The sequence below is a fragment of the Lithobates pipiens genome, unplaced genomic scaffold (assembly GCF_037356315.1).
Source record: "Lithobates pipiens isolate NorthernLeopardFrog02 unplaced genomic scaffold, aLitPip1_a1.2 Scaffold_1, whole genome shotgun sequence".
In the NCBI taxonomy this organism is placed as follows: domain Eukaryota; kingdom Metazoa; phylum Chordata; class Amphibia; order Anura; family Ranidae; genus Lithobates; species Lithobates pipiens.
Genome location: NW_027507685.1, coordinates 107,670,934 through 107,815,112, shown reverse-complemented (window position 1 = coordinate 107,815,112; position 144,179 = coordinate 107,670,934). Strand labels below are relative to the sequence as shown.

General features: G+C 45.9%; 2 protein-coding genes across 4 annotated transcripts in view; one reads left to right on the top strand and one right to left on the bottom strand.

The window, feature by feature from the left end:
- The window catches only part of CCDC22 (CCC complex scaffolding subunit CCDC22), a 53,870-nt gene extending 29,466 nt beyond the window's left edge, over positions 1 to 24,404 (top strand). Inside the window, exons 10-17 of the mRNA XM_077472257.1 lie at positions 1,847 to 1,966; positions 2,787 to 2,903; positions 8,698 to 8,799; positions 10,959 to 11,066; positions 11,181 to 11,276; positions 18,267 to 18,326; positions 20,063 to 20,137; positions 23,830 to 24,404. Coding sequence (XP_077328383.1) covers positions 1,847 to 1,966; positions 2,787 to 2,903; positions 8,698 to 8,799; positions 10,959 to 11,066; positions 11,181 to 11,276; positions 18,267 to 18,326; positions 20,063 to 20,137; positions 23,830 to 23,952 — 801 coding nt within the window. The 3' untranslated portion in view covers positions 23,953 to 24,404. The remainder of the gene's footprint in view (positions 1 to 1,846; positions 1,967 to 2,786; positions 2,904 to 8,697; positions 8,800 to 10,958; positions 11,067 to 11,180; positions 11,277 to 18,266; positions 18,327 to 20,062; positions 20,138 to 23,829) is intronic.
- Positions 24,405 to 30,893: 6,489 nt separating this feature from the next.
- Positions 30,894 to 119,210, bottom strand: FOXP3 (forkhead box P3). Of its 3 annotated transcripts, XM_077471975.1 has the most exons (14): positions 118,896 to 119,210; positions 117,118 to 117,194; positions 74,699 to 74,844; positions 74,519 to 74,626; positions 72,670 to 72,732; positions 70,295 to 70,430; positions 68,925 to 69,093; positions 67,192 to 67,281; positions 65,525 to 65,612; positions 55,352 to 55,426; positions 53,847 to 54,006; positions 45,072 to 45,148; positions 36,044 to 36,145; positions 30,894 to 31,323 (listed from the first exon to the last, which is right to left on the bottom strand). In XM_077471975.1, exons 3-14 carry the CDS (start codon positions 74,825 to 74,827, stop codon positions 31,198 to 31,200), a joined length of 1,323 nt encoding a protein of 440 aa, XP_077328101.1. In that variant the 5' UTR covers positions 74,828 to 74,844; positions 117,118 to 117,194; positions 118,896 to 119,210; the 3' UTR covers positions 30,894 to 31,197. The 3 variants fall into 3 exon arrangements, with proteins under 3 accessions (XP_077328101.1, XP_077328181.1, XP_077328260.1); XM_077472055.1 differs by lacking the exons at positions 117,118 to 117,194; positions 118,896 to 119,210 and adding an exon at positions 113,641 to 113,926; XM_077472134.1 differs by lacking the exons at positions 117,118 to 117,194; positions 118,896 to 119,210 and having other exon boundaries at positions 74,519 to 74,643; positions 74,699 to 74,814.
- Positions 119,211 to 144,179: the final 24,969 nt, after the last annotated feature.

Genomic DNA, 144,179 nt, shown 5'->3' with positions numbered 1-144,179 from the left:
AGGCTGATCTTCTGTGAGCTTGGGGCTTCACTTTTGGTGAAGCACCAAACCGGGAAATAGTACAAAATAACTACGGGCTCTTTCATACGGGCGGACTGATCGGGCCCCGCCTGTTCGTGTGTTTTTTTATTTGTTTGTTTTGTGTGTGTTTTTTTTTTTTTTTTTTTTACGGTGGACCTGGTCTGATCATCCATTACCCTCTATGGAGTGGCGGATGTAAACGGACATGTGTCCGTTTTTTTTTTTTTACACTTAGCAACATCTGACCCTATTTGCTAAAAACAGATGGGGGGGTCTGTACCCCATCCGTCAGTCAGAGGTCTGTTTTACATCTGACCGTCGCAAAGATCCCACGCTGAGCAGGCGCATCCACTGGCGAAGTCTGCCTGTCTGAAAGAGCCCCTATAGTTTTACAGCCAACAGGTTTTGGGGGCCAATACACACTTTGTTAGATTTTGGGGGGCCAACACACACTTTGTTAGGGCTTGTCAGGTTTTGGGGGGCCATGCAACACACACTTTGTCAGGTTTTTGGGGGCCATGCAACACACACTTTGTCAGGTTTTGGGGGGCGATGCAACGCACACTTTATCAGGTTTTGGGGGTCCATGCAACACACTTTGTCAGGTTTTGGGGGTCCATGCAACATACGCATTGTTAGGTTTGGTTGGCCAAAACACGCGTTGTTAGGTTTTGGCTGGCCAACACACGTGTTGTTAGGTTTTGGTTGGCCAACACACGCATTTCTAGGTTTTGGGGGGCCAACACACGCACTTTGTCAGGTTTTGGGGGGCCAAAACACTTTGTCAGATTTTGGTTGGCCAACACACACGTTATTAGGTTTTGGATGGCCAACACACACACTTTGTCAGGTTTTGGTTGGCCAACACACACACTTTGTCTGGTTTTGGTTGGCCAACACACACACTTTGTTAGGTTTTGGTTGGCCAACGCACACGTTGTTAGGTTTTGGTTGGCCAACACACGCGTTGTTAGGTTTTGGCTGGCCAACACACGCGTTGTTAGGTTTTGGCTGGCCAACACACGCATTTTTAGGTTTTGGGGGGCCAAAACACACGTTATTAGGTTTTGGATGGCCAACACACACGTTGTTAGGTTTTGGTTGGCCCACGCACACGTTGTTAGGTTTTGCTTGGCTAACACACACACACTTTGTCAGATTTTGGGGGTCCAACACACACTTTGGCCAACAGACACACTTTGGCAGGTTTTGGTTGGCCAACACACACTTTGTCAAGTTTTGGGGGGCCATACATCACACACTTTAACAGGGTTTGTCAAGTTTTGGGGGACCAACACACATTTTGTCAGGGCCGCTGGGTCTACAACCTCCACAAAGGGGGTTCCTAGTCCCTTGGACTGTAAGGGACCTGACACTTTACAATCTAAAATCGTGTCAGGTCCCTTGCAGTCCAAGGGGACTAGGAACACCCCATGGAGGTTGTGGACCCAACGGCTGAGTGTGTAGGTGCTGCCCAATATATCCCACCGACTTTCAGATGCCATTGTACCAAGATAATCTGTTTATTGACTTTATCAGTCAGTGGTCATAAACTTATGGCCGATTGGTGTATGATGTCACATTTCAGGCAATATTTATAAGATTTTTGATAACGTTTTACACATTTTGGTTTGTGGTTGGAGGAAGTGAAGTCTGAATGGGAAACATATTTTTTTTTTAAAGATCATCTCTGAAACATTACAGTGTGGGGAGAGCTGCAGCTCCAAAATAAAAAATAAATAAAACAATCATGTTAATATAAGTGATATGTAAGTTTGCAGTCCGATGATGTCATCACCGGAGTCCTGTGATCTCATTCCTGCAGGTGGAGGAAGAGAGAAGTAAAATGCAGCAGTGCTGTGAGGAGAAGGAGGGCGTGGTCAGAGTGAAGAAGACCGCGGTGGAGTTATTGCCCGATGCAGACAACAATCTCGCCAAATTGCAGGTAATCACGCCAAATGCAGAAATTGATAAATTGAGAATAAAGTGTCCGTCCAGAGAACATCCACCCAAGTGACAAAACGGAGGCTCCCGTTCCTAGATATATCTATGAAAACTTTGTTTATCCACTTAACAACCGCCCTATAACACACTTACTCCTGCAGGGCAGCATATATTCAAAAATATAATAAAATAAATTTTAAAAAGTGTCCATATATTTAAAAGTGGGAAAAAAAGTCAAGCAAGTATAAATTGTAAAATTTTTTAAAAAAAGATGATATTTTTTAGTGTTCCACTAAAATAGGATCAGCAACCACTAAGGCCACCTTATAATATTTCATTGAGTTCAGCTATTTAGTTGGCGCCCCCATTTCTTTCCTATAGTATTAGCATTGATCACTGTGTTAATGTCACTGGTTTTCACAAAGTGTCAGTTAGTGTCAGATTTGTCAGCCGCAATATCGCAGTCCCACTATAAGTCGGCGATTGCCTCCGTTTACTAGTATGAAAAAAATTACAGTATATATCCTATAATTTTGTAGACGCTATAACACTCACGTAAACCAATAATTTGTATTATGTTTTATACCAGAAAGTAAAAAATATAGTTTGCTTCTTAACGTGTGTGTGTGTGTGTGTGTGTGTGTGTATATGTATGTATTCTTATATATTATATTATATTATATATATATATATATATATACCAACTTGCTTTAAAAATGCTATTATATAATTTAGTTGTGTGTTTTTTTGTTTTGTTTTTTGTATTTTTTTTTTGTATTGTTTTTGTTTTTTTAACAGATCTCCCTTTGTACTTTTTATAGGCCATGGTAGACGGCAGCACTCAGCGGCTGGTAAACCTCGCCGGTCAATGGGAATCTCATCGGGTCCGGCTGGTGGAAGAGTACCGAGAACTCAGGAGGGTTCACCAGGAGAAGGAGGTACATTTTTATTTATTTTTTTGTATTGACCTAAAGGGCCTTGCAGGACTGGGGTCATCAGTTCAAATTCCAACCACGGCACTACCAGCATGGAGTTTGCATGTTCTCTCTGTGGCTGTGTGGGTTTCCTCCGGGTACTCCTGTTTCCTCCCACACCCCAAAGACATGCTAGGAGGTTAATTGGCTATATTGTCCCTATTATGTGTATGTATGAATGTGAGTTGGGGACCTCAGATTGTAAAGGGCAGAGACTGTAAATATGCAAATACACACTCACCGGCCACTTTATTAGGCCCCCTTTGCTAGTAGCGTGTTGGACCCCCCTTGCTAGTAGTGGGTTGGACTCCCTTTATTAGGTCCCCCTTGCTAGTAGCATGTTGGACCCCCTTTATTAGGTCCCCCTTGCTTGTAGCGGGTTGGACCCCCTTTTGCATTCATTCTTGGCGGCATAGATACAACAAGGTGTTGGAAAAGTTCCTCAGAGATTTTGCTCCATAGTAACATAACATCACACAGTTGCTGCAGATTTGTCGGCTGCACATCCATGATGCCAATCTCCCGTTCCACCACATCCCAAAGGTGCTCTATTGGATGAGATGTGGTGAGTGTGGAGACCATTGGAGGACAGGGACCTCATTGTCCAGTGGTGAGATGATTGGAGCTTTGTCACATGGTGCATTATCCTGCTGGAAGGAGCCATCAGAAGATGGGGACCCTGTAGTCATAAAGGGACGGACATGGTCAGCAACAATACTCAGGTAGGCCGTGGTGATTAAACCATGCTCAATTGGTACTAAGGGGCCCAAAGTGTGCCAAGAAAATAGCCCCCACACCATTACACCCCCACCACCAGCCTTAACCGGTGATACAAGGCAGGATGGATCCATGCACCAAATTCTGACCCTACCATCTGAATGTCGCATCTGAAATCCAGACTCATCAGACCAGGCAACTTTTCTCCAATCGTCTATTGTCCAATGTTGGTGATCCTGTGCCAATTGTAGCCTCAGTTTCCTGTTCTTAGCTGACAGGAGTGGCACCCGGTGTGGTCTTCTGCTGCTGTATCCCATCTGCTCCAAGGTTGGATGTGTTGTGCATTCAGAGATGGTATTCTGCATACCTTGGGTGTAACGAGTGGTTATTTGAGTTACTGTTGCCTTTCTATCATCTGGAACCAGTCTGCCCATTCTCTTCTGACCTCAACAAGGCATTTTGCTTCACACGACTGTATATTTTTTTTTTTCTCTTTTTTTTTTTCCCCACAATTCTCTGTAAACCCAAGAGATGGTTGTGTGTGAAAACCCCAGAAATCCTCAGACTGGCCTGTCTGCCACTAACAACCATGCCACGTTCTTTGAACTTCAGCAAGTCGTCTTCACCACGTCTAGATGCCTAAATGCATTGAGTTGCTGCCGTGTGATTTAGCAATTTGTTATTGAGCAATTGAACAGGTGTACCTAGTAAAGTGGCTGTGTGTGTGTGTGTGTATATGTATGTATGTATGTGTGTATATATATATATATATATATATATATATATCTATCCACTTGCCGACCGCCGCACGACGATATACGTCGGCAGAATGGCACGGGCAGGCATATGGGCATATATATAAGTCCCTGCCTTCCCGCGGGTGGGGGGCCCGATCGGGCCCCCCCGGTGCCTGCGGCGGTCGGCATTCGTTCGGGAGCGATCCGGGATGAGGGGGCAGCCATTCATTCATGGCCACCCCCTCGCGATCGCTCCCGACGAATAGAAATGCTCCACGACATCACTTCCTCTCCTCACAGGAGAGGAAGTGATGTAATCTCTCCTTCGTGTCGGTATTTTTCGTTCCGGCACCGAGGAGAGAGGATCGGTGAGTTGCACCAACACACCACACGTACAGTAGAACATGCCAGGCACACTCACACCCCCCCTTTACCCCCCGATCACCCCCCCCAATTACCCCTGCCCCCCCCCCAGTCACAGTGACACCAATTGCATTTTTTTATTTTTTTTGCATTGGTGTCATTTGTGACTGTAATAACTGTTAGGGCAGTTAGGGTTAGCCTCCTTTAGTTCTAATGTGCCCCCCTAACCCCCCCAATAAAGGTTTAACCCCGTGATCACCCCCCGTCGCCAGTGTCACTAAGGCTGGGTTCACATTGCAGCGGTTTATGAGAACGAATGTGATTCGCACCGCACTGCAGTGCAAATCACATCCGATCTCTGTGCGATTCGAGTTCAGCCATACAGATAGTATGGCTGAATTCGTGCCGCACCCGCCGCAAATTCGCACGGGACCCTTTTTTTGGTCCGCAGCAGAATCGGATCGCATGGGTGTTGACACCATGCGATCCGAGTTTGCAGATCGCACTGCGATATGCGAACTGATCTGGGGGTGTCATTAACATTTCACTGACACTCCCAGCAGTTCGCATAGGGCAGTGTGAACTGCCGCCGGGAGGCATGCGATGCGGGAACCCGCCGCGGATTCGTGGCGTTCCCGCATCGCTCCAGTGTGAACCCAGCCTAATAAGCGATCATTTTTCTGATCGCTGTATTAGTGTCACAGGTGACGCTAGTTAGGCAGGTAGGTATTTAGGTTCACCGCAGCTTTTTATAGCGCCAGGGACCCCCATATACTACCGCATAAAGCCCCCTGATTGCCCCCTAGTTAACCCTTTCACCAGTGATCACCATATAACGGTTACAGGTGACGCTGGTTGGTTAGTTATTTTTTTATAGTTTCCGGGCACCCGCCATTTATTACCTAGTCTCACTAGTGTACCCCTAAATTTAGGGGTGTCTACTTTCCAAAATGGGGTAATTTGGGGGGGGTTTGTGCCATCTGGGCATTTTATGGCCTTCCTAACTGTAACGCCCTTAGAAAGCCTGAAGGCGGTGCTTGGTTTTCGGGGCCCCGTACGTGGCTAGGCTCCCAAAAAGTCCCACATATGTGGTATCCCCGTACTCAGGAGAAGCAGCAGAATTTATTTTGGGGGGTCATTTCACATATGCCCATGGCATGCGTGAGCAATATATCATTTAGTGACAACTTTGTGAAAAAAATAAATAAAATAAAAAAGTTTGTAATTTTCCCGCAACTTGTGGCAAAATATAAAATATTCCATGGACTCAACATGCCTCTCAGCAAATAGCTTGGGGTGTCTACTTTCTAAAATGGGGTCATTTGTGGGGGTTTTGTGCCATCTTGGCATTTTATGGCCTTCAAAACTGTAATAGGTAGTGAGGAGTGAAGTCAAATATTTACGCCCTTAGAAAACCTGAAGGCGGTTCTTGGCTTTCGGGGCCCAAAAAATCCCACACATGTGGTATCCCCGTACTCAGGAGAAGCAGCAGAATTTATTTTGGGGTGTCATTTCACATATGCCCATAGCATGTGTGAGCAATATATCATTTAGTGACAACTTTGTGTAAAAAAAAATAAAAACATTTTTTTTTGTCATTATTCAATCGCTTGAGGCAAAAAAATAAAATATTCAATGGGCTCAACATGCCACTTATCAATTTCCTTAGGGGGTCTACTTTCCAAAATGGGGTCATTTGGGGGGGGGGTTTGTACTGCCCTGCCATTTTAGCACCTCAAGAAATGAGATAGGCAGTCGTAAACTAAAAGCTGCGTAAATTCCAGAAAACGTACCTTAGTTTGTAGATGTGACAACTTTTGCGCAAACCAATAAATATACAGTTATTGACTTTTTTTTTTACCAAAGACATGTGGCTGAATACATTTTGGCCTAAATGTATGACTAAAATTGAGTTTATTGGATTTTTCTAATAACAAAAAGTAGAAAATATCATTTTTTTTCAAAATTTGCGGTCTTTTTCCATTTATATCGCAAAAAATAAAAATCGCAGAGGCAATCAAATACCATCAAAAGAAAGCTCTATTTGTGGGAAGAAAAGGACGCAAATTTTGTTTGGGTACAACATTGCATGACCGCGCTATTACCAGTTAAAGCAGCGCAGTGCCAAATTGTAAAAAGACCTCTGGTCATTTACCAGCAAAATGGTCCGGTCTGAAAGTGGATATATATGTGTGTGTGTGTGTGTGTGTGTGTGTGTGTGTGTGTGTGTGTGTGTGTGTGTGTGTGTGTGTGTGTATATATATATATATATATATATATATATATATATATATATATATATTTAAATTTTTTATTTATTGTGTGTTAGTTTCTTGTGTGGAGCTTCCCGTTATTTCCTGTCTCTTTCTGAGTGTCAGGTAGACTACTGGTTCCATCATGCATTGGGATGGTAGTGACAGTTCTGGCCGTTCATTGGGCAGATGTGGAATAAATGTAGATGATGCAAAGCGGGTGGGTGGAGATTAGCAGAGACAGACAGGAATGGCGCAGCCCACCATTCCCTATTGCGCCGTCATGATGAGGTCAGCAGAATTGCTGATCAGAGTATTAGGGGCGTTAAGGAGCCCGGACCCCTGGATGGGAAATTACAAACCCAGAGGCTCTGAAACATGTGATGAGACTGCTGCTAAAAGGTAAAGCAAACTTGTTTACAAGAACCCCCCCCCCCCCCAAATATATATATTAATAATAATAAAATGTTGTTTTTCAGACACCCTAGAGAATAAAATGGCGGTCGTTGCAATACTTTGTCACACTGTATTTTGCGCAGCAATCTTGCAAGCGCAAAAATAAGACGACAGTAAAGTTGGTACGAGTAAATTGATACCCAACATATCACGCTTCAAAAATGCGCCCCGCTCGTGGAATGGTAACCAACTTCTGGCACTTAAAAGTCTCCATAGGAGGCGTTTTAAAGATGTCTACGGGTTACCAGCTTTGAGTTACAGAGGAGGTCTTTTGCTAGAATTATTGCTTTCGCTGTGACGATCGTAGCGATACCTCACATGTGTGGTTTGAACACCGTTTACATATGCGGGCGTGACTTACGTTTGCATCTGCATGTGAGCATGGCAGGACAGTGCGCTTATTTATTTATAATATATATATATATATATATATATATATATATATATATATATATATATATATATATATATATATATATATATTATTATTTTTATATATTTTTGTATTTTTTTTTTTTATAATATTATTTATTTATTTTTTACACTGTCCATTTAAAAAAAAAAAAAAAAAAAAGGTCACTTTTATTCCTATTACAACAAGAAATTTAAACATCCTTTGTAATAGAAAAAAAGCATGACAGGACCTCTCTAATGTGAGATATGGGGGGTCAAAAAGACCTCGCATCTCATATTTACACTAAAATGCAATAAAAATGAAAAATGTTGCGTGCGTGTGGGTATTTTTTTATTTTTTTTAATTTATTTTTTATATTCAAAAATTCCCATTTTTAAGACCATTTTTGACGTCGCTTCCATCATCCAATGGTATAGAGCCGAGCTGGAGCCCTATTTCCCTTACTCAACTTTACTTACTTTTCCTGGCAGGGGAAAGGATCAGATCATCTCCGCCACTACCAACAGCTCCGGTTAGCTCACCACCGGGGGGGGGCACCTCTCCGCCTCCGATCTTTTAAAAGTGATCTTGCAGCGACTCTGCCGCAGAGACCACGTTTATCTGAAAACGGTTTAAGAATATACTGGTGTTATGGCAGCTATCTTCTGCTGTAACAACGGTATTCAACGTCAAAGTAACGACGGCGGACGGTCCGGAAGTGGTTAATGCAAAGTATACATGTCCATAAAAGACGGATTATAGATTTTTGCCTGGAGCGGGACTTTAGGATACGGACTAAATTACATGTCAGGATAACAAAAATCTTGCTCTATTTCCAGGACGAGTCTTCTCGGTGGATGAAAGATGTGAAAAGTTTATACGAGAAAATCCGAGCCGCGGCTGATGAGGCCAAGCTCAAAGAGGAGCTGTACAAGCAGCTGGTGAGAGAGCTGTCTGCTTCAATACACAATGCTTTGTAATACTATGGCAGAGTTTCCTCATCGGTGCTCCCCAGTGCTGCATGTTGGCGCTTTCCCATCAGTGCCGCATATTAGTGATTTCCCATCAGTGCCGCATATTAGTGCTTTCCCATCAGTGCCGCATATTAGTGCTTTCCCATCAGTGCCGCATATTAGTGCTTTCCCATCAGTGCCGCATATTAGTGATTTCCCATCAGTGCCGCATATTAGTGCTTTCCCATCAGTGCCGCATATTAGTGCTTTCCCATCAGTGCCGCATATTAGTGCTTTCCCATCAGTGCCGCATATTAATGCTTTCCCATCAGTGCCGCATATTAATGCTTTCCCATCAGTGCCGCATATTAGTGCTTTCCCATCAGTGCCGCATATTAGTGCTTTCCCATCAGTGCCGCATATTAGTGCTTTCCCATCAGTGCCGCATATTAGTGCTTTCCCATCAGTGCCGCATATTAGTGCTTTCCCATCAGTGCCGCATATTAGTGCTTTCCCATCAGTGCCGCATATTAGTGCTTTCCCATCAGTGCCGCATATTAATGCTTTCCCATCAGTGCCGCATATTAATGCTTTCCCATCAGTGCCGCATATTAATGCTTTCCCATCAGTGCCGCATATTGGTGCTTTCCCATCAGTGCCGCATATTGGTGCTTTCCCATCAGTGCCGCATATTGGTGCTTTCCCATCAGTGCCGCATATTGGTGCTTTCCCATCAGTGCCGCATATTGGTGCTTTCCCATCAGTGCCGCATATTGGTGCTTTCCCATCAGTGCCGCATATTGGTGCTTTCCCATCAGTGCCGCATATTGGTGCTTTCCCATCAGTGCCGCATATTGGTGCTTTCCCATCAGTGCCGCATATTGGTGCTTTCCCATCAGTGCCGCATATTGGTGCTTTCCCATCAGTGCCGCATATTAGTGCTTTCCCATCAGTGCCGCATATTAGTGCTTTCCCATCAGTACCGCATATTAGTGCTTTCCCATCAGTGCCGCATATTAGTGCTTTCCCATCAGTGCCGCATATTAGTGCTTTCCCATCAGTGCCGCATATTAGTGCTTTCCCATCAGTGCCGCATATTAGTGCTTTCCCATCAGTGCCGCATATTAATGCTTTCCCATCAGTGCCGCATATTAATGCTTTCCCATCAGTGCCGCATATTAGTGCTTTCCCATCAGTGCCGCATATTAGTGCTTTCCCATCAGTGCCGCATATTAATGCTTTCCCATCAGTGCCGCATATTAGTGCTTTCCCATCAGTGCCGCATATTAATGCTTTCCCATCAGTGCCGCATATTAATGCTTTCCCATCAGTGCCGCATATTAATGCTTTCCCATCAGTGCCGCATATTAGTGCTGCATGTTGGTGCTTTGTCATCGTCGGAGCACATCCGTGAAGTAGAAAAATTATTTTGCTTATAAAATCTTGTAACAGAAACGAAGAAACCCTTCTCTTTTTTATTTATTTTTTCCCCCGGTCTTTTTTGTTTAGCAAAAAAAAAAAAAAAAACCCGAGGTAATTAAATCCAAACCCAAAGAAAGCCCTATCGGTGTAAAAAAAAAAAAAAATGTTGTTTGAGTACAGTGTTGCATGACTGCGCAATTGTGCTTCAAAGTTTGACAGCTGTGAAAGCTGATGATTGGCCGAGGTGAAAGTGCCCAGTAGGCAATTACCATTGGGGTTTTCTTAATTTTATTTTTCAGTCCTTCATTTCAGTTTTTTTCACTTCCCAGATGTTAAAGTGGTTGTAAAGGGGAAAAAAAAAACACCCTGCAAGATAAAGGCATAATGCGCTAGTATGCATAACATACTAGCTCATTATGAATTACTTACCTGAGAACGAAGCCCCCACAGCCGTCCTCGGCTCCGGCGCTGTGATTGGCCGGAGCCGCGATGACGTCACCGGGAACGACACAGTACGGCTGAAGCGACGGCACGTAATTGGCTTAAGTGCGCATGCGCCGCATGACATCGGCACGTGCAAATACAGGGATATCTCCTAAACCGTGCAGGATTAGGCTATATCCAGGGCAGCTGCAGGTAAGCCTTATTATAAGCTCGCCTGTAGTTTAAAGTGGTTGTAAAGGCTTTAAAGATTCCACTTATTGTCGCCTCTCCGTCCTCTACAGGTATCTGAGTACGAGTCTCTTCCTAAGGAGGTCTCCCGAGCCGCCTATACCCAGCGCATCTTAGAGATTGTCAGCAATATCAAGAAGCAAAAGGAGGAAATCACGAAGGTAAATGAATTTGAATCCTTTTTTTTTTTTTTTTTTTTGTGGAACACCATTTTAAGGCCAATGCCAGTAAAAAAAAAAGTAATATATATATTTTTTTGCATTGCTCTTTTTCAGATCCTTTCAGACACTAAAGACCTGCAAAAGGAAATCAACAGTTTAACAGGAAAAGTGGACCGAACCTTCGTGGTCACCGATGAGCTTGTGTTTAAAGTTGAGTTTATATTTAATAGTGTAAAAGGATAGATGATGTGACTAAACACGAAATGATATTCAAAACAATTCAACAGCGTACCATCATCAAGCTAGCACAATCCAAGTGATAAAAGAAACCAAAAATGATACAAAGGCATCCAATAATTCTCTAAAAGTGCATAAAAGTGAAAAGAAAACCACAAAAAAATCACAAGAAGCAAAAAAAATTGACAAAAATCACATGAAGTGAAAAAAGTCGCATAAAGTGACAAACTCTTCACATAAAGTGCAATAAAGATGCAGAGCTCCAATAGGAATCTGAAACCGATCATTTTCTGCACATGTGCTTTCTGCTTTTTTTACACAAACTGTTATATGAAGACTTGCTTCATTTACCTTGGAACCCTATTGCACTGATTGGACTATGCACTTTTTCCTATTTTTACAGTGTTTTTTCACTATTTTGCACCTTATGTGAATTTTTACACTTTAGCGATTTTATATAGATATTTTTTTCTCTTATGCACTTTTAAATTACAATTGGATCTCTGCATCTTTATTGCATCTTTCTTGCACTTTGTGAAGAGTTTGTCACTTTATGCGACTTTTTTCACTTCATGTGATTTTTGCCAATTTGCTTTTTGTGATTTTTTTTTAATTTTTTTTTTTTTTGTGATTCTTCTTTTCACTTTTATGCACTTTTAGAGAATTATTAGATGTATTTGTATCATTTATTGGATTCTTTTATCACTTGGATTGTGCTAGCTTGATGATGGTATGCTGTCGAATTGTTTTGAATATCATTCTGTGTTTAGTCACACATTATCTATCCTTTTTACACTTAAGTAAGCGCCACATGTTTTCTTCTATCATATTTTTTTTTTTGTGTTGGAACACTTTTTTTTGCTCTTATATTCACCGACCGACACGGCTCTTCCCTGTAACTACATGGGTTGTATAGCCTGCCATTAGAGCCCATTCACACAGGGGCAACTCCTGATCCGACTTCAGGTCGCCCCTAGTCGCCTCAGGTCGCCTCAGGTCGGACAACATTTAAAAAGCAATGTAAGTGAATGAGAGCCGTCTTAATGCACACTACTGAAGTCGCTCCGACTTCAGAAAAGGTTCCTGTACTACTTCTATCCGACTTGTAGGCGACTGGTACCCATTGATTTCAATGGAGATCGCCTCCAAGTCGGATCTCCGTTTATACGGAGGCGACTTTGACAGAATTATCAGCTCTCAAGAGGGAACTCCACGGCAAATTTCTGAAAAAAATTTGGCGTGGGTTCCCCCTCCGAGAGCATACCAGGCCCTTAGGTCTGGTATGGATTCCAAGGGGAACCCCCTACGCCGAAAAAACGGCGTGGGGGTCCCCCCCAGATCCACACCAGACCCTTATCCGAGCACGCTACCCGGCCGGCCAGGAAAGGGGGTGGGGACGAGCGGGCGGCCCCCCCCCCTCCTGAGCCGTACCAGGCCGCGTGCCCTCAACATGGGGGGGTGCCTTGGGGGAGGGGGGGCGTGCGGCCCCCCCACCCCAAAGCACCTTGTCCCCATGTCGATGAGGACAAGGGCCTCTTCCCGACAACCCTGGCCGTTGGTTGTCGGGGTCTGCGGGCGGGGGGCTTATCGGAATCCGGGAGCCCCCTTTAATAAGGGGGCCCCCGGATACCGGCCCCCCACCCTATGTGAATGAGTATGGGGTACAATGTACCCCTACCCATTCACCTGTGGAAAAAAAGTACAAAAAAAAAACACAACACAGGGAAAAAATATTTTATTGCACAGCTCCGGGGGTCTTCCGTCTTCGGGGGTCTTCTCGCCGGACTCCTCCGCTATCTTCTTGTAGCTCTTTTACTAGCGGAGGAGTCCGGCTTTCTTCCTCCCCGCCGCCGGCCTCTTCTCCCGACTTCGGGGGTCTTGTCCCCCTCTTCGGTTCTTCTGCCGGGCCACCGCGCCTTCTTATAGCTCTTTTACAGGCGGTGGCCCGGTCTTCTGTCGTCGCCGCCGCCGCCGCCTTCCGTTCTTCTTCTTCTTCTTCTTCTTCTCCAGGAGATGTTGACACGACGCTCTCTCCGGCCGGAATGCCAGAGCCGCCCTGCGCTGCCACTTATATAGGGACAATGGGGCGGTGTCACATGGGTTGATGTCACATGGGTTGGTCACATGGGTTGATGTCACACGGTGACCCCGCCCCCTTACCATGTGACATCAACCCATGTGACCAACCCATGTGACATCAACCCATGTGACACCGCCCCATTGTCCCTATATAAGTGGCAGCGCAGGGCGGCTCTGGCATTCCGGCCGGAGAGAGCGTCGTGTCAACATCTCCTGGAGAAGAAGAACGGAAGGCGGCGGCGGCGGCAGCAGAAGAACCGAAGAGGGGGACAAGACCCCCGAAGTCGGGAGAAGAGGCCGGCGGCGGGGAGGAAGAAAGCCGGACTCCTCCGCTAGTAAAAGAGCTACAAGAAGATAGCGGAGGAGTCCGGCGAGAAGACCCCCGAAGACGGAAGACCCCCGGAGCTGTGCAATAAAATATTTTTTCCCTGTGTTGTGTTTTTTTTTTGTACTTCTTTTTTTCCACAGGTGAATGGGTAGGGGTACATTGTACCCCATACTCATTCACATAGGGTGGGGGGCCGGTATCCGGGGGCCCCCTTATTAAAGGGGGCTCCCGGATTCCGATAAGCCCCCCGCCCGCAGACCCCGACAACCAACGGCCAGGGTTGTCGGGAAGAGGCCCTTGTCCTCATCGACATGGGGACAAGGTGCTTTGGGGTGGGGGGGCCGCACGCCCCCCCTCCCCCAAGGCACCCCCCCATGTTGAGGGCACGCGGCCTGGTACGGCTCAGGAGGGGGGGGGGGCGCCCGCTCGTCCCCACCCCCTTTCCTGGCCGGCCGGGTAGCGTGCTCGGATAAGGGTCTGGGGGGGACCCCCACGCCGTTTTTTCGGCGTAGGGGGTTCCCCTTGGAATCCATACCAGACCTAAGGGCCTGGTATGCTCTCGGAGGGGGAACCCACGCCAAATTTTTTTCAGAAATTTGCCGTGGAGTTCCCCCTTGAGCTCATTCTCTGCTTGGCCTCGGCAAAAGTCGCCTGGCCTGGGGCGACTTGTAAGTCGTCCCAAGTCGGGCTTGAAGTCATCACAAGTCGTTTTGAAGTCGTCCCAAGTCGCGCTGTGATCTTAACTCAAGTCGTGTCCAAGTTGCCTGACTCAAGTCGCCTACAAGTCGTGTTGCCCCTGTCAGCCATTTACATCCTGGGGGTGGAAAATTGGCAGGCGGACTATCTGAGTCGACAGATACTGGACCCAGGAGAATGGGCATTGCATCCAGAGGTATTCAGGCTGCTGTGCCTGAAGTGGGGCACACCAGATGTGGATCTATTGGCCTCCCGGCTCAATCGGGAGGTCCCAAGATTCGTGCTCAGGACAAGAGTTCCCGTGGGCAGACGCGTCAGACGCGCTGGTGGCTCCGTGGGATCAGTACCAGCTGATCTACGCCTTTCCTCCGCTGAAACTGTTGCCACGTTTGCTTTGCAGAGTGGAAGCTGAGGGGATTCCAGTAATCCTGATTTCCCCAGATTGGCCTCAGCGGGCCTGGTACGCAGACCTGGGGCGCCTGGTGGCAAACGCTCCCTGGCGGCTGCCATTGCGAGAGGACCTCCTATCTCAATGTCCAATCTTTCACCCTGCTTTACCATCGCTGGCTTTAACGGCCTGGCTGTTGAAAGCCAGGTATTGAGGAACTGAGGTCTGTTGGACTCGGTGATTCTGAACTATGCTGAGAGTGCGGAAATCTTCTTCCAGGAAGATATACCATCGTACTTGGAAGGCCTATATCTCCATGTGTGAGGAGAAAGGGTGGCATCTGCGCTCCTTCTCTATATCCAGGATCCTGCTGTTTCTTCAGCAAGGTGTAGACCAGAGGTTGGCGTTGAGCACCATCAAGGGGAAAATTTCAGATTTGGCTGTCTTTTTTTCAGCGACCCCTAGTAAGTCCTTTTTGTTCAGGGGGTGCGCCATGTAGTCCCTCCGGTTTGTCCTCCGTTGCCTCCGTGGGATTTGAACCTGGTGTTGTCGGCGCTTCAGAAGCCGCCGTTTGAGAATATCAGGGAGATTCCTCTGTTGACCCTTTCACAGAAGGTGGTCTTTCTAGTGGCCATCACATTGGCCAGGAGTGTTTCGGAACTGGTGGTCTTGTCCTGCAAGTCGCCTTATCTGGTCATCCACAGGGATAAGGTGGTGTTGCGTCCGCAACCGTCCTTTCTACCGAAAGTGGTCTCAGCTTTTTATATCAATGAGGACATTGTATTACCATCGTTGTGTCCTAAGCCGAAGCACCCCAAAGAGGTGGCCCTTCACGCTCTCAATGTTGTGGTTAGGGCTCTGAAGGTGTACTTGTCTGTCACAGCTTCCTTTCGGAAGTCAGACTCACTGTTTGTTTCGGTGGCTGGTCCTAAAGAAGGGTATGGAGGTCTCATCGGCCACCATTTCCAGGTGGATCAGACAGATTGTAGTCCAAGCTTACGCCTTGAAGGGGCAGGTGCTTCCCTTTCAAGTCATGGCCCACTCTACAAGAGCAATCGGAACGTCTTGGGCCTTCCGACACCAAGCGTCGGTCGCTCAGGTGTGTAAGGCGGCGACTTGGTTGTCTGTCCATACGTTTACCAAGTTCTACAAGGTAAATGTCAGTGCATCGGCTGATGCTGGTTTTGGCCGCAAAGTTTTGCAGGCAGCCGTGTAGTTGCTATTGAGGTTTTTCCATAAAAACACAGTACTGTTTCGTTATTGCACTGTTGCATTACTTCTGCAAGGTTGCGGTCTGGGGGATAACTCCTGTTGAGGATGCCCGGTTTTGTGGTGGAGTTTCCACACACTGCTGTTTTTTTGTGGGTTTAGTTTCACTAGTTCCCATTTGCCATGGTGGATGAAGTTTTTAATGCTGTTTTTCCCACCCCTCTTTTGGCACTGCTTGGGGATGTCCCATGTAGTTACAGAGAGGACCTGCTTCGGTCGGTGAATATAAGAGAAAATAGGATTTTTGTACTTACCGTAAAATCATTTTCTCTGTAATTCACCGACCGACACAGCACCCACCCCTCCTTTTTCTATGTTAAACTGCTTGTTGACGTACTGAAGCTGCTAGCAGCAAGAGGAGGGTTGATAGCATGCCCGCCCCCCCAGGGCGGGATTAAAGTTCTGTGTATTGTGTAACAATTTTGCCTAGTTTCTCCTAATGGCAGGCTATACAACCCATGTAGTTACAGATAGGAGCTGTGTCGGTCGGTGAATTACAGAGAAAAGGATTTTACGGTGAGTACAAAAATCCTTTTTTTTTTTTATTTTTTTTTTTTATATGTTTGGCGGCTTCTTTTGATTTGTTCTTAGACGATTATTATAGCCCACTTTTTTTTTGGGCAGTAGTTCCCTCGTTTTGCTATATTAGTGCTATGCAATAATTAATGGTTGCCTATCGCAACCAGATTCTGCCTGTTGTCAACTGGTCATAATTGGGACAATTGGATGATTTTTAGAGTGGTTCTGAAGCCTTATAAGGTTTCTCACATTAAAGGTAATTAAGGTGAAAAACATTCTGTTCTGCAGCCCCCCTCCCCCCCCTTTTTTTTTTTTTTTTAACCTGAGCCTGATCCGATCCAGCTATGTGCACAAGCGCAGAGGCTCCCATCGCTGTCTCTCTCTCCATTGGATGGATTGACAACAGTGGGAGCAAATGGTTCCCACTGCTGTCAATCAAATCCTGTGAACCGGGGGGGGTTAATGGACGCAGGAGGAGCGAGCACGCCCATGGAAAGGGACTTTCGTGGGGGCATTGGATGAAGAGGAAGGGCCTTAGCGGTGAACTCCAGAAGAAGATTGGGCTGCTCTGTGCTAAAGCATTGCACAGAGCAGGTAAGTATAACATGTTGTTTTAATTGAAAAGAGAAAAAAAAAAGCTTTAAAACCACCCCTTCCCCCAGCCCCCCTCCCCATGCCTTTTTTGGTTTACATGTAAAAATCAGTATGTGTTGCTAGAAAATGAGTTAGAACCCCCAAACATATATATTTTTTTTAACGCAGAGGCCATAGAGAATAAAATGGTGGGTTTTGCAATATTTTTTTTTTTATGTCACATGGTATTTGCATTTATTTTTTTTATTTTATTTTTTTTGAATTTTTTGATTTTTGTAAACATCCTTGTGACAGTAATAGGCATGTGACAAGTCCTCTTTATGGCGATTTATTTATTTATTTTTTTTTTAAATGGCTCCGTTGACATCCAGGTAAACCCAGAAGCGATGTCAGGCCATCGCTTCCAAGTTACCGTAGCCAAGAGCAAGTCAAAGCCGGTCCCGGCTTTGTTTGGCGTTGCGACCAGCCGGGGCACTCGGTGGGGTGGGAGAGGCTGAGCAATGCGCAGAAGAGGTGGAGGGGTGGGGGCCAGCTATAAAAAAAAAAAATATTAAATAAAAAATGGTAGCGGGGTGATACCTGCAGCTGCATATCATCACGAAGTTCAGCACATATGGGTAAGTTGCCGGTCTGGAAGTGCTTAAAGAAGATTGTGGTTTAAGGCCTGGTTCACACTTGTCGGTGGTTCCCGTTGCGGGTCTGCAGCCGCCCCGGCACAGAAAACGCAGGAGATGCTTGCGGGTGCCATTTAATCCTACTGGCACCCAAGTGAACTGGAAATTGCAGCATCTGGGAAGCGCACTGCACTTGAGAATTCCATGCAGGCAGTGATTTCAAAAATAAAGCAGAGACCCCCCTTTCTTTTTTTTTTTTCCCCCTGCATTTTCAAGAGGCGCAGCTGGCGTGCCCGTGCAAATTGCAGAGGCACATAAGTGTGAACCAAGCCTCATATCACTCGTATTTTTTTATTTTTTTTTTGTTTTAAGTTTCAAACTTTTTTTGATTATTTGAGTATACTGTGTTGTGTTGGTGTTTTTATGCAGTACATGGAATTATGTAACACCTGAATTTTTTTATTTTTTTTGCACAGGATGCCAAGAAGGATGAACCGGTCCGAAAGGCCTACAAATATCTGGCTGCCTTACACGAGGTGAGAGACGGGTAATGGGAGGCGGGAATGTGTGATTCCGCTTGGAGTATTATTGGTGTATTGGTTTATGCCCCCCACTCGCACCAGTGCGACTTGTAATGAGATTTGAAAGTTCCAAATCGCATGACAAGTCACACCCCACTGCCGGCAATAGAACCATTCAAATCACCGCGCCTCATGTCACAACGATTTATAAAAAAAGAGAGGTTCCTGCACTACTTCTTTCTTTTTTTTTTTTCAGGTTTTTCATTGAGACTTGCGTAGACTTTTGTTAGACGAAGTCGCAAGCTGTAATGAAATCGGCAGTGTAAATCGCACTGATGTGCGGCTTTTAAAATCTCTCTGAAATGGAGCGGTTTTCAAAGCCGTGCCGGTGTGAACCGAGTTTAAGGTCTTGCTGTACTTCTTCTAAAAGCTAAAGTGGAACTAAAACAATCAAAACCGTTTTAAAAAAAATAAAAAGTTGTGTTCCCGGCATACTAGGAATGCTAACTGGCGATCCGGATCGCGCGGGCGAAATCGTCGCAATTCCAAATGGCGGGAAGCATGTCCGATGTCGTTACGTCTTAATGGCACCCAAATCACACCCGCAATTCCGCAATTTTTTATTTATTTTTTTTATGCTGCAAATCACATAGTTTGTGGCGCAGAAAAGAGCTGGAGCTTCTTTTCAGCGACCAGCGTTGTGATTTGTCGCGATTGCAGAGCAATTTTATCTTGAGTAATGGCACCGCACAAGCATCCCGTTATTTGGAATTGCAGGCAGAATCGCGGCGATTCCACCCTGATCGGGGGAGCCTGAATAGCTGAAATCCTAACTGATCACATATGCAGCACCATGACCGTTGTGAACAGAGTGAGGGGAGTGGGCCCGATCGTCTATGGCGGCTCCAGGAAGCGGGCGGAGACAACCGGAGTGCAGTTGGGGGGGGCCTTCTCTCGCCGCCAATAAGTAATTTTGCTGCAAGTCTGCCGCAGAGACCACTTTTATCTTAAACAGAAACGCATGCTGTCGTTGAAAATACAGCAGCTGCCATTACTATATTTAGCTTCAGAGTACCAACTCACAGCTACGATGATTTGCACGACGTGGTTAAAGACCCTTTCTATTTTATATATAAAAACGCGTGTGTGTGTGTGTGTGTGTGTGTGTGTGTGTGTGTGTATACATACATGCATGCATGCATACATACATACACACGCACACACACACACATATAAAGGCATAAGTGGTGTCGGTATAGGGTTGTTTTGGAAGCACAAGTGTTACCACTTACTCCAGTCTACAAAGAGTGTGTTGGGAAAGCACTGGATCCCAATAGTGGGCAAGATATGGATTGGAATCTCAGGGGGTCTCAAACTGGTGGGCCTCCACCTGTTACAAAACTACAAGTCCCATGATGCATTGCAAGGCTGACCGTTACAAGCATTTTTTATTTTAGTTTATTTTTTTATTATTATAAATGTGTTTATTTTTTGCTATATGCGTACAAGGGTCCACCTTATCAATAAATATTGAATGCTTGACAAAATTATTCCGGTAGCACCATGGGTTATCTATTTATACAGCAGAATCGGCCTGCATTTTGGCTCCCTTTTGTCTGTCTGACCCCTCAAATGGAGCCAGCTGTAAGGGCCGATACCTGCTCTAAAGAAATGTTGGCTTGAGCTATTGAGCTCTGTAATAGGTTTTTTTTTCTATTCTTTTCTTTTTTTCTTTTTTCCCCCCTTTTTAGAATTGTGGTCAGCTCATTCAGACCATTGAGGACACAGGAACCATTCTGAGAGAGGTCCGTGACTTGGAGGAGCAGGTAATTTTGCAATTATTTTGTTATTTTCAATAATGCTTGTTTTTTTTACAAAGGTTGTAGATTAATATCTGCACTGAACGGGCCAATCACAAAAGCAAACCTGAATGAATTGATTGATTTTATTCAGTAAAAAGCTTGCTGATAGTAATGAAATGGAAATGGATAAACAGCCTTTAATAACACTTTTTAAGTGGAGCTACACTGAAGTGGAAGATTTCCCTTCACTGCAACTTTACAGGAAGTGAAGGTAGTTCTTCTAATAGGGGAACACGTAGCAACACAAATCTGGCAGAGTCGATTTCCTGCCTAAAACCTAATGTCCTTAATTACTTCCCAACCGCCGGCCCTCAAATAACGGCCAGGCGGCGGAACTATTGTGGCAGGGGGGCGTCATATGACGTCCTCACGTTTAAACAGGGAATGCGCGCTATCGTAAGCCCGCATCCCTGTTTCTTCGGTGGCGGCGTGTCACGGAGACACTGCTCGCCACCGAAGGGGGTGAACAGCCATTGGGTATGGCTGGTTACCACGTGATCGGCCGTGATGAAGTCACGGCTGATCACAGATGGTCACACCCCCACTGTGCACGGCGCACTGCTCGTCACCGACGCTGGTAAACAGCCATTGGCCGGCTGTTTACCCACGTGATCGGCTGTGATGTTACCGGGTTCTCCTCCTCACATACCAATCGTGAGTACCCGAGTACCTGTCACCAGGCCATCAGAGTACCTGTCACCAGGCCATCAGAGAACCCGAGTACCTGTCACCAGGCCATCAGAGAACCAAAGTACCTATTTGTAGCCCATGCCTCATAGAATATACGTTGGGGTGTTTGCTTTCCAAAATGTGGTCATTTTGTGGGTAATTGCACTGTCTTGGACCTTCAAAAGCGTGATCGGTAGGAATGAAATGAGATGTGTCATTTATGCTCCTAGAACGCCTGAACGTACTACTCTCTATGTGACCAGGCTGTGTAAAAGTCCTACAGATGTGGTATCGCCATACTCCGGAGGAGTAGCAGAATGTGTTTTGGGGTGTAATTTATGCTATATACGTGCTATGTGTTAGAAATATCTTTATAAATTGACAACTTTGTGTAAAAAAAAAAAATAAAAAAATGCGTTTTCATTTTTTTCCACATATTCCAAAAACTTCTGAAAAAAAATTTACCGTTCAAAAGACTCATTATGCCTCACAGATTATACGTTGGGGTGTTAGCGTTCCAAAAATAGCATTCCATTGTCCTGGTACTCCAGGGCCTTTAAAAGTGTAATAGGTGAGATGCTCCTCCAAGTCACGGACCTCTCTCAGAATGGTTCCTGTGTCCTCAATGGTCTGAATGAGCTGACCACAATTCTAAAAGGGGGGAAAAAAGAAAAAAGGAAAAAAATAGAAAAAAAAAACTATTACAGAGCTCAATAGCTCAAGCCAACATTTTTGAAGGTACTACTTCAATGTTGGTACTCTATATGTGGCCATGCTGTGTAATAGTCTCACAGTCAACCTGATAATATGACAATTTTGTAAAAAAAAATTGTAATTAAAAAGAAATCTTCATTTTGCAAAGAATTGTGGGAAAAAAATGACAACTTAAAAAAACTTGCCATGCTACTTACTTAATACCTTGGAATGTCTACTTTGTAAAAAGGGGTCATTTGGGGGGTATTTGTACTTTCCTGACTTGTTAGTGTCTCAAGAAATGAGATACACCTGATGTACTGAAGGCCTGATCAGATGTGATCAATTTTCAGTGACTGGCACGATAGTTTGTAGACTCTATAACTTTCACAAAGGCCAAATAATATACACTAATGTGGGTTATTTTTACCAAAGATATGTAGCAGTATAAATTTTGGCCAAAATTTATGAAGAAAAATTACTAATTAGCAAAAATGTATGACAGAAACAAAGAAAAAGGCATTTTTTTTCCCACAAAATTTACGTTTTATTTTATTTATAGCACAAAAAATAAACCACTAGTGATTATATACCACTAAAAGAAAGCTCTATTTGTGTGGAAAAAAGGACGCAAGTTTCATATGGGTACAGTGTTGCATGACTGAGTAATTGTCATTCAAACTGTGAGAGCGCTGAAAGTTGAAAATTGGTCTGGTCAGGAAGGGGGTGTAAGTGCACTGTATTGGGGTGGTTTAAACACCTCCACCCCGCTTCCTCCCACTACATATGCTGACTAACCTGTGTAAGAAAATTAAAAATTGTCGATACTTACCTTTTTGCAACCCACTCCAGCCCGGTCATGTCACCCAGCTCCCCTGTGTCAGTCAGCACCCACTGTGGGGGGGGGGGGGGGGGAGAGAGTGCAGACAATGGCTGGTACATGGGAGCCTATGTATGACCTCGCGGCTCCCGGAATTCCCAGGCATCATCTAGCACCTTCTCTCCCCTGCAGCTGCTGTTAACTGACATAGGGGTTCACGTGACCAGACTGGGTAAAAATAGGCACATCTGGTCATGTGATCCCGTGTCAGTCAGCAGCTGCTGCAGGTGAGAGAAGAGTGCAGACAATGGCTGGGACATGGGGACCTATGGGGAACATCACCGCTCCTGGAATTCCCAGCCGTTGTCGAGTGTCCTCTCCTCCCCTCTGCAGCCCCTGCTGACTGACACAGCGCTGGGCTCTCGCGTCCCAGCCCTTGTCTGCACTCCCTCCTCTCCCCTGCAGCTGCTGCTGACTGACACAGGGGCGCTGGTTCACACGGCCCAGACTGGAGTGGGCTGAGAAAAGGTAAGTATACACATACATTTTTCTTTCAAGTCAAAATGCCTATTCTCATCGCACTCCGGTCAGGTCCAGACAATGGCTGGAACATAGGAGCCTATGGGTGACATCACCACTCCTGGAATTCCCAGCTGTTGTCGATCACCCTCTCCTCTCCCCCTGCAGCCGCTGCTAACAGACACAGTCTGCTCACATGATCCTGTGTCGGTCAACAGCTGCTGCAGGGGAGAGGGGAGAGAGCGAGTGAAGACAATGGCTGGGACATGGGAACCTATGGGTGACTCCACCGCTCCTGGAATTCCGAGCACTTTCTTCTCTCCCCTGCAGCTGCTTCCAACTGACACCGGGGATCACCTGACCAGACTGAGTGAAACCGGGCACATCTAGTCACGTGATCCCGTGTCGGTCAATGGCAACAGCAAGAGCGCGCTTCGACCAACAATGGTGAGAACTCTGGGAGTGGTGATGTCTCCCATGTCCCAGCCATTGTCTGCACTCCCTCCTCTCCCCTGCAGCTGACACGAGAGCTGGGTCACGTGACCAGACTGAAGTCCCCTGAGGATAGTTAAGTATACACACAATTATATATTTTTTTAGGGGGTAGGGGCGCATTTTCAAGGGTAATTGGTGTTGAGCAAGAATTCTACTTTAACCCTTTCCTGTTCTGCCCAGATGAAAAATGTGATCGTTTGGAACCCCTTGGGGTTTGTTTTCTTATCCTGGTGACACAGGAAGTCAGGGGGAAAGCCCCAAGGTGGGGTCACGTTGATGGACTCCATTCAATGTTGGCACTTTAATTCTATGATTACGAGTTTAATGTACTTTTCAGCTATGTAGAGCATGCTGGGAGCTGTAGGTAGCCCTCCTTTTAGCTTACAGGCCAAATAAGGTGGACATATGGCTAAGATTTTATTTTTTTTTTTTATTTTTTTTTTTCTTCCCTCTTTTACAGATAGAGACGGAGACGGCTAAGAAGACATTGAGTAATCTACAGAAGATCTTGGAAGATTACAAGGCCATCAAACAGGAGAACGCATTATTGCTGGGTCGCATGAGGGAGGCCGAGAGCGCTTGACGCTTCTTTGCGTTTTTTTTATCGCGGCCTACAAATGTATCAGCAGTCCTCCTACATAGATGGTGAATTTCCATAATACCATAAAGCATATAGGTGACCAGAAGGAGACTTCTCGCTCCGCCACAACCCCCCCCCCCCCCCCCACATGTTTGCGCACATTTCTGTGCTATACAGCGTCCAGCCTGCGGAAGGCAGCACACAGCAGACCCTCTGCCATATCTGTCTCGTCCACAGGACGGGAGTGGGCGGTGCTGTGGGTCCAGTGTTTTCATGGTTAGCGCAGAGTACATAATGGGGAGGATCGGAGTTGTATCCCCCCCCCCCTTTTTTTTTTTCTTCAAGGGAAGCCTTTAGTTTGAACACAAACTGCTTTTACACAGAAAAAAAAAATGCATTTTGTAACATTCATAAATGTAAATGACAACATTTCTATAAAGAGAGATTCAAGATGATGTATGTGCAGTTTTTTTTGCAGAGTGGTTCCTCGTTCAGCACCGATGATGCTTTCACTCCCATTTTTCAGACTCATGGTTACTAAGAAAGTGCAGGTCACACTTTCAGTCCATAGAGGGACACAGCATTTCATGACTAGAATAACATTGCCCACAGGTTTAGTTTATACTGCCACCTACAGGGGGACTGGACGCTGAGCCCAACAACTGGAGACCAGTCTCTAGGGGCCCTTAAAGTGGAATTCCAGGATAACCCCAACCACACTTAACTGTCCCCTCCCCCCCTTCTATTACCCATGCCTACTATCCTGTTTAATAACGATGTATAGACTTACCTATTTTCAGGGTGCTCTGGTCCGGTCACATGGACTGACTCCACTGTATCAGCCAGCGCCACTGCAGGGGAGAAGAGGGAACACTGACAACAAGGTGGGCCATTGAAGCCTATGGGTGATATTATGCTCCTGGGCATTACAAGCCATTGTCCGAATGTTCTCTCCTCTCCCATGCAGCTGGCACTGGCTTCAGTTCAATCATGTTACTCGCTCCCCTGTGGCAGCCAGTGGTGGCTGCAGGGGAGAGAAAGGAGCACTGACAATGGATAGTTGAAGCCTATGGGTGGTGTTGCGTGCCCAGACATAACAATACGTTGTCTCTCCCATGCAGTGGCCGCTGGCTCCTGTCATGCGAGCTCTCCTCTCCCATGCAGTTGGTGCTGGCTCCAGTCCCAGCATGTGATCCGCTCTACTGTGCCAGCCAGTGGCGGCTACAGGCGAGAAGAGGGAGCGCTGACAACGGATGAGCCTTTGAAGCCTATGGGTAATATATAGTTTACATAGTATATCATGCGCAGGGAATTACAAGCCATTGTTAGAGTGCTTTCTCCTCTCCCATGTAGTTGGTGCTGGCTCTAGTCGTGTGATCTGCTCCCCTATGTCAGCCAGTGGCAGCTGCAGGGGGAGGAGGGAGGACCATCAAAGGCTGAAACAAAAAAGCCAAACCCATCATGTGATCTTCTCCCCTGTATTAGCCAGTGGCGGCTGCAGGGGAGAGGAGGGAGCGCTGATTGAAACCTATGGGTGATGTCATGCTCCCAGGCATTACAATCAATTTTTCGGAGTGCTCTCCTCTCCCTTGCAGTGGCCGCTAACCCCAGTCGTGATTTGCTGGACTCGACTGTCCATGGATCTGCATGTTCATCAAGACCTCAGGTAGAGGCCATTCCCCTTGATCCAGGCTCTGACAGCTGGTATAGTTCTCTTGGCAGTTGTCCACTCCGGTAACATGAAGGGCTAATGAGGCTGGGACATGAGATTCTGCCCAATCAAGATTTTGAGACCCCTCTAGAGCCGCAGCTGTGCTCTTGGGGTCTGGGTGATTGCTGTAGGCCACAGCTGTGGAATTATCTGACTGGATCCTGATTAGACAACACTCGAGAAGAGCCATTCGTTGAGACAGATCTCCTTGAGCTCCAGGATTGGTTTCCCCCAAAGTACATCAACCTTGAACAAATAGGTGACCAATCACTCCCACCCACCTGAAGAGGCTGGCATCCGTGGTGACAATTTGCCAGAAGTAACTTCCTGGACAACAGGAGAAGAGAGCGAATCCACCAAGACAGTGACTCCTCTTTTGGATGAAACAAATAAATATGCCAGCACAGAACTCCCAGGACCTTTCTCCACTTGGCCAGAACCTCACGTTGTAGAGGTGCCAAAAAGAGGAATGACCTTCTTGACTAAAGCCTCTACAAAGCTGTTTAGGATGGGGGTGCGACAGGACCCAGATTGCCCGAGGTGTGCTAGGGACCACGGGGATTTGATCCACCTGCTGTGGAGATGCCCCAAACTACACCTATTCTGGACGGGGTACTGGACACTATTAGCAGAGTGTTTCAGATTACCATACCTACCAGACCCGAAACCATGTCTCCTTGGGATCCTGGATGACGTTTCCATGGGGAACAATAGTGGACAGGCCGTGGCCAGGGCCCTGTTCCAAGCACGGAAGATGATTCTTCGCCACTGGAAGGTGCCCGAGCCCCCAACACTGGGGGAATGGATCGCCAAAATGGGGGATACTATTAGGTTGGAAAAGTAAATTTTTCAACATAGAGGGCGACTGGAAAAATTTGAGAAACTCTGGGCGCTTTGGTTAGATGCTCCTAATCTTTCACCGGTTGATTTAGTTCTGGACAGAATGCTGAGATAAAGGCTGGGGGAGTGAAGCTAGAATAGGAGGGGCAGCGACTGTTAGACACCCACTGAAAATACATAACTCTGTATGGTTGAATCAGGGGACAGGTGGAAGATAATACGTCAATCTCTGTGGAGGCTGGGGTGCCGAGGTATGTGAAGTGGTGAAATAACTGTCTGTATAGTCCTTTTGCAAATATGAACAAGTTTGTACACTGTGCCAATGATTTGAACTTGAGATGTAAGCTGGAAGTTGTACTTAAATGTTTTGTTGTTATTCAATAAACTTTCTCTGATTTAAAAAAAAAAAAAAAAGCCTCTACAAAGGGATAGTCTACAGAGAAGTGCTTGGACAAAGTCAACAGGAGAGAAGAGCGAGTCCACCAAGACCTTGACTCTTTCATCGGATGAGACAGACGAGCATGTCGGTCTAGCACTCCCAGGACCTTACTCCACTTGGCCAGACTTGTCCATTGTGGAGGTACCAAAAAGACAAGTGACCTTTTTGACAAAAAAACGCTTCAAAGGTATAGTATACAGAGAAGCGCTTGGGCAAGGTGAACAGGAGATGAGAAGGAACCCACCAAGATAGTGACACCTTCATAGGACGAGACAACCCAATGTGCCAGTCCAGTGAGATGAGGACCTTATTCCTCTTGGCCAGAATTGCCCATTGTAGAGGTGCCAAAAAGACGAGTGACCTTCTCGACAAAGCCTCTTCAAAAGTATAGTCTTCAGAGAAGTGCTTGGGCGAGTTGGAGAGGAGAGCAAGTCCACCAAGACATTGACTCTTCCTTCAGATGAGACAAAGGAATGTGTCAGTTCGAGCCAAGGCGCTTGTTCCACTTGGCCAAAATCGCCCATTGTAGAGGTGCCAAAAGGACGAGTGACCTTTTTTTGACAAAAAACTCTTCAAAGGGATGGTATACAGATAAGCGCTTGGGCAAGGTGAACAGGAGAGGCGAGCGAGTCCATTAAGATCTTGACTCTTTCAGAAGACAAAATAATCCAGATACAGTTTGTAAGGGCGCTCTGAACTTCAGGACCAAGCAAAAACAGATGTCTTTATGAACCAGAAAGTCTATAATAGGGTATCTTCCACACTTAGGGCTGCACTTATGGAGAGAAGCAATCTCTGAATAGGAAACAGAAAAACAAAGAAAAGGCGCCTCTAAGTGTAGAATTAAAAGCTGTTTAATTTCCCCAAAAAGGGTTAAAAATACTTACAAGATACAGTATGTAGACTGGCAGAGCATATCATTAATATCCATGTAGGTGGTCCGGCATGAATGCAGTGGTCACTGGCACATACCAGTTTTTTTGGCTGTGTGTGTCCAGTAGCAGGGAGGTCCAGGGGATGCCAATGGGAAAAACAGCAAAGCACTCCAAGAGAACTGACAGGCCAGCCCGCAATCACAGTCTCAAAACACGAGGATCCCGGAAGTGACGTCAGCGGCAGGAGACAATAACCAGCAACCAGCGTGGACCACAAACACGAAGCAGTCATCAAATAGGGACGCGTTTCGGAACATCTCATTGGTTCCTTTATCAACCTGATGACTGTGTGTGTGTATGGGACTAATTTATACTACCTGGGCGGACCTTAGGGGCGGGAATATGTAAATGGAGCGTTATCACAATATAAAGGTATAGGACAGGAGGAGAAACAAAATCCCTATCCAAACAAAAAAATATATATGATTTTATACATAACAACCAATAAGCGACATTTAAAAATAAACATAAAATGAAAATGAGAATCAATATTTTTACACAATCTTCAATAATGCTTAAGACTAGGTATATATATAAGACTGAAGGGGAGGGAGTAGGGAAAAAAAGGGAGGGGCAAAAGAAGAAAGGGAATAAAGGGACAAAGAGAAAATATTTTGAAAAATATCTAGGGCAAAAAATTAGGATAAATATATTAGCTAAATATAAAAATAAATCATTTAAAAAAATATATATATATTTCCCGAAATGGTTAAAATTATTTAAAAATATTTACCATATTTAAAATAATATACTTAATAGAAAATTATATACTAATAAAAAATCTTGCACAAATATATTAGGAAAGGAGGAATCTAGAGAATGGCACTAGTTTCAAAGTCCTCGTTCAACCCTCCAGGGGCAAGAACATTTAAAGTACAAATCCAAAACATTTCTCTATGACAGAGTTTTCTGAAACGTTCGGCTGAGGGGAGGTTCTTTGGCATTGTCTCAATGACCCAGACCCTTAAACCATCTGTAGATTTTTGATGGTACTTGAGAAAATGCCTAGGAACACTGTGATTATCTAATCCATCGGAGATGAAATGGCGATGCTCGCCGAAACTCTTGCGGGGTGGCCTAATGGTTCTCCCTACATAAAACAGGCCACAATGACGTGTTAGACAGTATACCACATGGTCAGTGGAGCATGTGTGAAAACCCTTGATACGGTATGTTTTTCCTTTTACAACAAAATCCTTCTGGCCATTTCTCACAAACTGGCAGGTTTTGATTAATGGTTTGCGGCATTGGTACATACCCGAGATAGCTAGAAAAGTGGGAATAGAGCTACCAGGGGGAGGAGGTTTCTCTTTAAGTTTACTTGGTGCCGCTTTACTCTTAATATTAGGTGCTTTTCTGTATGCAAACTTTGACCTATTGGGAACAACAGGAAGAAGATGCTCATCCTGAAGCAGCAAGGGCCAATGTCTCCGTACAATACTCTCCATCTGTTTGTGATGAGAATGAAATTGAGTGATGAAGCGTAAATCATTAAGATTTTTACTACCACGGATAGAGGTATATGAAGAGGGAGTTGTATTTTTGTATTGAGAACATGCTGTTTCCACAAGATTTACTGGGAACCCTTTATCAAGGAATTTTGCTTTTAAAGTCTTACTCTGATTATCGTAATCATCAATTCTAGTACAATTCTTTTTCAGTCTGCAAAATTGGCTCTTAGGTATATTGTTGAGCCATTGGGGGTGATGACAACTTTTATAGTGGAGAAATGAGTTCCCTGCAGTAGGTTTGGTAAAATTCTTGGCATGAATATCTTTGCCAACAGAAAATAATTCCAAATCAAGGAAAGCTAACTTATCTTTATCCAGAACAGAGGTAAACTGTAAGCCCATATTATTATTGTTACAAAATCTAAGACTGAAGATGCACTGCCCTCCCAAATAATAATCACATCATCTATGTAACGACCATAGAACACAATGTGGGAGAGAAAAGGATTGTTTTGCCATATATGCAAGGATTCCCAATGCCCCCTAGTAAGATGGCATATGAAGGTGCAAAATTTGCCCCCATAGCAGTCCCATTCACTTGAAGAAAAAAATTATCAAATTTGAAATAATTGTGAGTGAGACAGAAAGAGGTAGCCTCAACAATAAAGGAGGCTTGCCTGGGGTTCAGCATAGGGTCCTGACACAAAAAGGACTGTATGGCGCTCAATCCCACATCGTGCGGTATGGAAGTATACAACGATTGGACATCTAGTCTATTGTCTCCTGCCGCTGACGTTACTTCCAGGATCCTCGTGTTTTGAGACTGTGATTGCGGGCTGGCCTGTCAGTTCTCTTGGAGCTCTTTGCTGTTTTTCCCGTTGGCATCCCCTGGACCTCCCTGCTACTGGACACACACAGCCTAAAGAACTGGTATATGCCAGTGACCACTGCATTCATGCCGGACCACCTACATGGATATTAATGATATGCTCTGCCAGTCTACATATCTTGTAAGTGTTTTTAACCCTTTTTGGGGAAATTAAACAGCTTTTAATTCTACACTTAGAGGCGCCTTTTCTTTGTTTTTCTCTTTCAGAAGACAAGACAAATGAATGTGCAGGTCCAGCGCTCCCAGGACCTTGCTCCACTTGACCTGACTCGCCCATTGTAGCGGTGCCTCTTAAAAGGGATAGTATACAGAGATGCACTTGTGCAAGGTGAACAGGAGAGGAGAAGGAATCCACCAAGATGGTAACTCCTTCCTCAAATGAGAATAAGGAATGCGCTGGTCCTTTGTTGGACGAGACAAATGAATGTACTGGTCCAATGAGCCGAGGACCTTGTTCCTCTTTACCAAAATCTCCCATTGCAGAGGGCTAACAATACGAGTGATCTTCTCGATAACAGCCTACTCAAAGGGATAGTCCACAAAGAAGTGCTTGGGCAGGGTGAATGATCTGGCTGAGTATGACCAGATCTTGGAAATGAAGATCAAGATGTGTCCTTCGATGAACTTAGAGATTTTATGATGAGTATAAAAATACCATTGTTTTATTATTTGCACTTAGTGAACAGATATAAAAATGCTTTCACCAGAATATTTAATGGAACAAAAGGAAGCAAATTATTATTGGCATATGAGCAGTTTTATTTTTCAACATCTAACATGAAAGCTCCATTCTGCTCCTCCAGCACTGTGATGGTGACAGTAATTCCTGTAGATGGGTAAGAAGTCGTATTGGTAGAGGCAGACTCCTAATTCCTCCTATTTTATTAGCAGATCGGGATTTACCCCCCAGCATCCTTGATAATGTTTTTATATATGTTCAGTATACAAAGAAATTCCTGTACATCGGAGGAAAAGCAAGCCGCTCAGCGAGATCCCCGTACTGCCCTCTTCCTCTGGAACTCCAACTCGTCCACCATCCACACGGCCCCTTTAATGTTTTCCACACGTACAAAACACTTGTGGAGGCTGAGGTTGTGTCTCACGGCATTCTGGGGGCGCAAAAAAAGGAAAATTAAAACCCAACAAATTAGCCTGAAAAGCAAATTGACATTGGTGGTCCAACTGATACATTAGAGACCTCTCATCCCTGACTGTAATGCATTAACTTTCAAGCTGAACTCTTAAAGGCTTGTTTACGCTAGTGGTTGAGGGGGGAGGGCGGTAAAACCTTGCGAATGAGCTGTGGTTTTGCTGAACCCCCCAATGGCTCCCTCTTTTGCTGCAGAGACATCAGCTAGTAATGTATATATACTGTGGGAGGACTTCAACCCCCCCCCTTCCCTGTCACTTTTGGTGGCCCCACCAATCACGATCCATTCAAGTGAATGAGGCTGCTGTGCAATAGTGTGGGATCCAAGGGGTTAAAGCAGGCGGTGAGAAGGCTATACGCCTCCTCACCCTCCGTCAAATGGGGATGGCTCTTCAGAAATAAAAGCAAGTGTGAAGAAGCCCTAAAGTACAAATTAATGCACCTCTGTATTCATAAATACATCTTTAAATGTGTATGCGTAATGTAATTTTTTTAATGGAAGTCGTGTAAGTAGCTGACTGTGACCTGGTATCAACATCTTGCAGAGCTGAAGTGTGAGAGGGTGCCAAGCTTACAAGAAGCCAAAACTTTTGCCCTCCCTCCCATGGCCATAGATATGTTGTTGCCTCCCTCCCGTGGCCATAGATATGATGTTGCCTCCCTCCCGTGGCCATAGATATGATGTTGCCTCCCTCCCGTGGCCATAGATATGGTGTTGCCTCCCTCCCGTGGCCATTGATATGGAGTTGCCCCTCTCCCATGGCTAATATGGTGTTTCCATTCCTCCCATGTCTATTAAGATGGAATTGCTCCCCTGCCATGGCCTTTAATATGACCTTCCTCCGCCCCATGGGCATTATTATGGAGTGTCCCCCTCCTGTGGTCATTAATATAGAGTTGCTCCATCCCGTGCCCAGTAATATGGTGTGTTCACTATTCAATTGCCATTAAGATGGAGTCGCTTGTTGAAATGGAGTTTCCCTTCTCCCATGGCTAATATGGTGTTTCCATCCCTCCCATGGCTATTACGATAAAGTTGCCCCCCGGGCCAATAATATGGCATTGCTCCCCTGCCATGGCCTTTAATATGACCTTCCTCCACCCCATGGGCATTATTATGGAGTGTCTCTCCTCCTGTGGTCATTAACCACTTGCCGACCGCCGCACGCCGATGTACGTCGGCAGAATGGCACGGGCAGGCATAAGCACATACATGTACGTCCTTTGCCTCCCGCGGGTCGGGGGCCCGATCGGGCCCCCGCCCGGTGCCTGCGGCGGTCGGTTTTCGTTCGGGAGCGATCCCGGACGAGGGGACGGCCATTCATTCATGGCCACCCCCTCGCGATCGCTCCCGACGAATGGAAATCCCCGGTGACATCACTTCCTCTCCTGTAATGTAAACACAGGAGAGGAAGTGATGTATTCTCTCCTCCGTGTCGGTATTTTTCGTTCCGACACGGAGGAGAGCGGATCAGTGAGTTGCACCAACACATCCCACACACAGTAGAACATGCCAGGCACACTCACACCCCCCCTTTACCCCCCGATCACCCCCCCAATTACCCCTGCCCCCCAGTCACAGTGACACCAATGTCATTTTTTTTTTTTTTTTTTTGCATTGGTGTCATTTGTGACTGTAATAACTGTTAGGGCAGTTAGGGTTAGCCCCCTTTAGTTCTAATGTACCCCCCTAACCCCCCCAATAAAGGTTTAACCCCGTGATCACCCCCCGTCGCCAGTGTCACTAAGGCTGGGTTCACATTGCAGCGGTTTATGAGAACGAATGTGATTCGCACCGCACTGCAGTGCAAATCACATCCGATCTCTGTGCGATTCGAGTTCAGCCATTCGCCGCACCCGCCGCACCCGCCGCAAATTCGCACGGGACCCTTTTTTTGGCCCGCAGCAGAATCGGATCGCATGGGTGTTCACACCATGCGATCCGAGTTTGCAGATCGCACTGCGATATGCGAACTGATCTGGGGGTGTCAGTAACATTTCACTGACACTCCCAGCAGTTCGCATAGGGCAGTGTGAACTGCCGCCGGGAGGCATGCGATGCGGGAACCCGCCGCGGATTCGCGGCGTTTCCGCATCGCTCCAGTGTGAACCCAGCCTAATAAGCGATCATTTTTCTGATCGCCGTATTAGTGTCACAGGTGACGCTAGTTAGGCAGGTAGGTATTTAGGTTCGCCGCAGCTTTTTATAGCGCTAGGGACCCCCATATACTACCGCATAAAGCCCCCTGATTGCCCCCTAGTTAACCCTTTCACCAGTGATCACCATATAACTGTTACAGGTGACGCTGGTTGGTTAGTTATTTTTTTATAGTTTCAGGGCACCCGCCATTTATTACCTAATAAAGGTTTAACCCCCTGATCACCCGGCAGGTGTCATTTGTGACTAATAACTGTTAGGGCAGTTAGGGTTAGCCCCCTTTAGTTCTAAGGTACCCCCCTAACCCCCCCAATAAAGGTTTAACCCCGTGATCACCCCCCGTCGCCAGTGTCACTAAGGCTGGGTTCACATTGCAGCGGTTTATGAGAACGGATGTGATTCGCACCGCACTGCAGTGCAAATCACATCCGATCTCTGTGCGATTCGAGTTCAGCTATACAGATAGTATGGCTGAATTCGTGTCGCACCCGCCGCACCCGCCGCAAACTCGCACGGGACCCTTTTTTTGGTCCGCAGCAGAATCGGATCGCATGGGTGTTCACACCATGCGATCCAAGTTTGCAGATCGCACTGCGATATGCGAACTGATCTGGGGGTGTCATTAACATTTCACTGACACTCCCAGCAGTTCGCATAGGGCAGTGTGAACTGCCGCCGGGAGGCATGCGATGCGGGAACCCGCCGCGCATTCGTGGCGTTCCCGCATCGCTCCAGTGTGAACCCAGCCTAATAAGCGATCGTTTTTCTGATCGCTGTATTAGTGTCACAGGTGACGCTAGTTAGGCAGGTAGGTATTTAGGTTCGCCGCAGCTTTTTATAGCGCCAGGGACCCCCATATACTACCGCATAAAGCCCCCTGATTGCCCCCTAGTTAACCCTTTCACCAGTGATCACCATATAACTGTTACAGGTGACGCTGGTTGGTTAGTTATTTTTTTATAGTTTCAGGGCACCCGCCATTTATTACCTAGTCTCACTAGTGTACCCCTAAATTTAGGGGTGTCTACTTTCTAAAATGGGGTCATTTGGGGGGGGGGGGGGTTTGTGCCATCTTGGCATTTTATGGCCTTCAAAACTGTAACGCCCTTAGAAAGCCTGAAGGCGGTGCTTGGTTTTTGGGGCCCCGTACGCGGCTAGGCTCCCAAAAAGTCCCACATATGTGGTATCCCCGTACTCAGGAGAAGCAGCAGAATTTATTTTGGGGTGTCATTTCACATATGCCCATGGCATGCGTGAGCAATATATCATTTAGTGACAACTTTGTGAAAAAAAAAAAAAGTTTGTAATTTTCCCGCAACTTGTGGCAAAATATAAAATATTCCATGGACTCAACATGCCTCTCAGCAAATAGCTTGGGGTGTCTACTTTCTAAAATGGGGTCATTTGTGGGGGTTTTGTGCCATCTTGGCATTTTATGGCCTTCAAAACTGTAATAGGTAGTGAGGCGTGAAATCAAAAATTTACGCCCTTAGAAAGCCTGAAGGCGGTGCTTGGTTTTCGGGGCCCTGTACGTGGCTAGGCTCCCAAAAAGTCCCACATATGTGGTATCCCCGTACTCAGGAGAAGCAGCAGAATTTATTTTGGGGTGTCATTTCACATACGCCCATAGCATGTGTGAGCAATATATCATTTAGTGACAACTTTGTGTAAAAAAAAAAAAAAAATTTTTTTTTTGTCATTATTCAATCGCTTGAGGCAAAAAAATAAAATATTCAATGGGCTCAACATGCCTCTTATCAATTTCCTTAGGGGGTCTACTTTCCAAAATGGGGTCATTTGGGGGGGTTTTGTACTGCCCTGTCATTTTAGCACCTCAAGAAATGAGATAGGCAGTCGTAAACTAAAAGCTGCGTAAATTCCAGAAAACGTACCTTAGTTTGTAGATGTGACAACTTTTGCGCAAACCAATAAATATACAATTATTGACTTTTTTTTTACCAAAGACATGTGGCTGAATACATTTTGGCCTAAATGTATGACTAAAATTGAGTTTATTGGATTTTTCTAATAACAAAAAGTAGAAAATATCATTTTTTTTCAAAATTTGCGGTCTTTTTACGTTTATATCGCAAAAAATAAAAATCGCAGAGGCAATCAAATACCATCAAAAGAAAGCTCTATTTGTGGGAAGAAAAGGACGCAAATTTTGTTTGGGTACAACATTGCATGACCGCGCAATTACCAGTTAAAGCAGCGCAGTGCCAAAGTGTAAAAAGACCTCTGGTCATTTACCAGCAAAATGGTCCGGTCTGAAAGTGGTTAATATAGAGTTGCTGCATCCCATGCCCAGTAATAGGGGGTGTTCCCCTTACATGGCTATTAAGATGGAGTTGCCCACCCCCCCCCCCCCCATAGCCATTAATATTGAATTGACGCCCCCCCTTTCCATGGCTATTTTTATTTATTTTAGGATGTTCCAGCTGTATTCTGACCTGAAAAATATTTAAATTGTATTTTTTTGTCTTTAAAGCAAACTTAAGAGGCTTCTGAAAACCATTACCTTCCAAGTCACTTTGTTGAGCCGGAAGAATGCAAAGCGTTTGGTGAACCACTGATAGATCTCATTTAATGCCAGCTGTTTTTGTGGTGCTTCCAAAATGGCCTAAAAACACAAAAAAAAAAAAAAAAGGACATGGTGGGTTATATTAACCGTCCGAATCAACAACCTACCACTGGGGGGAGCTAGACAACAAAACTTCAACCACACATTGTAGCAACTATGATATAGAGAATGGTCGTTCTATAGGAAGAAACTACAGGATCCCTAAAACATTTATTCAGCAGCATTGCAACATAATCTTTAAATTTTATCTAAAGCCAATTTTCTTTTTTCATTTTGAAAAATTCAAAGCGGAAGTCCCCCTTTTAGATGGCAAGGTTTGTTTATTCTCTGGGAGGTTCAAAACCTAGAATACTTAACTTTTATCCTCGCTTCCATGGGCTTTCTCCCTGCCATATGACCAATCCCACAAAGCCACTTCTCTTTGCCGGGGATTGTTTGCTAGTGATGGCCGAACGGTTCGCCCGGCGGTCGTTTCGCGGCGAATTTCCGACATTCGCGGTCCGCACGTTCGAACGCCTTTTTCCGTCGTTCGCCGCGGCGGACTTACGTGTTTAATGTATACAAGAACTTTAACCTTTGGTGACACGTTTATCATGTGATACAGGACAGCCAATTGAGACATGACAGCACATGGACACTTGTACATTCCCCCTAACCTATAAATACACCCGATCCGGTGGCCATTTTACATTCTTTCTTCTGTTAAGATAGGGACAGGTTCCTGTGTGGAGTAGGGAGAGATAAACCACTAGCTATTTGGTACACAAAAGTTCTTTTCAGGACTGGTATAGGTGTTAGGTGTTGATAGGTTTGCTGTGCTGCTGATTCTTGCAGCAGCCTGAGTGTCTTTTGTTAGTTTAGAGAAAGGGAAAGGACGGTGTATGCTACAGGGACAGCCAGATTAGTCTTTCATCATCATCATCATCATCATCATCATTAGCTGTTATTATCAAGGTCCACAAAAGAGCTGTTCCAGTAACCACTAATCGTTCTCTTTTTTTGCCAATTTGTATAGGGACAGGAAGGAAGCAGTGTTGTCAGGCAGTGAGGGTAATTTTAAAGACTTGCTGTTATTATTAGTTCCACAAAGGTTCTTTTCAGGACTGGTATCAGTGGTACAGTAATAGGCTTGTACATGTATAATATTCTTTCTTCCAAATATAGAAAGGATATTATACTTGACTGCTGCCCTTCTGCTGCAGTCTGCTAAACATTCACAACTCACTTGTTCCACAAAAGTTCTTATAAGGACTGGTAACTTGGTATAGGGTGCTACGGTACATAGGCTTGAGTGCGGTACAGTCTGCTGTTCTGTAAGGACCGCTATCGGTCCACAATAGATAGGGTTGACGTGCACCACTGCTGACCGCTCACCTATACTGCAGCAGTCCTTCAGCGGTATAGGGACTGACGTACAGTCTGCTAATCACTAACACACAACCTGCTTGTTCCACAAAAGTTCTTATAAGGACTGGTAACTTGGTATAGGGTGCTACGGTACATAGGCTTGAGTGCGGTACAGTCTGCTGTTCTGTAAGGACCGCTATCGGTCCACAATAGATAGGGTTGACGTGCACCACTGCTGACCGCTGCCCTATACTGCAGCAGTCCTTCAGCGGTATAGGGACTGACGTACAGTCTGCTAATCACTAACACACAACCTGCTTGTTCCACAAAAGTTCTTATAAGGACTGGTAACTTGGTATAGGGTGCTACGGTACATAGGCTTGAGTGCGGTACAGTCTGCTGTTCTGTAAGGACCGCTATCGGTCCACAATAGATAGGGTTGACGTGCACCACTGCTGACCGCTGCCCTATACTGCAGCAGTCCTTCAGCGGTATAGGGACTGACGTACAGTCTGCTAAAAACTAATACACAACCTGCTTGGTCCACAAAAGTTCTTATAAGGACTGGTAACTTGGTATAGGGTGCTACGGTACATAGGCTTGAGTGCGGTACAGTCTGCTGTTCTGTAAGGACCGCTATCGGTCCACAATAGATAGGGTTGACGTGCACCACTGCTGACCGCTCACCTATACTGCAGCAGTCCTTCAGCGGTATAGGGACTGACGTACAGTCTGCTAATCACTAACACACAACCTGCTTGTTCCACAAAAGTTCTTATAAGGACTGGTAACTTGGTATAGGGTGCTACGGTACATAGGCTTGAGTGCGGTACAGTCTGCTGTTCTGTAAGGACCGCTATCGGTCCACAATAGATAGGGTTGACGTGCACCACTGCTGACCGCTGCCCTATACTGCAGCAGTCCTTCAGCGGTATAGGGACTGACGTACAGTCTGCTAAACACTAATACACAACCTGCTTGGTCCACAAAAGTTCTTATAAGGACTGGTAACTTGGTATAGGGTGCTACGGTACATAGGCTTGAGTGCGGTACAGTCTGCTGTTCTGTAAGGACCGCTATCGGTCCACAATAGATAGGGTTGACGTGCACCACTGCTGACCGCTCACCTATACTGCAGCAGTCCTTCAGCGGTATAGGGACTGACGTACAGTCTGCTAATCACTAACACACAACCTGCTTGTTCCACAAAAGTTCTTATAAGGACTGGTAACTTGGTATAGGGTGCTACGGTACATAGGCTTGAGTGCGGTACAGTCTGCTGTTCTGTAAGGACCGCTATCGGTCCACAATAGATAGGGTTGACGTGCACCACTGCTGACCGCTGCCCTATACTGCAGCAGTCCTTCAGCGGTATAGGGACTGACGTACAGTCTGCTAAACACTAATACACAACCTGCTTGGTCCACAAAAGTTCTTATAAGGACTGGTAACTTGGTATAGGGTGCTACGGTACATAGGCTTGAGTGCGGTACAGTCTGCTGTTCTGTAAGGACCGCTATCGGTCCACAATAGATAGGGTTGACGTGCACCACTGCTGACCGCTCACCTATACTGCAGCAGTCCTTCAGCGGTATAGGGACTGACGTACAGTCTGCTAATCACTAACACACAACCTGCTTGTTCCACAAAAGTTCTTATAAGGACTGGTAACTTGGTATAGGGTGCTACGGTACATAGGCTTGAGTGCGGTACAGTCTGCTGTTCTGTAAGGACCGCTATCGGTCCACAATAGATAGGGTTGACGTGCACCACTGCTGACCGCTCACCTATACTGCAGCAGTCCTTCAGCGGTATAGGGACTGACGTACAGTCTGCTAATCACTAACACACAACCTGCTTGTTCCACAAAAGTTCTTATAAGGACTGGTAACTTGGTATAGGGTGCTACGGTACATAGGCTTGAGTGCGGTACAGTCTGCTGTTCTGTAAGGACCGCTATCGGTCCACAATAGATAGGGTTGACGTGCACCACTGCTGACCGCTGCCCTATACTGCAGCAGTCCTTCAGCGGTATAGGGACTGACGTACAGTCTGCTAAACACTAATACACAACCTGCTTGGTCCACAAAAGTTCTTATAAGGACTGGTAACTTGGTATAGGGTGCTACGGTACATAGGCTTGAGTGCGGTACAGTCTGCTGTTCTGTAAGGACCGCTATCGGTCCACAATAGATAGGGTTGACGTGCACCACTGCTGACCGCTGCCCTATACTGCAGCAGTCCTTCAGCGGTATAGGGACTGACGTACAGTCTGCTAAACACTAATACACAACCTGCTTGGTCCACAAAAGTTCTTATAAGGACTGGTAACTTGGTATAGGGTGCTACGGTACATAGGCTTGAGTGCGGTACAGTCTGCTGTTCTGTAAGGACCGCTATAGGTCCACAATAGATAGGGTTGACGTGCACCACTGCTGACCGCTCACCTATACTGCAGCAGTCCTTCAGCGGTATAGGGACTAAGAGTTTTGTCACAGGGTCATTTAAAAAATGACATGCAGAGGAAGAGGCAGGCCCTTCCGCAGGGGTGGTAGGGGTAGGGCAGGAGCAACAGGCTTGAGCCAAAGTGGGAAGTTGCAGAAGGTGCGTTCAATTACTTTAAAGGATGCACCAGACTTGGTTGAGTGGCTCGCTCAGCCTTACTCTTCTGCACCCTCCTCATCCTCTCGATCTGCACCCTCTTCTTCACTCTCTGCTATGTGCACCCCCAAAGACACTACCACCAACAACACGACCACCACCACCACCACCACATACCTTCCGCTTGAGTCACTGGAATTATTTTCCGATCCATATCAAGAGGACATTTCTGATGCGCAGCCACTCTTGGTATTGGATCAGGAAGAGGAGGTAGCAACAAGCGCTACTCAGCAGTCTGACGCCAGTACCCAGATCAGCCCAAGGAGGAGGTTGGTCCCCGGTGTTGCTGCCTACTCCGAGATCTCTACTTATAGCGGTGGGGAAGGTGACGTTGATGATGACGTGTCTAGTGATGTCACGTGGGTGCCCACAAGAGAGGAAGAGGAGGGGAGTTCAGAGGGAGATATGGACCAGCAGATAGGGAGGAGAAGCAGCAATGACTTACATTGCACAGCAGGGACAAAGCAGACTGCAAATGTATCAGGAGCGAGTCATCGACCATGTACGGTCACATCTGGCGCTCCCAGGACACCGGCACATGGCTCCGCAGTGTGGGCTTTTTTTAACGTGTCCGCTGCTGACAATAGCGTTGCCATCTGCAATCTTTGCAGTCAACGCGTTAGTCGCGGTAAGCCCAATACTCACCTAGGGACGACCGCCTTAAGAAGGCACATGAGCAGCCATCACCGAGCCCAGTGGGAGCAACGGAACACACAAAGCCACACTGCAGGCTCTCACCGTCCAGCCTCGTCTTCTACTTCTCCTTCTCCTCTCTCCTCACAATTGTCCTCCACTCCACCTTCCATCACGCCAAGCTCACATTTTTCTGCAAAAAGGCAGGCTTCCGTGGGCCTAATGTTTGAGCGTAAAAAAATGATGATGCCGGATAACCCTCTTGCCCAACGGTTGGCGGCTGGCTTGTCAGAACTCATAGCCCGCCAACTACTGCCATATAAACTGGTGGACTCGGAGGCCTTTCGCAAATTTGTGGCCATTGGAACACCACAATGGAAGGTCCCAGGAAGGAAGTATTTCTCAGAGAAGGGCATCCCAGAGCTATATGGCCATGTTCAGCGGCAAGTGAATGTATCTCTGGCACACAGTGTCGGTGCCAAGATACATCTGACCACAGACACGTGGTCTAGCAAACACGGGCAGGGAAGGTATATCAGTTTTACTGCCCACTGGGTGAACCTTCTGACGGCCGTCAAGCATGTAACCCGTGGCACCCGTGTAGATTTGGTTTTACCGCCACGGATTGCATGCAGGCCTGACTCTTCTTCTCCTCCTCCTACTCCATCCTCCTCCCTCTCCTCCTCAGCTGCCTCCTCCTTTTCCGCTGCTAGCGTCTCTTCCACTGCACCGCCCAAGCTCCCCAGAACCTATTCCACATGCCAGGTGAGACGTTGCCATGCCGTGCTGCGTCTGTTGTGCCTGGAAGCAAAGAGCCACACTGGCCCGGCACTCCTTTCAGCTTTGCGTTCACAGGCAGATGAGTGGCTAACACCGCTCAATTTGACAGTTGGTAAAGTGGTGTGTGACAACGGTGCCAATCTGCTTAGCGCATTGAAACAGGGCAAAATCACGCACGTGCCGTGCATGGCACACGTCTTAAACTTGGTCGTGCAGCGATTCCTTGTCAAATACCCTGGGGTCCAGGACATCTTGCGGCAGGCAAGGAAAATCTCGGCCCATTTCAGAAGATCTTACACGGCCATGGCTCGCCTTGCTGACATTCAGCGGCGACACCATCTGCCGGTCAGACGTCTTATTTGCGATTGCCCGACGCGATGGAACTCAACCTTCTATATGCTTGATAGGCTGCTCCAGCAGAAACGTGCAGTTAACGTCTACCTGTATGAACTCTGCGAAAGAAACGGTTCTGGGGAGCTGGGTTTTTTTTCACCGCGCCAGTGGCTGCTCATGCGCGACACATGCAGACTTCTGCGGCCATTTGAGGAGATCACCAAACTGGTCAGTCGCAGCCATGGCGCCATCAGTGACATGGTACCTTATGCCTTCTTTCTGGAGCGTGCATTGCGTCGTGTCATTGATCAGGCTGTGGAGGAGCAGGAGCGGGAAGATGAGGAAGTCGCAATGCTGGATGAATTCCCAGGGGGGGCTACTCTATCTGAGACAAGTCAACAACAGGAGTCTGATGAGGAGTCAGAGGAGGATGGTGCCGGGGCGGATGAGCAGGAGCAAGAAGAGCATGCTTTAAACCTTTCTGGGATCCCTGTTGTGCGAGGATGGGGAGAGGAGAATGAAGAGGACGACATTATCCTGGATGATGAGCAGGAGCCAGGCCACCACACCGCTTCCACTTTAGTGCAAATGGGGGCCTTCATGCTCCAGTGTTTTAATAGGGACCCCCGTATAAAAAGCATGAGGGTCAAGGACCAGTACTGGGTGGCAACGTACTTAGACCCCCGGTACAAACACAAAATGGCGGAAATGTTACCGCCGTCGCAGAGGGCTGTCAGAATGCAGCACTTCCAGGCCTTGCTTCGAGAAATGCTGCATTCTGCTTTTGCGTGCGCTGGCAGAGGAGCAATTCCCACTCCCAGAGAAGGATTTGCGGGTACCAATCCAACAGCGCCTGCAAGAAGAGGCCGGTTTGAAGATGTGTTGGTGACTTCGGATATGAGGTCATTCTTTCAGCCGACCCATCGACAGGTGTCATCCGGATCCAGCATCAGGGAACGCCTAGACCGTCAGGTGTCCGACTACATTGGGTTAACGGCCGATGTGGACGCTCTGAGGAGTGATGAACCCCTAGACTACTGGGTGGGCAGGCTTGACCTCTGGCCAGAGCTTGCCCAATTTGCAATCGAACTGTTGGCTTGCCCCTCATCCAGTGTCCTGTCCGAAAGGACGTTCAGCGCAGCAGGGGGGATTGTGACCGATAAGCGTACTCGCCTAGCTCACCACAGTGTTAACTACCTCACATTTCTAAAAATGAATGAGGCATGGATCTCGGAGGAATTCAACACATGTGACCAGTAGACCATGTATATGTCTATAAACTATTTTTTTAATCAAGCACACAGACCTTCTTAATTCATTTGGCTCACTTCCTTGACCCAAAAAAGCACACCGTACTATATGCCCCTACCCTCCTCTTTGAAGAGGTTGAGCGGTGTCATATTTCTACTGGGGCTGCTTATGATATCCCTGTGCTGTGCTGACTTCCTCCTGGGGGTTCTTATTATGAAGGGATCACACTATCCCTGTGCTGTGCTGACTTCCTCCTGGGGGTTCTTATTATGAGGGGATCACACCATCCCTGTGCTGTGCTGACTTCCTCCTGGGGCTGCTTACGGTGCTGCTGTCAGTGCTGTATGTCACGGTGCTGCTGTCAGCGCTGTATGTCACGGTGCTGCTGTCAGCGCTGTATGTCACGGTGCTGCTGTCAGCGCTGTATGTCACGGTGCTGCTGTCAGCGCTGTATGTCACGGTGCTGCTGTCAGCGCTGTATGTCACGGTGCTGCTGTCAGCGCTGTATGTCACGGTGCTGCTGTCAGCGCTGTATGTCACGGTGCTGCTGTCAGCGCTGTATGTCACGGTGCTGCTGTCAGCGCTGTATGTCACGGTGCTGCTGTCAGCGCTGTATGTCACGGTGCTGCTGTCAGTGCTCTGTATTACGGTGCTGCTGTCAGATGCCTCTATCACGGTGCATGTGTCATTCCGGTATGTCACGCTGCTGGTGATCATCTCCTGCACCCTCTTCTTTGCCTACCCTGGTCCCTGACCTTCCCTCTCCTCCATTGCCTTCATTAGCTCCATAGTCCTGAATTGTTAGAACAATTTCCCAAATAAAATAAAAATGCTTGTAGTTATCGATCCCAAATTCACCTCATACATGTATTATGTCATTGTCCAGATGGTGGGACTACGTTTTACCCCCTAATAATTACCACGTGGCCGCAAATTCGACATGAAGGTTTGCAAAGTTCGCCTCCCATTGAAGTCAATGGGGCCCGCGGCGAACGGTCGGTTTCGCGAACGTTTGGGTCCGTTCGCATTTCGCGTTCGCGAAACGTCCCGTCGGAAGTTCGTCCATCACTATTGTTTGCCTTGTTCCCCTCCTCCTACATCACACTGCAGCTGGGGCATGTAGGTGGGTGGTCAGGCAGATACTACTATGTTCTTTGATATATAAAGGATGCAAGCTCCCCTAGTGGGGGGCACAATCGGTGAAAAAAACCTGACAGAGCTTCTAACTCTTCCCTACTCGATCCAAAGAATGATTTTGGTTTGGATACACTTTAAAGTAGAACTCCCAGCTGTTCGTAAATCCCACAGCCCCACAGGATAGTTTCCTGCAGGCTTCTAGCAGAAGGCAAGCAAAGCTTGGATGTGGAGAGGACAAACTAAACCTGGATGTGGAGTGTGCAAGTAAAGCCTGGATGTGGAGAAGGCAAGCTAAGCTTCAACATGGAAAGGGCAAGCCAAGCTTGGGCGTGGAGAGGGCAAGCCAGGCTTGGGCGTGGAGAGAGCAAGCCAGGCTTGGGCGTGGAGAGGGCAAGCCAGGCTTGGACGTGGAGAGAGCAAGTAAAGCCTGGGCGTGGAGAGGGCAAGTAAAGCTTAGGCGTGGAGAGTGCAGGCCAGGCTTGGACGTTGAGATGGCAAGGAAAAAAAGTTACTTTAAATGGTTTTTCCACATTTTCTTCCAACCAAATTGTCCTGTGACAGCCACCCATATGGTAAAATTCAATGGAACTCCCATACACTTGGCTGCCTCAAGCTTCACCAACCACTAAAGGGTAAGACTGAAAGGCATTCCATTGCTGTGGACATTGTTGTCGAGACAACACAAACCAATTTCAGAGACGACTTGGCTAAAAGAGAAATGCACAGTCAAAGAAACCGTAATACAGGGTATGTCAACGTTTATTAAAATGCGCATGATACTTTGTTTTATACCATTACCAGCTGGCGGCTGTAGGTTACTTACCCATCGAATGAGAGCAGCGTATGTGAACGGCGGCCTGACGTTGTTCGTTTTGTAATATTCAATGCAGGTTGCCATATCTGTGGATAATCACACGTCATTGGGTATTTATCTTAATGCCGGAGTTAAAAACATCAACCCAACTGAAAAAAATGTTTATCAATTCAGTGGCATGAAATACTGTTCACCCCAAAGTCACTTCTACTGGTGTCTGAAGCACCGGTGGAAATATCTCCCCTATTCCGAGCTTCCTTTTAGCTTCTGGAAGCTAATGGGCATTGATAAGCTGCACTGATTATCCTCATCAATGGAACTTAGGACCACGGCGTATAGTCTGAGCACTGACAGGCTGACCCCCCCACCCCTACAACCTCTGCAGCAATGCTGGCAGCACTCAGACGTCTTTCCCAAAGACAACCTCTGGATATGACGCTGAGCACATGCGCTCAACTTCTTTGGTGGACCATGGCGAGGCCTGTTCTGAATGGAACCTGACCTGTTATACCACTGTATGGTCTTGGCCACCGTGCTGTAGCTCAGTTTTGGCAATCTTCTTATAGCCTAGGCCATCTTTATGTAGAGCAACAATTCTTTTCTTCAGATCCTCAGAGAGTTCTTTGCCATGAAGTGCCATGTTGAACTTCCAGTGACCAGTATGAGAGAGTGAGAGCGATGACACCAAATTTAACACACCTGTTCCCCATTCACACCTGAGACTTTGTAACACTAATGAGTCACATGACACCAGGGGGAGGGGAAATGGCTAATTGGGCCCAATTTGGACATTTTCACTTAGAGGTGTACTCCGTGGCATGAAATACTGTTCACCCCCAAAGTCACTTCTACTGGTGTCTGAGGCACTGGTGGAAATATCTCCCCTATTCCCTGAGCTTCCTTTAGCTTCTGGAAGCTAATGAGGATAATCGGTGCAGCTTATCAATGCCCATCAGTTCAGCTCCATCAGTGGAACTTATCAGTGCAGCCTCAGTAGTGCACATAAGTGAAGAAGAAAAATGACTTATTTGCTACATTTTAAAACCGAAACTAAAGCCTAGTGCACACAGTGAGATTATCGAACAAATCGTAATCCGTTTTTTTTTGTTTTTTTTGGATGCTAGTCTCCATATCAAAAATGAATAGGTTACTGACTAATTCTTTTCTGGTCCCAAGTCTTTGGCCTCCTATTCACTTTATTCCACCTCCCCATACAAAGAGAAGCTAAGTTTGCCCTACTACATTGCCCAATTCCAGGTCTTTTCACCTACCAACGTAAGATCGATACCTATCGATTTTGTCAGCCAAAAGAATGATTGGCCAAGCTTGGAAGAAACCATCTGTTCCCATCCAGGAGCTAAGAGATCGTATGACGGCGTTGATGCTTAACAAAGAGATGTCTAGCATCTGCAATAGGATTGCCACCTTTTCTTCAAGCCAAACCCAAACACTTTAGAAGCCTGGGACACCTTTTAGGTGCCTCAAGGAGAGTAGCAATGCAGTGCACATAGCGTGGCATAGCGAGCGGTGGGTGTGGCCAGATTGCTCTTGCTGACATCATCGCCCTGCCCTCCGGTGATGCCAAACCTGCCCCCAGACAGCTGCCCACTGCTCCTCGGACAAGAACAGATTTGTGTGTTGGGGAGTCACAGCCTGGTCTGAATAATGTGTCCGGGTTTCAGTCCACCTGAAACCCGGACACTATTGAAAACCCAAACTGTGCGGGTGGCAACCCTAATCTGCAACGACACTTATGCCAAGTTCCTGAAAGTTTGGGAACCATGGCCTTTTTATGCCTTTCCTAATCTCCCCCCAACCAGCTTGGGTCACCCATGACAAACGACCTTGATGTTTTCGGGCCCTTACCTCCCCCCCCCCCCCCTCTCTAGGCATATAACCTGGGCCTCCCTACCTCAGCTTTCCTCATCCTTTTCCCTGGTTCCCTACCCATCAGGTGTGCCTTCGCTATTTTCTTAGCGCCATCTTTCTGCCTACCTTACTCCTGGTTTCTGACCTATTCCTTCTTAGAGCTTTATAGGCTATAAATTGCACCATTGTATGGATATTGATGGGACTAGCGGATACCCCCTCATTGTAGGGGACCTCTCTAGGCTCCCTTGGTCCTCCTGGCATTCTGAAAAGGCCCGTTACATCTGTTTTTTTTTTTTATACTGCTGCATTTTGTCTATTTTTGTAAGCTAACTTTTGTTACCACTGTCAACGCTAGCTCCTCCGTGGGTGGAATGACCACATTAGCTACTTGTTAAACTGAATAAAAATGATTGAAACAGAAAGTGAAGAGGTTAATAAAGTATGCAAATTCCCGTACAACAGAATAAAAAAATCGTAAACGATGTAATGTACAATATCTCACAAAAGTGAGTACACCTCTCACACTTTTCATGTGACAACACTGAAGAAATTACACTTGTCTACAATGTAAAGTAGTGAGTGTACAGCTTGTATAACAGTGTAAATTTGCTGTCCCGTCAAAATAACTCAACACACAGCCATCAATGTCTAAACCTCTGGCAACAAAAGTGAGTACACCCCTAAGTGAAAATGTCCAAATTGGGCCCAAAGTGTCAATATTTTGAGTGGCCACCATTATTTTCCAGCACTGCCTTAACCCTCTTGGGCATGGAGGTCACCAGAGCTTCACAGGTTGCCACTGGAGTCCTCTTCCCCTCCTCCATGACGACATCACAGAGCTGGTGGATGTTAGAGACCTTGCGCTCCTCCACCTTCCATTTGAGGATGCTCAAAAGGGTTTAGTTCTGGAGATATGCTTGGCCAGTCCATCACCTTTACCCTCAGCTTCTTTAACAAGGCAGTGGTGGTCTTGGGGGTTGTTAGCATTTTGCCGGCAGCACTGATGCAGCCCCAGACCATGACGCTCCCACCACCATGCTTGACTGTAGACAAGACACACTTGTCTTTGTACTCCTCGCCTGGTTGGCCCCACACACGGTTGTCACCATCTGAACCATAAGTTTATCTTGGTCTCAACAGACCACAGGACATGGTTCCAGTAATCCATGACCTTAGTCTGCTTGTCTTCAGCAAACTGCAGGCTTTCTTGTACATCATCTTTAGAAGAGACTTCCTTCTGGGACGACAGTCATGCAGACCAATTTGATGCAGTGTGCAGCGTATGGTCTGAACACTGACAGGCTGACCCCCCACCCCTATAACCTCTACAGCAATGCTGGCAGTACTCATAAGTCTATTTCCCAAAGACAACCTCTGGATATGACGCTGAGCACGTGACCTCCACTTCCTTGGTGGACCATGGCGAGGCCTGTTCTGAGTCCTGTTAAATCTATATATGGTCTTGGCCATCAGACTGCAGCTCAGTTTCAGGGTCTTGGCAATCTTCTTATAGCTTAGGCCTAGTATTGCCATCTTTATGTAGAGCAACAATTATTTTTTTCAGATCCTCAGAGAGTTCTTTGCCATGAGGTGCCATGTTGAACTTCCAGTGACCAGTATGAGAGAGTTAGAGCGATAATACCAAATTTAACACACATGCTCTTCATTCACACATGAGACCTTGTAACACTAACAAGTCACATGGCACCGGGGAGGGAAAATGGCTAATTAGTTCCAATTTGGGCATTTTCACTTAGGGGGTGTACTCACTTTTGTTGTCAGCGGTTTAGACATTAATGGCTGTGTGTTGAGTTATTGTGAGGGGACAGCAAATTTATACTGTTATACAAGCTGTACACTCACTACTTTTACATTGTAGACAAGCGTCATTTCTTCAGTGTTGTCACATGAAAAGATTTACAAAAATGTGACTGAGGGGTGTACTTTTGTGAAATACTGTATTAGTATTGTATTTTCAGGTGAAAACTGTACTGATTAAAGAGGAAGTAAAGGCAAAAAAATAAAAACACACCCTGTAAGGCAAAGGCATAATGAGTTAGTATGCATAGCATACTAGCTCATTATGAATAACTTACCTGAGAATGAAGCCCCCGAATCGGTCCTCCGTCTTCCTCTTCGCCGCTGCCATATATCCCGGAGCGACTTCCGGGTCACGCTGCTCCGGCACTGTGATTCGCCGGAGCCGTGATGATGTCACTCCCGCACATGCGCACGGGAGCCGACACTCGCGGCATGTCGCCGCGATCTGCGGCCTGCCCAGTGCACCTGCGCGCCGCTGTCTACAGCGCATGCGCCGTAGACAGCGGTGGCTCTCTTCGGGTAAATATCTCCTAAACCGTATAGGTTTAGGAGATATTTATTGGACCTACAGGTAAGCCTTAATCTAGGCTTACCTGTAGGTCAAAGTGGTTTGTAAGGGTTTACAACCACTTTAAACGAAAATCATACGATCTGGTATCGTACGAGAAACAATTTTGTGTTTGTCCCTTCGAAAAATTTCTGGCAACAGCTGTGTAGGAACGATCGGATTATAATATGAAAGCGGTATTTTTTGTATGATATTCTGATCACGTGTTCGGTAATTTTTTGTTTGTTTTGAAAAACCCAGTTGTGATCAAATACCACCAAAAGAAAGCTATATCTGTCGCAAAAAAAATGATAAAAATGTCATATGGGTACAGTGTTGTATGAGCGCGCAATTGTCATTCAGAGTGTGAGAGCTCTGAAAGCTGAAAATTGGCCTGGGCAGGAAGGGGGTGAAAGTACCCGGTATTGAGGTGGTTTAACAGCACCAGTGGGAACCTGCAGCAGCATTTTCTCCAGAAAAGGTAAGCATATCAGCTCTATTTATCAATATCTGCAAGACTAACCATTTGGATGTGTCTACTTCAGTGACCAGGCTGCAATGGCGAGGTTGCGGATGGGCACTGTCCAGGCTGCAATAATGAGGCTGCAGATGGGCACTGACCAGGCTGAAATAATGAGGCTGCAGATGGGCACTGACCAGGCTGCAATGGTGAGGCTGCAGATGGGCACTGACCAGGCTGCAATGGTGAGGCTGCAGATGGGCACTGACCAGGCTGCAATGGTGAGGCTGCAGATGGTCACTGACCAGGCTGCAATGGTGAGGCTGCAGATGGTCACTGACCAGGCTGCAATGGTGAGGCTGCGGATGGTCACTGACCAGGCTGCAATGGTGAGGCTGCGGATGGTCACTGACCAGGCTGCAATAGTGAGGCTGCGGATGGTCACTGACCAGGCTGCAATAGTGAGGCTGCGGATGGTCACTGACCAGGCTGCAATGGTGAGGCTGTGGATGGTCACTGACCAGGCTGCAATGGTGAGGCTGTGGATGGTCACTGACCAGGCTGCAATGGTGAGGCTGTGGATGGGCACTGACCAATCTGCAATAGTGAGGCTGCAGATGGGCACTGACCAGGCTGCAATAATGAGGCTGCGGATGGGCACTGACCAGCCTGCAGTGGTGAGGCTGCGGACGGGCACTGATCAGGCTGCATTGATGGGCAATGGTGAGGCTGCAGATGGGCACTGACCAGGCTGCAATAATGAGGCTGCAGGTGGACACTGATCAGGGTTGCTTTGATGGGCAATGGTGAGGCTGCATTGATGGGCACTGACCCTTATTTTGCTTCATAGTTCTTTTATTTTAAAAAGTTTTTTCCTGAAAAATCCCTCTTGAAATGAAGGTGCAAGTTATACGCCTGTGTGTGTTATACGCCGATAAATACAATAATCTCAAGGAAGTCATAATTATGTTACAGAAACTAGAGAACGATTAGGGGAAAACCTAAAAGGTACATATGCCTTTCCATAAACAATTAAAGTGAACCTGTCAGCCATTTTTCAACGTTCTGCTCAAAAGCAGACACGGCATGGCACCTCTATTATCTCTATTAGCCAGCAAAGGCTCCTCTCTAGGCTTCTCTAAAACAATTTTTTTCTGGGTTGCTGACTGCGATCTAATTACAGATAACAAAAAGTTCGGTCTGCTCTCTTTGATCATCAGCCATCTTTATAATCAGGATACGTTTCCCTTTCTTCCCAAAAACGTTTGTGAGCATTCTTTCAATTAGCATATGCAAATGAGCTTATTACATAGGAGAGTCCCATTATCATGGGGGGTACCCCTTAAGCCCGTGCTTTATATTCACACGGAGTTCAATGTCAGCTCAGTCTGGCTAAAGCCATGCCTAGAGAGTCGACCTTAGAGTGTTACTCTTTGTAATTCAGAGCAGGAGAATCCATTAGCTCAGCCCATTCTGGATAGTTCACGGTCTATTATTTTAATTGACTGATTCCTACCTATTAAGGGTGCTTCTGCAAAAAAAAAAAAAAATGAGAGTACGTTGTTTGTCCCTCCTCTAGCTTTGAATGTGCATGCTCTTTATTCGGCGGAGTACTCTTCACAATGCTTAATGGTTACTTATTTTGATTGATTTCACTATGTCCGAATGTGACCTTTGCTATCCTGCGTTCTATAGCCAAATGGCGCCATTCATGCGACGGGCACTAAATCTGCAGTTGAGACAATTTAGCTCTGTTTACAGGTTATGCAAATAGGGCTTTTCATCGGGAACATCCTTTGAATAAAAAAAGGCTTATATAAAACCATTGTGTATCTTTTTATAACATTCAACCAGTCACAAGAGAATTATGGCTGCCTTGGCAACAGGACAAGATGGATTTTTAAATATGTTGAGGTTTTTGAAGAGTTACAAAACAATGTACTTGCGGTTCTAGAATCCCCCTGGCACCTGAAAAGTTGTCAATATTTGAGGCCACCAAATTACACTGCTTGTCCACAGATCTCGGGACCTTCTATGGCAAGAGGCATGCCCTGTGGTAACCTGAGGGATGGAGTTTTTGTCCTGGGTGGGGGGGAAGCAACCAGCCCCTTCATGGCAAGGACATTGCGGTGAGGTAAAGAATGAACATTGCTATATCTGAATCCACGCGTTTTACTTCAGCTTCTATTTACCCTTGGTTGGAAAGGTTGAGGCAGTATTCAAGGCCTTTACAAAATGGCGTTGCTTGTCTACAGATCCCAAGACATGCAATTACAAGAAGTGTGTGCTGTGGTAGCTTCAGGGATGAACTGGGAACTTTTGGCCTGGGGCGGGGGGCCAACACAGCCAACTGACCCTTTTCATGGTAAGGACATTGCTGTGGGGTAAAGAAAGAGCGTCCCTATACATGAATCCACACCCTTGGTTGGAAATTAGTAACTATTCAAGGCCTTTACAAATGACAGTGCTGGTCCACAGATACAAGGATGTGCAGTTACAAGAGGTGTGTCCTGTGGTAGACGCATGGGTGGATTGGCAACTTTTGGCCTAGGGTGGGGACAAACACAGCCAACCAGTTCTTTCATGGTATGGGCATTACTGTGGGGTAAAGAAAGAACATTCCTATACCAGAATCCATACGTTGTACGTCACCTTTCATAAACCTTGTTTTATTAAATGTTGAGTCAATATTTGAGATCACAAAAATTACATTGCTTGTCCCTGAACCTACTATTGCAAGAGATTTGCCATGTGGTACCCTCAGGGGTGATTTCGAATATTTGTCCTGGGTTGGGGGGCAACACAGAAAAGTGACTCTTTCATGGTAATAACATTGCTATGGGGTAAAGAAGGAACATCCCTAGACCTTTACCCACACATTGTAATTCTCCTTCCATTTTATCTTTGGTTGGAAAAGTTGACTCAATATTAAAGGCCTTTAATAAATGACATTGCTGGTCCACAGATCTCGGGATGTGCAATTACAAGAGGTGTTCCATGTGGTAGCCCCATGGATGGACTGGGAACTTTTGGCTGTGCATGGGGACAGCCAGTCAACCAGCCCTTTTCATGGTAAGGGCAATAATGTGGGGTAAAGAAAGAAAATCCCTATACCTGAATCCACACGTTGTACTTCTCCTTCCAAATTCCCCTGGTCAAAAAATGTAAGTAATATTTGTGGCCATTAAAAAATTACATTGCTGGTCCACAGACTTCTAAACCTGCTATGACAACAGACCCCTTACCATGAGTGGGCTAGTTGTCTATTTTTGCTCTCACCCTATAACAAAAGTTTCAAGTCCACCCCTGAGGCTACCACAGAGCTCACCTTTGTCATAACAGGTCCAGAGGTCTGTGGACCAACCATGTCATTTTGTGATAACCTCAAATATTGCTTCAACTTTTTTGACCAGAAGCATAAATTAGGAGGTACCTGGATTACCCAGACAAAACTGGCAGGACTTAATCTCCTTGGTGTTCTGGGAAGACCTTGAATTCATACGTTAATACCTTTTGGTTTGAAGAAGGCAGTGTACTTTATCCTATTTTATCAATAGGCTTTTTGGTTTCATTGGCCTCCTAAGTCAATGACTGTAGATTTCTAGACTCATTACTCTTCAGGCTCTACTCTGCAAAAGATATGGTCTACATCTCTTGCACCGATGATTGCCAGCAAGCCTGAAACAGTTATACACAAATTGGAATAAATGGCTCTTAGGTTTTAGAATGCAACCACACTACACACCCTCAGTTCTGGAGGCACAGTAGACCAATGGTCTTCGTGGCACCAATAGCAGTCCATCAAAAAATAATAGACCCCCTTAATTTTTGGATATACTATTAGAATCGCCCAGGAATTGAAGCCTATATACGTACAACCTTTAGCAGCCTTAGAAACATACCTTTGCTTATATGAGATGACTGTAAATCTGCCATTAATGGGGGGCAATAAGTAGTCGATAGCTATACAAGAAAAAGCTGCATCTGTAGCATATATGCACAAACCTATTGTGCCTAAGGGAAAATGCTGCCCTGGCTGTAAAAAAAAAAGCCATAAACAAGCTCAATAAGTAAAGAAACAAACCATGAAATATGTTGACACTGCCGCCCTCCGAGAGCTGTCTTCTCAGTGCTAGGACAGTGTCAGGGAAGCCTTCCTGTAATGGAACTGTGAGATCCAGACCAGGCCAGGTAGATACTCCAGAATAATAGGACTGGTGGAGGATGCTACATTCTCTCTGCTTCTGTAAGAAAAGTTTAGAGGACAGGTGAGGGCCTACTAAATATCAGGCAGATAGTATATATGTGCAAGGCTTGTATATAGATAACGGTACTGGAGGAAGAAAACTCTACATTGCCAGAAGTACAGTATGTGGACCCTCGTCCAAACAATGGCGTTTATAAGCTTCCAGTGAAGGGTCCTGTTAATATTCCATCATACAAAGACATTGTAGACAATTATGTGCTTCCGACCTTGTGGTAACAGTTTGGTGAAGACCCTTTTCTTTCCCAGCATGTCTGTGCCCCTGTGTACAAAGACCGCTCCAAAAAGACATGGTTTGACCAGTTTGGTGTGGAGGAACTAGAGTGTCTTGCAGAGAGCCCTAATGGTGAGCCAAGTGTTTTTTTGCCACCCAACATGGGTCTTAACACGTGAGACAGGTCTTCTTATCCAACATGAGTATCTGACCTCACAAATGGGGACAAATTCCCACAGAAACCCTCCGAAATCTTGTGGGAAATCTTCCCAGAAGAGTGGAGGATCTTATAGCCGCAAAGGGTGTAACTTCATAGCAATGGCCTTAGAGGTGGGAGGGAGCATCTTGATATTAATGGCAATGGTGGAGAAATTGGATGTCCAATAAGTTCACATAGGTGTGATGGGTGGAGGAACTCGAATGTCATTGACAGATCTCTGACCTCAACCCTACTAAACACCTTTGGGATGAATTGGAACATTGATGGTGAGCCAGGTCTTCTAATCCAACATCAGTACCTGACCTCACAAATTGGCACAAATTCCCACAGATGTCCTCCAAAAACAAACATGCCGATCAGAAAAGTTAGAGTGAGATAAGATTGAAAGTTCTAAATTTGAATACTAGTTTTTGGTTTGGGGCTCTAAAGACTGAAAGCCATTGGATCCGCATTCCTACCTGGGAACCAGTATTTTCAGAAGGAGAGGTCTTGAAAGGCAGTTTCCATGCATCCTCAGTTTGAAAGAACTGTGTGGCTTTTCCAGTAGCATAACTATTGCCATAGCAGCCCATGCCTCTGCTATGGGGCCTGCAGATGGGAGGGGGGGGCACCATTAGGGAATTTCTTGCGAAAATTTTAAATCTGAAGTCTGCAGTTTAGAAGAGCTGATGTTAGGCACACAGGAGGAGTCATCAGGATCCCTGCTGTGCCCAGGGTGCCACAGAGAGGTCATCACATTTTTTCTATAGGGCCTCATGGTCTGTAGTTAGAATTTAATTATTTCCTATAAAGAGTGTTTCTTTCATGCAATGGAAACATAAAAGGGAGAATAGTCTGCCCCTACAGGAACTTTCATTGGTTGGGAACACTACAAGATGTCCAAATACTTACTGATAGATGAGCCGTGCCAAGTTTTCCCGTCATCAAGCTCTGCATCTCATGGAGCCTCTGCTTCTCCAAAGCAAGCTGGAATAATATGAGGTCAGTTATATAAATTGTATTCCTTGCATGACCAATTTTTATTGACTGATACATAATATATAGTAATATACACTACATTGTCAAAAGTATTGTCACACCTGCCTTTACAAACAAATTAACTTTTAATGGCACCCCAGTCTTAGTCCCTTGGGTTCAATATTGAGTTGGCCCACCCTTTGCAGCTATAACAGTTTCAACTCTTCTGGGAAGGCCGTCCACAAGTTTTAGGAGTGTGTCTATGGGAATGTTTGACCATTCTTCCAGAAGAGCATTTGTGAGGTCAGGCACTGATGGACAAAAAGGCCTGGCTTGCAGTCTCTGCTCTAATTCATCCCAAAGGTGTTCTATTGGGTTGAGGTCAGGACTCTGTGCAGGCCAGTCAAGTTCCTCTAACCCAAACTCACTCATTATGGACCTTGCTTTGTGCACTGGTGCGCAGTCATGTTGGAACAGGAAGGGGGCATCCCCCAAACTGTTCCCACAATGTTGGTAGCATGAAATTGTCCAAAATGTCTTGGTATGCTGACGCCTTAAGAGCTTCCTTCACTGGAACTAAGGGGCCGAGCCCAATCCCTGACAAATAACCCCCACACCATAACCCCCCCTCCAACAAATGATTTGGATCAGTGCACAAAGCAAGGTCCATAAAGACATGGATGAGTGAGTTTGGGGTGGAAAAACTTGACTGTCCTGACCTTAACCCGACAGAACACCTTTGGAACGAATTAGAGCAGAGACTGCAAGCCAGGCCTTCTCCTCTAACATCAGTGCCTGACCCCACAAATGCTCTTCTGGAAGAATGGCCAAACATTCCCATAGACACTCCTAAACCTTGTGGATGGCCTTCCCAGAAGAGTTGAAGCTGTTGTAGCGACAAAGGGTGGGCCAACTCAATATTGAACCCTACGGACTAAGACTGGGATCCCATTAATGTTCATGAGTGTGTAAAGGTAGGCGTCCCAATACTTTTGGTAATATAGTGTATATTACTGTATATTGAGTTTGTACACCTGATATGGCTACTTTGAACCAGACCATACACCATATTCCCTCTGAGAAACATAATGGCCTATAACTGGTGCTAATGATTATAGGAAAAAAAAATACTTATTTGCTATGATCATTGGCTCCTTCCAGTGGCCATAACGTGTATTTTCCTGATTCACTCAAATTTTTATGAATGATTAACAAGCAACCCATGAGAGAATAGCCTTAATAAGTAACAACATTATTTCTTGATCATACATCACGGGACACAGGAGCTTCATTACATAGTGGGTTATATAGGCACCTCTGGTGATTGGACACTAGTTAACCCCCAATTAAGGAGAATTCCTCCCCTATATAACCCCTCCCATATGGGAGGCACCTCAGTTTTTTCGCCAGTGGTTGGTCACGTAAAACATGTGCTATGAAGAAAGCTCTGTGCAGGTCCCTGCAGGGGCCTAAGGGCTACAACAAACTGGATCCATATCTCGGGCCGATATTTTGACTCCCAAGATGATATGGTACCCGGGCCTCGTCATCCGAAGAAACTAGGTTTTGCCTGTAAGTCCTCTCCTATTGGAAGACTGGGCTCTGGGAAAACCAGACTTGGTGTACTATTTTCATAGTGGCAAGAAAGTTTCTGGCAGAGTCTTTTACAAGGTCCAGGTAGGAGGTTCTTCTGAGAAGGAACCCCAAAAAAACCTGAAGGTTGGCACAACTCTGCCCGCCGTGATGGGTGAAGGCTGGAATGTGTCTGTTCTCAGCAATTCCTGTGGCGAGGACAGGTAAGGGAAGTTAATCCTATATAAATTATATTATGGATTTCTTCATTGAGTAGTTGTATGTCTTACCTGGTTTCCACCACTAGAGGGAGTAAGAGCAGCCTGATGCATACTTACATGCCTTTCAGATACACACGCTCAGTGAAGCCTGGTTCTCCCAGATGACTCACGTCTCCACTGCAATCTCTGCCACAATGAAGGTAATACAGGGGTCCCACATAGTCTGGGGGTCCCACGCAGCTCCAATGGCGATTCCCCTCCCCCCTGGATACCGGCGGTCCTTGTGCACACGCGCACGCGCCGAGTGCGCTCCCGTGCTAATGGAGGAGGGGGGAGTGTGGTTGCGAGCCGTGCACGGCACTGTACTGCGCAGGCGCCAGGCGGCAGTTTTAAAAAGCCCAGAGCGCCAGGGGGCTGTAAGTGGAGACACAGGAGCTGTGGGCAGTAAGCATCCCAAGGGATTGGATCCAGGCAAACCTTAGACACCTACTCAGCATCAGGTTGTGCAGTTTAAAGAGGAAGTAAACCCTTCCAAACAACTTGGACCTATAGGTAAGCCTAGATTAAGGCTTACCTGTAGGTCCAAGCAATATCTCCTAAACCTATATGGTTTAGGAGATATTTGCCCGAAAATGGGCACCGCTGTCTACGGCGCATGCGCCGTAGACAGCGGCGCGCAGGCGCACTAAATGCGGCAAATCCAAGAATGGATTTGCCAAATTTGTCGACTCCCGTGCGCATGCGCGGGAGTGACGTCATCGCGGCTTCGCCGTATGACAGCGGCGGAGCTGCGAGGCGCGACTCCCGTGCGCATGCGCGGGAGTGACGTCATCGCGGTTGCGCCGCTGTGATTCGTCGGAGCTGCGAGACGCCACAAGCAACATGGATGCGGCGGACTACAGGGGACAGCGGCGACTTCGCTGGCTCCTGTGTCAGGTAAGTGACACATAATGAGCTACTATGCGATGCATAGTAGTCCATTATGCTTTACCTTTGCAGGGAAAAAAAGAGGGAGTAAACCCATCAGGGTTTACTTCCTCTTTAAGCATATATATTTATTGTGAGACTTTAAGCACAACAGTGATTGCACTTTGTACTAGTACCTCTGCTTTGTAGCTTAGGACTATGTCTCCTCGTAAGAGGGTCTCAGGGGGAGGTAACAAGGGCACTGGTAAATCACCACCTAGGTCTAGGGGTTCTAAAAATACCTGTAGGTTACCATCCCCCCCCCTGCAAGACTGGAGCCAGCCTCACAGGATGAGTCAGTGCCCCTGTCAGGTTTTGCAGCCTCTCCTAATATTTCAGCCCCGGTATACGTCACTGAGGACTCCATTAGGGCTACATTGGAGGGTTTTGAAGGGAGAATCATGAATTTTATTTCAGCTTCCCTGAAAGATAGCAGGAAAAAGGGTAGATCCCCTCCCTTTGCTGAGATTCCTCTTTCAGATGACACTTCTGACAATGAGGAGAGATCCCTATCTTGGGACAGGGATCTTGAGCAGTCTGATGAATCAGAGGAAGAGGAGAGAGTCCCCTCCTCCCAGGCGCTCAGAAAACAGGTGCAGTATTATACTGAATTGGTGCGTACCACATTCAGAATGCCTGCTGCTGAAGTCGCTACGTCCTCTGTCTCTTCCCTGGGGGTCAGGAAAATCCCACAGACTGCCTTTTCCTTTCCAATTCATCCCTTAATGGATAAATTGTTGTATGAGGATTGGGGACATCCCGATAAACTGTTTGCTCCTCCTAAAAGGTTCTCTATGCTTTATCCTCTGGAGGAAAGTTTCACCAAGAAATGGGGGGTCCCATCTGTCGATGTGGCTGTTTCTTGCGTGAATAGAAACCTGACCTGTCCTTTGGATAATGCTCAGGTATTTAAAGATCCAACTGATAAGAGGTTGGAAACATTTTTAAAAGCCTCCTTTTCCATGACTGGCGCTGTAGTGCAACCTACAGTGGCAGCCGTGGGGTTGTGTCAGTTCCTCAAGGAACAGGTTAAGCAGATGCTTGGCCTTCTTCCCAGTGAGGAAGTGGAGAATTATGCAGAAATACCTCAAATTCTGTGTTTCATGATTGATGCGATTTTGGATTCTGTCCAACAAGCATCTCGTTTGTCTCTCCTGTTGGTACACATGCGAAGGGCCCTATGGCTAAAGAATTGGGCAGCTGAGCTATCATGCAAGAAGCATTTGATTGGGTTCCCGTTTAAAGGGGAACGTTTATTTGGAGAAGAATTAGACAAATTCGTCCAAAAAATTTCAGGGGGTAAATCTACTCTCCTTCCAGTCAAAAGGAGCAAACGTCCATCATTTAGGGGTTCTCTCTCTCCCGGAGCATCAAGCTCTAAGCAGTGGTGACGGCCTTCTCAACCCCCCTCTACAGGAAAGGCTCAAGGCCGGGCCCAGGGGCAGAAGAAATCCTGGGGCCAAAAGCCTGCCAAGCAGAGCCCAAAAGCTTCCTTGTGAAGGGGCGCCCCCGCTCGGCCGAGTGGGGGGAAGGCTCCTGCAGTTTGCGGAAGCCTGGCAGGAAGAGATCCGGGACAAGTGGGTGGTCTCTTCGGTATCTCTGGGCTACAAGCTAGAGTTTCAGGAGATTCCACCTTCTCGCTTTCTAAGGTCAAGGATCCCCAGGGACCCAGTAAAGCAAAGACCACTATTTCTGGCCTTAGATCACTTACTATCCCAGGGGGTGATAGTAGAAGTGGACCCAAAAGAACAGGGTTCAGGGTTTTACTCGAATCTCTTCACCGTTCCAAAGCCAAATGGAAGTGTCAGACCTATCCTGGATCTGAAGGATCTGAACCAGTCTTCCGAATGCAGTCAATTCGCACTGTGGTCTCCTCCCTGCAAGGGGGAGAGTTTATGGCATCAATAGACATCAAGGATGCATATCTCCATGTGCCAATTTTTTCCACACACCAAAAGTATCTAAGGTTCGCGGTAGAGCAGTACCATTTTCAATTTGTGGCCTTGCCGTTCGGGCTCGCTACGGCCCCTCGAGTCTTGGCAAAGATTCTGGACCCTCTCTTGGCAAACCTAAGAGCTCAGGGTATAGCCGTCATGGCTTATCTAGACGATTTGCTTCTCATAGAGAAAACAGTAGCGTTCCTGAACCACAGCGTCACCAGAATGCTAGAACACCTGGAACGCCTAGGTTGGATTATAAACCTAGAAAAGTCGTCCCTACAGCCTGCTACCAGGTTGGAATACCTGGGTATGCTTATCGACACCGCTCAGTGCAAGGTGTTTCTACCAAAGCCAAAAGCCTTGTCCATTGGGGATCTGGTGCGCCTAATTCTGGGCAGGAGATCTTCCCCCATTCGCTTGTGCATGAGACTGTTAGGGAAAATGGTCGCCTCCTTCGAGGCCGTTCCATTTGCCCAGTTCCACTCAAGGCCTCTGCAAAGATGCATCCTTGCGGCTTGGAACAGGAAGCCCCAGTCCTTGGATCTTCCTATGCGTCTATCCCCAGGGACACGCAAGAGTCTCGTCTGGTGGTTACAAACCGAGAATTTGCTGAAAGGCAAAACTTTTCTTCCTCTTCCATGGAAGATTATTACGACAGATGCCAGCCTGACAGGCTGGGGAGCAGTGTTGGAGGAGACGTTCTCGCAGGGGAAATGGTCTGCGATCGAGAAGCTATTGCCCATAAATGTCTTGGAGATCCGGGCAGTTTATATGGCTCTCATAAACTGGTCTTTCAGACTAAGGGGTCTCCCTGTTCGGGTTCAGTCCGACAATGCCACAGCAGTGGCCTATATCAATCACCAGGGTGGTACCAGGAGTCTGGTTGCGCAAAAAGAGGTGAATCGCATACTTGTCTGGGCAGAAAGGCATGTTCCATGCCTTTCTGCAGTCTTCATCCCAGGAGTGGAAAATTGGCAGGCGGATTTTCTGAGCCGCCAGCAGTTGTGCCCAGGAGAATGGGCTCTGCACCCCAACGTGTTTTGGAACATATGTCGCAGGTGGGGTACTCCAGATGTAGATCTGTTTGCGTCCAGGTTCAACAGAAAACTGGACAAATTCGTGTCAAGGACAAGAGATACACTCGCTCAGGGGTCAGATGCTCTGACAGTTCCCTGGGATCAGTACAATTTGATTTATGCCATCCACCCGTGCCCGCTTCTGTTGCGGTTCCTGGGAAGAGTCAAGAGGGAGACAAAGTCGGTTTAGTAGCCCCGGCTTGGCCCAGGTGACCGTGGTACGCAGAGATCATGAAGTTGGCAGTAGGCAGGCCGTGGATCCTCCCTCTGCGGCCAGATCTGCTCTCACAGGGTCCAATCTACCATCCTGCTTTACACAGTCTGAATTTGACAGTTTGGCTGCTGAGACCCACATTCTGAGAGACCGTGGGCTTTCGAGGTCAGTCCTTTCTACTCTGCTCAATGCCAGAAAGCCGGCCTCCATGCTTATTTACTACAAAATCTGGAGGGCATATGTTTCCTGGTGTGAACTCAGGGAATGGCGTCCTAGAAAGTATGTCATTAGCAGGATCTTGGCCTTTCTCCAGTCAGGCCTAGAAATGAATTTGGCCGTAAGCACTATCAAGGTGCAGATTTCGGCCTTGTCAGTGTTTTTCCAGAAGCCACTTGCATCACATTCCCTTGTGCGGGCTTTCATCCAGGGGGCCATGCGGATAAGACCGCCAGTCAAACCTCCAGTATGCCCATGGGATCTGAATTTGGTTCTCTCGGCTTTGCAGGGGCAACCTTTTGAACCTTTGCATCAGGCTTCGTTAGTTCTTTTGACTAAAAAAATTTGTTTTCTTGGTAGCCATATTCACGGCTAGAAGAGTATCAGAGCTAGCAGCCCTTTCCAGCAAGGAGCCGTATGGCCCGTATCTAATTATTCATAAGGACCGGGTGGTAATGCGTCCCAACAGGTCCTTTCTGCCTAAAGTGGTTTCAGGATTCCATTTGAATCAAGATGTAATCCTACCATCCTTTTTTCCGGACCCACAGTCTGCAGAGGAACAATCTTTGCACACTTTGGATGTGGTAAGGGCAATCGGTATCTATCTTCAGGCAACTACTCAGATAAGGAAAACTGATTGCTTATTTATTTTGCCGGAAGGCCCTAGGAAGGGCCAGGCGGCGTCAAAATCCACTCTCTCAAGGTGGATTAGACAGATTATTTCTCAGGCCTATAGTGTTAAAGGGAAAAGCCCTTCTTTTCAAGTGAAAGCGCACTCTACTAGGGCTGTAAGTGCTTCTTGGGCAGTGCATCACCAGGCCTCCCTGGCTCAGATCTGTAAGGCTGCAACTTGGTCATCAGTCCAAACATTCACCAGATTCTATCAGGTGGATGTCAGAGGGCAAGAGGATATCGCCTTTGGGCGCAGTGTACTGCAGGCTGCAGTTTAGGTCCTCTGGTCCATGGCGGTCTATAATTATGATCTGTGTCTCCCTCCCCTCAATCCGAGCATTGCTTTGGGACATCCCCCTATGTAATGAAGCTCCTGTGTCCCGTGATGTATGATCAAGAAAATAGGATTTTTATATACAGCTTACCTGTAAAAATTCTTTTCTTGAGAGTACATCATGGGACACAGGGCTCCCGCCCCTCTTGGGTTTTACGTGGTTTCCCATTGCTTTGCTACAAAACTGAGGTGCCTCCCATATGGGAGGGGATATATAGGGGAGGAATTCTCCTTAATTGGGGGTTAACCAGTGTCCAATCACCAGAGGTGCCTATATAACCCACTATGTAATGAAGCTCCTGTGTCCCGTGATGTACTCCCAAGAAAAGGATTTTACAGGTAAGCTGTATATAAAAATCCTATTATTTTGCACCCCTTTCGCATAGAACGAATGTTCATGCAGTTTTAAAGGACCACCTACACCTACTTGGAGTTTGCATGTAGTACAAATGTTTTTTAAATACACCCAATGGCCCACTTGAGTCTGGCCAATAAATATTGCCCAGTTGTTGCATTTCAGTCACAATGCAGCACGCATGACCAGGACAAGGGGTGGGCAGGAGGGGCACTGTGGTATCATGTGAGGTGGAGGGCACTATGAGGGTATTGGTGGAAGGGCATTTGTGTTGGGAGGGGGGATTTGGGGAGGTATGCTAGGAGTGTTAAACAAAACAATATAAAGTTGGCGCACAAATGACTGGACTCTTTAAGAGCGCTTGGCTATCTCGTGGGATGTTCGTTTATTTAAATAAATGTCCTGTAGATGGTCTCAATGTGCGGCTGTTAACCCATTATGGACTTGGCAAAAAATGGATGCAGCAGAAAAAACGATCAAAAACAGCGCATCAAAGGGACTAGTAGATTGATGTGAAAAAGACTTTAAAATGTCATATATTAAATGTAAACAATGAACACAGACATCTGATCCCTGCAGGATCTAAAACACATAAAAAACACCAATCATAAAACGGACAGATGTTTGATAATGAAAAGCTCCTCAGATCTCTCAATTAAAACTTTGGAAAGGTGAAAACCAAAGACCAATGTGTACAGCTATCGAATGCCTAATGAATGCAATCAATCATCTGAAAGAATCCAGAGCGTTGTATGAAAAGTCAGTGTAAACGAATGGAACAACGTTCCTAGGGACACTCACTTCATAGGTGTTCAATGGGCTGCAGAGCTGATGAGTCCAGTCTGATGACCGAGGGGGAGGTGTTTATTTCAGCTCCATCTGAAGCATTCGGCTTGGAGGCAGAGGTGTAATGCTGCACGCTGGGTGGTAAGGATCAAGCTTAGTCACCAGATGATATCAGCTGTACACATAGGCAGCTTAGAGAACGCTGCACTGCTTGCAGCGCCGCTTGTCCGAGCGGCTGTGGATCACATGAGAGGCTTGTCACGTGGAAGGCCCCTCTAGGGGGTTAACCTGAGAGACTCTGACAGTTCCCGCCCCTACACACTACCCGATGCCTTTATCTTTCTGGTTGCTGTATGCCGCTCTAGCTTTGACAAAGCGCAGGAGCTCGAAACATGTAAGCAGGAGAGTCGGCATAGCAACCTTCCCCTTCACAGCCTTCCACGTGACAAGCCTCTCATGTGATCCACAGCCGCTCGGACAAGCGGCGCTGCAAGCAGTGCAGCGTTCTCTAAGCTGCCTATGTGTACAGCTGATATCATCTGGTGACTAAGCTTGATCCTTACCACCCAGCGTGCAGCATTACACCTCTGCCTCCAAGCCGAACGCTTCAGATGGAGCTGAAATAAACACCTCCCCCTCGGTCATCAGACTGGACTCATCAGCTCTGCAGCCCATTGAACACCTATGAAGTGAGTGTCCCTAGGAACGTTGTTCCATTCGTTTACACTGACTTTTCATACAACGCTCTGGATTCTTTCAGATGATTGATTGCATTCATTAGACATTCGATAGCTGTACACATTGGTCTTTGGTTTTCACCTTTCCAAAGTTTTAATTGAGAGATCTGATGAGCTTTTCATTATCAAACATCTGTCCGTTTTATGATTGGTGTTTTTTATGTGTTTTAGATCCTGCAGGGATCAGATGTCTGTGTTCATTGTTTACATTTAATAAATGACATTTTAAAGTCTTTTTCACATCAATCTACTAGTCCCTTTGATGCGCTGTTTTTGATCGTTTTTTATGCTAGGAGTGTTGACTTGGGAGGATTTGTTTTGGATGAGGAGGGAAGGAGATTTGTGCTAGAAAAGATGATATGGAAGGGTGGGGGGTGAATTTGTGCTAAAAGGGGAAATATTTTTTGAGGGGATTTGTACTAGTAGGAATGATTGGGGGGGGGGGGGAATTTGTGCTAGGAGGGGAAACGGGGGGGGGGGGGGTTGGAGTCGGGGGATTTGTGCTAGGAGGGGAAATATTTTTTTGAGGGGATTTGTTCTAGTAGGGATGAATGGGGGGCATTTGTGTTAGGAGGGGGGATTGGAGGAGGTGAATTTGTGCTGGGAGGGATGGATTTGGAGTAGGGGGTGAAAGGATTTCTGCTCTGAGTGGAAAGTTGAGGGATAGAGATTATTTTTTTATGGGGGGGGGTGGATTTGTGCTGGGGGGCATATGAGGAGAGGGAGACTTTGAGCAGGGGGAAAAAATAATTTTCTGGGATGGGAAACTTCAGTAGGGGGGGATGGATTTGTACTGATTTGAGGGGGAATTTATGCTTGAAGGGTTAACATGCAGATTAGTGCTTGATTTATTTTAGATTTTTTTGGGGGGTGGGGGGGGATTTTTGTTGACGCATAATGCTCATACATCTTGGGGGGGTAGGGGGCACACACAATTTGTATGTCCGCCTCTACACGACCCTGTCCTGGCACCGGTAGCACCCATCTCCTGTAAGGTATGAGGAAAATTCTGTCTCACCTGTTCTTCTAGGCTGAGGACCACCTCTCGTTGTAGAAGGCACTGCATGGTGCTTTTGTCATCTAGGTGGTCGTCACTATACAAATGTCTAGATAGTATAAAAAAAAACAATGAAAAACATATTTCAGTCTCCCAAAAAAGTTTAAGAGTATTAAAGGTAAGAATTACAATCCCTTGAAAAGCTCCCTGGCTCTGGTTAGGTGGCTTGGTCCAACCATCTGTATGGCTTGGTCCAACCATCCCCCCCCCCCCCCGCTCTCTCCTCATTGGTTCACTGGCTGTGATTTACAGCAGCAGGAGGCAATTACCGGAGTGTGCTTTGTGAGCCAATGAGGAGAGAGAGAGATCCGGGAGAGCCACTGCTTTCATGCGTATCGCTGGACTGTGCACACTACTTAGTTCAATATTATCCCACTAGAGCACGCAAATGGGAAACCTCTAGATGGTCCTCTACATCTAGCAGCCAAAGTGCACACTACTTTCTTCAATGTTATCCCACTAGAGAGCGCGCAAAAGAAACCTCTAGAGATCCAACATTAAAACTACTTTTCAATGTTATCCCACTAGAGCGTGACCATGAGCACGAGTCCTCTCCATCTAGCGAGCGACCTGCACACAACTTAGTTCAATGTTATCACCTTCAGATGGTCATCTACATCTTACGACAGACATGCATACTACTTAGTTCAATGTTATCCCACTATAGCACACGCACACTAAAACTCCAGGTGGTCATCTACATCTAGCGTCTGACCTGCACACTACTTAGTGTAATGTTATCCCACTAAAGTGCATGTATGAGAAACCTCCAGATAGTCATTTACATCTGGGGCCGATCTGCACACTACTTAGTTCCATGTTATCCCACTAGAGCAGGGGTCTCAAACTGGTGGCCCTCCAGCTGTTACGAAACTACAAGCCCCATCATGCCTCTGCCTGTGGCAGTCATGCTTGTAACTATCAGCCTTGCAATGCCTCTTGGGAGTTGTAGTTTTGCAACAGCTGGAGGGCCGCCAGTTTGAGACCCCTGCACTAGAGCGTGCACACACGAAACCTCCAGGTGGCCACTACATCTAGCGGCTGACCTGCACACTACTTAGTTTAATGTTATCCCACCAAAGTACATGTATGAGAAACCTCCAGATAGTTATTTACATCTAGGGGCCGATCTGCACACTACTTAGTTCCACGTTATCCCACTAGAGCGTGCACACGAGAAACCTCCAGATGGTGATCTACATGTTGCGATCAACGTGCACACTACTTAGTTCAATGCTATCCCACTAGAGCTTGCAAATGAGAGACCTCCAGTTGGTCATCTACATGTATCGGCTGATGTGCACACTAGTTAGTTCAATGCTATCCCACGAGAGCATGCACACGAGAAACCTCCAAGTGGTCATCTACATCTAGCAACCAACGTACACACTACTTAGTTCAATGTTATCCCACTAGAGCATTAGAAACCTTGAGGTGGTCATTACATCTAGCGGCTGATGTGCACATTAATTAATTCAATGTTATCCCACTAGAGGGCACACACGCAAAACCTGCGAGGGGGGGCTCCAAGGTTTTGACTGTATAGGGGCCTCCACAAAGTTTAACCCAGCACTGCACTTGACAAAATACCCTAATCTGATTTAGAAACTCCATCAGGAACATCTCACCTGAGGAAGTGTCTGTGATCTGCAAAGGTCTTCTCCCAGTGTGGAAACTTACACCCACTGGCGTACTGGACAGGATGGACCAGCTCAGTGCTTTAGAGGAGAACACATAACAGCAATTGGCAAAAGATACATTTTGTTAGGTGAAGTAAACCTGTTCCAAACATGGGGGATTCTAACAGAGCTTGTCACCTTTTTTAAGATAAAATAGAACATTTGCTCTCTGAAATCCTATTGACAGTGTATCCCAACCCCAAACAATAATGTAATATATTAATTTCCAGGCAGGAAATACACCTGAACTTTACATTGTATGGCCATAGTTGGTTGTTTGCATGTACCCCAGAGTGTTTTTAAAACATCAATGAATTCATTGCAGCTTACCAGTGGTGGGGGCAACTCAGCTATAACCAGCAGGGGGGTTGGCATTATCCATTGATGGAATCTAGATGAAAATTGGCCACATCCAGTGATGAAAATTAGCCATATCAAGTGATGGAAATTGGCTGTATCCAGCAATAGAGATTGGCCATATATATAGTGCTGCAATTTGGCTGGAAATTGGCCACATCCAGTGATGGACATTTGCCATGTCCAGTGAAGGAAATTGGTCATATATAGTGATGGAATTTAGCTGAAAACTAGCCACATCCAGTGATGAACATTTGTCATATCCAGTCATGAAAATTAAATGGAAATTGGCTGTATCCAGCAATGGAGATTGGGCACATCCAGTGATGGACATTTGCCATATCCAGTGAGAGAAATTGGCCATGTCCAGTAATAGAAATTGTCTGGAAATTGACCACATCCAGCTATGGAAATCTCAATGATATCCTCATATTTTCTAAGTCCCTGGAGAGCCACCACACAGATGTCTGTCGTGTGCTTCAGAAACTAAGAGAGAACAATTTCTAATGTAAACTGGAGAAGTGCGAGTTCCATCGTGAACAGGTTACATTCCTGGGCTATGTCATTTCCACTGCTGGATTTTCGATGGACCCAGAGATGGACGTTGACCATAACCAGTGATGAAAATTGGCTGTATCCAGCATTTGAGATTGGTCATATATAGTGATGGAATTTAGCTGAAAACTGGCCACATCCAGTGATGGACATTTACCATATCCAGTCATGGAAATTGAATGGAAATTGGCTGTATCCAGCAATGGAGATTGCCCATATCCAGTTATGGAAATTGGCTACATCCAGTGATGGACATTTGCCATACCCAGTGAGAGAAATTGGTTGGAAATTAGCCACATCCAGTGATAGAAATCACCTGGAAATTGGCCACATCCAGCAATGGAAATTGTCTGGAAATTGGCCACATCTAGTGAGGGAAATTGGCTGGAAATTGGTTGTATTCAGTGATGGGCATTGGCTATATCACCACATAAGTGGTGAAATTGTATGGACATTGGCCACATCCAGTGTTGGAAATAGGCTATTTGGCCTTATCCAGTGATGGACATTGGCCATATTCAGTAACAGAAATTGGCTGGAAATTGGCCACATCCAGTGATGGAAAACGGCTGTATTCAGTGATGAACATCGGCCATATCCAGTGATAGACATTGGCTGAAAATTGGACACATTAAGTGATGTAAATTGGCTGTATTCAGTAATGGACATTGGCTATATTGAGTGATAGAAACTGTCTGGAAATTGACCATACCCAGTGATGGAAATGAGCTGAACATTATATGTTATACACACAGGGAAGATCTACTGACCCATCTTTGTCCTGTCCCTCATTTGAGATGGTCTTCTGCACAAAGTCATTATTTTTGGGATGTTCCTTTAGATAGGAAGGCATGGTGTTTTTCTTATTTCCATCACCCTCTTCATTTTTTGCACAGCTGGATTCATGTTGGACCCATCCCAGGCTTCCGGGCTTCATTCCTGTAATAGGATTATCCATTTCATAACATGTTAGACACAGTACATGAGGGGGGGGGGGGAGAGTCAAGGGTGGATCAAAGATTCTACTTTGGGCGTGTCACTTGTGATTCCAATCAATGTCATATATCTGAATCCTACCTGAGGGCCCAGCTCAGTGAATTCAGTCACCCAACATGTTGGTAACATCTGCATTGCTCAGCAATTAATCATCCTTTTAAAAGAAACCTGTCTTCAAAAAGAATGAAGGCTGATAATGATGGCCTCACTTCAGGACAACAGTGCCATCAGGGGCAGCTGACCCAGGCGCAGTGTTTTTATGTGAGGGGCCAGGGGCCTCCTCATCACATGTGTGCCCTGCCTTCTAGTGCTATTCACAATTGTCGCAAGTTGACCTGCAGAGAACACACAGCATGGAGGTCCTACAATAAAATTGCTCACTTCCTGGCCAACGCAAAGCCTAGTTGGTTGACCCAGAGCTGCTATGGTCAGACAAGCTTGGTGGCACCTTGAAGTGAGAATACAGCTTCATAAGACGATTGCGTGTGCACTGGGAGCATCATTTGGCATCTATCAGGGTGCTTTGGGGGTGGGGTGGGGCAGTTTGCACGATCTTATGTGGCCATTGTCCTCTACTTTGGAATTTCCCAGTTCCCCGATTTTCAGTTTTCTCTAATTTGGTTCTCAATTTGGTTCTTTTCATGACCTGAGTATACAGAGTTAGGGCTTCTCCCGATGTCCATGCATGCTGCAGCTAATTGTCTCTGGCTACTGGTGACTATCTAGATGCATCCAACCAAAAAGGTGTGCAATGTTGGTCTTGCTTTAATAATCAGCCACAGCCAGAATAGAAAAGCCTTTCCCTTGCCAGCAGGCTGTAGAGAAGGACCTTTGCTGTCTACTGTGGAAGCAGAGGTCTCTCTGCAGAGTTCCAAAGCATCCCTACTGATTTAGAGCTAGTCCTCTCCAATTAGTAAGGAGTATGAACTTTTCTGATTGCAGAGCTGTAGGTCTCACTCAGCAGGGGGTATGTTGGACCTCAGCAAGAAGACCACTGCTTCCATACAGAGATCAAGGGTCCTTATTTTTCAGCCTGCAGGGGACAGCGAAGGCAAAATTTAGGCAGATGAACTGGTGAACTGAAACAATATTGGCATTTCGTGTGATGACAATGAAAGGTCCTCTTAACCACAATGCAACCTACCTTGTAAAGCCGGGTGCTGCTTGTATTTGGCCACCAATGGGAACAGTCTTGTTGGTGGCATGCTGAGTATGGAGGAGGAGGAGGCAGCGGGTGCCAAGTGAAGGACAGAAGACTGAGAGCCATTGTCCCTGGTGAGCTGTAATAAGAAGAACATACAGATGATGGTCACTCTTCCCGGTTCCTCTGGATTCCATATTATCAAGACAAGGGCTGACCTCTAAATGGCCATAATCCATGACATGGCGGGTTCAGGCTGACTGCCAGCCAACCAAGATCTCAGAGGGTGAGTGATAGCATGAATAACCCAAATCCCTCAGGAACGTGTAGGTAATATGATGGATCTATCTATAGTTAAAGTAGAAAGTAGAACCCCACTTTATCCATTTTACTTTACTTTTTTGTTGGCCTTAATGTCATGCTGTTTGGTTTCCATTGGGCACCTCCCCTGGAGACCAAAGGTGGACAGGTAGGGAGATGTATCTCTGCAGGGAAGGTGGTGATGCTGCAGTCTCTGACCATCTCTTGCATGTTCTAATAAGTTCTAGAATGCTCTGAAAAGTTCTTGGATTTTCTAGAAAGTTCTAGAGCAGGGGTTCTCAAACTGGCGGCCCTCAAGCTGTTGAGGAACTACAAGTCTTCTCATGCTTCTGCCAGTGGGAGTCGTGCATGTAGCTGTCAGCCTTGCAATATCTCATGGTCTTGTAGTTCTGCAACAGCTGAAGGGCCTCCAGTTTGAGACCCCCTGTTCTAGAATGTGCTGGAAGAATAATCTGGGGAGGGGGGAGCGATTCAAGGGAACCTTCACAGAACCTTGGAGCTCCATGATCTCTTATGTGCAGTGGCTTAGCATTAAGCCCCGGCAACCTTGTCGCCGCATACATTTCTTCCTGGAAAGGCATTTTAGCCTCCTATTGCACTTTCTTTGTTGGTCCTGATGAGGCTGTGGCACTTTGCACTTTATATGACGAGCTAAACAAATCATAATAAGAGACGATTTCCAATTTTGGCGTGCTCTGTGGGAGATCTCCCGCGATACGCCGCCATAATTGACGCGGCGATGATCGGCAGGAATTACAGGGGAGGCCGTGAGACATCAGACGCTGCGATTATTTCTTTTCAGGAAGAAGCAATAGAAATTGTTAGACACTGCTTCACATGTCATAATAATTATGGTAGAGACACCGCCCACCTCATTGTTCCGGAATATTCTTTGTCAGTCGGGAACTTTATGTGATCATTAATATTTCACCGGCGGTTGTGTGAAGGCGCGCCCATTGAAGAATGGATTATCTTAAAGGGCCCCCTTCTATTTCATTGAGGGATTGTGTCATATGCTGAGTACCGGGGGGGGGGGGGGGCGGGTATAGAGCTGTGGGAGTATCCAATCCACATAGGAATTCAGAGGCCGACTCCGCCCCCGCAGAATTCACCTGAAACTAAAATATCACTTTAGGGTGGGTCTCCTCCTTTAGTCCCCTTCCTTACACCAGGGTCCTCAATAGAGTTCCCCATTACATCAGACTCCCCATAAAATTTCCTCCTTACATCAAGGCCCCATCAGAATCCCCCTTAAATCAGCACCCCCATAAATTGGCCTCTTTACTTCAAATGTCTCCATTATATCAAGGTCCCCATCAAATTTACATTAAGGTCCCCATCAGAGTATTTTCCTGGCATGGTTCCCATCAGAGTCCCCCCTTACATCGGGACCCCCATAAAATGTCCTCCTTACATCAGGAATCCCATCAAATTCCCTCCTTACATTAGGGTCCCCATCAGAATCCTTATCAGCCCCCCACCCCCTCCACATCAGGGTCCCCATCAAATTCCCTGTTTACATCAGGGTCCCAACATCAGAGTCCCCCGTTATATCAGGGCCCCCATAAAGTGTCCTTCTTACATCAGGATCCCCATCAATTTTCCTACTTACATCAGGGTCCAAATTAGAGTCCCCCTTACATCAAAGTCCCCCTTACATCAGGGACCCCATCAAATGCCCTCCGTCCCTCAGTGTCCCCAGTTGGTTCCCTTTTACATCAAGGTCCCCATCAGAGTATTTTTCTGCCAAGGTCTCCATCAGAGTCCCCCACTTACACAGTACAGGTACAGGTTGGGGGGGGAGGGGCAGGGAGAACACATGCCCCGGGCGCCACACTGAGAGGGGTGCCACTGCAACCTCCACTCTCTGACATGTCGGTTCACCGCAGGGATAGGCAGGGACCAAGGCTGTGGCAGACATTTTCCAAGGTACATACCAAGGTATATTTCAAATTAAAACCATCAAAAAAAAACACTCTGTCTACTCTCTGGCCTAGTTCTACAAGTACAAATAAGACCCCTTTAGAACAGACAATAGATGCCCCCTTTAGTCTTACCTTTTCATCTATATTCCCCATGCTACCAGATTTTCCTGCACCACAAGGTACTCCAGGCTCTCCCTGCAAAGAATATATATATTTAGCCAACATGATCCCCTTTAGAGCAGGCCAGAGTCCCCATAAATCCCCATTTAGAGCAGGCCAGGGTCCCTATAGATCCCCCTTTAGAACAGACCAGGGTCCCCATAGATCCCCTTTAGAGCAGGCCAGAGTCCCCATAGATCCCCCTTTAGAGCAGGGTTCCCATAGATCCCCCTTTAGAGGAGGCCAGGGTCCCCATAGATCCCCCTTTAGAGAAGGCTCTCCCTGCAAAGAATATATATATTTAGCCAACATGAACCCCTTTAGAGCAGGCCAGAGTCCCCATAAATCCCCATTTAGAGCAGGCCAGGGTCCCCATAGATCCCCCTTTAGAGCAGGGTTTCCATAGATCCCCCTTTAGAGCAGGCCAGGGTCCCCATAGCTCCCACTTTACAGCAGGGGTCCCATAGATCCCACTTTAAAGTATGCCAGGGTCCCCATAGATCCCCCTTTAGAGCAGGGTCCCCATAGATCCCCCTTCAGAGCAGGGTTCCCATAGATCTCCCTTTAGAGCAGGCCGGGGTCCCCATAGATCCCCCTTTAGAGCCGGGTTCCCATAGATCCCCCTTTAGAGCAGGGTCCCCATAGATCCCCCTTTAGAGCAGGGTTCCCACAGATCCCCCTTTAGAGCAGGGTTCCCATAGATCCCCCTTTAGAGCAGGGCCCCCATAGATTCCCCTTTAGAGCAGGGCCCCCATAGTTCCCCCTTTAGAGCAGGGTTCCCATAGATTCCCCTTTAGAACAGGGTCCCCATAGATCCCCCTTTAGAGCAGGGTTCCCATAGATCCCCCTTTAGAGCAGGTCATAGTTCCCATAGATCCCCCTTTAGAGCAGGCCAGGGTCCCCATAGATCCCCCTTCAGAGCAGGGTCCCCATAGATCCCCCTTTAGGACTGTTCCCTGTACACAGCACACTCCTGATCACTGCACCCTGTACACTGCACACTCCTGATCACTGCGCCCTGTACACCGCACACTCCTGATCGCTGCGCCCTGTACACCGCACACTCCTGATCACTGCGCCCTGTATACTGCACACCTCTGATCACTGCGCCTTGTACACCGCACACTCCTGATCACTGCGCCCTGTACACCGCACACTCCTGATCATTGCGCCCTGTACACCACATACTCCTGATCACTGCGTCCTGTACACCACACACTCCTGATCACTGCGTCCTGTACACCGCACACTCCAGATCACTGCGCCCTGTACACCGCACACTCCTGATCACTGCGCCCTGTACACCGCACACTCCCGATCACTGCCCCTTGTACACCGCACACTCCCGATCACTGCGCCCTGTACACCGCACACCCCCGATCACTGCGCCCTGTACACCGCACATGCCTGATCTTTGCGCCCTGTACACCGCACACTCATGATCACTGCGTCCTGTACACCGCACACTCCTGATCACTACACCCTGTACACCGCACACTCCTGATCATTGCGCCCTGTACATCGCACACTCCTGACAAACACGCATGCTCAGAACCAATGCAAAAGATCAGACAACAATGCAGAAGTTGACCAAAGGTGGCGGTAAAGAGCAGAAAAAACACGTGATTTGGTAAAAGTTGGCTGAAAAAGTCCTGCTGTATATGTATTGCATATACAAGTTCACGGCCGATGCCCTTTGTACAAAAATCCAGGGGAAAGTTTGTACAAAGTCCGATCGTGTGTATGAGGCTTAATAATCATTCAGTTTTGATGACTGAGCAGATTTTTCGGGTTAAAACTTTATATATTTTTTGCTACTTACCGGATGGATCAGCACCGCCTGCTTGCTGTCATGGAGGAGGGCCCGCAGGTAAGAGGAGGAGGAGCTGAAGGAAGTTGGATTCACCATGACGTAGGGATGTGGATGCGGCTGTCAAGACAAAATTCCTTCAGTTATTTGTGATATCTTTTAAATCCTCCATCCAGCCCCCAAACTACCTACCTGATGCATGTGTGAAGTGACTCCGGCACTCCTGCGGTTCCATTGGCTGATTTGCCCCTTTCCTTTCCTGTCGGGTGGACTGACGCTTTCCGCAGATGGAGCCGCCTTGCTGGTCTGAGGGCTGGGCATCTGCTCCACTTAGTTACCTATATAAAAAAATAAAAGAGGAACCTCAATAAATGTATCTCAGCTCCAGGACTGTCTTTAACACAGAGGCAAAAGGGGCAGGTTCCCTGGTCCCAGTCATTGTTGTTGTGGGGCCCTTGAGCCCACAAAATACTTGATAAGTGGATTCCGGAGTGCCAAAGAAAATGTTTGCCCGGGGTCCAATCAATATTAAAGATGGCCCTGCTCTGCTCTATCAGTCCAGCAGGATGGTGGCTGAATCCCGACACATCCAAAGACCTGACGTTCCATATATTTGTCATGATGGTTTCGGAAACCCAACACATTAGAAGATCCACAGAAGGCTTTTTTATTTTATTACATTTTATTATATTTAGATCAAAAAAGTGGACCCCCTTAATGGGACTTTGTCAGACCACCAACACAACCAAGTATAAGAATAAAACATGAAATTTTATTAATGCAAAAATAATAAAAGAGACACACAGACAACTTATGTCTCCAATAAAATATACAGCCAAAAATACACAATAGACTATATATACAAATACCACTGATACTCTCATGGATATCCCATAACCCGACACGTTTCCAGTTTCTGTTGTTACAAAACTTTCATCAGGGGTAGAGAGCAGGAAATAGTAATATTGTGGTAACTCATATCGAAAGCGTTCCTCCATATAAGGTGGAAACGCATGTAAATGTCGAGGCAACTTGGCCACAATAATAGATCTTTAAAGAGGAAGTAAACCCTGATGAGTTTACTTCCTCTTTCATTCCCTGCAAAGGCAAAGCATAATGGACTACTATGCATCGCATAGTAGCCCATTATGTGTCACTTACCTGACACAGGAGCCAGCGAAGTCGCCGCTGTCCCCTGTAGTCCGCCGCATCCATCTTGTTGGTGGGGTCTCACAGCTCCGCCGCTGTCATTCGGCAAAGCCGCGATGACGTCACTCCCGCGCATGCGCACGGGAGCCGACACGCGCGGCAGCTCCTTCGCTGAGAATGCCGCGCTCAGTGCGCCTGCGCGCCGCTGTCTACAGCGCATGCCCCTTAGACAGCTGTGCCCGTTTTCGGGCAAATATCTCCTAAACCATATAGGTTTAGGAGATATTGCTTGGACCTACAGGTAAGCCTTAATCTAGGCTTACTTGTAGGTCAAAGTGGTTTGTAAGGGTTTACAACCACTTAAATTGAGATCAGTGGCGGAACTACCACCATAGCGACCCGTGCGGTCGCTACGGGGCCCGCAGCTGAGGAGGGCCCGGTGAGCGGGCGGCAGGTGAGCCGCCGAGCTCCCTGTCCGCTCGGCGCTCGTACAGTCACACTGACTGTACGAGCGGACACAGCCAGGTGACTCGGCGGCGGCGGGGGGTTGTTGGGGAAGCTGCGGGGAGGCTTAGTGGGTGGCCAATCAGCGGGTGGCGGGGCAGAGAGATGACATCATCTCTCACCGCCCGGCGCCCGCCCTGCAAACTGCCAGCTCCGCTCTCACTCACTGTGCAGGCAGCAGAGATTACATCCTCTCTCTGCTGCCTGACTCAGACTGGCAAACAGAGCGACTTTAACAGGAAAGTGACAATCCGCAATGTGTGACAGGTGACATGGCAAATGGACAATCCACAATGGATGGCAGGTGACATGGCAAGTGGAAAATCCGCAATGTGTGGCAGGTGACATGGCAAATGGACAATCCGCAATGGATGGCAGGTGACATGGCAAGTGGAAAATCTGCAATGTGTGGCAGGTGAGGTGGCAAGTGGACAATCTGCAATGTGTAGCATGTGACGTGGCAAGGGGACAATCTGAAACTTGTGGCATGTGACGTGGCAAGGGGACAATCTGAAACTTGTGGCAGGTGACGTGGCAAATGGACAATCCGCAATGTGTGGCAGGTGACGTGGCAAGTGAACAATCCGCAATGTGTGGCAGGTCACGTGGCAAGTGGACAAACCGCAATGGGTGGCAGGTGACATGGCAAATGGACAATCCGCAGTGGGTGGCAGGTAACGTGGCAAATGGACAAACCGCAATGGGTGGCAGGTGACGTGGCAAATGGACAATCCACAATGTGTGGCAGGTGACGTGGCAAGTGGACAATCCGCAATGTGTGGCAGGTGACGTGGCAAGTGGACAATCTGAAACTTGTGGCAGGTAACGTGGTAAATGGACAATCCGCAATAGGTGACAGGTGACGTGGCAAGTGAACAATCCGCAATGTGTGGCAGGTCACGTGGCAAGTGGACAAACCGCAATGGGTGGCAGGTGACGTGGCAAATGGACAATCTGCAATGGGTGGCAGGTGACGTGGCAAATGAACAATCCACAATGTATGGCAGGTGACGTGGCAAGTGGACAATCCACAATGAGTGGCAGGTGACATGGCAAGTGGACAATTTGTAATGTGTGGCAAGTGACAATCTGCAACTTGTGGCAAGTGGACAATCTGAAATGAGTGGCAGGTGATGTGGCAAGTGGACAATCCACAATGGGTGGCAGGTCACGTGGCAAGTGGACAATCCGCAATGTGTGGCAGGTGACGTGGCAAGTGGACAATCCCCAATGTGTGGCAGGTGACGTGGAAAGTGGACGATTTGCAATGTGTGGCAGGTCACGTGGCAAGTGGACAATCCACAATGGGTGGCAGGTGGACAATCCGCAACTTGTGACAAGTGACAATCTGCATCTGGTGGCAGGTGACACACTCGAGGCTCCCACTGATTCTGCATTATGGTGAGTTGAACTATTTAATTTTCTATAACAATGCAATAATAGAAATAATGTGTTTCAATCATCCTGACACCATAACACAAATGGTGCCGTGATAATTGAAGCACCAACATCAGCCATTGCCCCAATAAATTGCCCCCATAAAAGTATTTTCTATCAGTGCCCCTCCCGAGACTAGAATCTGGATCCGCCCCTGGGTGGGGGGGGCCCATACAACATTTTGCTATGGGGCCCTGTGATTTCTAGTTACGCCCCTGATTGAGATAATAGATAACAGCGCATTCTTCCATAAGTACTTCAAAATAGATGATGCAGAGTCTACATCCACTGTCCCCAAAGGATATTGGGGGGTAAAAATAGCCCCCTAGCACCGTAGCTTTCAGCCCCAAATTAAGGCTCCCAAAGGTCTCCTATGGGTATGGATTCCGGGGAGAGACGGGATATGTGGTCCACTGTCTCCTCAGGCTAGTAGTATAGCTTATATTTACACCGTATGGCCAGGCCACCCATCCAAGACTAGGCAATGAGTCTGGATTTCAGCTGCGACATTCAGATGGTGGGGGCAGAATTTGGCGCATGAATCCATCCTGCCTTTTATCACCGATTCAGGCTGGTAGTGGTGGTGTAATGGTGTGGGGGATATTTTCTTGGCACACGTTGAGTTATGATATTGTGTCTGGAATCAAAAGTAACATTTCCGTCTTTGCAGATGACACCAAGCTATGCAGTGGAATAACGTCCTTACAGGATGTCTCCAATTTACAAGCCAACCTCAATGCTCTGTCTAATTGGGCATAAATGTGGCAGATGAGGTTTAATGTTGAGAAATGTAAAGTTATACACTTGGGGGCTAAGAAAATGCATACATCTTAGGGGGAGTACAACTGGGGGGATCCATAGTGGAGAAGGATCTGGGGGTTTTGGTAGATCATAAGCTCAATAATAGCATGCAATGCCAAGCTGCGGTTTCCAAAGCGAGCAAAGTCCTTTCTTGTATTAAGAGAGGTATGGACTCCAGAGAGAGGGAGATAATGTTGCCCCTGTTCAAATCATTAGTAAGACCTCATCTGGAATATGCCGTTCAGTTTTGGGCCCCAGTTCTCAAAAAGGATATCGGGGAACTGGAGAAAGTGCAGAGAAGGGCAACCAAACTGATAAGAGGAATGGGGGAGCTCAGCTATGAGGAAAATTATAGGAACTGAATTTATTCACTCTTGATAAGAGGGGATTAAAGAGGAAGTAAACCCTGATGGGTTTACTTCCTCTTTCATTCCCTGCAAAGGTAAAGCATAATGGACTACTATGCATCGCATAGTAGTCCATTATGTGTCACTTACCTGACACAGGAGCCAGCGAAGTCAACGATGTCCCCTATAGTCCGGCGCATCCATCTTCTCGGTGGGTCTCGCCGCTCCGCCGCTGTCATTCGGCGAAGCCGCGATGACGTCACTCCCGTGCATGAGCACGGGAGCCGCCACTCGCGGCATATCGTCGTTGACCGCGGCGTGCTCAGTGCGCCTGCGCCGTAGACAGCGGTGCCTGTCTTTTGGCAAATATCTCCTAAGCCGTGTAGGTTTAGGAGATATTTCTTGAACCCACAGGTAAGCTGGGATATGGGGGATATGATCAACATGTACAAATATATAAGGGGTCCGTATAGTGAACTTGGTGTTGAGTTATTCACTTTACAGTCAACAAAGAGGACAAGGGGGCACTCTTTACGTCTAGAGGAAAAGAGATTTCATCTCCAAAGTTTCTTCACAGTAAGGCCGCGTACACACGGGCGGACTGTTCGCCCAACCTTGTCCGCTGAACAGTGTTTGGGCGGACAGTCCGCTCGTGTGTGGGGCTTCAGCGGACAGTTTCAGCGGACAGTTGGCCGAACAAGGTCTTACGGAAATTCCGAAAAACTGTCCGCTGAAACAAGGTTTCAGCGGACTGTTCGCTCGTGTGTAGGCTTGTTCGGCCAACTAAGTCTCGCGCATGCTCAGAAAGGATTTCCACGTCGGAAGGTTGCATTGCAGTGTATAGGACGTCGTATTTTTCGTCCCGTCGTACGTGCCGTTCACGTCATCGCGCACGGTTTCAGCAAACTGTTCGTCCGTCGTGTGTGGCCATGTCCGTCCATGCTAAGTTTGAGCGGACTGTTCGCTCAAACTGTTGGACGGACAAAGTTGGGCCAACAGTCCGCGCGTGTGTACGCGGCCTAAGAGCTGTGGAAATGTGGAATAGACTCCCTGCAGAGGTGGTTCTGGCCAGCTCAGTAGATTGCTTTAAGAAAGGCCTGGATTCTTTCCTAAGTGTGCATAATATAACTGGGTACTGACATTTATAGCTAAAGTTGGGGGGAAAATCCGATTGCCTCTCGGGGGATCAGGAAGGATTTTTTTCCCCTGCTTTAGCAAATTGGATTATGCTCTGTTGGGGTTTTTTGCCTTCCTCTGGATCAACTGTGGGTATAGAATTGGGTACCGTATATACTCGAGTATAAGCCGAGATTTTCAGCCTCTTTTTTGAGGCTGAAAGTGCCCCCCTCGGCTTATACTCGAGTCACCGCTGTCTGACTGCCCGAACAGCGTGTCGAGCAGACAGACAGCGGCCATTCTACCTTTCAAAAGCCACGCCTCCGCCTCCGCCTCCGCCTGTGATAGGCGGAACACTCAATTTCCCAGCAGTCAGTGTTCCGCCTATCACGGACATCGGCTCATCCTCGGATGAGCCGATGTCCGTGATAGGCGGAACACTGACTGCTGGGAAATTGAGTGTTCCGCCTATCACAGGCGGAGGCGCGGCTTTTGAACAGGGGAATGGCCGCCAGGGCGCCGACGAAGAGCGGCGATCCTGGCATGGGACGACACGGAGGCTCGGGACGGGACGACACGGAGGCTCGGGACGGGACGACACGGAGGCTCGGGACGGGACGACACGGAGGCTCGGGACGGGACCGGACGGAGGCTCAGGACACAGGTAGGCTGGACACACAAGGCTGCACGGACACACACACACACACACACACACACACACACACACACACACACACACACACACACACACACACACAGGGATGGATGGATGGACACACACACACACACAGGGATGGATGGATGGATGGACACACACACACACACAGGGATGGATGGATGGATGGACACACACACACACACACACACACACACACAGGGATGGATGGATGGATGGATGGACACACACACACACACAGGGATGGATGGATGGATGGACACACACACACACACACACACAGGGATGGATGGATGGATGGACGCACACACACACAGGGATGGATGGATGGACACACACACAGGGATGGATGGATGGACACACACACAGGGATGGACGGACACACAGGGATGGACGGACACAGAGGGATGGACGGACACACACAGGGATGGACAGGCATATCTCACCCTCGGCTTATACACGAGTCAATAGGTTTCCCAGTTTTTTGGGGGTAAATTGGGGGCCTCGGCTTATACTCGGGTCGGCCTATACTCGAGTATATACGGTATATGGGATTGTATGATATTATTTTTATTTTTTTGTGGTTGAACTAGATGGACTTGTGTCTTTTTTCAACCTGACTAACTATGTAACTATGTAATCTCCCCAGTGAGCAGCATGCAGCATTCAGCAGAAGTGATGGTAGATATGACCTCGGGGGGACATGATATACATATGAATGTCGCCTCTATTTATATATCAATGCAGGTTATTTACATGTAAACACAGAGTCTGCAGGTGAGTCATCTGTACACGACAACAGGGCAGAGCTGGTCAGCAGCAACAGAACTTTACACTGAGATATCAGGAAGCAGCAAGGGACTAAAACTTCAAAGGATAAGTGAATTTAAACTGGGATAGTTGGCAAGTATGAGGCAGCTGCTTTGGGCCCAGGGCAGCTGCTCCTTTTGCCCTGCCTTAAAAACGATCCTAAATGTACTCCAATGGCCTCCACACTCACCACATCTCATCCAATAGAGCACCTTTGAGATGTGGTTGAATGGGAGATTGGCATCATGGATGTGAAGCCGACAAATCTGCAGCAACTGCGTGATGCTATCATGTCGCTATAGAGCAAAATCTCAGAGGACTGTTTCCAACACCTTGTTGTATCTATGCCACAAAGCATGAAGGCAAAAGGGGGTCCAACCCGTTACTAGCAAGGTGGGCTTACTAAAGTGGCTAGTGAATGTGTGTATATATATATATATATATATATATATATATATATATATATATATATATATATATATTTATATATATTTATATTTATATATATACACAGTGGGGGAAATAATGATTTGATCGGCCACTTACAAAGTACGCCCACTTACAAAGAAATGAAGGGTCTATCATTGTTATTATAGGTGTATTTTATATGATAGAGACAAAAGATCAACCAAAAATACAGAAATAACACACAATACAAATGTCATAAATGGAGTTACAGTGAGTAAAGTAAGTATTTGATCCCCCAAGCAAAACATGACTTAGTGGAGAAACCCTTGTTGGCAAGCACAGAGGTCAGACGTTTCTTGTAGTTGGTGACCAGGTTTGCACACATCTCAGGAGGGATTTTGGTCTACTCTTCATTACGGATCTTCCCTAAATCCTTAAGGTTTCCTGGCTGTTTCTTGGCAACTCAAAGTTTCAGCTCCCTCCATAAATTTTATTTAGGATTAAGGTCTAGAGACTGGCTAGGCCACTCCATGACCTTAGTGTGCTACTTCTTGAGCCCTCCTTTGTTGCCTTGGTGGTATGTTTTGGGTCATTGTCATGCTGGAAGACCCATCCACAACCCATCTTCAGTGTTCTGGCTGAGGTAAGAAGGTTCTCATCCAAGATTTTACAATACGTGGCCCCATCCTTTGGCCCTTCAATGCATCAAAGTCAGCCTGTACCAGCAGAGAAACCACCCCAAAGCATGTTTCCACCTCAGTGCTTGACTGTAGGGATGGTGTTCCTAGGGTCATAGTCAGAATTTTTCTTCCTCCAAACACAGCGAGTTACTGCCAAAGAGCTCAGTTTTGGTCTCATCTGACCACAGCACTTTCTCCCGTTCCTTCTCGGAATCATTTAGATGTTCATTGGCAAACTTCAGGCAGGCCTGTACGTGTGCCTTCTTGAGAAGGAGGACCTTATGGGGCGTTGCAGGATTTCAATCCATGGCGGGGTATTGTGTCACCAATGGTGTGTTTGGTGACTGTGGTCCCAACTGCATTGAGCTCATTCACAAGCTCCTCCCGTGTAGTTCTGGGCTGATCCCTCACTTTTCCTATTACCACCCTCACCCCATGAGGAGAAACCTTGCATGGAGCTCCAGACCGAGGGCGATTGATGATTATTTTGGATTTCTTCCATTTGTGAATAATCCCTAAAACAGTTGTCTCCTTCTCACCAAGCTTCTTGCTGATGGTCTTGTAGCCCATTCCAGCCTTGTGCAGGTCTACAATCTTCTCTCTGACGTCCTCTGACAGCTCTTTGGTCTTCCCCATGATGGTGAGGTTTGAATGGAAGAAAGACATTCTTCAGACAGGTGTCTTTTATACACATAACAAGTTGTCGTTAGGAGAACCTTCTTACATTGACAGGACTAATCTGTGTACCAAATGAGTCCGTGGGAGCCAGAATTATTGTTGGTTGGTAGGGGATCATATACTTATTTTACACACTGAACTACATTTATAACATTTGTATCGTGTGTTTTTTCTGGATTTTTGGTTGATATCCTATGATAAAAATGATAGGGTAACATATCTTACCCCAGCCATCATGGACAAAGCCCCTTGCCCCCAGACGTGTGTGTCTTCTACTATACAGACCTCTAAAAATAAATTTCTCATGGAAATTCCCCCTCCCCCACCGAAAGATTTCCATTGACACTCCTTAACCTGTAGTTCTCGTGGGTTCGAGTAGAATCTATGAAGCCATCTGCCGCTCTGTCGGAGATCCGTACTGTACAGGAAACAAAACCCACGTAGGACGTGTCTGTATCTGATGCTTCCTTTCCGGCGTCTCTTTTTCGTACATGGCGTATGCCTAACCGACTTTTCTTTGATTTGTATCTCTATCGATCTGTAACCTTTAGCAAGGAAAACATTCCACCAGGGTTCAAAAATCTGAAAATGAACGTTTATGTGAAAAGCCTGTGCTAAAATCCCATAGTGTAAAACAGTAAAGGTGGAAATCTTTTATAATATTAGGTGGAAAGAATGTAAAAAATAAAATAAAGTTTAAAAAATAAAAATAAAATAAAAAGATTTCCGCAGATAAACAGGTACAACTTATGTAGGAGGATTTGTTTTACATCTCTGTGTATCACCTCTTTGCTGGGGATATGTGAGGGTTGACAACCACTTTAAGTCGAGGTGGGAGAGACAGGTCTGTCTTAATGAATGGGCAAACCTGGGCACTGTCCAGGGGCTCCAGCTGCCTCGGGGGGGGGGGGCCCATCATGATAAGGGCCAGGTAAAAGGGGGGGGGTGGACACTGTGCTAGGTGAATGCACTGGCGATTTGTCCTCTCATTCCACTCTTCTTTTATGGGAGTAACTGCAATGTCACTCCTGTCAGAAGGAGCGGTAGTTGACTTCTACTGAAGAGAGGATTCAGCTTTCTCTTCACTCCTGCAGGGGGTGGAAGAGAGCCGGCACTGAGACTGAGAACTCACCTCAGTCTCAGCATGGGAGAGGAAGGAGGAGCTGCCTTAATTGCAGGTGGGAACAGCATTTGTGATCTGTAGGTACAAGGGGGAAGGGAAGGGGAGCCCAACGCAAATGGATGGGGACACCTGATGTATGGAGAAACTGTGATGGGGGGGTCACCTGATGTATGGGGGCATTGTGATGGGAGACACCTGATGTATGGGGGAACTGTAATGGGGGTCATCTGATGTGTGGGGGCATTGTGATGGGGGACACCTGATGTATGGGGCCACTGTGATGGGAGACACCTGATGTATGGGGGGGGACTGTAATGGGGGTCACCTGATGTATGGGGGCATTGTGATGGGATACACCTGATGTAAGGGGGAACTGTAATGGGGGTCATCTGATGTATGGGGGCACTGTGATGGGGGACACCTGATGTATGGGGGAACCTGATGTATGAGGGCACTGTGATGGGAGAACCTTATGTATGGGGACACTGTGATGGGGGAACCTGATGTATGGAGGCACTGTGATGGGGACACCTGATATATGGGGACACTGTGATGGGGACCTCTGATGTAAGGGGGCACTATGATGGGGGTCACCTGATATATGGGGACACCGGATGTAAGGGGACACTGTGATGGTGACACCAGATATAAAGGGACACTGTGAAGGGGGTCACCTGATGTATGGGGACACTGTGATAGGGTCACCTGATGTATGGGGGCACTGTGAGGGGGAACCTGATATATGGGGGCAATGTGATGGTGACACCAGATGTAAAGGGGCACTGTGATGGGGGTCACCTGATGTATGGGGACACTGTGATGGGGTCACCTGATGTATGGGGACACTGTGATGGGGGAACCTGATGTATGGGGACACTGTGATGGGGTCACCTGATGTATGGGGACACTGTGATGGGGGAACCTGATGTATGGGGACACTGTGATGGGGTCACCTGATGTATGGGGACACTGTGATGGGGTAACCTGATTTAAGGGAACACTGTTATGGGGAACCTGATGCAGGCTGGTAGGGGCCCCAGTGCATTACTTTGCCCAGAGGCCCATGATGCTATTAAGATGGCACTGGGGAAGGGGGCGCTTGAAATCGATCCTCTACCAACAGAAATTAAATCCTTAGTGGAGCCAAACAACTTGGGTTCCACGGTTCTCCACAAAGTAAGGGGGGGCCTTAAAAATGGAGGCCAACCAAAGTTGAGTAGTTGAGTATACAGTTGCTCCAGAAAGAACACTGCACAAATGATCCAAGAGTCCAGCAATGATTTATCGGTTCAGGAGATGATCAGGAAAGGGACAAGAAGCACCAATGCATTTTCCATGTATCGTTTATGATCACTGGTTAAGAATTAGATGGGATAATGAGACGAGAGGACAAGGGGAAGATGGGATGAGGGAATGAGAGGACGAGATGACCAGGGAACGAGAGGACGAGGGGACGTGGAATGAGGGGACGATGGGACGAGGGGACAATTGAATGAGGGGACGATGGGACAATGCAAGAGGACGAGGGGAAGATGGGACGAGGTAACGAGAGGACGATGGAACAAGGGGATGATGGGATGAGAGGGCAATAGGACGATGGGACAAGGGAACGAGGATGAGGGGACAATGGAATGAGGGGACGGTGGGAGACGATGGGACTATGGGACTAGGGGACGATGGGACGGTGGGAGACGATGGAACGGTGGGAGACGATGGAACGATGGGAGACGATGGGACAATAGAAGACGGTGGGACTATGGAACGATGGGACGATGAAACGAGAGGACGAGGGGAAGATGGAACGAGAGGGCGATGTAATGAGAGGACGATGGGACGAGAAGACGAGGGGATGAGAGGACGATAGAATGAGGGGACAATGGGACGAGGGGACGATGGGACAATTGAACAATGGTACAAGAGGACGAAAGGACGATGGGACGATGAGACGAGAGGATGAGGGGAAGATGGGACGAGGCAACGAGAGGACGATGGAGTGAAGGGACGATGGGACGAGAGGACGATGGCATGATGGGACGAGGGGAAGAGAAGACAAGGGGATGATGGAATGAGGGGATGATAGAACGAGAGGATGAGGGGATGAGGGGACAATGGGACGAGGGGACAATGAGAGATGATGGGACTATGGAACGATGGGACGAGGGGATGAGGGGACAAGGGGGGAGGGGATAATGGGACGAGAGGACGAGGGAACGATGGGATGATTGGACGATGGGAGACGATGGGACTATGGAACAAGGGGATGATGGGATGATGGGACAATGGGATGAGGGGACAAGGGGATGATTGGACGAGGGGAGGATTGGATGATGGGACAATGGGACGAAAGGATGAAGGGAGGAGGGGATAAGCGGGCGATGGGATGAGGGGACGATGGGATGATAGGGCGATGGCAGTACTTTCATACGTGAAGTTCTGCATTTGAAGGTGGCATCATCAACCATGTGAGATCCATGGAGCACAGAAAACAGTGGACAGCAGGAGAAAGGTAAAAGTTTGAAGTTGCAAACTTGCTTGATTTGAGGGGATAGTGGGAGACGATGGGACGATGGGAGACGATGGGACTATGGAACAATGGGATGAGGGGACGAGGGTAAGAGAGAATGAGGGGACGATGGGACGAGGGGAGATGATGGGACTATGGGACGATGGGGAAGATGGGACGGTGGGAGATGATGGGACTATGGAACAATGGGACTATGAAACGATGGGACGATGAGACGAGAGGACGAGGGGAAGATGGAACGAGAGGACGATGGCACAAGGGGATGAGAGGATGATGGACGAGAAGACGGCGGGACGAGAGGAAGAGGGGACGATGGAATGAGGGGACAATGGGACGAGGGGACAATTGAACGAGGGGACGATGGTACAAGAGGACGATGGGACAACGGGACGATGAGATGGGAGGATGAGGGGAAGATAGGACGAGGCAACGAGAGGACAATGGAATCAGGGGACGATGGGATGAGAGGATGATGGGAACGAGAGGAAGAGAAGATGAGAGGATGATGGAATGAGGGGATGATGGAACGAGAGGATGATGGTATGATCGGACGAGGGCAAGAGAAGACTAAGGGACGATGGAATGAGGGGACGATGGAACGAGAGGATGAGGGGACGATGGGAGAGTATATGACTGTGGAACGATGGGACGATGGAATGATGGGACAATGGGAGACGGTGCGACTATGGAACGAGGGGATGATGGGATGAGGGGTGGAGGGGATTAGGGGTGGAGGGGATTAGGGGATGATGGGACGAGGGGACGATGGGATGAAGGGACGAAGGGAGGAGGGGATGAGGGGACAAGGGAGCGATGGGAAGAGGGGACGATGGAACGAGGGGACGATGGGACGAGAGGGCGATGGCAATACTTTCATACATGAAGTTCTGCATTTAAAGGTGGCATCATCAACCCTGTGTGATCGGTAGAGCACAGAAGACAGTGGACAGCAGGAGAAAGGTAAAAGTTCGAAGTTGCAAACTTGCTTGATTTGAGTTGAAGTTGGATTGTGATAGGAAGTACACTTTTATATTTCATAACCTTTCACTGTTATCCGGTCTAAGGTATGTCCAAAAGAAGACACTAGGTGGCAGCTGTGGATCAGACATTGTACGGATGGCCAAGGCTGATCTGCTAGTAGAACTACATTTCCAACTGGCAGCTTCAGAAGCAAAGATGAGCAATGGTGGCTCTACTTCCCCTAATGAAAGTTCCCCTTTATTTTCCATGTGACATTTTGCTTACAGACATGAAACGCTGCCAAGCAAGTTATATTATTTCTTGCATGCTTTGCTTTTGCCGTTTTAGATTCTACTGTACGATTACAAAAAATGCCACGATGTAGGGAGGAGAGAACGTGAGCTCTGCTAATAAAATATAAAAAAATACATTTTCTCCAGGACCCGGGATAGGGGGGCCCACCCTGAGCCTTAAATGTGCCGCTAGGCCTGCCCCTTCCTTCTTTAGTGAATGGATGCTCCCGGAGGCTCTCGAGATATCCACGTCCAATTTCCCGAGAGGCTCCCAGGAGAGCTGACAATATACTTAGAACCCCCAACACCTTATTTTTATTTTTTTAGCCCTAGAGAATAAAATAGCAGTCATTGCAATTTTTTTATGTCATTACTGTATTTGCGCAGTGGTTTTTCAAACGCAATTTGAAAATACACTTTAATGAATTAAATAAAACAAACACTATATATATATATATATATATATATATATATATATATATATATATATAACTATAACCCAAATGATGATGTTACGCAGAGTAAATAGATACCTAACTTGTCATGCTTTAAAATTGCTCACGCTCATGGAATGGTGCCAAACTGCAGTACTTAATCCATAGACGACAGTTTAAAAATGTTTACAGGTTAACTGTTTAGATTTAACGGAGGAGTTCTAGAGCTAGAATCATTGCTCTCACTCTTTTAACCCCAATTTGTTCCATTGGTTTGTTGCTTGCTTATTCCCTCTAGTGTTCTCTCTGTTACATTATAACATATACACTCATTGACCACCTTAATAGGTACACCTGTTACAGTCGCTTGGTAACACAAATTGCTAATCAGCCAATCACACGGCAGCAACTTGATGCATTTAGGCATCTAGACGTGGTGAAGGCAACTTTCTACAGTTCAAACAGAGCATCAGAATGGGGAAGAAATGGGATTGAAGTGACTTTGAACGTGGCATGGTTGTTGGTACCAGACAGACTGGTCTGAGTATTTCTGGGATTTTCACATACAACCATCTCTCTGGGTTTACAGAGAATGGTGTGAAAAAGAGAAAATATCCAGTGAGCGGCAGTTGTGTGGAGGAAAATGCCTTGTTGAGGTCAGAAGAGAATGGGCAGACTGGTTAGAGATGATAGAAAGACAACAGGAACTCAAATAACCTCTCGTTACACCCAAGGTATGCAGAATACCATCTCTGAACGCACAACACATCCAACCTTGAAGCAGATGGTCTAAAGCAGCAGAGGACTACACCGGATGCCACTCCTTTAAGCTAAGGACAGGAAACAATCGGCACAGGATCACCAAAATTGGACAATAGAAGATTGAAGAAACGTTGCCTGGTCTGATGAGTCTGGATTTCAGATGCGACATTCAGATGGTGGGGTCAGAATTTGGGTCATGGATCCATCCTGCCTTGTATCACCCTTTCAGGCTGCTGGTGGTGGTGTAATGGGGGTATTTTCTGGGTACACTTTGTGCCCCTTAGTACCAATTGAGCATGGTTTAATCACCACATCCTACCTGAGTATTGTTCCTGACCATGTCCATCCCTTTATGACTATGGTGTCCCCATCTTCTGATGGCTCCTTCCAGCAGGATAATGCACCACGTCACAAAGCTCCAATCATCTCACCACTGAACAATGAGGTCACTGTCCTCCAATGGCCTCCACACTCACCACATCTCATCCAATAGAGCACCTTTGGGATGTGGTGGAATGGGAGATTGGCATCATGGATGCGCAGACAAATCTGCAGCAACTGTGTGATGTTATCATGTCACTATGGAGCAAAATCTCTGAGGAACGTTTCCAACACCTTGTTGTATCTATGCCACCAAGAATGAAGGCCAAAGGGGGTCCAACTCGCTACTAACAAGGTGGACCTAATAAAGTGCCCGGTGAACTTTAATGACATCCCAGTCTTGGTCCGTAGGGTTCAATATTGAGTTGGTCCACCCTTTGCAGCTATAACAGCTTTAACTCTTCTGGGAAGGCCATCCACAAGGTTTAGGAGTGTGTCTATGGGAATGTTTGACCATTTTTCTAGAAGAGCATTTGTGAGGTCAGGCACTCATGTTGGATGAGAAGGCCTGGCTCGCAGTCTCCTCTCTAATTCATCCCAAAGGGGTTCTATCGGGTTGCGGTCAGGACTCTGTGCAGGCCAGTCAAGTTCCTCCACCCCAAACTCCCTCACCCCTGTCTTTATAGACTTTACTTTGTGCACTGGTCCAAATCATTTGGTGGAGGGGGGATTGTGGTGTGTTTTTTTTTTTTTTTCAAGGGTTGGGCTTGGCCCCTTAGTTCCAGTGAAGGTAACTATTAAGGCGTCGGCATACCAAGACATTTTGGACAATTTCATGCTCCCAACTTTGTGGGAACAGTTTGGGGATGGCTCCTTCCTGTTCCAAGCAAGGTCCATAGAGACATGGATGAGCGAGTTTGGGGTGGAGGAACTTGACTGGCCTTCTTGCAAAGTTGGGAACATGAAATTGTCCAAAATGTCTTGGTATGCTGACGCCTTAAGAGTTCCCTTCACTGGAACTAAGGGGCCAAGCCCAACCCTTGAAGAACCACCCCCACACCATAATCCCCCCTCCACCAAATGGTTTGGACCAGTGCACACAGCAAGGTCTATAAAGACATGGATGAGCAAGTTCGTGGTGGAGGAACTTAACTGGCCTGCACAGAGTCCTGATCTCAACCCAATAGAACACCTTTGGGATGAATTAGAGCGCAGACTGCGATCCAGGCCTTCTCGCCCAACATCAGTGCCTGACCTCACAAATGCTCTTCTGGAAGAACGGTCAAACATTCCCATAGGCACCTCTTAAACCTTGTGGACAGCCTTCCCAGAAGAGTTGAAGCTGTTATAGCTGCAAAGGGTGGGCCAACTCAATAATGAACCCTACGGACTAAGACTGGGACGCCATTAAAGTTCATGTGCGTGTGAAGGCAGGTGTCCCAATACCTTTGGTAATATAGGGTATTGGTGACACCAAGCTGAAACCACGTACTTACACAGCCTGCATTAAAAAAAAATATATGGGCATATGAATGTTTCTAACGCTCCCTTATTTGTTGTCAATTGTAAGATCTGACTTTATGCTATTTGCGACCCAAGCTGTCGTCTGCTCGGCTCGGATTTAGATTTTGCAGGGATATAGATGACTTTTATGGTACTTTTCAACAAACTAAAAATAATCCGTTCTCCGGTCATTCCCCACCTCGTTCATCTCGGTCAATGGGCTTGCTCAATGTGTTATGGGATAAACAATGTGCATTATATGGAGCCACCTACTCAATGCCAGAGAAATCCGAGGCTCCGAGTATTTATAGGCTGCAAAGCAGATGGAAAATATGTACAAAAGGAAACAAAGAAACGGCGAATGGCGATTAACTCTGCGATTTCCTCTTCATTCTGTCGCTTGGATGTGAAGCTCGCAGCAAAAGAGGAAGAGGCGGAGAAAGAGACCACAACCCGTCCTTCTACCCTGCTGCCCCCCATAAACAACCTGTCCTTCTACCCTGCTGCCTCCCCATACACAACCCGTCCTTCTACCCTGCTGTCCTTCCCACCAGACACAACTTGTCCTTCTACCCTGCTGTCCCCCCCATATACAACCCATCCTTCTACTCTGCTGCCCCCCCATACACAACTCGTCCTTCTACCCTGCTGCTCCCCCATACACGACCCGTCCTTCTACCCTGCTGTCCTTCCCACCAGACACAACTTGTCCTTCTACCCTGCTGTCCCCCCCATACACAACCCGTCCTTCTACCCTGCTGCCCCCCAATACACAACCCGTCCTTCTACCCTGCTGCCCCCCCATACACAACCCGTCCTTCTACCCTGCTGCCCCCATACACAACCCGTCCTACCCTGCTGCCCCCCCCATACACAACCTGTCCTTTTACCCTGCTGCCCCCCATACACAACCCGTCCTTCTACCCTGCTGCCCCTCATACACAACCCATCCTTCTACCCTGCTGCCCCCCCATACACAACCCGTCCTTCTACCCTGCTGCCCCCATACACAACCCGTCCTTCTACCCTGCTGCCCCCCATACACAACCCGTCCTTTTACCCTGCTGCCCTCCATACACAACCCGTCCTTCTACCCTGCTGCCCTCATACACAACCCGTCCTTCTACCCTGCTGCCCCCCCATACACAACCCATCCTTCTACCCTGCTGCCCCCCCATACACAGCCCGTCCTACCCTGCTGCCCCCCATACACAACCCGTCCTTCTACCCTGCTGCCCCCCCATACACAACCCGTCCTTCTACCCTGCTGCCCCCCCCATACACCACCCGTCCTTCTACCTTGCTGCCCCCCCATACACAACCCGTCCTTCTACCCTGCTGCCGCCCCATACACAACCCGTCCTTCTACACTGCTGCCCCCCATACACAACCCATCCTTCTACCCTGCTGCCCCCCCATACACAACCCCTCCTTCTACCCTGCTGCCCCCCCATACTCAACCCGGCCTTCTACCCTGCTGCCTCCCCATACACAACCTGGCCTTCTACCCTGCTGTCCCCCCCACCCCCATACACAACCCATCCATCTACCCTGCTATCCCCCCCACCCCCATACACAACCCGTCCTTCTACGCTGCTGCCTCCTCATACACAACCCATCCTTCTACTCTGCTGCCCCCCCATACAAGGCCCTTCCTTCTACTCTGCTGCCCCCCATACACAACTCGTCCTTCTACCCTGCTGCTCCCCCCATAAACGACCCGTCCTTCTACCCTGCTGTCCTCCCAACCAGACACAACTTGTCCTTCTACCCTGCTGTCCCCCCCATATACAACCCGTCCTTCTACCCTGCTGCCCCCAATACACAACCCGTCCTTCTACCCTGCTGCCCCCCCATACACAACCCGCCCTTCTACCCTGCTGTCCCCCATACACAACCCGTCCTTCTACCCTGCTGCCCCCATACACAACCTGTCCTACCCTGCTGCCCCCCCCATACACAACCCATCCTTCTACCCTGCTGCCCCCCCATACACAACCCGTCCTTCTACCCTGCTGCCCCCCCATACACAACACGTTCTTCTACCCTGCTGCCCCCCTCATACATAACACGTCCTTCTACCCTGCTGCCCCGCCCCATACACAATCCGTCCTTCCAACCTGCTGCCCCCCCATACACAACACGTCCTTCTACCCTGCTGCCCCCCCCCATACACAACATGTCCTTCTACCTTGCTGTCCCCCCCAGCAGACACAACTTGTCCTCCTATCCTGCTGCCCCCCCATACACAACCCGTCCTTCTACCCTGCTGCCCCCATACACAACCTGTCCTACCCTGCTGCCCCCCCATACACAACCCATCCTTCTACCCTGCTGCCCCCCATACACAACCCGTCGTCCTACCCAGCTGCCCCCCCATACACAACACCTTCTTCTACCCTGCTGCCCCCCTCATACATAACACGTCCTTCTACCCTGCTGCCCCGCCCCATACACAATCCGTCCTTCCAACCTGCTGCCTCCCATACACAACACGTCCTTCTACCCTGCTGCCCCCCCCCATACACAACATGTCCTTCTACCTTGCTGTCCCCCCCAGCAGACACAACTTGTCCTCCTATCCTGCTGCCCCCCCCATACACAACCCGTCCTTCTACCCTGCTGCCCCCCATACACAACCTGTCCTTCTACCCTGCTGCCCCCCCATACACAACCTATCCTTCTACCCTGCTGCCTCCTCCCTACACCCCCGCACACAACCCGTCCTTCTACCCTGCTTCCACCTACCTGCCCCGCATACACAACCCATCCTTCTACCCTGCTCCCCCCCCATACACAAACCGTCCTTCTACCCTGCTGTCCTGTCCCCCCCATACACAACCCGTCCTTCTACCCTGATGCCCCCCCCATACACAACCTTTGCTTCTACCCTGCTGTCCTGTCCCCCCATACACAACCCGTCCTTCTACCCTGATGCCCCCCCCCCATACGCAACCTTTGCTTCTACCCTGCTGCCCCTCCATATGCCAGCAATTCCAGAATGCCAAAATGACAGTTCAGAGTTGCTGCACAAACATCAATCAGACGAGAGATAGAGAGATACAAATTAACATTATTCATAAACATTGTTCAGACAGGAGATAGAGAGATACAAAGCAACATTGTTTATAAACATTGATCAGACTCTGATGTGATACCTCTTTGTTCGTATTTTTTTTTCAAAAAAAGATTGTGCTTTGCCCTTACTCAGTCTGAGCTCTGTTGTACAAGGCTGGTAGCAAGTTAGTTCCACTTTTTTCATTTAAAAAATACATGTATAGGGATAGAGACAATTGTAGACACTCACGCAGGTTGAACTGGATGGACTGATGTCTTTATTCAACCTTACTAACAATGTAACTATGGATGTATCCATGTTTACAGAAATAATGTGAGTCTATCTGTCTGAGGAATCAGCTATAAAGTTGTATTCTGCCCCTGTCTGCCATGGAGGGTGCCCGTAAGGAGAGTCCTGTTCCTGTCTGCCAGAGGGGGGCACCCATTTGGAGGGTCCTGTTCCCGTCTGCCAGGGAGGGCGTCCGTTTGGAGTGTCATGTGCCCATCTGCTAGGGAAGGGGTCAGTTTGGAGGGTCCTGTTCCCGTCTGCCGGAGGGGGGGGGGGGGCGCCTGTTTGGAGGGTCCTTTCCCCGTCTGCCAGGGAGGGCGCCCATTTTGGAGGGTCCTGTTCCCGATTGCCAGGGAGGGTGCCCGTTTGCAGTGTCATGTGCCCATCTGCCAGGGAGGGTGCCCCGTCTGCCAGGGAGGGTGCCCATTTTGGAGGACCCTGTTCCCGATTTCCAGGGAGGGTGCCCGTTTGGAGGGTCCTGTCCCTGTCTGCCAGGGAGGGCGACCATTTGGAGTGTCATGTGCCCATCTGCCAGGGAAGGGGTCAGTTTGGAGAGTCCTGTTCCCGATTGCCAGGGAGGGCACCCGTTTGGAGGGTCCTGTTCCCGTCTGCCAGGGAAGGGGTCAGTTTGGAGAGTCCTGTTCCCGATTGCCAGGGAGGGCACCCGTTTGGAGGGTCCTGTTCCCGTCTGCCAGGGAGGGTGTCCATTTGGAGGTTCCTGTCCCCGTCTGCCACGGAGGGCACCTGTTTGGAGAGTCCTGACCCCGTTTGCCAGGGAGGGGACCCATTTGGAGGGTCCTGTCCTAGTCTGCCGGGGGGGTGCCCATTTTGTAATGTACTTAACTTTTATCAGGGCGAGCGGCATCTGTCTGTGAAAATCCCCCTGGCAGTGATCTGTGTATCGCAATATGGAGAACCGCACATCCACTGCCAGCCAGCCGTGGCCCTCCCCCATTCCTCCTGATGGGCCTGGATGTAAGGAGAGACTCTGATAGGTACACCTGAACATAAAGTTGGACTCTGATAGGTATTCATGGATGTAACTGTAAGGGGGGACTTTGATAGTCATTCTTAGATGCAAGGGGGGAATTTGATCGGCACTCCTGGATGCAAGGGGGGACTCTGATAGGAACTTTTGAATGCAAGCAGGGACTCTGATGGGCACTCCTAGATGTAAGGAAGGACTCTGATAGTCATTCATAGATGTAAAGGGGTACTCTGATAGGCATTCATGGATGCAAGGGAGACTCTGATAGGCAGTCTTCAATGTAAAGGGGGGAGGGGGGCTCTGATGGGCACTCCTACATGCATGGGGGGACTCTAATGGACACTCCTGGACGTAAGGGGAACTCTGATAGGAACTCTTGAATGTAAGGGGGGGCTCTGATGGGCACTCCTGGAAGTAGGGTGGGCTCTGATGGGCACTCCTGGAAGTAAAGGGGGGCCCTCATGGGCACTCCTGGAAGTAAAGGGGGGCTCTGATGGGCACTCCTGGAAGTAAAGGGGAGGCTCTGATGGGCACTCCTGAAAGTAAAGGAGGGGCTCTGATGGGCACTCTTGGAAGTAAAGGGGGGCTCTGATAGGCACCCCTGAAGTAAAGGGGGGCTCTGATGGGCACTCCTGGAAGTAAAGGGGGGGGCTCTGATGGGCACTCCTGGAAGTAAAGGGGGGCTCTAATGGGCACTCCTGGAAGTAAAGGGGCGCACTGATGGGCACTCCTGGAAGTAAAGGGGGGCTCTAATGGGCACTCCTTGAAGTAAAGGGGGGCTCTAATGGGCACTCCTGGAAGTAAAGGGGGGCTCTAATGGGCACTCCTGGAAGTAAAGGGGGCTCTGACGGGCACTCCTGGAAGTAAAGGGGGCTCTGATGGGCATTCCTGGAAGTAAAGGGGGGCTCTGATTGGCAGGCTTGGATGTAAGGGGGGGGCTCTTTATAAAAAAAATGTCAGCCTGTGAATATTTGTACCGTAAAGATTTGAACACCTTGATCTGTCTCTTAAACCCATTTTGTTGAAGCAAGCCCGGCACTTTTGCAGTGCCCCCCGGGGGAGACCTTTGCCTGGCACCTCGCAGCCAATGCCGTGTCCTCTAGTCGGGTAGATTAGAGGGGGGGACAGCTGCCCGGTATTGCTGCGCCTTGTTTGTTTTCCTTCGGCTGAAGCGACTCTGAAGGGGGATCAGATGCTGCACCTGTTTTTTGGAATGGGATTACCAGCTCAGAGCGCGGCATGCAGCGGGGGAGGGGGAGGGGGGGTGGCGTCTGCCCTCATCGATTGAAGGCCTGCCAAGCTGTTCTTCACACAGAATATATGTCTTGTGGCAAACCACCAACAGGCAGTGCACTTCAAAACCCAGCCTGAAATCAGATAGGGGGGTTATATGTCAGACGCCGGGGGATGGGGGGGCAGCCAGCGCGTCCAATGTCACTGCTCTGCGCGGAATGTGGGCCGCCGCCGCCGCTGGGTGTCTGGCTTCACCAGGGAAAGCACCAAAATCTGCCGAGAACCGACCAAAACCACTCAATTCTCTAAAACAAACAGCGAGGAGTTCTCACCGACTGCGACAAACTCCACAACCTTCACAGCCAATCAGGCAACAGGGCCTGGAAAAAGTATTCACGCCCCTTGAAATTTCCCACATTTTTGTCAGGTTACGACCCAAAAAAAACGTAAATGTATTTTATTGGGATTTTATGTGATGGACCAATGCAAAGTGTCACATAATTGTGAAGTGGAAGGAAAATGATAAATTATACAAATAAATATGTGAAAAGTGTGGGGGAGGGGCATTTGTATGGCACCCCCTTTACTCTGATACCCCTAACTAAAATCTAATGGAACCAATTGTGGGGGAGCTCTGATGGGCACTCCTGGAAGCAGGGGGGGGGGTCTCTGATGGGCACTCCTGGAAGCAAAGGGGGGGCTCTGATAGGCACCCCTGGAAGTAAAGGGGGAGCTCTGATGGGCACTCCTGGAAGTAAAGGGGGGCTCTGATGGGCACCCCTGGAAGTAAAGGGGAGAGCTCTAATGGGCACTCCTGGAAGTAAAGGGAGGACTCTAATGGGCACTCCTGGAAGTAAAGGGGGGGGGTTCTGATGGGCACCCATGGAAGTAAAGGGGGGGAGCTCTGATGGGCACTTCTGGAAGTAAAGGCAGGGGGGCATTTGTATTCAGCCCCCTTTACTCTGATACCCCTACTAAAATCTGGTGGAACCAGTTGTGGGGGGGGGGGGGGCTCTGATGGGCACTTGTATGGCGCCCCCTTTACTCTGATATCTCTAAACTAAAATATAGTGGAACCAATTGCCTTCAGAAATCACCTAATTAGTAAATAGAGTCCCCCTGTGTGTCATTTAATCTCAGTATACATGCAGCTGTTCTGTGAAGCCCTCAGAGGTTTGTTGGAGAACCTTAGTGAACAGACAGCATCATGAAGGCCAAGGAACACACCAGACAGGTCAGGGATGAAGTTGTGGAGAAGTATAAAGCAGGGTTAGGTTATAAAAAAAATCTCCCAAGCTTTGAACATCTCACGGAACTCTGTACAATCCATCATCGGAAAATGGAAAGAGTATGGCACAACTGCAAACCTACCAAGACATGGCCGTCCACTTAAACTGACCGGCCGGGCAAGGAGAGCATTCATCAGAGAAGAGCCAAGAGGCCCATGGTAACTCTGGAGGAGCTGCAGAGATCCACAGCTGTGGGAGGGGGGAGAGGATTTGCTCTTGGAATGGAAATTTGAGGGGTACGGGATTTGTACTAGAAAGGGGGAATTGTGCTGGCAGCAAATGCCGAATGAGAGGATTTGAGCTGGGGTGTTGGTTGGGGGTGGGGGGGATTGTGATAGGAGGAGGGGAATATATGCTTAAGCATGCAGATTAGTGCTCAATTTTTTTTTGAGGGGAGGGGATTTTTGCTGACACACAATGCTCATACATCTTGGGGGGCTCTAGATGACCTTGTCCTGGCATTGTTTGCTTTGTCATGTCCTTGTCCCAGGGGGCTGCATCAGGGTCTGTCCATCTCCAGAGGACCTACGCCGAGGTCTGTCCGTCTCCCGGGGACCTATGCCGAGTTCTGTCCATCTCCTGGGGGCTACGCCGAGCTCTACCTATCTACTGGGGGCTAAGCTGAGCTCTGTCTATCTCCCAGGGGCTACGCCAAGGTCTATCCATCTCCCGGGGGCTGCACTTTCCTTGAGGATGTACAGTATCTCGCAAAAGTCAGTAAACCCCTCACTCCTATTTTTGTACATATTGTATTCTATCTTTTCATGTGACAACACTGAAGAAATGACACTTGTCTACAACGTAAAGTAGTGAGGGTACAGCTTGTATAACAGTGTAAATTTGCCGTCCCCTCAAAATAACTCAACACACAGCCATTAATGTCTAAACCGCTGGCAACAAAAGTCAGTACACCCCTAAGTGAAAATGTCCAAATTGTGCCCAATTGGCCATTTTCCTTCCCCGTCGTCATGTGACTCATTAGTGTTACAAGTTCTCAGGTGTGAATGGGGAGCAGGTGTGTTAAATTTGGTGTTATCACTCTCACTCTCTCATACTGGTCACTGGAAGTACAACATGGCACCTCATGGCAAAGAACTCTCTGAGGATCTGAATAAAAAAAGAATTGTTGCTCTACATAAAGATGGCCTAGGCTATAAGAAGATTGCCAAGACCCTGAAACTGAGCTGCAGCACGGTGGCCAGGACCATACAGCAGTATAACAGGACAGGTTCCACTTAGAACAGACCTCGCCATGGTCCACCAAAGAAGTTGAGGTCATGTGCTCAGCGTCATATCCAGAGGTTGTCTTTGGGAAATAGATGTATGAGTGCTGCCAGCATTGCAGCAGAGGTTGTAGGGGTGAGGGGTCAGCCTGTCAGTGCTCAGACCATACTCCGCACGCTGCATCAAATTGGTTTGCATGGCTGTCGTCCCAGAAGGAAGCCTCTTCTAATGATGATGGACAAGAAAGCCTGCAAACAGTTTGCTGAGGACAAGCAGACTAAGGACATGGATTACTGGAACCATGTCCTGTGGTCTGATGGGACCAAGATAAACGTATTTGGTGTCAGATGTTGACAAGCGTGTGTGGCGGCAACCAGGTGAGGAGGACAAAGACAAGTGTGTCTTGTCTACAGTCAAGCATGGTGGTGGGAGTGTCATGATCTGGGGCTACATGAGTGCTGCCGGCACTGGGGAGCTACAGTTCATTGAGGGAACCATGAATGCCAACATGTACTGTCACATACTGAAGCAGAGCATGATCCCCTCCCTTCAGAGACTGGGCCGCAGGGCAGTATTCCAACATGATAACCACCCCAAACACACCTCCAAGACCACCACTGCCTTGCTAAAGAAGCTGAGGGTAAAGGCGATGGACTGGCCAAGCATGTCTCCAGACCTAAACCCTATTGAGCATCTGTGGGGTATCCTCAAATGGAAGGTAGAAGAGCGCAAGGTCTCCAACATCCACCAGCTCCGTGATGTCCTCATGGAGGAGTTGAAGAGGACTCCATTGGTGACCTGTGAAGCTCTGGTGACCTCCATGCCCAAGAGGGTTAAGGCAGTGCTGGAAAATAATGGTGGTCACACAAAATATTGACACTTTGGGCCCAATTTGGACATTTTCACTTAAGGGTGTACTGACTTTTGTTACCAGCGGTTTAGACATTAAGGGCTGTGTGTTCAGTTATTTTGAGGGGACGGCAAATTTACACTGTTATACAAGCTGTACACTCACTACTTTACATTGTAGACAAGTGTAATTTCTTCAGTGTTGTCACATGAAAAGATAGAAGAAAAGATTTACAAAAATGTGAGAGGTGTACTTACTTTTTGTGAGATACTGTGTGTACCTCCCACGTCACCAACGCCATGCCAATCCTGAGAAAACCTCCTCTAAGAAGGATTCTTCTGCTCCAGTGTCTACCAACAAGGGTCCCTTTAAGGGTTGTTATTTGCTATCCATCGCACAGAGGACGCCGCAAGGATCCCTTCGGTCAGCTTCACCCAGAACTCTACAAAACTCAGCAATGTCGTCTTTGTGTCAGTGGGGGGGGGCAAGATGCGGCAGAGCCCCTACCGGCCTCAGCAGGGTGACTTTTAAAGCGGAGGAGTCTCTTAATTAATAAGGATGTTTATTAACAGATTAAAATGCAAATATGTCTCATTAGGAGGGAACGGTGAACAGCTGAGGATCGTTTGGAGATAAGTTACCTAAAATGAATGTTTTAAGAGCTTTGAGATTGTAACCCCCCCCCCCCCCCAACCCCCCTTATTCTGCACAATTACTCTAAGAGCACCACTCCTCCGTGAAAGAAGCAATGACTCAAAAGCATTACAGCAATCAGTGACATTAGATTATATTTATTTTCAAGTAGGAGAGATTGTAGACCCAGCAGGATATCATCAGCAAAGAATTTCAGTATATATATATATATATATATATATATATATATATATATATATATATATTACCAAAAGTATTAGGACATCTGCCTTTACACGCACATGAACTTTATTGGCATCCCAGTCTTAGTCCATAGGGTTCAATGTTGAGTTGGCCCACCCTTTGCTGCTACAACATCTTCACCTCTTCTGGGAAGGCCGTCCACAAGGTTTAGGAGTGTGTCTGTGGCAGGGATATGCAATTAGTGGACCTCCAGCTGTTGCAAAACTACAAATCCCATCATGCCTCTGCCTCTGGGTGTCATGCTTGTGGCTCTCAGAGTCTTGCTATGCCTCATGGGAACTGAAGTACTGCAACAGCTGGAGGTCCGCTTATTGCATATGCCTGGTCTATGGGAATGTTTGACCATTCTTCCAGAAGAGCATTTGTGAGGTCAGGCACTGATGTTGAACGAGAAGGCCTGGCTTGCAGTCTCTGCTCTAATTCATCACCAAAGGTGTTCTATCGGGTTGAGGCCAGTCAAGTTCCTCCACCTCAAACTCAATCTCCCATGTATTTATAGACCTTGATTTGTGCACTGGTGGGCAATCATGTTGGAACAGGAAGGGACCATCCCCAAAATGTTCCCACAAAGTTAGCAGCATGAAATTGTCCAAAATGTCTTGGTATTCTGGCGCCTTAACCCTTCACTGCAACTAAGGGGCCAAGCCAAGTTCCTTCACCCCAAACTCACTCATCCATGTCTTCATGGACCTTGCTTTGTGCACTGGTCCAAACCATTTGGTGGAGGGGGGATTATGGTGTGGGGTTGTTTTTCAGGGGGTTGGGCTTGGCTCCTTGGTTCCAGTGAAGAGAACTCTTAAGGCGTCAACATACGAAGACATTTTGGACAATTTCATGCTCCCAACATTGTGGGAACAGTTTGGGGATGGCCCCTTCCTGTTCCAACATGACTGCCCACCAGTGCACAAAGCAAGGTCCATAAAGACATGGATGAGCAAGGTTGAGGTGGAGGAACTTGACTGTTTACATTTAGTAAATATAAACTGCTAAATACCTTTCTCATCAGCAATGTCGCAGGAGGAAATTTCATTCTCTTCTGACTGTTCTATGAGGCTGCATGACCCCTGACCCTCTGTCTGGACAGTGCTGATTGGCCCTGTGCTGATCACATGCACTCTCCCAAGAAAGTATAAAAAACACTCTAGCGATACAAACTAAGCATGTGCAGAGTGACTCCAAAGGCTTCGTACTATCAGGAGATAGATTGGGAATAGTAAAAGAAGGGGATGATCATAGAATACAGGATCAAACAGCCTTTTTAAACAATGCAGAGGAATAACCCCTTACCCTTATCCTAACCAGTAAAAATAACAAGCATGCTTTACTGCAAATACAGACTGATTTTACTATTGCGGGTTTAGTAACACTTTAAAGCGGAGTTCTGCCCCCTCCAACAAAAAAAAAAGAAAAAGAAAAGTCAGCAGCTTTTACACATACTGCAGCTGCTGACTTTTAATATAAGGACACTTACCTGTCCTGGAATCCAGAGATGTCGGCACCCCAGCCGATGTTTCCATCGGCTCTCGGGTGCTTCCGCCGCCATTGCCTGTAAGGGTTCCCTAATATGCATGCGTGAAGCGCGCTGTGCTTTCTGAATGGCCCGGTGAAGGGGGAAGAGAGAAGGGGGGCGAATGATCTCACTTTTGGGTGGAACTCCGCTTTTAGGTAAAATAGCTGTTTTCGCCTTATGTGTATGGGTAGTGCACGATGTGCACGATGTGAGATTTGATCTTTACTCCCTTTTTTCTACAACCTCATAGTGTCTGGCATTACGCAAGTTGACATTTTTTTTTCTTTGTACATTTTGCAAGGTTTTCTTTTGTTAAATAGTTTATATTGTTTTTTGTTCGTTGTGGAAAATTCTCAACAATAATTACTTGATTGAAAAAAAATATCAATGTGGATTGGTAGAGTGAAGTTTAAGATATTACAATGTTGGATTGATTGTTCTTTTTTTTGTAAATTCTATATTTTATTTTTAGCAAATTTTTATACATTAACACAAATACAATTCCATTGCATGCATATCACCAAACATTTTTTGCATATATAACTTTTCATTTTATCCGGTTATACTTACACAGAAAAAAAAAGGGGGGGGAGGGTTTCCCTCCTCTTACTCCCCCACTCCTCCCCCCTCTCCCCCCACAAGTTCATTCCCATAGTCTCTGGTAGTTCGGATTGATTGTTCTAACATGGTATAGGTATATATGTATGTGTATATATATATATATATATATATATATATATATCTTGGTTGAAAGATTTGTATAAAATGTGATTTGCAATAAAGTTTTTATTTCTGTCTTTTTATTCTTTCTAAAGTCTGGAGATAGTGTGCGTGTGCATGTGTGTGTGCACGCCTGTGCGCGTGTGTCTGTGCGTGCCTGTGTATGCGTGTGTGTGTGGTTGAATGATTTGTATAAAATGTGATTTGCAATAAAGTTTTTTTTTCTGTCTTTTTATTCTTTGTAAAGTCTGGAGAGTGTGTGTGTGTGCATGCGTATGCGTGCATGTCTGTGCATGCATGTGTGTGCATGCCTGTGTGTGTGTGTGCGTGCGTGTGGTTGAATGATTTGTATAAAATGTGATTTGCAATAAAATGTTTTTTTTTTCTGTCTTTTGATTCTTTCTAAAGACTTAAGTGTGTGCGTGTGTGCGTGTGCGTGCGTTGCTAAAACCTGAAGTGTGGCTGCAATAGCTAAATGTCTTCTCACTTCTTCCTGTTCTATTCAGATTTTCCAGAGACTTTTCACTCATACCACATACAATATATCATGGTGTGTCAGTCCCTGGAAGTATACTTACTGAGAAGGAAGGATTTTCCTTTGAGAAATAATAATGGTGTCATGACAAAGGTATGTTACCAATCTGTGTCATTAAACACACACCTACAGTAACAATGATACTAACCATATCATCATTAGAACAATGACAATAATATCAGAGATTCCGGGCAATTGTAACATTAATATATAAAGACTTTTCGCTTCTTCACATTCAAGTTAATTAAAATTGGTGACACCTGGGATCTGGCTGTCCTGATAGACATTGTGTTGTATTTAAATCTATGTGGGAAGATGGTTCCCTTTTGTTTAACCCCTGACTGTACTTGTTATTATCTCTGCTCTTTTTCTGTTCTGTTGCTTTGTGACTAAAATAAAGAATTTGAAAAAAAAAATGACAACACAACTCATCAATTCATCTGTATAATGTGTTTCCTAAAATACTCAATGGCCTGATTATACAGAATTGAAAGTATTATACCTTGACGCTGTACTATCTGGGGATAATTCACAACAAGATTTATGGAGCATAAGACTGGATAAGATATAACAATTTGAAGAAGGTTTACAGCTATAATATCCTATCCAGGTGTGACACAATTACACTGATACAGCGTGACACATCATATTATCTGAAAGCAATTTTATTACTTTTGGGGTTAGATCACACCACATACGTCCCAGTGCTTTTTTTTCTGCATCCAAAACACGTGGTTATCTATGGCATAGTTCACACCAGTGCTTGAAATTCCAGTGCGTCCCAGTTACAAAAGCTAGAACATGCTGCATTTTTCCTGCACAGAACTGTACTGGAACGCGGTAAAAAATGCATCAAACGTGCACCCAACCCCAGTACAGTGAAAAAAAACAGGAAAAAAAGGCACCTAAATGCATCAAAAACTTGCATACAGAAACTCATCCGGAACATATATGGAGGACGTTTTTGTGGTGTGAACTGGCCCAAAAGAGGGAAAGAGAAAGTGGGAGAGAAAGAGAGAGAGAAATAAAGATAGATAGATAGATAGATAGATAGATAGATAGATAGATAGATAGATAGATAGATAGATAGATAGATGATATATACTCTAGTTTATAGATAAGAAAGAAAAAAGAGAGCGAAAAAAAAGAAAAAGAAAGAGAGAAAAAACAAATAAATAAAGAGAGAAATAAAGACAGAAAGGGACAGATAAAGAAAGTAAAAATATAGAAAAAAAGAAATAAAATATGATAAATAGGGATAGATAGATAGATTCATAGATGATATATACTGTTGTTTATAGATAATAGATAATGACTAAATAGATAAGAAACAAAGAAAGAAAGTAAATAGGATAAATAGAGATAGATAGATACATACATACATACATAGATGATATATACTGTAGTTTATAGATATTAGCTAATAAATAAATAGATAAGAAATAACAAAAGAAAGAAAGAGAGAAATAAAGAAAAATAAAGAAAGAAAGAGTGAAAGAAGAGAGAAATAAAGATAAAAAGGGAGAGAGAAAGAAAGAGAGAAAGACAGAAAGAAAACAGGATAAATAGAGATAGATAGATACATAGATGATATATACTGTAGTTTAGAGCTATTTGCTAATGAATAACTAGATAATAACACAAGAAAGAAAGACAAAAAGAGAGAGAGAGAGAGAGAAAAAGAATGAAATAAAGAGAGAAAAGGAAAGGGAGAGAAAAAAAGAAAGAAATAAAAAGTGAAAGAGAGAGAAATAAAGACAGAAAGGGACAGAGAAAGAAAAAAAGAAAGAAAAAAGTATAAATAGGGATAGATTGTTACATAGATGATATCTACTGTTGTTTATAGATAATAGATAATGAATAAATAGATAACAAAGAGAGAGAAGAGAGAGAGAGAAAAGAAAGAAAAAGAGAGAGAAAGAAAGAAAATAGGATAGATAGATAGATAGATAGATAGATAGATAGATAGATAGATAGATAGATAGATAGATAGATAGATAGATAGATAGATAGATAGAATGAAAGAAAGAGAAAAAAAAAGAAAGAAAAAGAGAGAATAAAGAAAGAAAGGGAAAAGGAAAGAGAAAAAAAAGAAAGAAGGAGAAAGAGAGAGAGAGAGAGAGAGAGAGAGAGAGAGAGAACCAGCAATAGAAGGAGAGAAATAAAGACAGAAAGGGAGAGAAAAAGAGAAGAAAGAAAGAAAATAGGGATAGCTAGATAGATAAATGATATATACTGTAGTTTATAGATATTAGATAATGAATAAATAGATAAAATAAAAGAAAGGAAGAGAGAGCTAGAGAAATTAAGAAAGCAAAAGAAAGTAAAAGAGAGGGATAAATAAAGACAGAAATAAAAAGAGTGAAAAAAATCTACAAAAATAGGAGCAAGCCCACTAAAGGCTAAATAACTACCAATATAAAAGAACAAAAATATCTTTATTTATATTATCTGCACAAGACATACAATAAAGAAATATAGGGTATATACTGTATATATATATATATATATCTGAGGGATCTCAGATTAAATTGAAACATTCTTGAGATTTAAAAATGTTAACAAAAATTATGACTCAAATAAAAGATCTTGCGGCACGAACACAAAGTGATACAGACTGGAAAGCGTGTAGTTTGAGCCACGCTGCTGCTTACAGTACGATACATAAACACATACAGTACATCTATACAATGGGAGGATAAATATGCCTTGGGCTGCTGATGAAAGCGGTGACACTGATTGGTGGCGTGTCCGTAATTTGCTCTATGTAAGAAGACTGTGATAGTTAGGTGTGGTGCATTAACCGGATATGACTAAAGAGGTGGTTTTCTGGCTCTGCTTCTCAGAATTGCAATCATTGCATTTTTCCGTAATCACCTGCACCTTTGGCGTCACTGCGGGTGTTTGCACCCTGTTGCGGGTTATACAGATGGAAGCTGCTGTGGGGAAATTGGTGCCGGGGTACTTTCCTAGAAGTGCCACTACTTAAAACTCAAACAACCCAGCACATTTGACTAAACATTTAGCACAATGAGTATACAGCGGAAATACGGCAATGCCAAGCCTCAGGATCAGTCATAGAACCCTATATTATGCATTTGACTTCTAAGGTGGACATTGGTTATACATGACTGTCTCTAGTCCCCTCCCCAAATAATCTGTTCCACCCCAGAAATATAATTAAGTTGGCCATAGACATATCATGACAATCATTTTTAGTTGGAAATGGTGTTCTCATGTCTGTGATGGCTGCAAAAATTTAAGGGCCAACCACCACTCAGGTTTTTAAACCAAATACTATTGTTCCCTGCCAGGAACAGCAGGACAAGGAGTGTCTATCCCATCATCCATTCTTTGCAGCTGGTGGGGCCTGCGCATCTTAACATCCATTGGTCCTCCATTGGTCTGTAGGCCTTTTAAGGCCTGTTTAGGCCTTCTTCACCCAGACATAAGGCTCATCTCACAAAGTGTTAACCACAGGATAAGGATTTATATTTTAGTTATAAAGATGCTGCACCTACATTTGCTACTTTTGCCCCGAAGCCCAACCGTCATGAGTGATGGAGAGTTAGACCTGTGCAAGCTCCAAGTTGTGACTTGGAGCTTGCACAGGACTGACAACTCTCTCCAAGGGACAGCCCTAGGTATCTAAGAAGTGAAGACTCCTTGAAAGAAAATAACGGGCGTTCAAGGATGACCAGCCAGTTTTACATCTATATATCACACCAAAAGTATTAAAAATATCCAATTTTTTTACAATGTCCGCCATTGTGGTTTAATATGTACTTTTGTATGATTATAATATCTGGGGTCATTTCCTAATTTTTGGATGTTTTTAAGAGACACTGTAATAAAATATGGCATTTTTTATACTCTTGGTGTGATATATAGATGAAATACTACTTGAACGCCCATTATTTTCTTCCAAAGAGTTTTTGATATTTATATTTGGGTTGATGTTCTATCAGTATATGGCTGGGTGAGCAGATGAGATGTATTCATTGCTTCTTCCACATGCATATTTCCCCAAAAAAACTTTCACCATTGCTGTCTAAGAAGTCAATCACCAAGCACTAATATTTCCCTATGCTCCTGGTGGCCAAGCATGAGTAGAGCAAGGGGCAGGTAGGTATGTTGCTGGTGGGGTCACCAACAGTCAAGTCCTAGATAAATGGGAAAAAAATCCAACCCCATAATTTTTAGCCCTCTATAATAATCTAAGCATAAGGTGCGGACTTACCTCTTCCCAAAAGTGGGAATATATATATTTATGTTAGTCAAGAGTTCTCCATGCATGTGAAATGTGGTGCAGATTGCCCCAAAATCCTCCTTACATGTGCGTGACGTCACTATCCCAAGGGGCTTGGGGGCAGGGAAAGTGACATCATTCATCCCTAACTGAGAAAGTAGGAAGAATGGGAAAGCCAGGGGTCTTGGACAGGGGAAGTGACATCCTTAACCACTAACTGAGAAAGTAGGAAGAGCGGGAAAACCAGGGATCTTGGGGCAGGGGAAGTGACATCATTTACCCCTAACTGAGAAAGTAGGAATAGTGGGAAAGCCAGGGGGCTTGGGGACAGGGGAAGTGACATCAATCACCGCTAACTGAGAAAGAAGGAAGAGCGGGAAAGCCAGGCGTCTTTGGGCAGAGGAAGTGACATCATTCACCCCTAACTGAGAAATCAGGAAGAGCGGGAAAGCCAGGGGTCTTGGGGCAGGGGAAGTGACATCAACCACCCCTAACTGAGAAAGTACGAAAGTCGGGGGTCTTGGAGCAGGGGAAGTGACATCATTCACCCCTAACTGAGAAACTAAGAAGGGCGGGAAACCCAGGGGTCTTGGGACTGGGGAAGTGACATCAATCACCCCTAACTGAGAAATTAGGAAGAGCGGGAAAGCCAGGGGTCATGGGGCTGGGGAAGTGACATCAATCACCCCTAACTAAGAAAGTATGAAAGTCGGGGGTCTTGGGGCAGGGGAAGTGACATAATTACCCCTAACTGAGAAAGAAGGAAGAGCAGGAAAGCCAGGGGTCTTGGGGCAGGGGAAGTGACATCAATCACCCCTATTTATCATTTTTATTCTTATTTATTTATTTCATTTATTTATTTAACTTTATATTTTTTTATTGATTACATGATTGTTGTTTATGAAGTAGTATAATTACATTACCATGTACCAATGTCTCTATTACCTATAGATTGGTTTTATACTTTATTATTATCAACTTAATCATGCTGTTCATGAATTATTATTACTTTTTTGTATTAAGACAATTATTATATTTTTTATTATTATTTTTTATTTCTTGTTATGAATTATGTCATTATCATGTAACAATAAATTGCTGAGATCTTTTTGAATCATATTATCATGTTATTTTTCTGATTTAATGTTTATTTTTGGTGCCCATGATCACGTAATTTCAGATTTTTTTTGTTCTTAGCTATGCTTCATATAAAGTCCCAATATTCCTTTTGCCATTGTTGCAAATTCCTTGCATATAACAGGGATGGAGGTAGATGAATTTACCCATTTGTTACCTCATATAAAGTCCCATTAACCCCGTCCTCTCTTTTTTCATCAATCACCCCTAACTGAGAAATTAGGAAGAGTGGGAAAGCCAGGGGTCTTGGGGCAGGGGAAGTGACATCAACCACCCCTAACTAAGAAAGTATGAAAGTCAGGGGTCTTGGGGCAGGGGAAGTGACATCATTTACCCCTAACTGAGAAAGAAGGAAGAGCGGGAAAGCCATTTAACCCTCCCGAAAAAAAATGTAGTACTCAATTGTGTAACGGAAAAGGAGGGAGGGGGCTAATGGAAAGTGATAGGAAGGGATGAGGGTCCGCTTTAAATTGTAACTTTGGGGGCAGAGACTATATAGTAATACATATAAATGATACAATGCAAATAAAGATCATCAAGCAACAAACTAAACAAAGGGCAAAAGCCGATACAGCATCTTCCTCATCCAAAAATAAATCAATCATCCAATTTTTTGGTAAAAATGTTTAAAAAAACAAAACAATTTTTATCTGATTGGAATACACAGCAGAACTATCACGGCAATAATGTTTTTGTCTCCGTAAAGATTAACTCGATTTGGTGAGTGGGTGGAAAGGGGTCATCTGTTTGCCCTGTGAATGGAACCTCCATGAAAAGGAAAGACTCGAGCCTCCCACCAGATTATACCCATTGGCCGGGGAATAAAAGAGCCTTGCCCCCAATAGATTAGACTGAATCTGTGAGATAATGAATGGCCGAGACCCCGATTGATTTGTCCAGAGAGAAGAACGGGGAATTAATTTCCATACAGGACCGCGCACTGAATATAGGGGCTCTATGTTTACTAGATTAAGTCCCATTAATAAGAAAGCGTCCATTAATCTTCCTCTGCAGGCCTTTGATTGGTGTATAATTTATGGGCTGACAGATGTGTTTGTCTTTCTGTGCGGAAAGGGTTGCCATGGAGGAGAAACTGGCATGCAAAGTGGGAAACCTTCACATCAACAAAAAATGGTGTCAAATAATGAGGGGGGGGGGGGGGGGGTTGTCAATTGGCATGGCCATTCTTATCCCTTTGCTTGTTCCTTCTCATGTTTGGGAGGTATATAGAGGCATTACGTTTTTCATTTTTAATAGTTAAGTTTTTTTTTATATTAAATTAACCTTTTTGCCTGCTAAAATTATTTATGCCGGTAGAAATAAATCTTACATTAATTTGAGCAAAAACATTGTTTTCTTCTTTTTAAGTCTTCACACTTATTTATATAATTTTTGTTCTTAAGATAAGAATTCAGAACAATACTTGACTGCACATTTATTATTAATATAAAAAAATTGGAGTGATACTATTATTATTATTTGTATCAGTATGGAATTGTATTGTTAACACCATTATTATCATTATTATTATGATTTTTTATAATACTAGCACCTAAGTGATACCATTAGTAGCACTATTATTATTATTATTATGATTATTGTTATCATCATTTTAAAATATAAATGATACCATTGGTAGCACTATTTATTATTATTATTATTATTATTAGATTTAAGTGATACTATTGGTAGCACCATTATTATTATAATTATTATTATTATTATAATTAATAATATTATAATTACCTATATTATTATTATTATTATTATTATGGGATTTACGTGATACCATTGGTAGCACCATTATTATTTATCATTATTATTATTATTATTAATAATAATAATAATAATAATAATAATAATAATAATAATAATAATAATAATAATATAATGTTATTATTATTATTAATAATAATAATAATAATAATAATAATATTATAATTACTATTATTATTAGTAGTAGTATTATTATTATTATGGAATTTAAGTGATACCATTGGTAGCACCATTATTATTAGTATTATTAATATTATAATTACTATTATTATTATTATAATTATTATGGCATTTATGTGATGCCATTGGTAGCGCCATTATTGTTATTATTATTCACATTATTATGGAATTTAAGTGATACCATTGGTAGCACCATTATAATTATTAGCAGTAATAATATCACTATTATTCTTATCAACCTCAGGGAATTTAGGTGATACCATTGGTAGCACTATTATTATCATTATTCTTATTAATCAATTGAAGTAATACTATTGGTAGCACTATTATTATTATTATTATTATTATTATTATTATGGAATTTAAGTGATACCAGCGTATTATTATTCTAAGTATTATTATAATTATAAAACTTAGAATAATAATACTGCTAAGAATAATAATGGTTCTACCAATGGTATCACTTAAAGTAACAGTATTATTATTATGAAGAGGATTATTATCATCATCTTTATCATTATGGAATTTAAGTGATACCATTTGTAGCACTATTATTATCATTAGTCTTATAAATAAATGTAAGTAATACCATTGGTAGCACTATTTTTATTATTACAATTTTTGTATTTATTATTATTATTATTATTATTATTATTATTATTATTATTATTATGGAATTTAACCATTATTATTATTAACAGCATTATTATTATCATCATCATTATGAAATTTAGGTGATACCATTGGTAGCACCATTATAATTATTATTATTAAATATTATTATTATGGGATTTAAGTGATGCCATTGGTAGCACCATTATTCATAACAGTATTATTATTATTATCATTAAAAAAAAACTTAGAATAATAATCCTGCTAAGAATAATAATGATGCTACCAATGGTATCACTTAAAGTAACAGTATTATTATTATGAAGAGGATTATTATCATCATCCTTATCATTATGGAATTTAAGTGATGCCATTGGTAGCACCATTATTCATAACAGTATTATTATTCTAAGTATTATTATTATTATCATTAAAAAAAAACTTAGATTAATAATCCTGCTAAGAATAATAATGGTGCTACCAATGGTATCACTTAAATTCTATAATAATAATAATAATTGTACTATGCACTTATATCAGTTATGGTAATGAGCTTTAATATGTATTTCCTGTATTTGTACAACTGCCAAGGCTGTTTTAATGGCCTGTCTGTTTACATTACTGTTTTCCATGTATCCACTTGCTTTTGTACAATAAACACTTTTTTTTGATTAAAAAAATAAAAAAATAAAATCTAAAAATAAATAAATAATAATAATTATAATAATAATAATATCGCTACCAATGATATCATTTACATGCCATAATAATATTAATAATAATAATAATAATAATTATTATTATTATTATTATTATTATTATTATTATTAATAATAATAATAATAATAATAATAATAGTGCTACTAATGATATCACTTAAATTGCATAATAATAATAATAATAATAGTGCTACCAATGGTATCACTTAAATTCCATGATAATGATAATAATCATAACGGTGCTACCAATGGTATTACCTAAATTCCATGATGATGATGGTGATAATAATCATAATCATAATAATAATGCTGTTAATAATAATAATGGTGCTACCAATGGTATAATTTAAATTCAATAATAATAATAATAATAAAAATAGTGCTACCAATGGTTTTACTTACATTTATTAATAAGAATAATGATAATAATAGTGCTACCAATGGTATCACTCAAATTCCATTGGTAGCACTATTGATATCATCATCATCATCATCATCATCATGGAATTCAGGGGTGAATGACATATTGTACCAAAAGCTTGCATCTTTAATAACTTAGGTTAGTCAATAAAGTGCGTGACTTATGTTTAGTTAAGGAATCACCTACGGCAACTTCGCTGAACTCAGAAAATACAATTTCAAACCGTGATGTGATTAAATAATGTATCTTTTATTAAAAATACTCTATCATTGAATTCAGTTATACTAAGTACTTACCTTATATTCCAAACCTCATGTACAAATGTTAGTATGATTGTACATCTGTTCATTTTGAATACAAATAAAACTTTATTGTTTAAAAATAAAGTGTATGACCTAAAATCGAAACTTTGAATTAGATAGATAGATAGATAGATAGATAGATAGATAGATAGATAGATAGATAGATAGATAGATAGATAAATAGATAAATAGATAAGACTATTGACTGTTGGGGAGACAAAGCAAACATTTTTAGGGTCACAAAGCCAAGCAAGGCCTTTATGTACAATTTAGATTTTTTTCTGGACTTTAATTATTAAATTGTTTACTAACCTCAATAGCAACCACGGGTATGCTAAGCCCAGCTACAATAATTAGAAAAGCTAGAAGGAAAGAATGTGAAAAACACAAAAAGGGAAATTTTGGAAACAATAATAAAGATTTTTATGATTCTATTTGTGGGGGAACGTTTATGATGATGGATTAATTTGGTCTACCATGCCCACCAAACGAAAAAAAAAAAAAGAAAAATATTTTTGCTTATTTTATACGCTGATTTTGAATATTACCAAGTAATCATATAACGTGCTTACATTGCCAAGTTCCAACACCCCCCCACCCAATCTTTCCTCGCCACTTACCTCTGTCTTCCTGATGACGGTCAGGTGATTGTGAGCAAAAAAAACATGCCCCAAACCCTCTCTACTTATAGCGCTATGAAACGCAGGGTCACCCCCACTGCGGGCCCTGCCTCTGACCTCATGGAAATTAGACAATTTAGCAATATGCATTAAAAAAAAATGAACTTCTCTGGTATTTTTCTAAGAAACCTGTACTTCTTGTGGAGAAAAGGTTATAAAAATATCAAACCGCGGGGGGGGAGAGAATTATCACTTTAGAGATAAAATTTTCAAAGTTCCAAATACCCCATTTTTTTTTTTTTTTTTACATAATACGTAACAAATGTTCTACTGTATATAATGCAAAAAAATTATATACATATACAGTGTGTACACACACACACACATATATATATATGTATATATATATATATATATATATATTATTTTTTTTTTTAAATAAATAAAATATATATATATATTTATATTTAAAAATATATTTATATTTAATTTGTTTTTGGGCATTTAGGCATATGCATATGCAAGTGATGCCTTCACAAAAACTGCTTTTTCATAATTTTTTTTCTAACATTTAACTGGAAATTAAACATATGCTAATGCTGTATTTAGGCAGCCATTCCACATACTGCAATCCCAGCTGAGTTGGCCTTCACCAAGTGATCTCTTTATCAAGCTGCAAATATTAAATATGTAAAATTAAACACATTATTACAACATAAATCTACAAACACTACTAGGATATTTTTTTCGTAGCCAATAGTGAATATTGATGTTGGTGAGTTTTGGGATTAGTGATCTGTCACCTTCAACTCTTGAAAAGATAAAGATCTTGCATGATGCTTTGTATTTTTCTGATGTTTAGATTTTTTTTCAAGCTGCAAAAAATGAATAAACTGAAGGTCGATAGAGAAGAATTTTCCAGTGCCAGCGGCTCCAACTCTGCAGACCTTCACATGTCATGGTCATGGAACATGTCAAACCAAAGGGTCATGTGACTCAAATTATGGACAGGGGTGTCGCCATCCTGTAAATTTATAGATAAGCAGGATATGAAGCAGAAAATATTCCTCCAAGCAGTTGTAATCTAGATTATAGGCAATACCTTGGCAAGACAATGTGGTGCTATTGGCGCCAAAATCTCTTTTTTGTAGCTGCCAGCAGTGGGGGCGATGGGGTGGTAAATGGGTGAGGGGAATGATGGGGGGGTGATGGGGGGCGAGTGATGGGGGGCCATGGGGGGGTGATGGGGGTGAGCAATGGGGGGGTGATGGGGGTGAGCAATGGGGGGCATGGGGGGGCGAGCGATGGGGGGGGCATGGGGGGCGAGCGATGGGGGGCCATGGGGGGTGAGTGATGGGGGGGTTGATTGGGGGCGAGCGTGCCCATGGCATGTTTCCAAACTTAAATAAAGATGAGTGATAACTCATTAAACAGACATAATGTGTCATCAATATCTCTTTAAATTTTCCATACAGCTTGGGTGGCAGCTTTGAAATAGACACACATGAGAAAGAGAAAATCAACCAGAATTTTTTTAAATGGCCAATGACAGATTGTTATGCAATGCAGTTATTTCAGCCGGGCTAGAAGCTGAATAATTGTTAAGGGAGTAATATCTGTAATTCAGACCTAAATTGACAGAAACAAAAAGGTGTCTTACCTTTGTGGATCAGCATTATATTCATTTATTTTGGTAACATGCCCTAACTTGAGGGTTCAAAGTAATATTTTGTTACATGATCAAAGTAACAAAATGTATATGTATATATATATATATATATATATATATATATATATATATATACATATATATATATATATATATATATATATATATATATATATATATATATATATATATATATATATATATACAATTTATATATATGCCATATATATATATATATATATATATATATATATATATATATATACATATACACACACACACACACACACACACAATTTCCTTTGCTCAAGTGTGCTCTAATCTTTATAATCTTTACAATAATGTGTCTTTTTGACAGCGTGAAATATAGAGATGTCAGGGAAGGTAACAAAAACATTTTTTAACATCTCCATAACTCATGTTGTGAGATTAATTACATATAGACTTGGAGAAAAAAAAAAGTATATGTATATATATTTTTTTGTTTGTTTTTTTGATGCATAAAACAATAATAATTGAAAAATAATTTTGCACGCCCCACTTTTCATTTTTTTATTAGTTAAAAAAGTTTCAAAAATCCAATAGATTTCGTTCCACTTCACAATTGTGTCCCACTTGTTGGTGATTCTTCACAAAAAATAAAAATGTTATATCTTTATGTTTGAAGCCTGAAATGTGGCAAAAGGTTGAAAAGTTCAAGGGGGCCGAATACTTTCACAAGACACTGTATATATATATATATATATATATATATATATATATATATATATATATATATCTATATATATATATATGTATATATATATATATAGATATATATATATATACTGTATATATTTTTTGTGCATTATATACGATAGATAGATTAAAAATATCTCTCTACATCTATCTATCTATTTTTTTTTTTTTTTGGGGGGGGGGGTTGTTTTTACAAGTTGCATAAAACAAATTTATAAACTGTATATAATGCAATAGATAGATAGATAGATAGATAGATAGATAGATAGATAGATAGATAGATAGATAGATAGATAGATAGATCTATAGATATATATAGATTTATATATATATATATATATACACACACACAAAGAGAGAGAGAGATTTTCTATAGATATATACAGTATATATAGATATATAAAATAAATAACTTGCAGGCATGTATACGAAATTCTTCTAGTTGACTTTATAATCTGTCCATCAAGCTGGCCAGACACTTTCCAATTTGGTTGGTCAATCTCTGTTGGGGTGACCACACATCTCATGGTCTGACCATAGTACCTCCCCTAAATCAAACCAACAGCTCTGTAGAAAAGATTGGATACAAACTGAACAGATAATGAAGGTAGGTACTTTTATTACATAGTTCAGTTTTTGTAAATCTAAAGGAGGTTGTACAAATATTTACAGTCAGATTGTATCATATGTGCTAAGCTTTAGATTTGCTAACAGCTATATAGTGTGAGAACCTACAACAACGTGATTGTTTGTCAGCTGGATGAATTGATGAGGGACCCTCTCACACTCTAAGGACGATTGTACAGAGTATAAAGTTAGATTGTAAGGTAGGTGGTCAGCTTTATCAATACTTTTGCCTGAGGATAAGGATAACCCAGTGAATGATCTTCAAAAGGGAACACAGGGGATCAACAATCACGGCCAATCACAGCTCGCCTTTCATCAGCTTAGGACACTTAAAACAATGAAAAGACCATTTCTGATTGCCCACTTTTGCTTCCTGTATATCTTGTATTGCTTTCTGTGTGAATAAATAAAACCATGAACTATTTCATAAAATGTCGGCTCACCTGCCTATACATGGGATGTGGTGGCTGGCTCTTGGAAGCCAGTATGGCTCTCACCTCCATTTTATTGGTTCGCACTGCTGTAGAAGAATTGGAGTAGATGCTAAAGTTATATAAATCTTAATAACAAAATGAATACAAGAAAAGAGAAATATATTTAACTGCCACTGGGTGACTATTTCTATTTTAAGGATAGAGCCTTTATTTGGGTTACAGTAGATCGTTGACCTGTAAGCTATCGCAGCCCTTTGACCGTTTTTTCGGATTTTTCAAAGCCTAAGCTAGGAAATTCAATGAAGATTTTACATGCCTGTGGTAGTAGGGTAGTCAACTGGTTAAACACAAATTGCTGAAGTGGTAGTAGGGTAGTTAACTGGTTAAACACAAATTGCTGAAGGCTTCTAAGGACATTTGGATTACAGTAGACAATTGACATGTTAGCTATCGTAGCCCGTTGACCGTTTTTCCGAATTCTCGAAGCCTAAGCTGGGAAATTCAGTGAAGATTTTACACGCCGGTGGTAGTAGGGTAGTCAACTGGTTAAACACAAATTGCTGAAGGCTTCTTAGGCTTTCTGGGTTACAGTTGACCTGTAAGCTGTCGTAGCCCGTTGACCATTTTTCTAATTTCTCAAAGCCTAAACTAGGAACTTCAACGAAGATTTTAAACGCCGACATAGTAGGGTAGTGAACTGGTTAAACACAAATTGCTGAAGGCTTCTGAGGACTTTTGGATTACAGTAGACAATAGACCTGTAAGTTATTGTAGCCCGTTGACCATTTTTCCAATTTCTCAAAGCCTAAGCTAGGAACTTCAGCAAAGATTTTACACGCCGACGTAGTAGGGTAGTGAACTGGTTAAACACAAATTGCCAAAGGCTTCTGAGGGTTTTTGGGCTAAAGCAGACAGTTGACCTGCAAACTGTAGTAGCCCGTTGACCATTTTTCCAATTTCCCAAAGCCTAGGTTAGGAAATTGCGCAAATCTGTTACACACTGGTGGTAATAGGGTAGTGAACTGATTAAAAACAAATTTCTGAAGGCATCTAGGGGTTTTTTGGGCTACAGTAGACAGTTGACCTGTAAGCTATTGTAGCCCGTTGATCGTTACAGTAGACAGCTGACCTATTGAAGCCCATTGACCTTTTTCCGATTTCTCAAAGCCTAAACTCAGAAATTCATTGCCAATTTTACACGCTGGTGGTAGTAGGGTAGTGAACTGATTAAAAACAAATTGCTAAAAGCTTCTGAGAGTTTTTGGCTTACAGTATACAGCTGATCTATTGTAGCCTGTTGACTTTTTTTACGATTTCTCAAAGCCTAAACTCTGAAATTCAGTGCCAATTTTACACGCCAGTGGTAGTAGGGTAGTGAACTGGTTAAAAACAAATTGCTAAAAGCTTCTGAGGGTTTTTGGGCTACAGTAGACAGTTGACCTGTAAGCTATTGTAGCCCGTTGACCATTTTTCCGATTTCTCAAAGCCTAATCTAGGAAATCCAGCAAAGTTTTTACATGCCCGATGGTAATAGGGTAGTGAACTGGTTAAAAACAAATTGCCGAAGGCTTTTGAGAGCAACTGGAATGTGTTACTATTTGGCCGCAAGCTAAATAGTTTGAAAGGCTGACACAGCTGCCCTCTAGGCCCTGTTTCGGATGTCCTTTTTAACCACCACCGCCAACACTATTGACCCTCAGCAATGACAGAAGACGTCTCCCTCACAATAAACATTTGCTTCAGTTCCCTGCTCTTTATTTACATGTTTAGGGAGAAGTTGTCCTCACCTCCTTTGAGCCGTCGTGTCCCGTAAGGATTCCCCTCAGTCCCGCTCTCCTTGAGGGCCCTGTTTGAGTCATGGCTTGGTTGGTGGCTGCCTAAATCAGTCTCCGCTTCTCATCTACATCTGGGCTCACAACAGACCTTCATGAATAGACTCAGTCTTTTATCTCAAGAGGGCCCTTTCATCTTGAAGCCAGGTACTGACGTCATATCAACCTGTTTTGCCCGGCAGAGGGACACCAGATCTTCTGTAACCAGGCAGAGAACTTCACAGGGGACAACGGCAAGCTCATCACGTTACTATAGGACCATGCAGCTCGACAACTGCCGATGGTATTGTCAAAGTGTTTTCATTTTAAAAGACTCATTTCAAGACAAGTGCTTTTCGCCTATAAAATGTTAACATTTATTTTTGAAACTGTGCCAGTTATAATTATAGAAGCGCTGTAGGCAAAAATACAAAGTTCAGTCCTAAATATACATTTGCGTTTTTACTCGCATCTGTTTATTGCTTTTGGGTGCACTACCTGGAAGAAAATAATAAAGTTCCTGATTTTATTGATTTTTTTTTGGCCTGCGTCTTAGATGGCATTCTGCTACAAAAAAAAAACACTGCCCATAATGCACTTCCTAGCAACATCAGACCCTCCACATCCAATGTTAAAGAGACCCTCTGCCCAGCCTATTCATTTATCCACTCTTGCCATAAGATGATAGGTGCTTTTAGCATATTTTAATCATTGTGCAGACATTGAACGGCTTGCTGGGTGCTGCCACCTAGAATGTACCAGCCTTTCTTATCCTTTTTTACCTAAAATAATTTCCAGATCTTGGGAACCCTTATGCCCCGTACACACGAGCGGACTTTTCAACATCCAAAGTCCGAAGGACCGAGTCCGTCAGACTATCCGATCGTGTGTGGGCTGCAACGGACTTTTGATTCGCCAAAGTCTGACGGACTTTAGAAATGAAGCATGCTTCAAATTTTCCCGAAGGAACTCCGCCGGACCCGGTCCCCTTCGAAAACTCCGCTCGTGTGTATGCTACTCCGACGGACTAAAACCGACGCTAGGGCAGCTATTGGCTACTGGCTATGAACTTCCTTATTCGAGTCGGGTCGTACGTCATCACGTTCGAATCCGTCGGAGTTTAGTGTGATCGTGTGTGGCCAAGTCCGTTCGGCCGAAAAGTCTGTCAGAACTCCGTCGGAACTCCGGCGGAACTCCGGCGGAACTCCTTTGGAAGTCTGTCGGACATAAGTCCTCTCGTGTGTACGGGGCATAAGAAAAATGAATCAAGGGTCAATGGTGAAAATTCCCCTTAGGCCGCGTACACACGGGTGGACTGTATGGCCTACTTAGTCCGTCGAAACACATTTCAGCGGACAGTCCGCTCGTGTGTGGGCTTCAGCTGACTTTTTCAGCGTGCAGTCTGGCGTACTAAGTATTTCGGATTTTTCGAAATTCTGTCCGTCATACTTTGGTTTCAGCGGACAATCCGCTCGTGAGTAGGCTAGTTCGACGGACTAAGAATGGCGCATGCTCAGAAAGGATTTACACGGCGGAAGGGTGCATTGCTGTGTATTGGACTTCCTATTTCTAGTCCCGTCGTACGTGCTGTACACGTCATCGCGCAAGCTTTCGACGGACTGTTTGTGCATCCGTGTGTGGTCAAGTCCGTTCATTCGAAAGTATGACGGACTGTCCGTCGGATTGTATGAAGGACTAAGTAGGCCATACAGTCCGCCCGTGTGTACGCGGCCTTACATTGGTGGCCAGTTGGAACAATGCAAGCCTTACTTTGGTAGTTAGCAGCAAGAATGCCCCTTACATTGGTGGACAGTAAGAAGACTGTACTCCTTACATTGGTGGACAGTAAGAAGACTGTACTCCTTACATTGGTGGACAGTAAGAAGACTGTACTCCTTACATTGGTGGACAGCAGAGAGACTGTACTCCTTACATTGGTGGACAGCAGAGAGGCTGTGCTCCTTACATTGGTGGACAGCAGGGAGACTGTACTCCTTACATTGGTGGACAGCAGAGAGACTGTACTCCTTACATTGGTGGACAGCAGGGAGACTGTACTCCTTACATTGGTGGACAGCAGAGAGACTGTACTCCTTACATTGGTGGACAGTAGGGAGACTGTACTCCTTACATTGGTGGACAGTAGGGAGACTGTACTCCTTACATTGGTGGACAGTAGGGAGACTGTACTCCTTACATTGGTGGACAGTAGGGAGACTGTATTCCTTACATTGGTGGACAGTAGGGAGACTGTACTCCTTACATTGGCAGTCAGTAGGAAGATTGCATCCCTTACAATTATGGTCAGTAGGAACACTGCACCACTTACATTAGTCATCAGTAGGAAGAACCCTTCTTACATCAATGATCAGAAGGAAGACTGCACAACTTACATTGGCGGTCAGTAGGAAGAACACTCCTTATATTGGTGGTCAGTAGGGAGACTTCCCTTCTTACATAGGTGGTCAGTAGGAAGACTGCACCCCTTACATTGATCATTAGTCAGAAGAATGTACCCTTACATTGGTGATCAGAAGGAAGACTGCACCCCTTACATTAGGGGTCAGTAGAAAGAGTGCACCCCTTACATTGGTTATCAGTAGGAAGAACGCTCCTTACATTGATGATCAGAAGGAAGATTGCACAAATTACATTGGTGGTCAGTAGGAAGAACGCTCCTTACATTGGTAGTCAGTAGGAAGACTTCCTTTCTTACATAGGTAGTCAGCACCCCTTACATTGGTGGTCAGTAGGAAGAATGTACCCCCTACATTGGTCATCAGTGGGAAGACTGCACCCCTTACATTGGTGGTCAGTAGAAAGATTGTACCCCTTACATTGGTCATTAGTCGGAAGACTGCACCCCTTACATTGGTGGTCAGTAGGAAAAATTGCACCCCTTACATTGGAGGTCAGTAGGAAAACTGCACAACTTACATTGGCGGTCAGTAGGAAGAACGCTCCTTACATTGGTGGTCAGTAGGAAGACTGCACCCCTTATATTAGTGGTCAGTGGGAAGACTTCCTTTTTTACATAGGTGGTCAGTAGGAAGACTGCACCCTTTACTTTGGTGGTCAGTATGAAAATTGCACCCCTTACATTGGTCATTAGTCGGAAGAATGTACCCCTTACATTGGTAGTCAGTAGGAAGAATGCACCCCTTACATTTGTCATCAGTAGGAAGGCTGCGCACCTTACATTGGTGGTCAGTAGGAAGAATGCACCCCTTACATTGGTGATCAGTAGGAAGACTGCCCTTCTTACATTGGTGGTCAGTAGGAAGAATGCACCCCTTACATTGGTGATCAGTAGGAAGACTGCCCTTCTTACATTGGTGGTCAGTAGGAAGACTGCACCCCCTACATTGGTCATCAGTAGGAAGAATGCACCCCTTACATTGGTGATCAGTAGGAAGACTGCCCTTCTTACATTGGTGGTCAGTAGGAAGACTGCACCCCCTACATTGGTCATCAGTAGGATGACTGCACTCCTTACATTGGTGGTCAGTAGGAAGAATGCACCCCTTACATTGATGGTTAGTAGGAAGACAGCACCCCTTACATTAGTGATTAGTAAGAAGACTGCACCCCTTACATTTGTCATCAGTAGGAAGGTTGCGCCCCTTACATTGGTGGTCAGTAGGAAGAATGCACCCCTTACATTGGTGATCAGTAGGAAGAATGCACCCATTACATTGGTGGTCAGTAGGAAGACTGCACCCCTTACAATGGTGGTCAGTAGGATTACTACCCTTCTTACATTGGTGGTCAGTAGGAAGACTGCACCCCTTACATTGGTGGTCAGTAGGAAGAATGCACCCATTACATTGGTGGTCACTAGGAAGACTGCACCCCTTACAATGGTGGTCAGTAGGAAGACTACCCTTCTTACATTGGTGGTCAGTAGGAAGACTGCACCCCTTACATTGGTGGTCAGTAGTAAGAATGAAGACTTACATTGGTGGTCAGTAGGAAGACTGCACCCATTACATTGGTGGTCAGTAGGAAGACTGCACCCCTTACAATGGTGGTCAGTAGGAAGACTACCCTTCTTACATTGGTGGTCAGTAGGAAGACTGCACCCCTTACATTGGTGGTCAGTAGGAAGAATGAAGACTTACATTGGTGGTCAATAGGAAGACTGCACCCCTTACATTGGTGGTCAGTAAGAAGACTGCACCCCCTACATTGGTCATCAGTAGGAAGATTGCACCCCCTACATTGGTCATCAGTAGGAAGACTGCACCCCTTACATTGGTGGTCAGTAGGAAGAATGCACCCCTTACATTGGTGGTCAGTAGGAAGACTGCCCTTCTTACATTGGTGGTCAGTAAGAAAATTGCACCCCTTACATTGTCATCAGTAGGAAGCAAGCACTCCTTATATTGGAGGTCAGTATGAAGACTGCACCGGTTACATTGGTGATCAGAAGGAAGACTACACCCCTTTCATTGGTGATTAGTAGGAAGACTGCACCCCTTACATTGTCATCAGTAGGAAGCAAGAACCCCTTTCATTGGTGGTCAGTAGGAAGCAAGCACCCCTCACATTGGTGTTTAGAATGCCATCCTTACAGACAGCTAAAAGGATAATTATATCATGCTGCTGGTCTTGTCAAGTAGTGTTGGACCTGGAGCTAATCAGGCATGGTCAGATGGGAGGCCAGTCACCCACAGCTCAATGAACTCTAGAGTTCCACAGAACCCAGGTTGAGAATGGCGGCTACTTACTAGTTTTCCCTTTCGCTCCTCTTCCGAAACTTTTGAAATATGTATAGTAGGGGAAGCGTGGAGGAGCTGGGGCAGCATAGACAATAAGTAGACACTCCCAAAAAAAGACCACGATGGCCAAATAAGGAGGAGGCTATGCTGGGGAATGACTCTTCCAGAGAAGTCAACTTTTCTGTCAAGTTCACAGAAACTTTGCCAATGGATATGGAAAGAAAAAAAATAATGGAATAAAAAAAAAATCAATACTTTTTGTAAAGTTGATGACGGGGTCTCTTTATCCCGACCAGACGAAATATTACACCTACAAACATATTCGAATGCCAACAGATCAGAGCTTCTCCGCGTTCCATCGCCACCATCTTCGATTGTTGAGGGAAAAAAAAGCATGGAATTTGAAAATTGCAGCCGCCTGTTAATCCCATCCCCCGTTCAGCAACGCCAAGCCTTTGGTTCTAAGCACAATTTCCTAAAATAACAATAAAATGCAGCGAGAACACAAAGTGAATACAAAACGGGATTTAAGGCGGTAAGCTGCAATTAAAATACATGGGGGGGGGATGGGGGCGATGGATTTCAAGGAATTCTGACATCAAAAGGCGCTCAGAAGTCCTGATATGATGTGTGGAGATGAAGGATGACTCACATTCCCTAATCCCCATGTGACGGGCGCTCGCGCCAAATCTCACCTGTCCTGTCCAGGTCTTCCTCCTCTTCATCAATGTCATCACTTGGCAAAGAAAAATTGAATTTAAATTGAAATAAATAAAAATAAATTGAAAAAAAAAAAATGCAATGAACCACTTCAGCTCCGGAAAGGTTTAGCCTCCGCTTCCCTTCATGATCGGGACATTATTTTCCTATTCAGCACTGCGCTATTTTAACTGGTAATTTGCGCGATCATGCAACACTGTGCCCAAATAACATTGATATCATTTTTTTCACACAAATTAAGTTTTATTTTGGGGGTATGTGTAAAAAAACAAGAAAGGCTGAAAAAAAAGTGATATCTTCTACTTTTTGATATAAAACATATCCAAAAAAAATTAACTCAAATAAAAAAAAAAATCTAAATTCTTTATAAATTTAGGCCAAAATGTATTCTGTTCATGTCTTTAGTAAAGAAAATAAATCTCAATAATTGTATGATTGGTTTGCATGAAAGTTATCACATCAGTTTCAGACCAGTTTCACATAATTTTCAAAGCAATTTCACATTAGTTTCATTGACACCAGTGCTGGGGCTATTATTGCATCCAATGACACCATTCCTAAGGGTATGATTGCGTCCACTGACACTATTGCTAGGGGTATTATTGCATCCACTGACACCAGCGCTGGGGGTATTATTGCATCCCCTGACACCAGTGCTGGGGACTATTATTGCATCCACTGAAACCAGTGCTGGGGGTATTATTGCATCCAATGACACCAGTGCTGGGGGTATTATAGCATCCACTGACACCAGTGCTGGGGGTGTTATTGCATCCACTGACACCATTACTTGGTGTATTATTGCATCCACTGACACCAGTGCTGGGGGTATTATTGCACCCACTGACACCAGTGCTGGGGGTATTATTTCATCCACTGACACCAGTGCTGGGGGCTATTATTGGATCCGCTGACACCAGTGCTGGGGGTATTATTACATCCACTGACACCAGTGCTGGAGTTATTATTGCATCCACTGACACCAGTGCTGGGTGTATTATTGCATCCACTGACACCAGTGCTAGAGGCTATAATTGCATCCAATGACACCAGTGCTGGGGTTATAATTGCATCCAATGACACCATTCCTAAGGGTATTATTGCATCCACTGACACCAGTGCTGGGGGTATTATTGCATCCACTGATACCAGTGCTGGGTTTATTTTTGCATCCACTGATACCAGTGCTGGGGGTATTTTTGCATCCACTGACACTATTGCTGGGGGTATTATTGCATCCACTGACACCAGTGCTGGAGTTATTATTGCATCCACTGACACCAGTGCTGGAGTTATTATTGCATCCACTGACACCAGTGCTGGAGGCTATTATTGCATCCACTGACAACATTGCTGGGGGTATTATTGCCTCCATTGACACCAGTGCTGGGCGTATTATTGCATCCACTGACACCAGCGCTGGGAGTAATATTGCATCCAATGACACCAGTGCTGGGGGTATTATTGCATCCACTGACACCAGTGCTGGGGGTATTATTGCATCCAATGACACCATTCCTAAGGGTATTATTGAATCCACTGACACTATTGCTAGGGGTATTATTGCATCCAATGACACCAGTGCTGGGGGTATTATTGCATCCACTAACACCAGTGCTGGGGATATTATTGCATCCCCTGACACCAGTGCTGGGGGTATTATTGCATCCCCTGACACCAGTGCTGGGGGTATTATTGCATCCAATGACACCAGTGCTGGGGGTATTATTGCATCCACTGACACCAGTGCGGGGGGTATTATAGCATCCACTGACACCAGTGCTGGGGGTGTTATTGCATCCACTGACACCATTGCTGGGGGTATTATTGCATCCACTGACACCAGTGCTGGGGGTATTATTTCATCCACTGACACCAGTGCTGGGGGCTATTATTGCATCCGCTGACACCACTGCTGGGGGTATTATTACATCCACTGACACCAGTGCTGGAGTTATTATTGCATCCACTGACACCAGTGCTGGAGGATATTATTGTATCCAATGACACCAGTGCTGGGGTTATTATTGCATCTAATGACACCATTCCTAAGGGTATTATTGCATCCACTGACACCAGTGCTGGGGGTATTATTGCATCCACTGATACCAGTGCTGGGTTTATATTTGCATCCACTGATACCAGTGCTGGGGGTATTTTTTCATCCAGTGACACCAGTGCTGGGGTTATTTTTGCATCCCCTGACACCAGTCTTGGGAAGTATTATTGCATCCATTGACACCAGTGCTGGAGGTATTATTGCATCCAGTGGCACTATTGCTGGGGGTATTATTGTACCCACTGACAGCAGTGCTGGAGTTATTATTGCATCCACTGACACCAGTGCTGGAGGCTATTAATGCATCCACTGACACCATTGCTGGGGGCATTATTGCATCCACTGATACCAGTGCTGGGGGCTATTATTGCATCTACTGACACCAGTGCTGGGGGTATTTTTGCATCCACTGACACCAGTGCTGGGGTGGTATTATTGCCTCCATCGATACCAGTGCTGGGGGTATTATTGTATCCACTGACACTATTGCTGGGGGTCTTTATTGCATCCACTGACACCAGTGCTGGGGGGCTTTTATTGCAGCCATTGACATCAGTGCTGGGGGCTATTATTGTGTTCACTGACACCATTGCTGGGCGTATTATTGCATCCACTGACACCAGCGCTGGGAGTAATATTGCATCCAATGACACCAGTGCTGGGGGTATTATTGCATCCACTGACACCAGTGCTGGGGGTATTATTGCATCCAATGACACCATTCCTAAGGGTATTATTGAATCCACTGACACTATTGCTAGGGGTATTATTGCATTCAATGACACCAGTGCTGGGGGTATTATTGCATCCACTAACACCAGTGCTGGGGATATTATTGCATCCCCTGACACCAGTGCTGGGGGTATTATTGCATCCCCTGACACCAGTGCTGGGGGTATTATTGCATCCAATGACACCAGTGCTGGGGGTATTATTGCATCCACTGACACCAGTGCGGGGGGTATTATAGCATCCACTAACACCAGTGCTGGGGGTGTTATTGCATCCACTGACACCATTGCTGGGGGTATTATTGCATCCACTGACACCAGTGCTGGGGGTATTATTTCATCCACTGACACCAGTGCTGGGGGCTATTATTGCATCCGCTGACACCACTGCTGGGGGTATTATTACATCCACTGACACCAGTGCTGGAGTTATTATTGCATCCACTGACACCAGTGCTGGAGGATATTTTTGTATCCAATGACACCAGTGCTGGGGTTATTATTGCATCTAATGACACCATTCCTAAGGGTATTATTGCATCCACTGACACCAGTGCTGGGGGTATTATTGCATCCACTGATACCAGTGCTGGGTTTATATTTGCATCCACTGATACCAGTGCTGGGGGTATTTTTTCATCCAGTGACACCAGTGCTGGGGTTATTTTTGCATCCCCTGACACCAGTCTTGGGAAGTATTATTGCATCCATTGACACCAGTGCTGGAGGTATTATTGCATCCAGTGGCACTATTGCTGGGGGTATTATTGTACCCACTGACAGCAGTGCTGGAGTTATTATTGCATCCACTGACACCAGTGCTGGAGGCTATTAATGCATCCACTGACACCATTGCTGGGGGCATTATTGCATCCACTGATACCAGTGCTGGGGGCTATTATTGCATCTACTGACACCAGTGCTGGGGGTATTTTTGCATCCACTGACACCAGTGCTGGGGTGGTATTATTGCCTCCATCGACACCAGTGCTGGGGGTATTATTGTATCCACTGACACTATTGCTGGGGGTCTTTATTGCATCCACTGACACCAGTGCTGGGGGGCTTTTATTGCAGCCATTGACATCAGTGCTGGGGGCTATTATTGTGTTCACTGACACCATTGCTGGGGGTATTATTGCATCCACTGACACCAGTGTTGGGGCTATTATTGCATCCACTGACACCAGTGTTGGGGCTATTATTGCGTTTACTGACACCAGTGCTGGGGTTATTATTGCATCCGATGACACCATTCCTAAGGGTATTATTGCATCCACTGACACCAGTGCTGGGTTTATTTTTGCATCCACTGATACCAGTGCTGGGGGTATGTTTTTCATCCAGTGAAACCAGTGCTGGGGTTATTTTTGCATCCACTGACACCAGTGCTGGGGGGTATTATTGCATCCATTGACACCAGTGCTAGGGGTATTATTGTATCACTGACACTATTGCTGGGGGCTTTTATTGCATCCACTGACCCCAGTGCTGGAGGCTATTATTGCATCCAATTACACCAGTGCTGGGGGCTATTATTGTATCTGCTGACACCAGTGTTGGGGGTATTATTGCATCCACTGATACCAGTGCTGGGGGTATTATTGCATCCACTGATACCAGTGCTGGGGGTATTTCTGCATCCACTGACACCAGTGCTGGGGATATTTTTGCATCCAGTAACACCAGTGCTGGAGGTATTTTTGCATCCACTGACACCAGTGCTGGGGGGGGGGGGTATTATTGCATCTATTGACACCAGTGCTGGGGGTATTATTGTATCCACTGACACCAGTGCTGGGGGTATTTTTGCATCCACTGACACCAGTGCTGGAGGCTATTATTGCATCCACTGACACCAGTGCTGCCAGTATTTTTGCATCCACTGACACCAGTGCTGGGTGGGGGGTGGGTATTATTGCATCCATTGACACCAGTGCTGGGGGTATTATTGTATCCACTGACACTATTGCTGGGGGCTTTTATTGCATCCACTGACACCAGTGCTGGGGCGGGTATTATTGTAACCATTGACACCAGTGCTGGGGGCTATTATTGTATCCACTTACACCATTGCTGGGGGTATTATTACATCCACTGACACCAGTGTTGGGGCTATTATTGCATTTACTGACACCAGTGCTGGGTGTATTATTGCATCCACTGACACCAGTGCTGGAGGTATTATTGCATCCATTGACACCAGTGCTGAAGGCTTTTATTGCATCCAATACCACCAGTGCTGGGGGTATTATTGCATCCAATGACACTATTCCTAAGGGTATTATTGCATCCACTGACACTATTGCTGGGGGTATTATTGCATCCAATGACACCAGTGCTGGGCGTATTATTGCATCCACTGATACCAGCGCTGGGGGTATTATTGCATCCAATGACACCAGTGCTGGGGGTATTATTGCATCCAATGACACCATTCCTAAGGGTATTATTGCATCCACTGACACTATTGCTGGGGGTATTATTGCATCCAATGACACCAGTGCTGCACGTATTATTGCATCCACTGATACCAGCGCTGGGGGTATTATTGCATCCAATGACACCAGTGCTGGGGGTATTATTGCATCCAATGACACCATTCCTAAGGGCATTATTGCATACACTGACACTATTGCTAGGGGTATTATTGCATCCACTGACACCAGTGCAGGGGGTATTATTGCATCCACTGACACCAGTGCTGGGGGTATTATTGCATCCCCTGATACCAGTGCTGGGTGTATTATTGCATCGACTGACACCAGTGCTGGGGACTATTATTGCATCCACTGAAACCAGTGCTGGGGGTATTATTACATCCACTGACACCAGTGCTGGGGGTATTATTGCATCCACTGACACCAGTGCTGGGGGTATTATAGCATCCACTGACACCAGTGCTGGGGGTATTATTGCATCCACTGACACCAGTGCTGGGGGGGGGGGGGGTATTATTGCATCCATTGACACCAGTGCTGGGGGTATTATTGTATCCACTGACAGTATTGCTGGGGGTATTATTGCATCCACTGACACCAGTGCTGGAGTTATTATTGCACCCACTGACACCAGTGCTGGATGCTATTATTGCATCCACCGATACCAGTGCTGGGGCTATTATTGTGTCCACTGACACCAGTGCTGGGGGTATTTTTGCATCCTCTGACACTAGTGCTGGGGGGGGGGGGGTATTATTGCATCCATTGACACCAGTGCTGGGGGTATTATTGTATCCACTGACACTATTGCTGGGGGCTTTTATTGCATCCACTGACACCAGTGCTGGGGCGGGTATTATTGCAACCATTGACACCAGTGCTGGGGGCTATTATTGTATCCACTAACACCATTTCTGGGGGTATTATTACATCCACTGACACCAGTGTCGGGGCTATTATTGCATCCACTGACACCAGTATTGGGGCTATTATTGCGTTTTACTGACACCAGTGCTGGGGATATTATTGCAACCACTGACACCAGTGCTGGGGGTGTTATTGCATCCACTGACACTATTGCTGGGGGTATTATTGCATCCACTGACACCAGTGCTGGGGGTATTATTGCATCCATTGACACCACTGCTTGGGGTATGATTGTATCCACTGACACTATTGCTGGGGGTATTATTGCATCCACTAACACCAGTGCTGGAGGCTATTGTTGCATCCACTGATACCAGTGCTGGGGCTATTATTGCATCCACTGACACCAGTGCTGGGGGTATTTTTGCATCCACTGACACCAGTGCTGAGGGGGGGGGGGTATTATTGCATCCATTGACACCAGTGCTGGGGGTATTATTGTATCCACTTACACCATTGCTGGGGGTATTATTACATCCACTGACACCAGTGTTGGGGCTATTATTGCATCCACTGACACCAGTGTTGGGGCTATTATTGTGTTTTACTGACACCAGTGCTGGGGATATTATTGCATCCACTGACACCAGTGCTGGGGGTGTTATTGCATCCACTGACACCATTGCTGGGGGTATTATTGCATTCACTGACACCAGTGCTGGGGGGGGGGGTATTATTGCATCCATTGACACCAGTGCTGGGGGTATTATTGTATCCACTGACACTATTGCTGGGGGTATTATTGCATACACTGACACCAGTGCTGGAGTTATTATTGCATCCACTGACACCAGTGCTGGAGGCTATTATTGCATCCACTGATACCAGTGCTGGGGCTATTATTGCATCCACTGACACCAGTGCTGGGGGTATTTTTGCATCCACTGACACCAGTGCTGGGGGGGGGGTATTATTGCATCCAATGACACCAGTGCTGGGGGTATTATTGCATCCAATGACACCATTCCTAAGGGTATTATTGCATCCACTGACACCATTGCTGGGGGTATTATTGCATCCACTGATACCAGTGCTGGGGGCTATTATTGCATTTACTGACACTAGTGCTGGGGGTATTTTTGCATCCACTGACACCAGTGCTGGGGTGGTATTATTGCATCCATTGACACTAGTGCTGGGGGTATTATTGTATCCACTGACACTATTGCTGGGGGCTTTTATTGCATCCACTGACATCAGTGCTGGGGGGCTTTTATTGTAGCCATGACATCAGTGCTGGAGGCTATTATTGTATCCACTGACACCAGTGTTGGGGTTATTATTGCATCCACTGACACCAGAGTTGGGGCTATTATTGCGTTTACTGACACCAGTGCTGGGGGCTATTATTGCATCCACTGACACCATTGCTGGGGGTATTATTGCATCCACAGACACCAGTACGGGGGCTATTATTGTATCCACTGACACCAGTGCTGGGGGTTATTATTGCATCCACTGACTCCAATGTTGGGGCTATTATTGTATCCACTGACACCAGTGCTGGGGACTATTTTTTATTATTATACAGGATTTACAGGGCGCCAACAGTTTTCGCAGTGCTCAACAAAATGAAGGCAGACATCACAGTTACATTATGTTTTGGTAGAAGAGGAATCAGAGGGCCCCCGTTCGTTAGTGCTTACAATCTGGGAAGGAGGGTCAATTGATACAAAAGGTAATAGCTGATGGAGAAAGTAAATCACAACCTACTAGTTCCACAAAGGTCCTTCTGAGGATTGGTAAGGTATAGCGTACTACAGTATATAGGGTTGAGTGAGGTACAGTCTGCTAATCACAACCTACTAGTTCCACAAAGGTCCTTAAGGACTGGTATAGGTGTACTATATGGTGTGCAGTATATAGTTGTGTAATACACATATAAAATACTTGCACATATAGAAAGCATAGTATAGTGCGTTTCCACTGTCCAGAATTGTGACTGCTGAGCGGTTCTGCAGCGATACTACAAAGAGTGACAAACTCAATCCAAAAAAAAAGTATTGTAACTGGTGTGATAGACCAGTGGCCCCCAAAAACAATAGATTGAAGCGGTGTATTATATACCTTCTTCCACATACATACTGCACTTCTGTAGAGAGTTTTGTCACAGGGTCATTTAAAAAATGACAGGCAGAGGAAGAGGCAGGCCCTTCCGCAGGGGTGGTAGGGGTAGGGAAGGAGCAACAGGCTTGAGCCAAAGTGGGAAATTGCAGAAGGTGAGTGCGATTACGTCAAAGGACGCACCAGAATTGGTTGAGTGGCTCACTCAGCCTTACTCTTCTGCACCCTCTGCTGTGCATATTATGAGGGGCTCCCACCATCACTGTGCTATGCTCATTATGAGGGTCTCCCACCATCCCTGTGCTATGCTGACTTCCTCCTGGGGCTGCTTACGGTGCAGGTGTCAGTGCTGTATATCACGGTGCTGGTGTCAGTGCTGTATATCACGATGCTGGTGTCAGTGCTTTAAATCACGCTGCTGATGTCAGTGCTCTCTATCACGGTGCTGGTGTCAGATCACTCTATCACGGTGCAGGTGTCATTGCTGTATGTCACGCTGCTAATGTCAGTGCTCTCTAACACGGTGCTGGTGTCAGATCACTCTATCACGGTGCAGGTGTCATTGCAGTATGTCACGCTGCTAATGTCAGTGCTCTCTATCACGGTGCTGGTGTCAGATCACTCTATCACGGTGCAGGTGTCATTGCTGTATGTCACACTGCTGATGTCAGTGCTCTCTATCACGGTGCTGGTGTCAGATCACTCTATCATGGTGCTGGTGATCATCTCCTGCACCCTCTTCTTTGCCTACCCTGACCTTCCCTCTCCTCCATTGCCTTCATGCGCTCCACAGTCCTGAATTGTCACAATTTCACATATAAAAAAAGAATGCTTGTAGTTGTCGATCCCAGATTCACCTCATACATGTGTTATGTCATTAGCCATGTGGTGGGACTATGTGTGCACAGCTAGTAATTATTTTGTGGCTGCAAATATGACCTGTAGGTTTGTAAAGTTCGCCTCCCATTGAAGTCAATGGGGCCCGTCGCGAACGTTACGGTTCGCGAACTATCGGCCATGTTCGCGGTTCGCATTCGCGAAACATCCCATCGGAAGTTCGTCCATCACTAATGGAGACCAAGCAATTTGAGTTTTCTTAAGGAGGAGGGGGTGGTCAACTGTATCAAAGGTAAGAGTACGGAATAATGACTGTTGGTTTTAGCTGTTAATAAGTCATTTGTGATTTTTAGGAGAACAGTTTCTGTGGAGTGCTGTGGATGAAATCCAGACTGAAGGGGATCAAGAAGGTTATTCTCAATGAGGTGGTCGCTCAGTCGGTTGTAGACGAAACGTTCAAGGAATTTGGAAGCAAAAGGGAGTAAGGAGATGGGTCTTAGGTTGATAAGACTGGTGGGGTCCAGTAAGGGCTTTTTTTGGTATGGGAGTGACTAGTACATGTTTTAGAGCATGGGTCTTCAAACTATGGCCCTCCAGTTGTTCAGAAACTGCAATTGCCATCATGCCTAGTCATGTCTGTGAATGAAAGAGTTTGACATTGCCTCATGGGATGTGCAGTTTCGCAACAGCTGGAGGGCCATAGTTTGAGGATCCATGTTTTAGAGGGTTGGGGAAGATGCGCCCACTGAAAGTAGTGATGGGGGCTATTATTGCATCCACTGATACCAGTGCTGGGGGCTATTATTGTCTTCAATGACACCAGTCCTGGGAACTATTATTGCCTCCACTGACACTAGTGCTGGGGGCAACTGTTACATTTACAGCAACGTTGGAGGCCATTGCTGCGTCCACTGAAACCAAAGTTGGGGCCATCATTGCATCTACTGACACCAATGCTGAGGATTATTATTGCGTCCACTGACACCGAAGTTGGGGGTTATTTTGGCGTTCACAGATAACCAATGTTTGGGCTTATTACGGCGTCCAGTGACACCACTGTTGGGGGTTATTGTACTCCAACTTCTTCAGTGTGAATTGCCATACATTACAAAAAAATGACAGCAGGACCAACATTTTTGGGTATTGAGTTGTGAAAATGCACTGCTATTGTTCAGTCCTCTGGGGGTGTCGGGGGGGGGGGGCAAATTGACCACAACTGCCATAAATCAACCACATTTATCCCTCTCTGTATGTCCTTCCTCATATATAACCAGAGGTCACACCAGGACAACCCGGGGAGCGCTGTGACTACATTGTATCATATTCTGTCCTCATTCACTGATAAAGATTGGGTGGAAGGTCGATGTAATGAGAGCAGATGGGAGATGCTGATTTATTTATAAAGGTGTCACAACACCCACGAAGGGAAGCCGTGAGAGTCACCGGGACTGTCAGGAATTACACCTTTGTTGGGAAGCCGAGGCACCCTGCGACATATTGTCTGATGGGGGAGGAGAGCTTCTGCATTACACATCAACCAGAGATCACCATCTATAAATACAAAAGAGGGGTTTTATCTCCATTTATAAATACAACCTTCTATTCCCCCATCCACCAATATCTCCATCCATCCTTCCACTCCTCCATCCATCCATGTCTCCATCCATCCTTCCACTCCCCCATCCATCCATTTCTCCATCCATCCATGTCTCCATCCATCCTTCTACTCCTCCATCCATCCATGTCTCCATCCATCCTTCCACTCCCCCATTCATCCATGTCTCCATCCATCCTTCCACTCCCCCATCCATCCATTTCTCCATCCATCCATGTCTCCATCCATCCTTCTACTCCTCCATCCATCCATGTCTCCATCCATCCTTCTACTCCCCCATCCATCCTTCTACTCCCCCATCCATCCATGTCTCCTTCCATCCTTCCACTCCCCCATCCATCCATGTCTCCTTCCATCCTTCCACTCCCACATCTCCATCCATCCTTCCACTCCTCCATCCATCCTTCCACTCCCCTATCCATCCATCCATGTCTCCATCCATCCTTCCACTTCCCCATCCATCCAGGTCTCCATCCACCCTTCTACTCCATCCATCCATGCCTCCTACCATCCTTCCTCTCCTGCATCCATCCATCCATGTCTCCATCCATTCTTCCACTCCCCCATCAATCCATGTCTCCATTAGGGATGAGCTTCGTGTTCGAGTCGAACATACGTTCGACTCGAACATCGGCTGTTCGTCCGTTCGGCGAATACCGAACATTATGGGCCTTTCGCGCCAAATTCGTGTGGCGCTCATGGCCCACAATGCACTGCGCCATCGCAGTGCATTGCTGGCTCATGATTGGCCAAGCATGCACTGTGACCCCGCATGCTTGGCCAATCACAGCGCCGGCAGCGCTCATCCATCCATCCATGTCTCCATCCATCCTTCCACTCCTCCATCCATCCATGTCTCCATCCATCCTTCCACTCCTCCATCCATCCTTCCACTCCCCCCTCCATCCATGTCTCCATCCATCCTTCCACTCCTCCATCCATCCATGTCTCCATCCATCCTTCCACTTCCCCCTCCATCCATGTCTCCATCCATCCTTCCACTCCTCCATCCATGTCTTCATCCATCCTTCCACTCCTCCATCCATCCATGTCTCCATCCATCCATCTACTCCCCATCCATCCATGTCTCCATCCATCCTTCCACTCCCCAATCCATCTATCCATGTCTCCATCCATCCTTCCACTCCTCCATCCATCCATGTCTCCATCCATCCTTCCACTCCTCCATCCATCCATGTCTCCATCCATCCTACCACTCCTCCATCCATCAATGTCTCCATCCATGCTTCCACTCCTCCGTCCATTCATGTCTCCTTCCATCCTTCCACTCCTCCATTCATCCATGTCTCCATCCATCCTTCCACTCCTCCATCCATCCTTGTCTCCATCCATCCTTCCACTCCTCCATCCATCCATGTTTCCATCCATCCTTCCACTCATGCATCCATCCTTCCACTCCCCCCTCCATCCATGTCTCCATCCACCCTTCCACTCCCCAATCCATCCATGTCTCCATCCATCCACGCCTCCATCCATCCATCCATGTCTCCATCCCTCCTTCCACTCCTCCTTCCATCCATATCTCCATCCATTCTTCCACTCATCCATCCATCCATGTCTTCATCCATCCTTCCACTCCTCCATCCATCCATGTCTCCATCCATCCTTCCACTCCTCCATCCATCCTTCCACTCCCCCTCTATCCATGTCTCCATCCATCCTTCCACTCCCCCCTCCATCCATGTCTCCATCCATCCTTCCACTCCTCCATCCATGTCTTCATCCATCCTTCCACCTCCATCCATCCATGTCTCCATCCATCCTTCCACTTCCCCATCCATGTCTCCATCCATTCTTCCACTTCCCCATCCATCCAGGTCTCCATCCACCCTTCTACTCCATCCATCCATGCCTCCTACCATCCTTCCTCTCCTGCATCCATCCATCCATGTCTCCATCCATCCTTCCACTCCCCCATCAATCCATGTCTCCATTAGGGAATACCGAACATTATGGGCCATTCGCGCCAAATTTGTGTGCCGCTCATGGCCCACAATGCACTGCGCCATCGCAGTGCATTGCTGGCTCATGATTGGCCAAGCATGCACTGTGACCCCGCATGCTTGGCCAATCACAGCGCCGTCAGTGAGGAGAGCCATGATTGGCCACAGGCAGGATGCCTGTGGCCAATCATAGCTCAGGCTGTGTAGTACACGCCCCACACTATATAAGGTCGCCAGCGCGGCGGCCTTGTGTAGTGTGTTGGCGTCTGTAGAAGTTAGTGGGTGTTCTCTGTGTACCTTCAATACACTGTTCATTATCGGCCGATTTTGCATTCTTGCTCTTCTGTAATTGAGCTGTTAGCAATCTGCAGGAGTTTGTGCCTGTTGTCTGCGCACCCTGACCGCAGTATACACCATTATATCCACCTATATAGCTAGCTATATTTCTCTTTTGTAATAGAGCTTGCAGTCAGTTGTAGGAGATTGTGCCTGTTGTCTGCGTGCCCTGACTGCAGTATACACCATTATATCCACCTACATAGCTAGCTATATTGCTCTTTTGTAATAGAGCTTGCAGTCAGTTGTAGGTGATTGTGCATGCTGTCTGTGTGCCCTGACCGCAGTATACACCGTTATATACACCTACATAGCTAGCTATATTGCTCTTTTGTAATAGAGCTTGCAGTCAGTTGTAAGAGATTGTGCCTGTTGTCTGCGTGCCCTGACCGCAGTATACACCATCATATCCACCTATATAGCTAGCTATATTGCTCTTTTGTAATAGAGCTTGCAGTTAGTTGTAGGAGATTGTGCGTGCTGTCTGCGTGCCCTGACCGCAGTATACACCGTTATCTCCACCTATATAGCTAGCTATATTGCTCTTTTGTAATAGAGCTTGCAGTCAGTTGTAGGATATTGTGCCTGTTGTCTGCCTGCCCTGACCACAGTATACACCGTTATATCCACCTACATAGCTAGCTATTTTGCTCTTTTGTAATAGAGCTTGTAGTCAGTTGTAGGAGATTGTGCCTGTTGTCTGCTTGCCCTGACCACAGTATACACCGTTATATCCACCTACATAGCTAGCTATATTGCTCTTTTGTAATAGAGCTTGCAGTCAGTTGTAGGAGATTGTGTCTGTTGTCTGCGTGCCCTGACCGCAGTATACACCGTTATATCCACCTACATAGCTAGCTATATTGCTCTTTTGTAATAGAGCTTGCAGTCAGTTGTAGGAGATTGTGCGTGCTGTCTGCGTGCCCTGACCGCAGTATACACCATTATATCCACCTATATAGCTAGCTATATTGCTCTTTTGTAATAGAGCTTGCAGTCAGTTGTAGGATATCGTGCCTGTTGTCTGCGTGCCCTGACCGCAGTATACACCGTTATATCCACCTACATAGCTAGCTATATTGCTCTTTTGTAATAGAGCTTGCAGTCAGTTGTAGGAGATTGTGCGTGCTGTCTGCGTGCCCTGACCGCAGTATACACCGTTATATCCACCTATATAGCTAGCTATATTGCTCTTTTGTAATAGAGCTTGCAGTCAGTTGTAGGATATCGTGCCTGTTGTCTGCGTGCCCTGACCGCAGTATACACCGTTATATCCACCTACATAGCTAGCTATATTGCTCTTTTTGTAAGAGAACTTGTAGTCAGTTGTAGGAGATTGTGCCTGTTGTCTGCTTGCCCTGACCGCAGTATACACCGTTATATCCACCTACATAGCTAGCTATATTTCTCTTTTGTAATAGAGCTTGCAGTCAGTTGTAGGAGATTGTGCCTGTTGTCTGCGTGCCCTGACCGCAGTATACACCGTTATATCCACCTACATAGCTAGCTATATTGCTCTTTTGTAATAGAGCTTGCAGTCAGTTGTAGGAGATTGTGCGTGCTGTCTGCGCACCCTGACCGCAGTATACACCGTTATATCCACCTACATAGCTAGCTATATTGCTCTTTTGTAATAGAGCTTGCAGTCGGTTGTAGGAGATTGTTCCTGTTGTCTGCGTGCCCTGACCGCAGTATACACCGTTATATCCACCTACATAGCTAGCTATATTGCTCTTTTGTAATAGAGCTTGCAGTCAGTTGTAGGAGATTGTGCGTGCTGTCTGTGTGCCCTGACCGCAGTATACACCGTTATATCCACCTACATAGCTAGCTATATTGCTCTTTTGTAATAGAGCTTGCAGTCAGTTGTAGGAGATTGTGCGTGCTGTCTGCGTGCCCTGACCGCAGTATACACCGTTATATCCACCTATATAGCTAGCTATATTGCTCTTTTTGTAATAGAGCTTTCAGTCAGTTGTAGGAGATTGTGCGTGCTGTCTGTGTGCCCTGACCACAGTATACACCGTTATTTCTACCTATATTGCTAGCTATATTGCTCTTTTGTAATAGAGCTTGCAGTTAGTTGTAGGAGATTGTGTGTGCTGTCTGCGTGTCCTGACCGCAGTATACACCGTTATATTCACCTACAAAGCTAGCTATATTGCTCTTTTGTAATAGAGCTTGCAGTCAGTTGTAGGAGATTGTGCCTGTTGTCTGCGTGCCCTGACCGCAGTATACACCATTATATCCACCTACATAGCTAGCTATATTGCTCTTTTGTAATAGAGCTTGTAGTCAGTTTTAGGAGATTGTGCCTGTTGTCTGCTTGCCCTGACCGCAGTATACACCGTTATATTCACCTACATAGCTAGCTATATTGCTGTTTTGTAATAGAGCTTGCAGTCAGTTGTAGGAGATTGTGCGTGCTGTCTGCGTGCCTTGACCGCAGTATACACCGTTATATCCACCTACATAGCTAGCTATATTGCTCTTTTGTAATAGAGCTTGCAGTCAGTTGTAGGAGATTGTGCGTGCTGTCTGAGTGCCCTGACCGCAGTATACACCGCTATATCCACCTATATAGCTAGCTATATTGCTCTTTTGTAATAGAGCTTGCAGTCAGTTGTAGGAGATTGTGCGTGCTATCTGCGTGCCCTGACTGCAGTATACACCGTTATATCCACCTATATAGCTAGCTATATTGCTCTTTTGTAATAGATCTTGCAGTCAGTTGTAGGAGATTGTGCGTGTTGTCTGCGTGCCCTGACCGCAGTATACACCGTTATACACCGTTATATCCACCTATATAGCTCTTCTCTTCTCTCTAGAGCCATCTGCCATCTGCAGGAGTTAGTGGGTGTTGTGTGCCTCCAGCACAATATACACTACCCAATTGCTGGTTTTCCCATCTCCCTTCAGGCCATTACCATGTCTGGAAGGCCAACAAGGAGAGGCAGACAGGCGCGAGCCGATAAAAGAGGGCAAGCAGGCTCTGTGTTTAGAGACAACAGTGCTGGTCGTGGACGCGGTGCATCGTCATCATCAGCACGTGGCCATGGGACACGCTTGTCCTTCTTTTCGGCAGCTGGACATGTTGAGCCACATCATGCCGAAGACTTGGTAGAGTGGATGACCAGGCCCTCTTCATCCTCCCCATCCTCTCTCACCCAGGCTCAGGGTACTAGCAAAGCAGCTGCCAACGCATCGTCTTCCCTCCTCTCAATGTCATCATCAGTGACTCCTTCCCTAGACCCACCACGTCTTCCTGAGGAGTCTCCTGATCTCTTTGAGCACAGTGTTGGGTACATGCTCCAGGAGGATGCCCAGTGTTTTGTAGGCTCTGATGATGATACTCAGCTAGAGGAAGGCAGTAGCGTGAGCGCAAAGAGAGGGGATGCTCAAGAAGGACAGCAATCTGGCAGTCATGTTCCACAAGCTGCAGCATACTGCCAGGTTTGCTCCAGTGATGAAGAGGGAGGGGATGATGAGGGCACTGACTCCACGTGGGTGCCTGGTAGGAGAGAGGAGGAGGAGGCACATGTCCAACGGGGCAGGATGCCCTCCGGGGGCCAGCTTAGGGGCAGCACACCTCTGCGCGTTATTCTAAAAGTTCTTTGGTGTGGGCCTTTTTTGAGACGAGTGCATCAGATCGCACCACTGCTATTTGCAACATATGTCTCAAGCGTATCTTGCGTGGCCAAAACATCAGCCGCTTGGGCACAACATGCTTGACCAGACATATGTTGACCTGCCATGCAGCTCGTTGGCAAGCGTACCTCAAAGACCCACACCAAAGAACAAAGCAGACCTCTCCTTGCTCCTCATCAGCTGGGATCTCCAACCCCACTAGAACTTCAGTCCTCTCTGAAACCTGCTCTGAGAGGAATGAAGGTGTAGAATTAGGTGTGTCACAGCCAAGTGCTTCCGGGCACTCTGCTAGCAGTACACCCACGTCCGATTATAGCAGGCAAATTTCCCTGTCCCATAGCTGGACCGTCGAAAGAAGTTCACTCCCAGCCATCCACATGCCCAGCGGTTGAATGCTAGCTTGGCTAAATTGCTAGCACTTCAACTGCTGCCTTTTCAGTTGGTAGACTCGGCCCCCTTCCGTGAGTTTGTACAATGTGCGGTTCCTCAGTGACAGGTCCCCAAACGCCACTTTTTCTCACGGAAGGCGATTCTGGCTCTCTACCGGCATGTGGAAGGCAATGTCCTTGCCTCGCTGGACAGGGCGGTCAGTGGTAAGGTGCATATTACCGCTGACTCATGGTCCAGCAGGCATGGACAGGGATGTTACCTGTCTTTCACGGCCCAGTGGGTCACTCTTCTGGCAGCTGGGAAGATGCAGGACAAGGTGCAGTAGTGATGGAGGTTGTTCCGTCACCACGCCTCCAAAATGCTGTTATTGGTTGTGACACACCTCTCTCCTCCACCCCCTCCTCTTCTTCTTCCTCCATGGCCTCTTTCAGTGCTCTGTCCTCAGAACCAGCGGTGCTCCGTAGGCATTCCAGGGGCTACGCAAGTACGCAGGCAAAACGATGCCATGCCGTGCTTGCGCTGGTTTGTTTGGGGGACAGGAGCCACACTGGGGCAGATATTTTGTCAGCTCTGCAGGGGCAGGCTGAGAGGTGGTTGACGCCACGCTAGCTTAAGCCAGGAATGGTGCTTTGCGACAATGGCACCAACCTCCTCTCCGCCCTCCGACAGGGACAACTGACCCATGTGCCCTGTGTGTCTCACGTCCTTAACCTGGTGGTGCAGCGGTTCTTGGGCAGGTAACCGGGCTTACAGGATGTCCTGAAGCAGGCCAGGAAAGTCTGTGTGCATTTCCGCCGATCATTTAATGCCTGTGCTCGGCTGGCTGAGCTCCAAGAGGAGTTGAACCTGCCCAAGAACTGCCTTATATGTGATATGCCCACCAGGTGGAACTCAACGTTGGCCATGCTGCAGCGGCTGCACACGCAGCAGAGGGCCATCAATGAGTACCTGTGCGACTACGGCACCAAGACAGGGTCAGGGGAGCTTGGTTTTTACCCACCACGCCAGTGGGGCATGATCAGGGATGCATGCACTGTCCTGTCACTGTTTGAGGTGGCCACAAGGATGGTGAGCAGTGACAGTGCATGCATCAGTGACACTGTACCTCTTGTCCACCTGTTGGAGCATGCACTGCATGGAATAGTGGACAGGGCACTTGAGGCAGAACAGAGGCAGGAAGAGGAGGACTTCCTTGCCTCTCAAGGCCCCCTTTATCCGGACAGTGTTCCTGCTGTCCCATACATCACACAGGAAGAGGACGAGGAGGAGGAGGAGGAGGATGATTGTGTCAGCATGGAGGTGAAGGCTGGCACTCAGCATCACCAGCAGCAGCAGTCTTGTAGGAATGATTTACAGTCCCAAGAAACCCATGGACTTGTACGTGGCTGGGAGGAGGTAGCTGCAGATCATGTTGTCCTTAGTGACCCAGAGGACTCCGGACCAAATGCCTCAGCTAACCTACGCTGCATGGCCTCCGTGATCCTGCAAAGCCTGCGGAAGGATCATCGTATTCTTCGGATCAAGGAGAGGGACCATTATTGGCTGGTCACTCTCCTTGATCCACGGTACAAGGGTAAGGTTGTCGACCTTATCTTGCCGTCGCAGAGGGAGCAGAGGATGAGACATCTCCGGGAGGCCTTGCAGAAAGGTCTGTGTAACCTCCCAGAGACTGGGAGGTTACAAACTCCTGGTCCTGGACAACGTGTTGCTGAGGCATCGGTTAGAAGGAGCGGTGGAGAAGGTGGCCATCTGACCAATGCGTTCAGACAATTTTTTAGTCCGCAGCCCCAAGGTATGATCAGTTGCAGCAACCATCGCCAGCGTCTGATTTACATGGTGCAGGAATACCTAGGGGCAAGGTCAGACTTGGACACCTTTCCCACCGAAAATCCTCTGGCTTACTGGGTCTTGAGGATGGATCACTGGCCAGAGCTTGCACAGTATGCAATTGAGCTACTGGCCTGTCCTGCATCCAGCGTTCTTTCGGAACGCACCTTCAGTGCTGCTGGTGGCTTTGTTACTGATCATAGGGTGTGCCTGTCCACCGACTCAGTTGATCGACTGACCTTCATCAAGATGAATCAGTCTTGGATCACCCACAGCTACCAAGCACCTGAAGCTGATGTAACCGAATATTTTTTTTTTTAAATATCACATCCCTTCAAGACTGCCTATGCTGATGCTGAGTGACTGTCCTGTTATTTTGATTGTCTATCCTCTTCCGCTGATATGTTGGAAGAACATTTTTGGTTCTGAGTGATGCCACCAGCCCAATTTTTCAGCCCCTGTTTAACAGGGGCGTTTAATTACAATTTTTGATGCAATGCTTTGCAGCAGGGCTCATTCCTGCACCACAACTAGAGTATATGGGAGAGGTTGCAGTGTCGTGGCACCAGCACCAGTGCCAGCAGCCCAATTTTTCAGCCCCTGTTTAACAGGGGCATGTAATTACAATTCTTGATATAATATTTCACAGCAGGGCCCGTTCCTGTGCCCACCCAGAGTAACTGTGAGGACTTATAGTGTTGTGGCACCAGCACCAGCACCACAACCACCAAAGGTAAATTTTTCTACCACTGTTCAACAATGGCATGTAATTACAATTCTTGATATATTCGTTCACAGCAGGGCGCACCAGCGCCCACCAAGAGTCACTTTGAGGGCTTAGAATGTTGTGGGCGGCAACACCAACACCTTGTTCCGCCATTTCTGCAGAGCATATAGGGCAGGCCCCTACGTTCAAACATCCAACTTACAAACGTCTCCTACTTGCAAACGGAAGGAGACAACAGGAAGTGAGATGAAAA

Excerpts from the sequence above, each read along its gene's own strand:
- FOXP3 (XM_077471975.1), bottom strand. The coding sequence starts at position 74,827 with ATGCCCAGCCCTCAGACCAGCAAGGCGGCTCCATCTGCGGAAAGCGTC. Across the intron at positions 74,627-74,698 it reads TCACTTCACACATGCATCAG|CCGCATCCACATCCCTACGT; the intron begins GTAGGTAGTTTG and ends TTGTCTTGACAG. Across the intron at positions 72,733-74,518 it reads AGGCGGTGCTGATCCATCCG|GGAGAGCCTGGAGTACCTTG; the intron begins GTAAGTAGCAAA and ends TATTCTTTGCAG.